This window comes from Pinus tabuliformis, chromosome J (genome assembly GCF_031772625.1).
Source record: "Pinus tabuliformis cultivar Carrire ecotype Pingquan chromosome J, CPIR1, whole genome shotgun sequence".
Lineage (NCBI taxonomy): Eukaryota > Viridiplantae > Streptophyta > Pinopsida > Pinales > Pinaceae > Pinus > Pinus tabuliformis.
In genome coordinates, this window is record NC_142295.1 from 1,072,625,976 (window position 1) to 1,072,770,154 (window position 144,179).

Sequence of the window (144,179 nt, forward strand, 5' to 3'; positions counted from 1 at the left end):
CCAAGGAAAATCAAGGAAAGATGACACAAATAATGTTTGAAACATTTAATGTGCCTTCCATGTATGTTGCAATTTAGGCAGTGCTTTCCCTACATGCAAGTGGTCGTACCCGTGGTGTGTATTTTTGTCACTCACTCTGTACAATGAAGATTTTAATGTTTGTTATGTAAATTAATATTTTATAATTGAACTATGCAATAATGTTTATTCAGTTTTTTTCTTCTTAATGTTTCATGGATTGTAATGGACCGTAAGGATGGTGTTACACACATTGTTCCAATTTATGAGGGTTATTTTTTACCTCATGCCATCTTGAGGTTAGATCTTGCAAGGTGTGATCTAACATATGCATTGATGGAAATTTTGACTGGGTATGACTACTCTTCTACCCCAATATCAAAGTACGCGATTGTTTGAGAGATGAAAGAGAAGCTAGCCCATGTTTCCTTGGACTTTGAACAAGAGCTTGAGACTGCAAAAACTAGCTCTTCATTGTAGAAGAGCTATGAGCTTCCCAATGGTCATGTAATCACAATTGGAGCTAAGAGGTTCAGATGTGAAAAATTTCTCTTCCAACCATCATTAACAAGAACAGAAGCAGTTGACATCCATGGGACCACCTAAAACTCTATTATGAACTGTGATGTAGACATTCGTAAATATTTGTATGGAAATATTGTCCTAAGTGGTGGTTCAACAATGTTCCTTGGAATTGTTGATTGAATGAGCAAGGAAATCACTGCACTTGCTCCAAGCAGGATGAAGATTAAGGTTGTAGCACATCCTGAAATGAAGTACAACATTTGGATAGGAGGGCCTATTTTGGCCTCCTTCAGTACATTTCAACAGGTATCTAAGATGACCCTATAATTGAGTGCATGTAATCTTCTTTACCCGTATTTTTAATCTAGGTAGATAAATTTTGAAATTTCTATCATTTTTTCATCTATCTTTGTATATTTCTTTGTATTGCATATGTGGATTGTAAAATCAGAGTATGATGAATTTGCTCCATCAATTTTGCACAGGAAGTGCTTCTAACGTGTGTTTTATATTTGGATTTTTTACTATGAATGAGTATTTTCTACATCTATGGTGATTGTTGTCAATACCTTAGAAATCTTAGTGTTGTAAGCAAGGCAAATATCTACTTAGTTAGGCTTGTAGTATATTCTAAATTACAAGGGTCATGTTTTGTACTGACATTTGATTATACTTCATGAGTTGATGGTGAAGGGATGTGTTATACAAAACTCTTATCTAATAGTATTAAAGAAGCTTGTGATCGACTAATTTTTTAAATTTTCACTATCATCTATGATTTATGCCTGGTAAGAGGATTTGGTTTCCTATTTTGGTGGAAACGTTCTTGTAGTTCAAAGATTGGTGATATGTGTTTTTTATCACATAGGTATAGGGAATTTGTTGACCAACGATTAAAGATGCATTTTCAAAATAATACTATGGGGCTGAGCTAGTGAATGAAACGACAATCTAACTTTTATTTCATATATTTAAACATCACATGGTAATAAGAACATTATATATATTTCATACCCAATTTCAAACACTTCATTTTATGTGTGCAGTGTGGTAAGAATGACATCCTACATGTTTTTTCATTTTTATTTAAGTCAAACATCCAACGCAAGTAAGGGGTTCCATATTTTGTTTGGTATAACTCTTGGTAGAACTCCTTAAGAGATGATATCATGGGCGTGAGATCAAATCATTGTTGGTAGTATGCTTTATAAGTTATGAATGCATCAAACTCATAATTTAAATGGTGCCTTTCCACCTTATTTTGATTTACATCAGTAATCAAGTAGATCCCAAGGCATAGCATGTTTTACCAAAGTTGAAATAATACCAAACAATGTTTATGAAGAATGCTTTTAAAATTTTAGCATGTAAGTTGCTTGGACCAATCCTCAGCAATTAGCTAACGTTTTTCAAAATTCACAACAAGGAATGCATTACTAGTGGATAGTCAAATGACTTATCACTTCTGCATCATGGCTTCTATCAATTGAAAAGGATAATGCTTAAGATGTGATAGAACACCATATTTCTTGCTATATATGTATTGTTAGACTTCACCAACATTATCCTTTTCAACACATATGACATGACTTCTATCATCAACTGTTTTATCAATCTAAATAGCATTTAGAACAACCGAACTAGGTTTTTCTTGGATAGAAAAAGTTTCTTCACATTTTCTATAAGTATTGTAAATAAGGGAAGAGAGCTAAGCACTTAAACATATGAGGTGAGAACGCAATTTTTTTGAGGTGAGAATGCAGTTTATTTTTCATGTCATTAACATTGTTTCGAAGCCCAATTTGTTTCATACAACCAAGATTCCAAAGGAAATGTTGCCTTAACCCACCTATGGTTGTGATTTCTCCTATCCGAAGGAATATTCTTATTATACTTATCAATTGTGTCACTTTTATCAAGCCAAAAGTAATCGCCTTGGTAGATGCTTACATCAATCTGTTCCCAAAAGAATAGGTTTTTTTGGTCTCCCTTCTATGCAAAGAAATTTTCTTTTACAACATATACACCTTGTATTTTCTGACATTTCATTCTCCCACTTGTGGTTTTCAAAACCGAAAATGGGTCTCTCAAACCACAATAGTTTTGTTGTCGGGCCTGCTTTTTTTTCCTACTCCAAGCACGATGGTTTTGATTTTCGGTCCCACATATCCTTTTTCATCTGTTTCAAGCATTTTTGTATATATATTCGAAGGGTAAAAAAACCCCAAAACACTATCAATGTGTCTTCACACCATTTGGTGCAAATGTTAGTTATAGTTATGTTACATGCTATATATAGAGAGAGAGAGAGACAGAGAGTATGTTAAATAACTTTATGTTATGCTATATGCTAAATAAATTTGTGTTGTGTTAAATAGTTATAAACTATGTTATGTAATACATTATATATAGAACTAAAAGATATAGCTATGTGATATCTATATCTATATATATATATACACACACTATCAGCGTGTCTTCACACCATTTGGTGCAAATGTTAGTTATAGTTATGTTACATGCTATATATATATATATATATATAGAGAGAGAGAGAGAGAGAGAGAGAGAGAGAGAGTATGTTAAATAACTTTATGTTATGCTATATTCTAAATAAATTTGTGTTGTGTTAAATAGTTATACACTACGTTATGTAACACATTATATATAGAACTAAAAGATATAGCTACGTGATATATATATATATATATATATATATATATATATATATATATATAGAGAGAGAGAGAGAGAGAGAGAGAGAGAGAGAGAGAGAGAGAGATAGTTTTGTTATATAGATTTATATGTTATATAGTTTCTAGTTAATAAAATTTAATTATATAACATTTTTTTTTGGATTTTTAATTCGAAGATTAATTTATTTTTTAAAACTAATCGTATTATATTTATTATTAAAAAAAAAGAATATTAATTAGTTTACATTTAAAAAAATAAAATAAAATATAATTTCTTATTTGATATTTAATAGAGGTTGAACACCATGAGCAACCATATTCATCATGTCAATATAAGCTCCTAATTAATTAATTTATTGGTTAAATAGTTTGGTTGTTTTCTTTTTTGAAGTTTTTTGGGATATATTTTCTATCAAATTTGTTTTAAATTTAAAATGTATTTTAAGTATCAAAAAATTGAAAATTTTCGAAAAATTATTTACTAAATTCATAACAAAAAATTAAAACCTAAAATAATTAGAAAATAATATTTTTACCGTTCATAATCAAAAAGTATTCATAATAAACATGCTACCAAATTGCAAGTAAGAAGAAAATTTAAAACCTAAATTATAATTCTTTTGGTGGTTTTGTGGTTTTCTAGGTTGTTTTTGTTTTTTCAGGGTTGTTTTGTGGATTTCTAAGTGGTTTTGAGGATTTTTTTTTTTCATGGCTTTTGTATGGTAAGCTTTTATATTTTCAAATTAATTTATTAATTTCGCAAGGAAAAATAAATAAACAACACCAAAAGGATAGGAAACCTACCTTGGATTGAGCCTCTTAGAGGTTGGAGGGGTTGTTCGTGAGGTTGGTTGAGTTGCTCCATGCTCCAATGGCTTAATCAAGATCCAATACCCCGGTCAAGCTCTTAATTATCCCACGGTCTGTGCATAAATGATGTGCGTAGGCCACAGACACGGGTTTTAATAGAAACTAATGGGTTGATCTAGCCTTAACATTGGATCAAGCATTAAGGCTCAATCAAGATCTAATGCTTGATTGAGCCTTATAGCTCGATCAAGCATTAAATCTTGATCGAGGATTTGTTTTAAACCCTCAATCGAGCTATTTTGTTAGCACTCGAGGAGCTCGATCAAGCCCTCTTTTTTCACCTAAACACGCCCTCTCTTGCGAAAAATTGTAACCTAAATCTATGTTATCAACTTATGTGGTTCAACAACACTTTCATTGCATAAATACATATCATGAGATTAGTCAAAAATACAATAGATTGTATAACATAAAGTTCAAAGAAACGATATGTTTGGTTTTCTTCAGGCTCAAGTGCTTGTTGTCCTACTTCTACACAAAGTTTGTGGTAATACTCATAGTGTTCTTCTACATTATATTCTTTTATCGGTCATTTCCCAAAAAATTATCAAAGCTTTAGAGGGATGAGATGCCTACTTATTAAGCTCTCTGTAGACATGACAACAAAAGAAATCAACAAAAGTATGCTTGATATGACAAACCTCCTCTACCAAAGGTAAGAGTTGATGGTTGTGCCACAATTGGACCTCTTTTACCCAATTGATGAGAACTTATGAATCACCATAAACATATAGGGAATCACATCCTTTTTCTTTTACAAAAATAATGTGCAATTTTAATATCAAGATTTCAACAAAATTATGTGTGCCCCTCCCAAAACCCATTTCTAAGTTGAAGTAATGAGAATCAATCAAGTGTAGAACAACACCCCCGACAAGATCTCTCCTGGGAAGCCCCATTTGAATTAGGCGATGGGCTGCAATCTCTCCACTTCTTTTAGGGAAATAAATTTGGGTAGCGTGTTGGGTTTAATATGATATATTTGAAAAAATAGCTATAATTTGTGCAGTCATTCTATCTGGAGATGGTTGGATGCCTTGAAAATAGATTTATTATGTGTTATCCACACCGCCAAGAAATTATCAAAGGCAAGGCGTGAAATTTCTTTAAGCCCAGTTATCAAAGTATGTTTTTCATGCCTCCAAAAAACCTCCACGAAACCATCCATGACCTATTCCAAGTTTGGGATAAGAGAGGTCTAAAATGTTTCTAGTGAAAGAACATTCAATAAAATAGGTGTTAAATGATTTCCTGTGAGCACTAACCTGGACCGTCTTTATGTCATTTTTGGATATTATCTCATATAGGTACTTTATTTTCTAGAAGTCATGACATGAACAAAATCGTTTTATGCATATATTATATAAAGAAATTAAAAAAATCAAATTTTTATTACAAAAACATTTTAATAGTCTCACTATTTTACATTTTGGCACTAGGATATATTTTTAATTATTTTTTTCTAAAATCTAGCAAAGATTTGTTGGAATTGCAAATTTAAGTTGTGTACACAATCCAAGTGCTCCATTAAAAAATGCAATTTAAAGAATAAAAAATTACACATGGTGTGTGCACACACACACACATATAGATATCTAGAAAGAGAGAGAGAGAGAGAGAGAGAGAGAGAGAGAGAGAGAGAGATTGATTAAATATATTGACGTGCAAAAACTTTTTTAAGTTTTTCACTCTAAAACAATTTTGCATATCAAGATACTTTATCCCTCTTGGTATTTGGTAGATCTGTGATTAAGAAGAATCTATATTGATAATCATATTTCAGAATACAATATATACTAAATAAAAATTAAAGCAAAATGTAAATTAAACTCTTAATTTATTTAGATATTAAATGGACAATATTAAACACCATGTAATAAATCAATAATTAACTTACTAAATGATACTTCATGTTCACCATTCAACAAAATAATATAACATAATTAAAATAAAACAAAAACATTCAATAACCAAACCTAAACTAAAATTAATAAGAAAAAATAAAAGAAATCATAAATCAAAGTACTATATAAATTATACACTAAATGGGAATTAAAAGAATGTAAATTAAATGCCATGTTCATGTAGATTTATGGCAAGTCTAACATCGCCAAACCTAAATATAATCATAGTCAGTGTGAATCACAAGATATTTGTATGGCGTAGACCTTTGGGAAAATCAAACAATACTTTTATGTTAGAATTTTTTGGATATAGATATGTTTTCAGAATGCCGGATAATTTCTCTCATAGGTTGTTCTAAAAGTTAATTTAAGTGTCAAATTACACCAATTGCACCTATATTGTAGTGCCCTACTCTAGTTGACTCACCCTAATATGACATTAGCATTAATATAGCCTTAAGGCTCACTCAGTATTCTTTGAGGACCTCAGGTTGAGGATCTAGCTACTTGACTCTACTATTAGTGGATGTGATGGTTATATTTGTTATCTAGTTGATGTTGTGATGAAAATAGCTGTGATGGATGTGTTTGTTTCCTAGTTGATGTTAGGATGATGATAGATGTGATGGATGTGTTTGTTCCCTAATCGATGTTATGATGATAATATTTTTGATGGATGTGTTTATTTTCTAGTTGATCTTACAATGATGATAATTGTGATGGATATGTATGTTTTCCACTAATGTTATGATGATAATAGTTGTGATGGATGCATTCATTATGCTGGCTACTTACATTAGTTTTGGTTCACGGTGAACAACGATGTAGATGAATATGTCATGTTGATGATTTAACATATAGTATTATGTCAATGATTAACATTGTGAAACATTACTACTAATGATTATTGAGTATGGCAGGATACCACTAGATGCACTCGCATGTGATGAGTCGATGACATCTAGTTTGATGGAATTGAATATCTTTCTTTGAAATTTTAAAGTTCAGTTTGAATTTTGTTGTAAATTCTAATGACATGTTAGTCGCTACAGGCACAAGTTAGTTTCTTGCCCAAATGACTCGCATATGGGTGATGGGGTTGTAGAGACAGATGGAACTTCATTTAATGGGTGGTACAATGTCCCTGATTTCACCTACTAGCAATCCTGTCATGATTTGGATGGCAGGGTTGGGATACCTTCACCTTGAAGATCACGATGTTGTGGGTGCAAGGCCGAAATTAGGTTTGTTACGAGGACTTTACTGGGGGGTACGCATCAAGGTATATTTCTTGATCCTAATCACCGTTAGTCTCACTATAGAGGGCGACATAGGAGAGTGTAGCATTCCCCATAGTCGCACCTAGCTTTCCCCTCGTAGTCATTGGATGCTTGAAGGGAAAGCAATGTGGCACCCTTGGAACTTCAAGGGAAATTATTGAAGGGCACGACCGAGTTGGTATCCTTGGCATCAAGAAGAAACTGATTGGTGTGGCACCCTTAGAACTTCGAAGGGAAGTTCTTGAAGGGCATGAATGACTTAGCAGACTAGGCATCATGATGAACTACTGAAATATGGTAATCATACTAATTCACATAATGCGGTAAATAACATTTTAAAGCGAATCTATCTAATCGAGAATAAAACTTGGGATAAAGGGAGAACAGGAACAAATAAAAAAAATTGGACCACTTGAGAACTCTACCTCCCCTCATTTGGAAAATTTTAAGCAGATAATGTGCATAAGTGTTTTAATAGGAAAAAGGGGGGGAAGATGGATATAGAATGAATTAAAAATATTAGTACTAATTTAGTTTAAACTCATTAAGAAAAGAGTGAGATTATGTTATTGTGAGTGACTACGAGCTATAATGAGTTTGGTCAGGTGAAGGTCTTTAGAGAGGGGATTCTTGAGCCAAGGGTGCTCACCTCCATCAACTAGCTTTCTTCCTCTATTGTGTAGTCCCATTCCAGCTCAGGGGTCTGTGGGGAAAAAGAGTACCGAAAGAGTAGGTTGGGAGATCAATCAATGGGCCAATAACATTCGATCGGAGCACATCAACATTCACACTTGGACGCGAACAACAACAAGGGAGTGCATGTAGCAGAAAGGCCAAGATCGAATCTCCACTCCGAGGTGACCGATACCTATTGTATTCATGATGTTTTATTACATGATTTTGTTGTATCTAAAAGTTACCATATTGTAAAAAAAAAGTAGATGATATATAGAATGCATTGTAAATTATGGACATTTGATATAAATGCCTTAATATCTATGTGTTCCCAATATTAATTGGTGTTTAAAGTATTATGTGATCTTGATTTAAATATGGCTAGCAAATAATTAGATAAATTGAAAATGCTTATTTGATTCCAAACTTAACTACATTATTTATAGTTTAAAAAAAATAGTGTCATAAGATGATGGTTCCTTCAAATATGTCACGTTTTCTCCGACTTCCAAAATAGTGTCTATCACATCTTTTTGCAAATTTAAATGTTTTTACTTTTTGACATATCTAGTATAGTGTGACATAAATTACTTATTTATTCTTATTTTTTTTATTTTTAGTAATTGATTCCGAATTCAGTTGGAATTATGGTGATTCCAAATTCAGTTGTAACTATGGTTATGGGAATTTCATTTATAGAATTTTGTTTTAATGTGATTCAATTATAATATCACGGAAATATTAATTTTTGAAAAAATAAAAATAAAACACTAGGTTGTTTTTCGTTTTAAATAAAATTTTAACTAGCATTTGCACCTAATGTTGCAAAGAAAACGCCGTAAGGCAAGCCAATAGAAAATGAACTAGTAGCTTGAAGTGTCTTGTAAAATCAATGCAATCTCTGCACAACATTATAATGTTTCAAAAATGATATATTTACAATGTTCAATATCATTTAGTCAACATTTATTACCATGAAAAATAACAATATAAAGGCCTAGAAAATAGGCTTTTGATCACCCTATGAGGACAGGTACATTTGAGATAATTTCACAAAATGGCTACTGAAGATGCAATATCCACTTGCAAAAATTAAATTAACCTGAATAAGCATAGAGGAAGAGTGGGTTATGTAGATGGAAAAATTGAGAAAAAGCCCAAGATCATAAAATGAAGGAGAAATAAACTTCAAATAACAATGTTAAATTGACCCTGATTTTCTGAATACAACCATGACCATGAACAACAATGGTGTGATACACTCCATTCCTAGATCTCAACTATAATATTCTATACAGCACGTTTGTGCCTATTTTCACTGAATAAAAAACCCTTACATATAATAAGGTGACAATAAGACAAAGATATGATAGATATGAAATGGGAAATAACCAATAATTGGAGATAAGACTAAAATAGCTATGATATTAAATTTGACAAATAAACTTCTAATTATAATAATAGTTCAATGAATGGAAAAGGAGCTCTACAAAATCTAGAAATAGATGTTGACTTATGAACTTCCATTTAATAAAAATATCCTATTTATGTTAAGAACTTGTAAAAGTACGGTATCAAGTTGCAGGTGGAAATTACCTGCATTGCTTCCCCCTCCTTATCACTAGATTTTGGGCCTTTCATTGGTCCTTCTTCACCAAAAATCTTTCCCTCATCCATAGCAATTTTCTGATTTGTTTCTTTCTTTGTTCTCACTTTAGCCTTTGCTAATAGATACAAAACAACCATTGGCATTTTTACTGTAGAAGTTTTTTTTGGAGGTGTTGTAGGATGAGGATACTCAAATAATGAGGGTGTGGCATGTGAAAGAACCTTAAATTTTGGCTAAAGAACCTTTGTGCCCATTTTCGTTGAAGAAAAAACCATTACATATAATAAGGCGGCAATAAGACAAAGATATCATAGATATGAAATGGGAAATAAGCAATAGGTTGTGACAAGACTTAAATAGCTATGATATGAAATTTGACAAATAACCTTCTAACTATAATAACAGGTCAATTAAAGTTAAAGAAGCTCTACAACAGGTAGAAAGAGATGTTGACTTGTGAACAACCATTTAATAAAAAATTACCATTTATGTTAAGAACTTGTAAAAATATGGAATCAAGTTGCAGTGGAAATTACTTGCATTGCTTCCCCTCCTTATCACTAGATTTTGGGCCACTTTTTTTGGATTTTTACCCCGAAAAACTTCATGTCCATTTGAATCTGTTCAAAAAATGAAAAAATACAGAAGATGATCTAAACATGATACTATCATTTAATATTCGGTGTGCACCCTGCATTTAATTTCAGTCTCCTTTTATAGTATGGGTATTAACCTATTTGTGATAACATAGTTTCTTGATCTCTCCCAACCACGTTTTAAATTTATTTCTTTTGTTTCCAAGCACGCATCTTGCTACCTGAGTTGTCTCATCTTCGTGGGATTTCCCAACTGTTTATTGAAAAACATACACATGGCACAAAATTTTGGAGCAACTTTAAGAAGATATTTCATAACAGTAACATTATTACTTCAAAATGAATGTCTGTCAGTAGTTAGTGGCTCCTGAGATTTATTATATTTGACATGAAATACATCTACTTCAATGTATGTGTTGGGTACGTATGAAAACTAAAATCTTGTGGAAAGTACACAAGGGCATCTGGTACACTCATAGACATTGCCTTTATATAACCTTCATTGAAAGGTAGTACATATCCATGGGGATTTAGTACACTGTCAAAATCTGGTATGCCACATGAAAACAAATCTTTCTCACTCTTTATTGCTATGCAAACTCCAACAGTGCCATAAAAGTTAAAACCTACAATTCTATTTGCTGACCACATCATAGGAACCTCGTGGTTCCTTATAATTTGTTCTGCATTATCGTGGAGAAAAAGTTAGAACACATCAGCAAGAAAAACAATTATTTAATACTGTATATTCCTAAGTCTAACCTAGTGACCTATCATATCTTTATGTTTAGGCTTGTAGATGGGAGTTTGGGTATCACATCCTTTTGATTTTTGTTTGTCTGCTTCTGTGGGTTGTTTTGCATTCTCAACATTGGATTTTGAAGGTGTTTTTTTGGCAATTCTGGCTTTCCTCAGAGTGGTACTCGGTCTGGCAATTAGAGAACTTTGGGCTTGTCTCTTACTCAAGCCTGGAAGATTTTGACTTATCCTTTTATATTTGTTTGCTCAAGGGATTCCTTTTGTATGTTTTCCATGTATACTCCATTAGGGAAATTCTTGGAGCTTTGGGATATGGATTACCAGGAAGTTCCGTAAATGCACAAAGTTTTGTGAAGGCATGAAGACTTCATTAACAGCAATAGGACATCTATATTCTTGGTAACATCTAAGGCCCATGAAAAATGAGCACCAATGAATTAGAATAAAATGGCTATTAGATAAAAATAAAAACAATACAACGCCAGAATCTCACAAAAGAAATAATAAAAAGAATTTGACTCTTGCAATACTTGCCAACTTCTGTTTTCCATTTTGACTGTAAATGAAGATTATAGAAGTGCTCAAAACCACTTATGTTGCATGCTTCAAGACATCCTAAATTAAAACCTAGGTTAACAAAGAAAATCCTCCATAGGCTGCATACATATGATAAGTCAGTGGTCCAAGTACTCTGGATGTAACAAATTTAAGGATGTTCAATTTGAACTGGTGATTTTTTGCAAATTTTTAAAGTCATGAGTGATCTAATTATAAATTACAATTTACTTGCATCAAAGCAAAGCAAACAAATTAAACAAAACTGAAAACCTCCAGCATTGTACATTGGATGCAAAGAGGCACACCTTAAAAATCAAATAACTACAAAGCTTTAAACAGTCTACAGTAAAACGGCATGCATCTTAAGCTCCACTAGCCAGAGCTAGCCACAGACTTGACAATCCATAGATTCAACCTACTATTGCAGAAGAGCTCAAATGCTATTATCTGTTGTTATCTACGAAGAGATATCTACAAATCTAGCATGTACTTTCATCTCTATAGCAATATTAAGATTTGAAATAATTGAAGATAATGTACATGTGATGTTGAACTCTGCAAGAGACGACCAGATAAGAGAAAAATGCTTAATAAAGTGAGATGTGAAGACTATACAGAGTTTGCTTTTCTTGCCTTCCAAGCAAGTTTCCATGTACATGAAAGATGTCTTGCAATATCAGAGAACATGTTTAGACAGTTTAGACACGGAATATATACAGTGTAACCGGATATACTTTTAGATCCTTTATAGATTGGAGTTAAAGGGGAGATAAATTCTTCGTAAAACTGTAATTGCTTTACTCCTCGTGTAGATGTTCAGGGATTTCCGTGGATGCTAATAAAATTTCATTTCAGATAAATGTCCACCTTACCACCCATCACCTTTCAAGTAAAGAAGGCATGGATCCAATCAGCTTAATTGACATGACAAAATTGTAATAGAGTTATAAACCTATTTCCAGTCACCAATTCCTTTAAGGGCAAATAACGTCTTCAGCAGAAACACTCCTCTTGACTCTTGATATGGATACTAGGATTCATCTTTGTCATATCCTCGTCGGTCCTGGGTCAGTGGTCATTCAATACACTTCTTCAAGTATAACGATAAGTATTCTCTTACATTGAGAATGTCTGAAGATCGTTTGAGACGAAACGGTAATGGATCTCGCAATTATCAAAACATTCCTTTTTCTCCATCTTGGAATGATCATGAAAAGAAGTGGATGGAAATGGAGGGCGCGACCCCTCTTTTCCATTGTTCATAATCTGCATAAATGGAAAGGAAATCGCCACAAATAAGAACCAGATATGAGATAAATAAAAAAAACACTATCTCTTGTGGACTAAGACGTGTACCCATGTCACAAGTTACCTCGAAATCAATCACAACGAAGTACTGAAAATCTTGGAGTTGAAGTTCCTGGGCATTCCCTTGAGGATGCAGTTTGAAAGGTAGTTGCAGTTCCAGGGCATTCCCTTGAGGTTGCAGTTTAAAAGGTACATTCTGAAGACTGCTTCCTGGTGGCACCATGTAGTCCCAATTCCTTTGACTAATAAGTCCCCGCTTCAATGTATGTGTTGGGTACATATGAAAATTGAAAGCTTGTGGAAAGTACACAGGGGCATCTGGTACGCTCATAGACATTGCCTTTATATAACCTTCATTGAAAGGTAGTCATATCCATGGGGATTTAGTACACTGTCAAAATCTGGTATGCCACATGATAACAAATCTCTCTCACTCTTTATTGCTATGCAAACTCCAACAGTGCCATAAAAGTTAAAACCTACAATTCTATTTGGTGACCACATTATAGGAACCTCGTGGTTCCTTATAATTTGTTCTGCATTATCATGTAGAAAAAGTTAGAACACATCAGCCAGAAAAACAATTATTTAATACTGTATATTCTTAAGTCTAACCTAGTGACCTATCATATCTTTATGTTTAGGCTTGTAGATGAGAGTCTGGGTATCACATCCTTTTGATTTTTGTTAGACTGCTTTTGTGGGCTGTTTTGCATTCTCAACTTTAGATTTTGAAAGTGTTTTTTTTTGGCAATTCTGGCTTTCCTCAGAGTGGTACTCGGTCTGGCAATTAGAGAACTTTGGGCTTGTCTCTTACTCAAGCCTGGAAGACTTTGACTTATCCTTTTATATTTGTTTGCTCAAGGGATTCCTTTTGGATGTTTGCCATGTATACTCCATTAGGGAAATTCTGGGAGCTTTGGGATATGGATTACCAGGAAGTTCCGTAAATGCACAAAGTTTTGTGAAGTCATGAAGACTTCATTAACAGCAATAGGACATCTATATTCTTGGTAACATCTAAGGCCCAGGAAAAATGAGCACCAATGAATTAGAATAAAATGGCTATTAGATAAAAATAAAAACAATACAACGCTAGAATCTCACAAAAGAAATAATAAAGAGAATTTGACTCTTGCAATACTTGCCAACTTCTGTTTTCCATTTTGACTGTAAATGAAGATTATAGAAGTGCTCAGAACCACTTATGTTGCATGGTTCAAGACATCCTAAAATAAAACTTAGGTTAACAAAGAAAATCCTCCATAAGCTGCATACATATGATAAGTCAGTGCTCCAAGTACTCTGGATGTAACAAATTTAAGGATGTTCAATTTGAACTGGTGATTTTTGGCAAATTTTTAAAGTCGTGAGTGATCTAATTATAAATTACAATTTACTTGCATCAAAGCAAAGCAAACAAATTAAAAAAAAATGAAAACATGCAACATTGTACATTGGATGCAAAGAGGTACACCTTAAAAATCAAATAACTACAAAGCTTTAAATAGTCTACAGTAAAACGGCATGCATCTTAAGCTCCACTAGCCAGAGCTAGCCATAGACTTGACAATCCATAGATTCAACCTACTATTGTAGAAGAGCTCAAATGCTATTATCTGTTGTTATCTACAAAGAGATATCTACAAATCTAGCGTGTACTTTCATCTCTATAGCAATATTAAGATTTGAAATACACCTATGCCTGTTCACTTTAATTCCACTCAATGCCAGTATTATGTCACCTTAGCGAATAGATCCAGTTAGATGTGTATGTATTTCTAATATTTTGCCAATGCTTGCACTAGTAGTACTTATTTGGATTAACAAACTGTTATTGGACTTTATAAAATATTATGTTTTTTCCATGAAGACAACATATGATGGTATGTATACAACAGTTACATTGTATCAAGAAAATCCAGCACAAAAGATTTGAAGAACAAGAGCTAACCTGGTTTTACTAGCACTTCAGCAAATGGGAGGTGGATTCTGCAGTTGATGACTGAGCTAGTCCCCTTTAATTTTTTGTTATGTTTATGCAAATCATCAATTGCATTTACATATCAGTGATTTGATCTCTTCCTTTCCGTTAAAGTTAAACTTTAAATAAAAAAATCCATGTTTTCAAGAGATGGACTATGTAGATGCTAATATGACATCTGGATCACAGTTAATAAACATAGGACACAGACATACATTGAGTTTAAGAGGTCAGGGCAGTTGTAGCAAATCAGATTTAGAAGCTACGACAACTCCTTGACAAACATAGGAAACTGAAATGATTTGAGAAGATATGACATGGGAGTGATGATGCTGGGAGAGCTTTGTTTGATTAAAAGAATGAAACACTTACATATGATAGAGCTTGGCATGATCTTGTGTTATGTGACTTGTCTTGAATGGGACAAGACAGGCTTCTTGTGTTATGTGACTTGTCTTGAATGGGACAAGACAGGCTTACTTTTCTAAAATTTTCAGTAAAATGCATAGGTTCTGCAAACCGTTAAAATTAAAAATTGAAATGTTTTTGTAGACAGTATACACGGTACTTGCCACAATATTTGGAGTGTATATATCTTTGGATCAATTTTCAGGCCCTTTGCGCAGTGCAGCTACCCCAGCTGCTAAATATAAAGCCTTGGGCATTAGAGGTTTTCATTAGAAAGATAATATAGTTGCTAGATAGATAGCGACAACGTCGGTGGCACCAGGATGGGTTGTAGCAAAGGCAAAGGCACATTGATTTGTTATCAGTGCAAATAAGGTTTTTCACAAACCTCTCCTTGTATGAAAATGTCTTTATCATAAATAAAGAGCTAACCAGCCTGCCATTAAATAGACGTGCTAAATAGGAATCTCCAAGTAGCAACATTTATTGACACAAGACCAGAATCAGTACCTTGAAATTTTTCTCGAAGCAAACTGGAATCCCTAGGACAAATATGATTGTCCAACAGCCCTGACTGGTAACAACTGCAATTATCTTTTTCGTATGATGGATATTAGAGTCAACTAGTGTTCATAATCTGCATAAATGGAAAGGAAATCGCCACAAATAAGAACCAGATATGAGATAAATAAAAAAAACACTATCTCTTGTGGACTAAGACGTGTACCCATGTCATAAGTTGCCTCGAAATCAATCACAACAAAGTACTGAAAATCTTGGAGTTGAAGTTCCTAGGCATTCCCTTGAGGATGCAGTTTGAAAGGTAGTTGCAGTTCCGGGGCATTCCCTTGAGGTTGCAGTTTAAAAGGTACATTCTGAAGACTGCTTCCTGGTGGCACCATGTAGTCCCAATTCCTTTGACTAATAAGTCCCTGCTTCAATGTATGTGTTGGGTACGTATGACAGCTGAAAGCTTGTGGAAAGTACACAGGGGCATCTGGTACACTTATAGACATTGGCTTTATATAACCTTCATTGAAAGGTAGTACATATCCATGGGGATTTAGTACACTTTCAAAATCTGGTATGCCACATGATAAAAAATCTCTCTCACTCTTTATTGCTATGAAAACTCCGACAGTGCCATAAAAGTTAAAACCTACAATTCTATTTGGTGACCACATTATAGGAACCTCGTGGTTCCTTATAATTTGTTCTGCATTATCATGTAGAACAAGTTCGAACACATTAGCCAGAAAAACAATTATTTAATACTGTATATTCCTAAGTCTAACCTAGTGACCTATCATATCTTTATGATTAGGCTTGTAGATGGGAGTTTGGGTATCACATCCTTTTGATTTTTGTTATTCTGCTTCTGTGGGTTGTTTTGCATTCTCAACTTTGGATTTTGAAAGTGTTTTTTTTTTGGCAATTCTGGCTTTCCTCACAGTGGTACTCGGTCTGGCAATTGGAGAACTTTGGGCTTGTCTCTTACTCAAGCCTGGAAGACTTTGACTTATCCTTTTATATTTGTTTGCTCAAGGGATTCCTTTTGGATGTTTGCCATGTATACTCCATTAGGGAAATTCTGGGAGCTTTGGGATATGGATTACCAGGAAGTTCCGTAAATGCACAAAGTTTAGTGAAGTCATGAAGACTTCATTAACAGCAATAGGACATCTATATTCTTGGTAACATCTAAGGCCCAGGAAAAGTGAGCACCAATGAATTAGAATAAAATGGATATTAGATAAAAATAAAAACAATACAACGCCAGAATCTCACAAAAGAAATAATAAAAAGAATTTGACTCTTGCAATACTTGCCAACTTCTGTTTTCCATTTTGACTGTAAATGAAGATTATAGAACTGCTCAGAACCACATATGTTGCATGCTTCAAGACATCCTAAAATAAAACCTAGGTTAACAAAGAAAATCCTCCATAAGCTGCATACATATGATAAGTCAGTGCTCCAAGTACTCTGGATGTAACAAATTCAAGGATGTTCAATTTGAACTGGTGATTTTTGGCAAATTTTTAAGGTCGGGAGTGATCTAATTATAAATGACAATTTACTTGCATCAAAGCAAAGCAAACAAATTAAAAAAAACTGAAAACCTGCAGCATTGTACATTGGATGCAAAGAGGTACACCTTAAAAATCAAATAACTACAAAGCTTTAAATAGTCTACAGTGAAACGGCATGCATCTTAAGCTCCACTAGCCAGAGCTAGCTACAGACTTGACAATCCATAGATTCAACCTACTATTGTAGAAGAGCTCAAATGCTATTATCTGTTGTTATCTACGAAGAGATATCTACAAATCTAGCGTGTACTTTCATCTCTATAGCAATATTAAGATTTGAAATACACCTATGCTTGTTCACTTTAATTCCACTCAATGCCAGTATTGTGTCACCTTAGCGAATAGATCCAGTTAGATGTGTATGTATTTCTAATATTTTGCCAATGCTTGCACTAGTAGTACTTATTTGGATTAACAAACTGTTATTCGACTTTATAAAATATTATGTTTTTTCCATGAAGACAACATATGATGGTATGTATACAATAGTTACATTGTATCAAGAAAATCCAGCACAAAAGATTTGAAGAACAAGAGCTAACCTGGTTTTACTAGCACTTCAGCAAATGGGAGGTGGGTTCTGCAGTTGATGACTGAGCTAGTCCCCTTTACTGTTTTGTTATGTTTATGCAAATCATCAATTGCATTTACATATCAGTGATTTGATCTCTTCCTTTCTGTTAAAGTTAAACTTTAAATAAAAAAATCCATGTTTTCAAGAGATGGACAATGTAGATGCTAATATGACATCTGGATCACAGTTAATAAACATAGGACACAGACATACATTGAGTTTAAGAGGTCAGGGCAGTTGTAGCAAATCAGATTTAGAAGCTACGACAACTCCTTGACAAACATAGGAAACTGAAATGATTTGAGAAGATATGACATGGGAGTGATGATGCTGGGAGAGATTTGTTTGATTAAAAGAATGAAACACTTACATATGATAGAGCTTGGCATGATCTTGTGTTATGTGACTTGTCTTGAATGGGACAAGACAAGCTTCTTGTGTTATGTGACTTGTCTTGAATGGGACAAGACAGGCTTACTTTTCTAAAATTTTCAGTAAAATGCATAGGTTCTACAAACCGTTAAAATAAAAAATTGAAATGTTTTTGTAGACAGTATACACATTACTTGCCACAATATTTGGAGTGTATATATCTTTGGATCAATTTTCAGGCCCTTTGCGCAGTGCAGCTACCCCAGCTGCTAAATATAAAACCTTGGGCATTGGAGGTTTCCATTAGAAAGATAATATAGTTGCTAGATAGACAGCGACAATGTCGGTGGCACCAGGATGGGTTGTAGCAAAGGCGAAGGCACATTGATTTCTTATCAGTGCAAAGAAGGTTTTTCACAAACCTCTCCTTGTATGAAAATGTCTTTGTCATAAATAAAGACCTAACCAGCGTGCCATTAAATAGACTTGCTAAATAGGAATCCCCAAGTAGCAACATTTATTGACATAAGACCAGAATCAATACCTTGAAAATTTTCTCGAAGCAAACTGGAATCCCTAGGAAAAATATGATTGTCCCACAGCCCCAACTGGTAACAACTGCAATTATCTTTTTCGTATGATGGATATTAGAGTCAACCAGTGTTCATAATCTGCATAAATGGAAAGGAAATCGCCACAAATAAGAACCAGATATGAGATAAATTAAAAAAAACACTATCTCTTGTGGACTAAGACGTGTACCCATGTCACAAGTTGCCTCGAAATCAATCACAATGAAGTACTGAAAATCTTGGAGTTGAAGTTCCTGGGCATTCCCTTGAGGATGCAGTTTGAAAGGTAGTTGTAGTTCTGGGGCATTCCCTTGAGGTTGCAGTTTAAAAGGTACATTCTGAAGACTGCTTCCTAGTGGCACCATGTAGTCCTGATTCCTTTGACTAATAAGTCCCTGCTTCAATGTATGTGTTGGGTACGTATGAAAATTGAAAGCTTGTGGAAAGTACACAGGGGCATCTGGTACACTCATAGACATTGCCTTTATATAACCTTCATTGAAAGGTAGTACATATCCATGGGGATTTAGTACACTGTCAAAATCCGGTATGCCACATGATAACAAATCTCTCTCACTCTTTATTGCTATGCAAACTCCAATAGTGCCATAAAAGTTAAAACCTACAATTCTATTTGGTGACCACATTATAGGAACCTCGTGGTTCCTTATAATTTGTTTTGCATTATCATGTAGAAAAAGTTAGAACACATCGGCCAGAAAAACAATTATTTAATACTGTATATTCCTAAGTCTAACCTAGTGACCTATCATATCTTTATGTTTAGGCTTGTAGATGGGAGTTTGGGTATCACATTCTTTTGATTTTTGTTAGTCTGCTTTTGTGGGCTGTTTTGCATTCTCAACTTTGGATTCTGAAAGTGTTTTTTTTTTGGCAATTCTGGCTTTCCTCAGAGTGGTACTCGGTCTGGCAATTAGAGAACTTTGGGCTTGTCTCTTACTCAAGCCTGGAAGACTTTGACTTATCATTTTATATTTGTTTGCTCAAGGGATTCCTTTTGGATGTTTTCCATGTATACTCCATTAGGGCAATTCTGGGAGCTTTGGGATATGGATTACCAGGAAGTTCCGTAAATGCACAAAGTTTTGTGAAGGCATGAAGACTTCATTAACAGCAATAGGACATCTATATTCTTGGTAACATCTAAGGCCCAGGAAAAATGAGCACCAATGAATTAGAATAAAATGGCTATTAGATAAAAATAAAAACAATACAACACCAGAATCTCACAAAAGAAATAATAAAAAGAATTTGACTCTTGCAATACTTGCCAACTTCTGTTTGCCATTTTGACTATAAATGAAGATTATAGAAGTGCTCAGAACCACTTATGTTGCATGCTTCAAGACATCCTAAAATAAAACCTAGGTTAACAAAGAAAATCCTCCATAAGCTGCATACATATGATAAGTCAGTGCTCCAAGTACTCTGGATGTAACAAATTTAAGGATGTTCAATTTGAACTGGTGATTTTTGGCAAATTTTTAAAGTCGTGAGTGATCTAATTATAAATTACAATTTACTTACATCAAAGCAAAGCAAACAAATTAAAAAAAAATGAAAACCTGCAGCATTGTACATTGGATGCAAAGAGGTACACCTTAAAAATCAAATAACTACAAAGCTTTAAATAGTCTACAGTAAAACGGCATGCATCTTAAGCTCCATTAGCCAGAGCTAGCCACAGACTTGACAATCCATAGATTCAACCTACTATTGTAGAAGAGCTCAAATGATATTATCTGTTGTTATCTACGAAGAGATATCTACAAATCTAGCGTGTACTTTCATCTCTATAGCAATATTAAGATTTGAAATACACCTATGCCTATTCACTTTAATTCCACTCAATGCCAATATTTTGTCACCTTAGCGAATAGATCCAGTTAGATGTGTATGTATTTCTAATATTTTGCCAATTCTTGCACTAGTAGTACTTATTTGGATTAACAAACTGTTATTCGACTTTATAAAATATTATGTTTTTTCCATGAAGACAACATATGATGGTATGTATACAACAGTTACATTGTATCAAGAAAATCCAGCACAAAAGATTTGAAGAACAAGAGCTAACCTGGTTTTACTAGCACTTCAGCAAATGGGAGGTGGGTTCTGCAGTTGATGACTGAGCTAGTCCCCTTTACTGTTTTGTTATGTTTATGCAAATCATCAATTGCATTTACATATCAGTGATTTGATCTCTTCCTTTCCGTTAAAGTTAAACTTTAAATAAAAAAATCCATGTTTTCAAGAGATGGACTATGTAGATGCTAATATGACATCTGGATCACAATTAATAAACATAGGACACAGACATACATTGAGTTTAAGAGGTCAGGGCAGTTGTAGCAAATCAGATTTAGAAGCTACGACAACTCCTTGACAAACATAGGAAACTGAAATGATTTGAGAAGATATGACATGGGAGTGATGATGTTGGGAGAGCTTTGTTTGATTAAAAGAATGAAACACTTACATATTATAGAGCTTGGCGTGATCTTGTGTTATGTGACTTGTCTTGAATGGGACAAGACAGGCTTCTTGTGTTATGTGACTTGTCTTGAATGGGACAAGACAGGCTTACTTTTCTAAAATTTTCAGTAAAATGCATAGGTTCTGCAAACCGTTAAAATTAAAAATTGAAATGTTTTTGTAGACAGTATACACGGTACTTGCCACAATATTTGGAGTGTATATATCTTTGGATCAATTTTCAGGCCCTTTGCATAGTGCAGCTACCCCAGCTGCTAAATATAAAACCTTGGGCATTGGAGGTTTTCATTAGAAAGATAATATAGTTGCTAGATAGACAGCGACAACGTCGGTGGCACCAGGATGGGTTGTAGCAAAGGCGAAGGCACATCGATTTCTTATCAGTGCAAATAAGGTTTTTCACAAACCTCTCCTTGTATGAAAATGTCTTTGTCATAAATAAAGAGCTAACCAGCCTGCCATTAAATAGACCTGCTAAATAGGAATCTCCAAGTAGCAGCATTTATTGACATAAGACCAGAATCAGTACCTTGAAAATTTTCTCGAAGCAAACTGGAATCCCTAGGACAAATATGATTGTCCCACAGCCCTGACTGGTAACAACTGCAATTATCTTTTTCGTATGATGGATATTAGAGTCAACCAAGATGCTGCTTGAGCAGGTATTCTCAATAGAGAGTCTGAAGAAAGCGTGAAATGCAGAATCACACTGGTGGAAAGCCAAACAATCTGCAACTACCTGGCAAACAACCCTATATTTAGATGAACATAAAATATTGGGAGAGAGGACAAAATTAAACAAATTAGAAGTAAGATACTAAGAAATATTTAGTAAATAGTTCTAAATAGGATTGGACTCCATTACTTTGGCCATGGGTCATTTTCTTGACACAGATAAGTGGAAATTCTACATTGGAATATTCACTAAGAATGAAAACCCTGATTGAAATTTATCTAGCACGGTCAGCTGAAAGGCATTTACAAACATTATATCAAGCGATTCTTTCAGTCTTTCATGAATACGAAGAATTAGGGAATAGCAGACACCGACACAGAGATATGATATCGCCCTAAACTGTGAGATATGGCGATTCTGTTGCCAACATTAATCTGGATAGAAAACCCTTTGTAATGTGAACTCAATCCGTGTGAAAAGCCTCCCATCAAAATTGGGAACAAAAACTGTAACTTAAGTTGATTTGCATGCTTGCCAGATGCCATATGCGATGCGCGGCCAAATGCCAGATGCTATGGGCGGCGAGGGATAATGAATCGAACACTTCGAATCAAATGGTGAATATTAATTCCATCGTCTAACAACGAAATCAAGGGCGCAGGAAGGTACAGAGTGGCACTGGAGGGGAGTTCTTCCCAGAGGAACGCCTTACGACGTAAAAATAGAGCAAACAAATTTGCAGAACAAATTTGAATACAAGATATTAAAGGGTTATCTAATAAAATTCTATAATCACTGCGATTTTATCAAAATTTTCAACATAAAATAGAGCAAACAAATTTGCAGAACAAATTTGAATACAAGATATTAAAGAGTTATCTAATAAAATTCTATAATCACTGCGATTTTATCATATCGAATTGTTAAGAGAATGACCGGGCAAGAAATATTACTCAATTTTCAATTCCATTAAATAGTAATCCGCCGCGGTAGCCCCTCCTTCAATGAAAACCAATCCTCTTCAATTAAAGACCATCCGCCTCAGCAGCTCCTCCTCCAGTTAAAGCCAATCCTCTGCAGCTGGCAGAGATGAGCTATATAGATAGTTAGATAGGCAATTTATTTAATGAAATTCTCTGATCATTGCGATTTTATCATATCAAATTGTGAAAACAATGAGCGGGAAAGAAATATAACTCAGATTTTCAATCGGTTGTCGCAGCCCCTCCTTCAATGAGAGTCAATACTCTGCAATTAAAGACAATCCGCCGCAGCAGCCCCTCCTCCAATTTAAGCCAATCCTCTGCAAAGAGAAGAGATGAGGAATATATAAGTAATATATATTTAATTAGATTTTAATCTCAACGATCAAGAACCTAAAAATGTGAAAAATATATGATATATTAGCAAATGAAAGCAGCAGCAGGATAATATTAAGCAATTTCTCTGCAAACCAGGATCTAGATTATCCTTCGTGCAAATATTTTTTCAAACCCTTTAAAAAATATCTTTATCACGAGGAACTGTTTATTTACCTGGTTGCCTCCAATATTGCTTAAACTCCATGTCCGATTGCGGATATTCAACTGCAGAACTGTACACGATGAGGGAATTCAAATATATTTAAAGTTTCACTCACATGCGTGAAAAATCCAGAGAAAATAAAAGAAAAGATCATTAAAAATTAAACCGAAAGCTGCAGAGAAAATATAGTGAAGATCAATAGAAATTAAACAGAAAGCAGTACAGAAAATACAATGAACATCAATAAAATCAAACTGAACAATATTGAGAAAAAAGAAATCCACAGCATCTCAGAAAACCATGTTGGAGACGAAAGGAAACCTAAAATAAACTCGTAAACAAACATAACAAAACCAAACAGAACAAAAGAAAACAGAGAACCGAAAAGAGGAGAGGACGCTGAATGTAAAGATGAGCCAGAAGCTGGTAAAACACGCAAATGGCCGCGAGGCAGTAGAAAAGACACGCATTCTCGTAATTCACAACCTCAGCGTGACAAAAGCACCAACACAATTGTATCCTTACATCTTTCCTATTGAATTTGAAGGAAAAGAATCCAAGTCCAACGGTTACATAGATGTAGGTTCCAGAGCTTACTGGAGACGAACAGGAGGATACAGGCAAAGACGTGCAAGGGATTAAGAAATGTAAAGGTTAAGAGGTACACAGATATGCTTTTACCGACACAGAGATATGATATCGCCCTAAACTGTGAGATATGGCGATTATGTTGCCAACATTAATCTGGATAGAAAACCCTTTGTAATGTGAACTCAATCCGTGTGAAAAGCCTCCCATCAAAATTGGGAACAAAAACTGTAACTTAAGTTGATTTGCATGCTTGCGAGATGCTATGCGCGGCGAGGGATAATGAATCGAACCCTTCGAATCAAACGGTGAATATTAATTCCATCGTCTAACAACGAAATCAAGGGCGCAGGAAGGTACAGAGTGGCACTGGAGGGGAGTTCTTCCCAGAGGAACGCCTTACGGCGTAAATATTTTAAAAATAAAAAAGAAATTACACAAATATTTTTATTACAAATTGTTTAAGATAGTGTTTTATTTTTAAATTATAATAAATTGGTAAGAATCAAAATTAATAGCTAGAAGTTAAATACAAAGTTAGGATGCATTAAGAAAGTTGAAAGGAATATATATATATATATAAATTATATAAAATATTTTTCTACTTTATTATTAGAATGATCTCAAATATAATTTAATAATTAAAAAAAATAACAATAAAATTTATTGAGGTAAGAGGTACATTTTATAACCTAGGAGGAAGGGATGTGTATGTTAATTTATCTATTTCTCTTTAAAATAAATAATAAATTAAAAAATTATGTTTTAAATAGAAAAATAATGCCTTCTATAATCAAAAGAATGAATAGAAATAAAAAATCTATGAGTAAGATTTTTAAATTTTATATTTTTCAAAAATATTTCAACTAAAGATTTAAATAAACTATTTGAAGATTTATGTTAACTAATTTATGTTGATATCAACTTTATATATAAAAAAAAAAAATGTTAAAATAAAACATTTTAATGTTGTGTATAAAAAAATATTCAATGTAGGTTATTAATAAAATACTTTAATAAGAATTAATATTGACATATGCTTGAAAAATATATTAATAATAAAAAGTCATTTTAATTTGTGTGATAAAATGTCTCAAAGTACATGTGATGTAAAATATTTTAATATAAATTAGGTATATATTATATCATTTAAAACAAATATGTATATATTATGAAAAAATTAAGTTTTTATAATTAAAATATTTATTTGGCCCTAAATGTACTCTATTTAACATTCAAAAATACAATTTAAACAATAAAAAATAACATATTGTATTTTATACTCTAAAAAAATTTACACATTAATAAATTTGATTCTTCTATACTAATTAAATATCATAAATTAAATATTAAATATCTACCAAACAATAAAGAATTAAGCCAAAGTTACCCAAGAATGTTAAGACTCTAAAAATGGAAAGAAGGCTTTCAAAACCGTGTTAGGACTTTGAAAATAGTTCTTAAAGCAATCTTAGGAACCATGGATGCTCGTCAAATACAGATAAAGCAATCTTAACAACCATGGATGCTGATCAAATACTATAAGAAAATTGCAAAATCTTCAAATTTTTGTTGAAATTGTGAATACTGATGGGGAAGTGGGAAAAGAAAGTGCCAAAACCATAAAATTTAATGAGTGCGTCTGTTTTGAAATTTCAATATAAAAAGAAATGATTTGGAAAGAAAGTTCTCAAAACCATGTTAGGACTTTGAAAATAGAAAGCAAGCTCTTAAAGCAATCTTAAGAACTATGGATGCCCCTCAAATTCAGGTAAAGCAATGTTAGGAACCATGGATGCTTGTCAAATACTATAAGAAATTGCAAAACAATCAAATTTTTGTTAAAATTGTGAACACTTATGGGAAAGTGGAAAAAGAAAATATCAAAACCATCAAATTTAATGAGTGCGGTTGTTTTGAAATCCTAATATAATCAAAAATGATTTGTATCAACTATTTTCCTGTGTCATGTTAAACTAAACTTAAATAATGTCAAACCACTATAACCATTACCTTTTTAAACATTTTAAACGAAACGCAAATAATGTCAAACCACTCCAACCCCTACCTTTTTAAACTAAATGCAATTTATCGCAAGATCGGTTGAGCGATCGCCGAAAACTGTTCGATAACCACATATTTTGCAGCATACACTATTCATAGCTGAAACTATTGCTCGTGAAACCTAAGCGATTACACTAACGCCACCATAATTATGAGATTGTACTCATCACTAGGGTCATTAAGCAACCATGTCTAGAGTTATTCAAAGCTGAAACTATTAAACGAACGATTACCATGAAAGTTACATGTTAAGCTATGATGATCATGAGATTATATAACTAATGCCTGGAATTATTAAGCAAACAAACAAAGCTGCTGTAACAAGAGTGGTAGCTTTCTACTGGGGCAGCTTGTTGATCTTACAATGCTTGAACTCTCTGTATGTTTTGGATTTGAACAATGGAGGGTTATTCTCATCGATCAACTCCTTCATGGGGCCGACGACGGTGTCAAGAGGTGGGGTGCAGAACACTGGCCACGACATCCTCACCCTCTCCTTGCTCACCACGCTCCTATGCAAAACGCTCTTGTATCTCCCATTGCTCAATATCTTCACATCCACAAATTCATCAATCAAAATTTATGGTATTACGAGTCCAGAGAGGAAGAGAGAAAAAACAAAGAAAAACCCATAGAAAGAAACTTAGTAACCTCCAGCTGGTCGCCGATATGGACGATGATAGCGTTTGGAATGTAAGTGGCAGAAACCCAGTGACCATCATTGAACACTTGAAGTCCTGGAACTTCGTTTGGTATAAGAAGAGTGAGGGCCGACATGTCTGTGTGGGGCTCAACTCCCAGAGCAAGTTCCGGCTGTGGGCAAGGTGGATAGTAATTGATTTTCATCTCCATTTCCAGATTTTCTCCACCCAGTGCTTCTTTCATGGCGGATTCTTCCATTCCTAGGCTGATCGAAAGCGCAGCCAATAGTTTATTCACCACCTCCAACAGCTTTCGACCATATTCATCATTCACTTCTCTGCAAATCCCACGCATTAGATCTTTACATAATATTTAATTTTACATGCAGACTGTCCTAAGCACATTACGATTCTTCATATACCATAGATGAATGATGAGATTAAATAAAAGTATTACATGTAAGATGGTGGGTGTTTGGGCCACGTGTTGAAATCCCTGCGAGAAGGAGGCCAGAGCATGTGGAAATAGTAATCTAACCACTCGAGCTTGCCATCAAGGTTAGCAGCTAGCTTGGTGCCGTAGCCTTCCAGATTACCAGCTGCAGGGTTGTTGGCGTATGCCTCCTTTTCCTCTTGTGGAAGACGGAAGAACTCTTCCCCAACGCTCTGCAGGCGTTGTATCAACTCTTCCGAAATTCCGTGATTGACAATCTGAAAAATACCCCATTCCCTCGACGCACTTGCGATTTCTTTCAGCGTTTTCTCGCGGAGATGGCCGGAATGGTGTAGATTGGATAAATCTATAACTGGGATTTCACAGGCGGGCTGCCCACAGTCGTTAGTATTAACGGAAAATGTAGTGAAGACAACTGGCCTCTCGTGGTCAGGCCTGACAAATTGAGGAGGGATACTCTGTAATCCTCCCTCTGCAATGGCTTGCACTCGGACCGCCATCTCGGCTTTTGCTCTATGCCTTCCGAGGCTCCTTCTCACTGTATGTGTAGAATTGTAATTGAAATGGCCTGCTATGCTATCATTCATATATAAGGATAAGAATGGTGAGGAATGGGAGCTCCCCGACCATTCATATATAAGGATAAGAATGGTGAGGAATGGGAGCTCCCCGACCGGAAGGTTTGATGAGCCGGTGGAGCCATGAACAAATAGCAACTGTTGACCAGATGATGATTGATAGTTTGGATCTTGGTAGGCCAGGAAAAAGGAGGAAAAAAGGAGTTGAATGTGAATGGAATCAATAGTTGTTTTCAACTTCTAGGAAAGTGATTTCTGCATTAAACGAATTTGATTGTATAAATATGAACCACAACATTTCTATCTCTACCATATCATCCCATTGTAGAAATCCCATCTCCAAAACGTGTGCATTAATACTGCTGGCCTTGCTGTACAAATCAAACTGAACGTTTTTATCACGCACCTGACATGCCCTTTCCATCAACAAGTGGATCATGAGTAATGTTGTAGAAATCCCATCTCCAAAACGTGTGCATTAATACTGTTGGCCTTGCTGTACAAATCAAACTGAACGTTTTTATCAGGCACCTGATATGCACTTTCCATCAACAAGTGGATCATGAGTAATGTTGGTACAATGAGTTTTTCAATACAAACACTGTGAGTAAGGTGCTAGTGAGAAAATCTTTAACAAATTACACAACTTATCAAATTAATATTTACAAATAATCAATCATTTAATTAATATTTATAAAGAAATAATCAATAATTTAATAACATAATTATGTTATGGGTAAATAAATAAATAAATATATATATATATATAATTATATTGAAATTAATGGTTTGGTCATTTGTGGTTCATGCTTTTTTTCTAGGATTTTTGTGTTATGTAGATAAGATTTTTCCATAAAAAGATGTCAGACCAGGAAGTAACTCCTCAAATATGATTGATTTATTAATTCAGGTTGTTCATTATTATATATAAAAGGGAGTTACTGTTCAATTCATCTCCCAATGACTCTATTTCTTATATTATTTATTTACACTAATTACAACTATTCAACCAATTCGTACGATTAGGTGTCAACATTCCTCCCTTAATCTGAAGGGATGTTAGTGAGTCCAAGCATCATTATGAATCTTTCAAGCTTTTCTCTTCTAAGTGCTTTGGTGAAGATGTCTGCAATCTGTTCATTAGTGGAACATCGGCGGAGATGGATTGTTTTGGTCTCAATATGATGTCGAATCAGATGGTATTTTGTATTGATGTGCTTCGTTCGATCATGGAACTTTGGGTTCTTGGCCAGCTTTATTGCCGAAGTATTGTCAATCATGAGTGGAGTCGATTGTACTTGTTTTACCTACAAATCTTCAAGAATTTTCCTAAGCCACACAATTTCTTTTGTTGCCTCAGTTGCTACCACATATTCTGCCTCTGTTGTGGAATCTGCTAGAACTAATTGTTTGCGTGATCTCCAGGAGATAGCTTCTGATCCAAGACTCATAGCATAACCTGAAGTAGATACCCGAGTTTCTTTGTCTCCATCGAAGTCTGAATCAGAGTATCCAATCAAGCTAAAGTCTCCCACCTGTGTATACTTGATTCCAAAGTCTTGAGTTCCCTTCAAGTACTTTAGAACTCTTTTTGCAGTAGACCAATGTCCCCCACAAAAATTTTTCATAAACCTGGAGAGGATTCCAACAGCAAATGAAATGTTTGGTCTAGTAGTAGTTAGGTAATTGAGACTTCCTACAAGTTTTCTATACTTTGTTGCATCCTCAAATTCTTTTCCCTCAGTGGATGTGAGCTTTAAGTTTTGTTCCATTGGAGTAGTTAGAGGATTGCATTTAGTCATGCCAAATCTGTTCAACAGTTCTTCAATGTACTTCTTTTGAGAAAGGAATATGGACTTTGGATGTTGAGTTACTTCAATACCAAGATAGTAATGAACATAGCCCAAATCAGTTATTTCAATATCTTTCCTCAATTCCTTCTTTATGGATGCAATGTAGCTCTCATTGTTCCCTGTCATCAAAAGATCATCTACATATACCACAAGATATACAACTGTTTTGCCAACATTCTTGACAAACAAAGTTGCATCATCAAGATCATAATGTTTGAAATTGAGTTTCAAAAGATGCTCAGTTAATTTTTCATATGAGGCTTTTGGTGCTTGTTTGAGGCCATACAAGGATTTCACAAGTTTGCATACTTTATGTTCATGTCCTTTTACAGCAAATCTTTCAGGTTGGGACATAAAAAACATTCTCTTTTAGATCTCCATTCAAGAAAGCAGTTTTTACATCCATTTGATGGACTTTCCAACCATTCTAAGTTGCTAGGGCAAAAAGTGTCCGGATAGTAGCTCATTTTTCTTTGGGGGCAAAGATCTCCTCATAACTGACCCCTTCATTCTATGCAAAACATTTTGCCACAAGCCTAGCTTTATGCTTGTCAAGTGAGCCATCAACTTTATACTTGTTCTTATAGACCCACTTGCAGCCAATTGGTTTGGTTCCCAAGGGAGGATCAACCAGCTTCCAAGTGCCATTCTTTATTAAGGCATCATACTCCTTTGGCATTGCTTCTTTCCATTCATCATGAGAAGCAGTTTCTTTGAAGGAAGTTGGTTCAAAATCTGTAGACAAATTCAATTCACAATCATAAGAAACATCCATATCAACAGGTAAATCAAAGTCATCTACATCACCTCCATTTTGCCAATTTGAATTTCTGGTCCCTATTTTCCCAACCTCATCAGGATGAACACTGTCAAGGGTCTTTGTCAGCCACTTCGGGGGACCTTTCTCAAATGATCCAGGTTGCTCCGTTGATTGAGTTGGGACTGAATCAAGATTGAGTCTCCCAATTTTGTCAATCACATCACTCAAAGTATCATCCGTTGTTGGAGTTTCATGCAGGGGAGAGAGTGCTTCAGAAGAAGATTCCACGGGTTGATCTAGTATAGGAATCCCCCCTTCAAGATGTGGAATCTGATTATCAAATTCTTGAAATGATTTTGCATTTGGAAATCTATCCAAGCAATCAAGTTGCCACTCAACAACATTGTCAGTTTTGGATGATTCAAGAAATATTACATCTCTAGATACAAAAAACTTTTATTGACTTCATCATAGAGACGGTGTGCTTTGGAGGTGTTTGAACACCCCAAGAAGGTACACTTACGACTTCTTGCACAAAATTTGTTTCCATGTACCTTTGGTATCAAGGCATAACATGTGGAACCAAAGACCCTGAGATGCTTTACTGAAGGAATGTATCCATACCACATTTCATAAGGAGTCTTGTTTCTAATAGCATTGGACGGACATCTATTCTTTACACATACAGCACATAGAACTACATCAGCCCAAAACATAAATTTTACATTTTTGAAAAACATCATGGAGCGCACCATATTTAAGATTGTCCTATTCATTCTTTCAGCTACTTCGTTATGTTGGGGATTATAAGGCACAATTGTTTGATGTTTGATCCCATGTTGGCGAAGATAGTTTTCAAATTCATTTGAAGTGTATTCTTTTCCATTATCAGTGTGAATAGAGCCAATATGAGATTGTGCATCATTTTCAATCCATGTATGAAAGTTATTTAATGTTTGAAAACCATCAGATTTGTTCTTCAATAAATAAACCCAACACATTCTGGTGTAGTCATCAATAAATGTCATCATATATTTATTTCCATTTACATAAGGAATAGGCATTGGACCACATAAATCTGAATGAATGAGTTCAAGTTTTCTATGTGCTCTGGAATGTGAATCATGAAAAGATTGTTTGCTATGCTTTCCTAGAATGCAAGCATCACATTGCTTAAGTTTCCTAGGAATTGTAGGCAAACTAGTAACACCATTTTTCTTCAACAAGCTGAGGTTGTCATAGTTCAAGTGTCCAAATCTAGCATGCCATAATAAACTTGATGGAAATGTACCTTCTTCATAATGAGAATTGTATGAGAAATTTTGTGCACGAGCAGAGGTACCCTGTAGCTTGAGAAGCCTTTCTTATTATATCCCTATCATGACAAGTGAGTGGTCTGATGCTTTTCTCACCTCAAGCTTTCCATCAAACATATGAATGGGGTGTCCTTGTGGCAAATGTGAACCAAGGACAACAAATTTCTCCTTAGCTGTGGGAGATATAGAACATGATGCAGAAGAAAGTCTGGACGACCAGGTAATTTAAGCTTGATTGTGCCAAGCCTTGATGGCTTGAATTTGGATTTGTCTACAAAGTATATTACTCCATCAATATTGTCAGTAAATTCTTCAAAATAATTTCTTCTAAAATTCATGTGGCAAGTTGCTCCTGAATCAAGCAACCAATCATTTTTCCAAGAAGCAAGTGAAGCATTAAATAAGTCTTCACTTACTCCAATATTACAGTGTGCCACAACATAGTGAGTGGATTCAGGTGCTTTACCTTTCTCTTTGTCATTAGTTTTACCTTTGGGTTGGTTTCTTTCCTGCTCAATTCTGTCCCAAGGAAACTTCCATGTGGATGCATCATGTGATCCATCTCTTTTTCAGCGTTTGTAGTGCAAATCTAAATTTTCTCCTTGAGAGTGTCTGCCTCCCCTGCCTCTGAAATTTCTTCCTCTTCCTCTTCGACCACCTCTTCCTCTGGAAGAATCTTGAGCAATATTCTTTTCCCTATGTGCAAGGCACACAACCTCTTTAGAAGACTGAGGAGTTGTCTTCTTCCCAAAAGCTTGCTCTCTTTCAGCAAATTTTTGCACAAGGGAGTCAAAGGTAATATCTTTGAGGTTTCCATTTGCTTGCAATGACTCAAGATAATTTGATTAAGTGGGATAAAGTGCCTTGAGAAAATCTATCAGAGTAATATCCAGTTCAACATTAGTGACTTTGATACCATGCATAATATATTTTACTTCTGATGCAAGAGAAAGAGGATCATCATTTTGTAATTCAAGGATGAATGGTTTAATCATGAGTTGAACAACTTCAAGTGTAGAGTGTGTGTAAGGGCATGATTCCTATTATTAGAGCCTCAATCTATTATACACTAACAGATCTATTTTCCTACTGTTTTAAAAGTAATAAAAGGAGCTTGTTGACCTTCTCACATAGCTTTAAACATTTAACATCTTATGACTTTATCATAAGCAACATAAATTAAGGTGAGCATTCCATTGATATCAACTTAACAAGAGTAGTCCATGGAAAAATACATGTTCTGGCGGTTGATTATGATACCTTTGTCTTATAGCTCCTGTTGAACGCTCATTCTCACCGACCCAACTGGATTTACCTCCTAGCCAACTAGGAAACAAATTCATAGCCCAGGAAACCTCCACAGGTTCCCTAGCCCTCCGTGCCCAAGTCCAACCAGATATAGTGTGTCCTCAAGAAGAATGTGCAAAACCAGATAACAATACTTTCCTCCTCTCAAACCCAAGAAACCTCCATAGGTTTCCAAGGTCTCCCAAAATCATGACAAGTCCAAACAATCACAACCAACCCCCACAATCCTAAGCAAGACCCCAACCTCCCCCTTTCTTCCTTCCCCCTTCCCTTTTTATACCCTCCTTCCCTTCTCCATCTCAACCACCTCTCATTAATGTCATTAACTTCTCATCCATCCTTACAGTTGATTTCTCTTCTCCCAAGTAAGCTAGGAGTACATTTGGAAATGTGACATGAATATAAAATTGAGAATTTAATGGGAAAGGATCATGTCTTCTCCCAAGTAAATCTGAAAAGTACATTTGGGAATGTGAGGTGTAATTACATGGAGAGGACCATGTCTTCTCCTTAGTAAATGTGAGGGTACATTGGGGAATGTGAAATGAATATATATATATTGATAATAAGATGGAGAGGACCATGTCTTCTCCTTAGTAAATGTGAGGGTACATTGGGGAATGTGAAATGAATATATATATATATATTGATAATAAGATGGAGAGGACTATGTCTTCTCCCAAGTAAATGTGAGGGTACATTGGGGAATGTGAAATGTAATTACATGGAGAGGACCATGTCTTCTCCTTAGTAAATGTGAGGGTACATTGGGGAATGTGAAATGAATACATATATTTTGAAATAATGGAAGGAGACCATATCCTACCTAATATTCAATTTGAGAAGGTAAGTGGGGAATTTGAATAATGGAAATCATGAATTTTATATTAGACCAATATTTCTCAATATTTTCAGATAATGTAAATATTAACAAAATTTGTAGGATAAGATTTAAGTGGGGCATTACATACACCCCTCCTTCAAAAAACTTCGTCCCGAAGTTAGAATGAAAAGATGCAAGGAGTTTGAAAGCATAGCAACCAGAGAGAGTTATAGCAATAAAATCGGATAAGTCCGACAATGACATTTCTTCCCCTCAAGAGTCTCCAACTGATCTATATCCTCCTATCCACCCAGGCCTACTTCCTTTCCCACCCTATCCATCCTCTGTTGCTTTATTAGTGGCAACGGCCATACTAACCATTGATAAAACCGACATGGTGGGAGCATCGAATACATCGACCTAACTTCCCACACTACAGAGCTGGTTGGACTTGTCATCGAATAATCCAGTCAGGTCATCTTGCCACCTGTCATTTGCATTTTTCTCGTGTCATAAGAGTGCATATCAAGTAGATACCAAATGAAGTAAAATAATGTACATTGTACCTTCCTCATGAGATGTCTCATCCTTCCCTCTTGGCTATCACATAGTTCTTTTCCCCTGCGGGTTAGCTCTCATTCATGCATTTATATGACAACAAGACATATAATCGTCACATTACTAAGTCTAGTATCCATGTGTCAATCTAGGAATTCTTGCTAAGTCATTCATTTAAATAAATCATATCCACTTGAGCTATCTATGAACCAAAATAATTCTGATAAGTTACGCACTAGGTAGTCCATCACTAAGTGAGTCATACATGTAGTCATACATCAACCATTTCTAACATTAATATCAAATCTATCACTTGATTCATATAAGTAGTTTTATGTGTCAACCAAATGCATCAATATTACATAGTGTTCATAAATATATAACATGGAAATAGGATCTTAACATAGGTAGCTATCTAAGTCAAAATAGGCATCACAGATGCTCAAAAAGTGAGGAATAGTCATGATGCATAGTCTCTGCATCCTCCCAAGTCGCAGATCTTGGGCTATAAGTGATCAATGACATGGTGTGGTGTCTATTTCATGGAGGATGTCACTATCTTGTATCGGCTATGAAGTTCACAATATCCTTGAGTATTATAATGTGAAAAAGGGGCAATCATGGAACCTAAGTTACTCCTTTCCTCAACATATTTTACCACTCTTCTTGTGAGCCTTTTCATTATTAATTTTACATATATGGCTTGGATTGCAAGTTTTCATTGGTTCTTGATAATCCTTATTGACCCCTTGAAGATGAAGCAGTTCTTTGTTGATCGGGGTTTGGGATATTCAAAGTTCCTTTCATTTTGATAGATTGTGATTTAGCCAGAAACTGGGTAAGAGCTCCTGAGGAGGGGTAGAGCTCAGTCTAGACTTTTGTCCATTCACTTTCTTTTATCATTGCCACCCTTTTTTTTTTCCTTTTAACATTTGGCTCATGCTAGCATTAAAGTGTTAAGAAATATATACATTGCCTTGGGGAATGTGATTGTGTTTAGTATGAAACAATTTTATCAGAATTGGAACTGGTCCAAAAAATGAAATTACAAAATCTCAAAAAAATCAATCATATGTAAACAGTAAAAGACAAAATATTCAAATTTTAATAAAAGAATCATATATTCATGTACACCAATGTGAAGGTGAATATGGAAAATCATTTGACGTGAAATATGCAAAATTTTCTGGAGTATATAGCATGTGAGGGTGAATATAGCAAAATGGCATCAAGTGCAATTACATACATGAACCAAAATATACATAAACATGGAGGCTCTAAATGTCCTCTAGAATCCAAAAATAAATAAAAATAAATAAATAAATAAATCATACTACCACACATCCTCAAAATCATCTCCTAGATTGGGATCCTCATCAACGCCCTCTGCATGCTATTGATGTCATCATCCTCTTGCTCTGAATCAACTATATTTGCCAAAACTCCAAAATCTCCAAATGTTCATAAATGATCAAATGAGAAAATTGTGAGGAAAATAGATGGAGGGTCACCATTATGATTATAGAGGTGATGATTAGGGTTTTTAGGTGAATATACCTTTTTTTTTTCTTTGTTTGGTGCAACAGTGAATTCAGATTTGTTCCAAATGGGACAATTCAGACGAGAACTCGTCCCTACCTGGTTTTTATACAGAACTGGACTATTTTGGGCCTACCAGCTGGTCTGAACCCGAACCAGCTGGTTCTAACTTTTGATAGCTATGATATAGATTTATATTGGAGAGTTTACTGTAACCATTTTCCAATGGCTGCTAAGAGATCTCTGCAATCATAGAATTCCATATGCTGATGGTTGGCCATGCTTTTTCTTTTTACTCCTGCATGGGTTGGTTGTGGTTCTTCAGTTTTCTTTCTCTTCTACAATATTTGATAAATGCGTTCCAAGTTCTGTAAGGTTAAAGTTTGGCAACGGAATTTTGATTGAAAAAGTGTATTATATGAACACTGTAAACTTTCATATTGGTGGAAAACATATTTTGATAGCTTTGATTAGTGGCTTTCTTATGACGCAACTAGTGTCACCATACTCCTTGACTACAAGTGAAATACTATGTCTAATTCCACTCTATGAGGAAATTAAGCAGAGTGGAATTGATTCTAAATATGATTTGATTCTAAGTCAAACTCATCAATTTGAGTCGCAATGAGAACTCAAACTCACAAATCAAACCTGAGTTAGATTGACTTGACAAATCTATCTCAAATTGACTTATTATGTCCAAAACTCCATAGTGTTTTGTAGTATGTACCATCATATGTACTTTGAATTGTTGAAATATGTTTTTTTTTTTTTCAAATGATAGACGAGCGAAGATCGCATCTAGTGAGCTACTTCATGCTATTTGCTTAGTCATGGTTGGAAATGCTGCAAAAGGACCAACAGGCCGTAAAGGACACACAACAAGTTGTTCACTATTAAAAAAATACACGTCTTTTCTCAGCAATTCTCCATCTTGCAACTGATGCGGAGTTGGTCACTCGGCAGCTATCATGGAATTTGTAAAACAATTGATCCATTGGTTTACCAGCAATATCTAGAAGGAAAATCCAGATTCCATGGCGTTATTAGACTCCATACTGGATGGAGTTGTTGATTCTGAGAATGGTTCCTTCAGGGAGTTCTGTGCAAAGTGCTTTGCAGAGTTTATGCAATGGTCAGTACGACATGCTCCTGCAGAGGTTGATAACTTTGTAAATATTGCATCTATGCTGCGCCGACTATATACTCGTCTTGATCACCCAAATCCTTACCATAGGCTAGGAGCCGCAATGACTGTTTATCTTATCTAACCAGTACTAAGGGAGAATGGATCAATTGTTAACCGTCATATTCTGGAAATTTTATTTATTTATTTATTTATTTTTATCTTCTTCTTTTTTTGCATAAAGAGCCTGCGTATTGGAGAGCGTGATGACAGTCAAATAGGTACAATGAAACAAATGAGCAGGGTCCTGGAAGGAATGCAAAGACTTGTGCGAAGGAACATCAGCTCTTTACAGGAAAATAGGAAGGCTAGGAAGATGTTCTCAAACATGCAGGAATTTTTAGATTGATTATTTTTGCAAATAGGTCGAGCAGAAGAAAACTGCAGAAAGAAATGCATGCAGTTGTTCAGTTCAATATGTGAAGCTTTGCTTGTTGGCAAAAGTGCTCATTGGTTCAAGTCGAAGTTCAAAACTGCAAAGCAGGTTAGAAATACCTTGGATATTTTGATATAGGGTTGAGATTTCCAGGACTTAATGGTGATAAGCATGACATTCAATCACTTGAGGTGTGGATGGGAAAATTTATATGCTCTCTTCATTGGTTTGAGTGGGCTCTGAAGGAGCAATTGATATCATTAAATGATATGTTTAGCGAGACACAGATGGAAAGATTCAACATTGCTTCTGCTATTGACACGTTTCTTCAAAATTCTTGTTTTGAACCTACATATCTTGATTTATTAACCCCTTTAACGCCATCACAGAAGGAATATCATGGATCACTATGAGTCAAGACTATATTCCATCTTCTGAATTTTCTGAAGGTGATACTTTATATTGAATTGGGAATCAAGGAGCAAGATATTCAAGTATCTCAAGAAATGACACACATTCAGCTGAAAAAGGCGAGTAGGGTGCACAAACTTGTACCCTTTAGTGAAACTCCTTTTGTAAATTTAATATCTCAAATTATTTTCTATCCACGGAAAACTACTTTTTCATTAGTGGATTGTTAAACTATAAAGGAGCTTATGAGACTAACAGTGAAAATTGCGAAGATATTTTCATTGGCATCATCAATATTCAAACAACGCTTTATACAAGATCTTAGAAGTTTTGTGTCTGGAAATATTATTGAGCTTGACCCAAATACATATAACCATTTAGGAAAAACAGATCTAGTAGACACTATGTATCTTTTGAAAGGTTATCAGCAGTTACATCTAGTTGATGCTTTGCTGCCTGCGTTAGGTAAGGAGAATGCACAAGTTACTGATCAGAAGTTTCTTCAGAGTCTGTGTTTATTAGGAAGGAAAATTTCTCCTGTAGTACAACCAAATGCTTTGGAAACTTTGACATTGGCCATAGCTTTGGTTGTGTGACCTTCTCAGTTATTAGAGCTGGTGTTGGACGACACAGCTTTGAATCAATCTGAAACTGATAGAGCGACAAACACTGCAGCGGGAAGTAACTTTTATTTTAACTTTCGAAAAGTCATTGTTCAACAATTAAAGTTTTCATATAAATATTGTGTCTCATGCTTATTACAAGAATCTGTAGAGAATTTCACTGCTAGGCTGCTGTTGAATGCAGTTCTGGATGATTACTTGAAAGTAGAAAGCATTACCAAGTCCAGTTTCCTGAAAGAAGTTGTCAAGCATATTAAGCTACTTAAGCCATGTTGTGATCTTGAGGCTACAGTGAGAGATAAAATATTGATGCAAGGGCTTTATCACCAATGCGAAAGAGATCACTAGTGATGACAACAGATCTGCCACTCATAATCAGAGGTCTACCACTGATAATAAGAGATCTGCCAATGATGATAAAAGATCTGCCACTGATAATAAGAGATATGCCAACGATGATAAGAGATTTGCCACTGATAATTAAATATCTGCAAATACACAATAGATATGCTAACAATAAGAGAGATAATTTACTGATGTGAGGGATTGATCACCAATGCGAGAGCTAGATCACCAAAGCAAGAGAGAGAACTCGATGTGTTGCAAATGAAGGCTTCTCTTCAATATATAGGAATCTTTGAGACAAAATCCCTAACTTGAATTAGAAATTTGGAAGCTCCTAGAGTGATCCATTTTTGCACATATCGAAATAGATCAATTAAGTGATTTTATTTTGCACATGTCAAAATACCTTTATAAAACAATTTTGAAATAACTTTGGCACTTATAAAAATAATTTGCACTTGAGAAATAATTCGCTTCAAGGGTGAAAGGGGTTGACTCATAGAGTGTTTTCTAGGGAAATTTCTCCCTTAGTTGCACACAATTCAACATTAACCACTCAAGAAAACTTGGTAAAAACTCCACAAAACCCCACCAAATTTAAAAATATATGAAATCCAATTTTTGCCCAAAAATTGTCAAGTTTTGAACAAGTATAGCCAAGTTTTGATTGAATACAACTGAGTTTTAATCGAGTCTAGCCAATTTTGTGAGTTTCAAGCAAGTTTAACAAAGTTTGTCATGTTTTTATGAAGTTGATACATTCTAGACAAGCCTTAACCAACTGCCTCCTTTTCCTTGCAAGAGGAGTTTGCTTGGTGAGATTTTACTATTCAAAAACATGCATTTTATATCATGTAACTAAGATATCTCAAGTGATAAGAGTACAAACCAGTGGTTTAAGCAAGGACTATACAAACAACCCCTCACCACATATACAAGTAGCACCAACATGTCTTTGCTAGCCCAACCTTAAAGAGAATCTACATCTTTTCTAGAGATTACAATTCTTGCTGGGGACTAAATTAATAAACCCCACCTTGAAGCCCGCAATCCCCACAAGGTGGAAATGATGAGAGTACCCAAAACAATGAATTTTATTACTTATTACATATTGTTACTATGCTTAGCACTAAAGGAGTCATCTTGTGCTGAGGTTGTATAGATGAGGTGCAACATTGTGTTAAGCCATACCACTGTGTTGGGAGAGGCAAAAGTGCATAGTGCTGACTCATGAATATGGGGAGGTATTGGCACTGGCCATATGAGTTCTCATAACGATGTCAGAATTATCCACTATGCAGGCAATCCATGATTCAAGTGTCACAATCCCGAATTCATTGCAAGCTACTACAAGGATGACAAATAGAATGTGCCATGGAAACTGGAATACCAACCCAAACATACACTAATTCTAACCATTGTTTTAAGTGTGCCATATTGCAAGTGTGGAGAACCACATCCTATAACATCAAATGTCTGTACATTAATGGATTTCTATTTCTAAGTAGCATGAAATGCATCTCTGTAAGTCATTGAAAAAGAACAAATGTTACGAATGCTAGTTGCCTTTTTTTTTTCTCTGTTTAATTTGGGGAGAAGTCCTTCTAAGAACCTAAGGTGTAAGAGATCTCTTAACTTTAAAGTATACAAGGGTTGCTGGATTCTCACAAAAGTACGAATACCAAAAGCCTTGTAATCTTGGCCCACAATTAGTCAAGGGGTTCAATTTATATGATAGCTAATAGTTGTTAACTGATGACAGCTTAATCATGTTGCAATCAAAGGAATGAATACAAACATGCATAAGCCCTATAATTGGGTGTGAAAGTCAAGAATGGATGTTATCCCTTTATATAGCATCTCCTAGAATAAAATCTCTATCGGTATCAGTGTATTAAGAAAATGCCAAACCAAAACCGCAACCAGCCAGTTCAGTCAAACTTAGTCAATTTGGCCTCCAAAAACAGTCCAAATCAGCCCAAAATTGTCAAGAAGAAATCAGTCAAACTTGGTCAATGCACAGTCAACACTGGTCAAATCAGCAGAATTACTTCTCCAAATCAGCTTGGTTAAACTCAGTCAATTTGGCCTCCAAAAACAGTCCAATTTAGCCCAAAACAGTCTTGAAGAAATCAGTCAAACTTGGTGCAACTTGGTCAACGCAGAAAACAGAAAAGTACAGTCAGCTCTTCGCACGTGTGGAGGAGAGAAGCTGCCTGGTTGGCTGGTCAATGGGGCAAAAGGAAAAATTCCTACGGGTTGTTCAACCCACTTTTGGTGGGTATCAAGGACCACAGAATCTGAGACATCTTCACAGTTCCCTTTAATAACGTAATACCAAAAGAATAAATATGATTGCTAAAGAACCAATTCTAGCAGCCATTCTCAAGAAATATATTAAGAGCATTCAAGCCCTGTGCAAAAGTCGAGTGGAGAGATTAGGACCTTGTAGAATAAAATATCAAGGACAATTTGCCATGATATGCTAATGGAGTCAAAGCTATTCATAAGCCCAAACACCATCCTAAATATATTTCTACAATGTGGAAGTCTACCTGTTGCTACACAAGAATTAGAGCTTGTTGAACATGCTCTTTTAATAGTGATATTTTCTGTTTGTTGTCATTAACCCCATTGCAACAAGACTCCAAAATGAAAGTTTGTAACCATAAACGGAAATCAAAGAAATCATTTTGGTGGACACACAGTAACTATTGTTGTACCCAGTTTAGTTCATAATGTTGCAGTCTCCACGTCTACCTGATATTACATCTTATTTTGGGCGTTCTTAATTTTCTCTTTCAAATTATGTGAACCAGGTGTTTCATTCCTTGATAATTGACGGTTGGAACAAGCTGATGAAGATTTATAGCCATAAAGGTCAATTAAAGGAAACAATCTGGTCAACACATGGTAAGTGGTACTGTAACCATTAACTCTTTGGATGTTCTTTTAAACATATATTAGCAATCTCTGTTGGCCCATCTGTTTAGAGATAACAGGCGGTACACATATTAGTTTTGTACTTCCCACCAACATAAAGAGCTCCTTCCAGATCTTACTCATGAATTCTAGATCTTAGTTGCTAATTATTGTTCATGGATAACTGCAAAGCCTGTGAATTTCATTTGAATCAACCTGCTCTACTTGACCAATTTAAATGTGACTTAAATTATATACTTGACAAAGCTACTGGAGACGTGAAAGAATAGTAGTTAAAAAAATACAAAAAAAAGTCTACATACTTTTGACTGGCTATCCAATTTCTATTTAGTATTTACATGACACGTTATTCTCCCTAAAAGAAGATCACAAGAAGCATCATAGTTTTTCAATGACAACACGACTTGTCTAAACATACAGCAATGTCAACCCAGCCTAAAATTTCTATATTTTCATTTTGTTTCTCTCTTTTTCTCCATTACAAGAGTGCTCTTGTAAAAAGCCAGAAGGAAAGTGTAATGCTCCTTACTGAACAAAGCTTTCAAATGAATCTGTATTTTTGCATTCAAATTACAAAAATAAGGGGTTTACTTGATATCAACAAGGGATTTGCTTGATATCATCAGCAAATGGAGTCGCAAATGGATCTGTTACTGTCAGTTTATTCAGGCCTTGGAAGTCAATGAAAATTCTCAGCTTTTTAAGGGTTTTAGTACAAAGTACGCAGAAAATTTCACTGCATCTATTCAAAGATCAAGTCTCATCTTTTGCTAATATATGCAGTCAACAAGAATGTGCATTTTCTTCAGATAGAGAAACAAGAGAATTTATTCAAAAACAACAATGGATCTAAAAATTTGACCTTTACTCAAAATACCATAAGTCTCTTCAACAACCATGTGCAAAGCACCCACAGTTCCAATATTGAGAAACCCGTCAACTGTTCGATTGAGCAAGAAATTGCCCATGTCTATCATCACACTCACAGTAGGCGAATGACATTAGCAGAAATTCTTCCATGGGGCATTTTGTCCGGTTCTCCTGAAGGGAAGTAATTCGAAAGCACGAAGATCTGCAAAACTGTAAGGAGATCCTTAATGAGCTTCTCACAGTAGCAAAGAACAAGAAAGTGCTTGGGCTAAGAAAATGTAAGACGAGTGCTTTGCTTGGCACAAGTTTCAACTTATAACTGGCAACAATTGACTCACTACTTGAACCCCTATATCTGGATCCCAGAAATAGTAGGGGGAATGTTAACGAGTACAGTCCTTTAAGAACATTGTATTCTCTACGGACTTGAAGAAAATGGAATGAATATATTGAAATCCATAAATGTCTGCAGCGTTGACAAGGAAGTAGCCTAAGCCAAGAGTTTCGAACCACATACTTAATTAACAGAGACTCGGATTTCCAGCTTTAAAAGTTTACATGCTGACTATAATATCTCTACGCAGATGCTAACAGTACAGTGGATTGCTAGGCATTAGAGGAAACCTCACAGTGGCTCCAATTAAAGCTATTTTGCGGACATTGTATTGGCCGATGTATTCCTCATTTTAAGAACTGCAGCATTTACGGCAAAGAGAATGAATACGCCATTCCGTGCGTACTAAATGCAACTGTTTTTTTTAAAGCTCGCATGCACAGCTTCAGCAAAATGACAGCTTCGTTAAAAAGATAACTATGCATTTTCTTGAGCACAACGATTTGAACAGAAGAACAAGAGAAGACAACTAGACAAGTATGCATGCGATTCGCAGGTTAAGATTTAAAGAGTGATTACAGGAACTAGATTCCATCTTAAATATCCAAGAATCAACCAAAGATTTATTTTCAACACCCAAGAAATAACCAAAATTCCTTTAATACAAACCTCGCCTTTCATTTTACAGGATTCCGACACGAAGGACCTTCAAATTTAAAGGATGACATAAAAAACTCGACTCCAACATTTATAACATGCAGTAGGCACGACAAGTCTATTGCGGGGAAGAGGTCTGATATCTTAAACTGTGGTGCATATAGCGAATTCCTCTGACCTTCGTAGTTCAAAGTCTAGAAATCGAGACGACAGAAAGGTCAGGGGATCAAATCCCCTGCCATTGAAGATAAATTCACTTTTCTGGGGTGGATCAGCAGGAGTTCGTGTAAAATGTCCGAGCTAAAACGAATGTTGCAAAATCTTTACTTCAGAAGTCTATGCCCACAATGATATCTCCTGCTGCTTACTTATTTCTTCCTGGGTAGCAGCACATGCCTTTTCCTATTTCTTTGAAACCATCCAATTCTAGGGCTTGAGATACAGCGAGGCTCCCACTCATCAGCCAAAGTTGTCAATGTTCTTTTTGGCTTAATTTAGCCGATTCCTTGCAGGTGGGACATTCATTATAAAATGATTGGCAGAAAGCATGCATATGCAAGGCAAGGCTTTGCAAGTGCAAAAATTGGGCAAATTTTCATTTTTATTATTTTTTTTCCTCTCGGCCCTCTACCCATGAGACTTCGCCACAATTGTAGAGGTTTTTCCATTGGCTATGACAATAAGCCTGTAAGGTCCAGATTTTGAACCTAGGCTCTGATACCATGTGTAAGGGCCTGATTCCTATTATTAGAGCCTCAATCTATTATACACTAATAGATCTATTTTCCTATTGTTTTAAAAGTAATAAAAGGTGCTTGCTGACCTTCTCACATAGCTTTAAACATTTAACATCTTATCACTTTATCATAAGCAACATAAATTAAGGTGAGCATTCCATTGATATCAACTTAACAAGAGTAGTCCATGGAAAAATACTTGTTCTGGCGGTTGATGATGATACCTTTGTCTTATAGCTCCTGCTGAACGCTCCTTCTCACTGACCCAACCAGTTTTACCTCCCAACCAACTAGGAAACAAATTCCTAGCCCAGGAAACCTCCACAGGTTCCCTAGCCCTCCGTGCCCAAGTCCAACCAGATATAGTGTGTCCTCAAGAAGAATGTGCAAAACCAGATAACAATACTTTCCTCCTCTCAAACACAAGTGTTACGGGGAAAAGTGTCTACACAGAACTGCTTATCCCACTAAGGTGTGGTAGCTACCTTAGAAACAAACAAAGTAAAGCTACTTTCATTTTTCCTTTATGAAATACAGATGAGAGAAGAACAAAGAAGACCAACCTCTGTCTTGCGCTAATCTCCTAGTTCAATTCCTCTCTCTCTTGATAGTCTTTCGCTACTTGCTCTCTTGTACACCCAGCTTCACAGAGTACCTATAAGATCACAGTAGCATAACACTATACAAGAACATGGATCTATAATCATAAACAATCTAGGATCAGATGTAAATTGACCATACAAATGTATAAAACATAAATGACACAAGAGTATGGAGGAAAACTTGAATAGATTTTATTGATAAACAAGAAAGAGCCAAGGGATTTACAACCAGTTGTTCTGACCCAGCATCATCCTCTCAACAAGTAAGCCCTTCTTCACCTCATACAAAGCTTAGATCACCCAACACTACGATGTTGTCTCAAGAAACTAGCAACAATTCCTTACAACATGCAAAATTCCATCCTCCAACCTTCTGGATCTCTGGGATGAGAGATCTATATATAGATATTTGCAGAGGTGTGAGTCAGCTATGGGTTTTTGATTAGTGTCTTCTCTCTGATAGTTCTTGATTCCACTTGGAGATCTCATTGATCTCTTACTCATCCTTGGGCGATTTTGAGAGGCAAGTGTCACAGGAGAAGTTTCTGGAAGATTCCATGATCATCCACCTCGAAAACTATCTCCGCCACCTGTCTTTTCTCGTCCATCACACCCCATAGAAGGGATTTTTGAAATGCAACGCACTTCCCTTGTGTATAAGGTGAGATTCATCACACCCTGGCCATGGAGCAAGTGAAATGATCCAGTTTTGACCAGTTCTGAGTAGTTTTTAATGGAGAACTTTTGGGAGATGATGTAATCAGTTGACCTTGTTCTTTTAGGGGTTGTAACAAAACCTTTAGGGACTTAGGAGCCCTTAGTTTATGGACGTTTATGCTTGGGGTTGTAGTGCCCAAAAATGTCTATAACAGTTGCCCCCTAAAGCATGAGGTCGTTAATCTTTTTGATGTCGGGTGAAATGCTTTATCATGAGGATCTGAAGTTCTTTCAAACTGGAAGGAGACCTGTAATAAGATACAATACAATACATTATCTTCATAATATTTTCATGATCTAGCTGAGGTGGGCATTCCCATGCTCAACTTTATAAATTCATTTTCCATGAACATGAGACAGACAATCGTCTTAGTGTAGACTGATGATTTTGGTAGAGTCATCATCCCTTTTATTCGATGATTATCTGTGCAGCAATGATGTACATTTGATGTCTTTATTTCCCTGAATATATATCACAGCCCGGATGGATGAAACTACATCCAGGGTCTTCAATCTCGTTCGATCTTTTACTCGAAGTACAAGTCTATCCATGTGAGAGATGTTCTAGAGTCGAACATGGAAAGACATCGCCTGATTACCAGCCAATGATGTAAGTTGTTAACAGGCGCGAGAGGAATCACCGATAATGATAATGACCCTCAAGGTACTGCAGTACAATTCACGTGGTGTGAATAAAGGACTTGGCGTCGAACACCACACAAAATCTTTCGGTCGAAGGTCATTGATGTAAACCTGTCGCTGGAAGTGAGAAACTTGCCATTGAGGCATGCAAGCTTCAAAGTACTGAACGGGGTGTTCCTAGATCGACTTCTTGGATAATGAGCTGATGTCGACAAGAAGCGATCCGTCATAGGAGGGCCTTAATGAATCCCACATCAATGACACGGAATAGAGCAAATGATTTTAATGGAGGTGAAAACGATCTGGTGATATAAGGTTCAGGGTGGCGGTCATGAAAGAATGGAGTGTAAATGTATTGTAGTGGGTGAGACACAGGTGAATTCTCTGAATGACTTCTCTTGAACATATCGGCGACACTGACGTGATGGATTGGTAGCATTAACCCCAAATGTGGATGGTGTGATGGGACCATGGTGATGTGACTGGTGAATGAAACAACCTAACCTGACTCGGATGCGGAGTGAAAGTGTCATGTTCAAGAGAGACTTGCTACCAACAAAATTTCTTCAAGTTTTCTTCCCAATTTTTCCCCAGTCATTGCTGACCAGTACCTCTTTATTTTTGTCAAGCTTGAGGAGGATAACATATGCTTGTTCTATAATTTTCCCTTTGGGCAAACCCATCGCTATGTTTTAACGGGCCTAGCGATAGTGAAACTCGTTCTCGTCTGCTATGGACAAGTTTGTTGCTATTAAGTTTTAACGAGTTTAACGACAAATATAACTCGGTTCTTTTCAATTTTAGAGAGTCTGAAAAGGGACGTAAAGGAAACTCCAAAATTCCTTTTTCATCATCTAATCCCTTAAGTCCGAAAAAGTATAAAACAATACAGAAGGGATGAATTTTCGATACTTTTAATGAGCCGAACAAAACAAGCGCTCGATCTTTTTGTGTAATAATCCCTTAGGTCCAAAAAGATTAAAATCTAAAGGAGGGATAGCACTTCCGGTCCTTTTAACGAGCTGGAGAGGCCAATGGCTCGGCAATCTTTTCATATTTTATGAGTCAGTTGAAAAGAGCTTAAAGGAGACTCATATTTTGAGGAACGAGTGATAAAATTGGGTAGCAGCTGATTCCAGGTAAGGTTTGGAATTTTCCAATCACGGCGGTGTTACAAGGATGGCTAGTGGGATCACTCTTCGGAGCTGTTCTTCAAAAGGGGTAAACAATCAAATGGAGGTGAATGATCAGCCAATACAGAGTGGAGGTGATGATGAGAACACGACCAAGGCTTTAAAGGCTGAAGTACTACATTCACGATGGTTATTTACCAGGAAATAGTTCATTTTTTAATGAGCTTAAATGCGGGGAGAAACATTTGCTCATGACTTATGTTTATTTTTTAACGAGCTTGAACTATGTGCTAAAACTGCTCGATGCGGGTTTATTTTTTAACGAGCTTGAACCCTGCAGTAACACTGCTCGTGATAAGTTTGTATGCCCCCAGCATAATAACGCAAATCGAGGTGCATTCCCCATTGCATTCAACTCGGTGGTTGGAATGAAGGTTTACCTTCGAGGTCTTCAAAAGACTCGACTTTGATTTTACGAGATCGTAATCAAAGACTCGATTTGGAAAGAGAGTTGTTTCATTTTTTAATGAGGTTGACACAGTAAAAGAACTATCCTCATAATCCATCATATTTACAGTATTGGATAGAAAATAAAAAACTGAAGGATGCTTAAGGTTGCTGGAATAATCTCCGCGGTAATCCGGGAGATGGGAGTGATGGTGATAATCTTCCCATTGTGCCTCTCCTATCATCATTGATTGAATGATTCGTTCGTCTGTAGTATGTACATGCAACCAAGGATCTGAAGAGGTGCCATATTCCTTAGACCTATCTATCCAAACACTCAATGAGCATTGATTTGGGTTTGCCCCCCAAGCCAAGAAAATTGATTGCTACAATATTTCTAAAATGGCGATGATCCATGCTGACAAAATGTTTAGGAATCTTCTGAATCCATTAGATATAGAAGATTTCATATTGCAGGTTTGCACTGTGGCCACTTCCGCCAAATTACTCGGAGGCGGTAGGGCAAAAGTACCCATTAAGGCTGGGTCTTTTAGGAGGCCTACTCGAATATTTTGAAGCGAATGATTGCTTCCATGGATCATTGGAATGCTTCCCGTAACTTGTGAATTGTTGGGGAGAAATGTTTGTTGGTCGACAATTGTAATTCCTCCTTGAAAGGGAAATGCAATCTTCCTGAAGTAGGTCGACACAATAGCGGCCATGGCATATATCTAGGGCCTTCCCAGTAGGATGTTGTAATCGAGGTTTCTGTCGATTACTTCAACATCAATTTCTACTGTTTTTCCCCCCAGTTCAACTTGCAAGTTACTTAAAATCCCGTATGGAGTGTATGATCATCCATCAAATGCTTTTAACATCGTTGACGATCACGACAAGGGTGGTGAGCCTAAATTTTTCCAGCAACTCATTGACATAATACATGTAGATGCCCCCTCATCAATAATTGTTCGATGAACAGTTTTGTTGAGGGCTTTCACTTGAATAAGGAAAGCTAGTTGAGCTGGTAACTGAGGGTCATATCCTTTGTGATTAAAGGATACAAGATTGGAATCCGTTGGGTCAATCCCACCTATTACTGATAATAGATCCTGCTTTTGGGAGAGGCAATTTTGCGATACCTCAAGTTTCGACATAGCAGACGACAATTGGGCCAGGTCCTCTACTATATTATAATTCTGTGCTACTTTTGCACGAGGATTAAATGTCGATTTGTGTACTACTCCCTTTGGCAACTTTATCATTGGTTCAGGAATGATGGGTGGCACAACTTTGGTCAAAGTTGTTGTTGAACTACTAGGTTGTTCATTAGCCTTGTTATTCGACAGCTGCGGATTCCCGTAATCTTTATTCCTTGTCAAAGCATCATTTTTTTGTTTTGAGATAGACAACATAAGAACTTGGGATCGGGAAGCATTTTGATTAGCAACCAGTTTGGTTCCCGGGTTTGGAAACGGATCAGTCAATACTGCTGAGGTTTTTGAACTCTTAAAGAGTTTCTTAACTTCAGCTTTATGTGGACAATCTCTCGTCCGATGATCCTCATCGCATATCTGACACCCTGCAAGGGGTTTCCTTTGCCCAGAAGGGTTTGCAGAAGGTTTTTCAGGAGATGACTCATCCTGCTTCTTTTTTCTCCCTTTCTTTTTCTTCTTGCCTCCTGGTTGCTTCAGTTGTATGCCCTTGTCGGTTGAAACGACATTTACCTCCGAGGCGAGAAGTTTTTCATTTGCATTTTGATCAGAAATCTTACGGGCTTTCTTAGATGTAGCCTTTTTCGATTTCGTGTCTATCATACCAATCACGCCATCGCCGGCATGAGAGTCATTGTTTGATTTAGGAGGAGGAGGGACCGAGAATTCTGGTCTGGGCGCGTCAGGTATTTTATCGTAGAGCATGCTAGAATGAGTGTAAATCAAGTCCAAATATTGTGCATGAGCAATAACTTGCTCTTCACTGACGACTCCCCCTTTTGCCACATCTTCTGTAATGGAAGGTAACAAAGACTTAATAAACCATTCAGCTAAAAGCTAATCAGGAACATACGTTTTTACCATTCTATGACGACGTCGCCACTCATGAATATGATCAGATATGTGAGTGGGCGTTGTTTGTTTGAAATTAGTAAGAAGTTTTGTTCCCATTTTGTACCTTATCGGTAACTGAAAATGGGTTAAAAAGGTTGTGGCTAGGGTACTGAAGTTGTCAAACGAAGCTCTGGGTAACTCAATATACCATTTTGCTGCCGGACCAGTTAACGTCCTCTGGAAAAGGCGAAGCCTAATCGAATCATCGTTTAGGGTGTTTGATGAACACCACAGATGAAATGTCATCACATGATTCGATGGGTCTTCACCCGGATTTCCATTAAATTTAGGAATATCTGACGAAAGTTTATGTGGAATCGCTGGCCACCAAGGGGCATAAGCAATTGGATCATTCGTCATCCGATTTAGATCTGGTAATTCTAGAGTTGCTACAAAGGGCAATTGTTGATTCAGGTTAGGCGAAGCATACCCAGGATAAGATGGAATCGCCTGAGCAGTGGGTCTTTGCATACCAGCATAATGTATTTTATGCTAGCAAGTTTGACAAGGTTTATGGGCATAATGATTATAATATGGTCGTTGATAACCACTTTGGAAATGCGGTTGCCCATTACTTACAAAGACTTGTTGCTCAGGTCCTTGATATGATTGCTGGAATTGCGGTTGTTGAGATTGAACTAGCCATGGTTGTTGGACCATTTGCTGTTGCCCAATACTGGATGATTGACCAAGATGAGGAGTCATAGTACTTGTTTGAGCCTGAGTCGCTCCAGATAAGGAGGCACTAACCTGAGGTTGTGATTGAGTCGTTGAGACAAGAGGCTGTTGTATTGCAACCTGAGAAACTTGAGGTTGACATACAACAGGTAGCGCTTGTACTTGCGATGCAGTCACCATAGCAGGTATAGTGGGAATATTCGACACAGGGTGGACTGGTTGCATTGAATATACAACCCTTGGTTGCTGAGGCAGTATTGGTACCCAACCGCTGGATGTAATTCTAGTTTGATCTGAACTTTGTTGTAAACTCCCATATGGTTGTTCTCCGAGAGGGAACAATGAAAAGGCATACTTCCCTCCATATGGTGGAAATCCAGTACTTAAAGGGTAGATTGGCCTATGAAGACACATTGGATCAATTTGTTGAGTTTCAACATAAGAAATACCAGATGATAATATGGATGAAGAAATAGGAACTGACCATGTCGTCAAAACAATCCCTGATTGGACTCTGGCTTGTTGTTGATAACTTGCCGGGACAGATGGTATACCGGCAAACATCATTGGAGTAGCAGCAGGAGGCTCTGCTGCTGCTGTGTCAGATGACACAGTCCTGGATGTCGACGGTTGTTCAGACATATCTAGTCTATCCAAAAGATTTTCTAGCGGTTCTACAAGAACTTGCGATGAAGAGAGACTAACTTCTAAGACCAACGAGGGAACAGTGATGTTATTCCGATTAAAATAAATTTTAGACGCTTTGACACAACTTGTTTTTTCAATTTTTAAGAGTCGAGAAAAAACAAAAGATGACTCTAGTCGCCTTCGATTTTTAATGAACCTGAAGTGACAAGTGCTCAGATGGACCTTTTCTGTTAAGGAGTCTCAAAAGGAACGAAAGGGACTACTCTGGAAATCTAGGCAGAGGGATTACCAAACCAATCGCAAAACTGCAGAATACTTTTTACGGTACGGCAGTCAATCTTCCCGAATGTTGTGTTCAGTGCATTGCGATCAATAGGGCAACAGACACGGCTTCTTATGGATAAAGGATTAAGCCTATTGTGGTCTCCCAAAATATACTCGACGGTACGTGCGAGCACAAGTCCGTACTGGCACTTATCGTCTCAAAGTGGAGGAATCACCCAACCATCAGTGAGAACAACAGTTACCAGGCGGGAATACGTTTCTAGCCTAGACTTCTAGATGTTGTGCGTTAGGTTCCAAAGCGTTGTTAGATTCATTAAATTTATTTTATAGTTGATCTTGCTTAAGAAATTTGCCTTTTAGGTTCACCACGAGATGTAGATGTACAATTCCTAAAATGCAATCTAAGATGATAAACAGTCTTTTATCTTCTTTATGCAATGAAAATCCTAGCTACTAAGGAAAGAGAGGTAGTATTATTTCACAAAGAGCAAAGAGCACACAATAAATGCACTGTCCTAAATCAAACCAATCAAACAGTCTAAATGCAAATGCACATGCATGTATTTGTTTTCGTCTTTCTTAGTATGTGAATGGTAAAAAGAAAGCTAATGCGCAAATCTGAATTACTTTTCAAGCGACAATTACTAACAAGTTTCTTTTCAAAATAAAAAATGGAGACAATCACAACACTTTACGATTCGGAAATGAATACCTGCTTTCGACACTAGAAAAACAACAAATTCAGACCAAATACAATAGCAACAGGGTAATCGACTATCAAGAGCAACCAAACTCTCTCTAATGATTGAAAATGACACTTGCGACACTTTCAAATCAAGGAACGACAGTACAATTACGTTACTTTTTGCAAAGGAGAACTGAAAATGACTCAACAAATACACAAAAACATTGCACAATGGAGGCGGAATATCAGCAAGGAAAGGGGTTTCAAACAGAGATATACTAATTACAAACAGTAAAACTCATGAATAGAACTGAAAAGAATGAATCACAGAAACCAAAACTGAACAATGCCTAGTCTGATCAGCACACCTGTAACACAGGGAATTTGAAATGCAGTGCACCTACTACACTCGGGAAGTGCGCTGAATTTTAGATTCACAGAACAGTACCTGCGCTGGGCCAGAGACGAGACTTTGCTTGGGTTCCGGGTCATAGTTTGCAGTTCAGTTCATGGGTTTTGGCCGAGCAAATGGTAATCAGTAATGCAATAATCAGGGGTAGATCTAAGGAGGTTCTAAGAGCTACCACGAGGGCAATTAGAGAGTTTGTGAATTAGTTGTTTAAGTCATAAACAAATCTCAGAGATTGACTGAAGCGGAATTTATGCAGTTCGAAAGCTACCTGGCTCGACTTCAGGCTCCGTCTGTAAGTTTATAAAATAAACAACAAGGAAGATAAACAAACAAACTAATTCGTCCCCAGTGGAGTCGCCATTTTGTTACGGGGAAAAGTGTCTACACAGAACTGCTTATCCCACTAAGGTGTGGTAGCTACCTTAGAAACAAACAAAGTAAAGCTACTTTCATTTTTCCTTTATGAAACACAGATGAGAGAAGAACAAAGAAGACCAACCTCTATCTTGCGCTAATCTCCTAGTTCGATTCCTCTCTCTCTTGATAGTCTTTCGCTACTTGCTCTCTTGTACGCCCAGCTTCACAAAGTACCTGTAAGATCACAGTAGCATAACACTATACAAGAACATGGATCTATAATCATAAACAATCTAGGATCAGATGTAAATTGACCATACAAATGTATAAAACATAAATGACACAAGAGTATGGAGGAAAACTTGAATAGCTTTTATTGATAAATAAGAAAGAGCCAAGGGAGTTACAACCAGTTGTTCTGACCCAGCATCATCGTCTCAGCAAGTAAGCCCTTCTTCACCTCATACAAAGCTTAGATCACCCAACACGATGATTGTCTCAAGAAACCAACAGCAATTCCTTACAATATGCAAAATTCCAGCCTCCAACCTTTTGGATCTCTGGGATGAGAGATCTATATATAGATATTTGCAGAGGTGTGAGTCAGCTCTGGGTTTTTGATTAGTGTCTTCTCTCTGATAGTTCGTGATTCCACTTGGAGATATCATTGATCTCTTACTCATCCTTGGGCGATTTTGAGAGGCAAGTGTCATAGGAGAAGTTTCTGGAAGATTCCATGATCATCCACCTCGCAAATTGTCTCCACCACTTGTCTTTTCTCGTCCATCACACCCCATAGAAGGGATTTTTGAAATGCAACGCACTTCCCGTGTGCACAAGGTGAGATGCATTGCACCTTGGCCATGGAGCAAGTGAAATGATACAGTTTTGACTAGTTCTGAGTAGTTTTTCATGGAGAACTTCTGGGAGATGATGTAATCAACTGACCTTGTTCCTTTAGGGGTTGTAACAACACCTTTAGGGACTTAGAAGCCCTTAGTTTATGGACATTTATGCTTGGGGTTGTAGTGCCCAAAAATGCCTATAACACCAAGAAATCTCCATAGGTTTCCAAGGTCTCCCAAAATCATGACAAGTCCAAACAATCACAACCAACCCCCACAATCCTAAGCAAGACCCCCCAACCTCCCCCTTTCTTCCTTCCCCCTTCCCTTTTTATACCCTCCTTCCCTTCTCCATCTCAACCACCTCTCATTAATTTCATTAACTTCTCATCCATCCTTACAGTTGATTTCTCTTCTCCCAAGTAAGCTAGGAGTACATTTGGAAATGTGACATGAATATAAAATTGAGAATTTAATGGGAAAGGATCATGTCTTCTCCCAAGTAAATCTGAAAAGTACATTTGGGAATGTGAGGTGTAATTACATGGAGAGGACCATGTCTTCTCCTTAGTAAATGTGAGGGTACATTGGGGAATGTGAAATGATATATATATATATATATATATATATATATATATATATATAATAAGATGGAGAGGACCATGTCTTCTCCTTAGTAAATGTGAGGGTACATTGGGGAATGTGAAATGAATATATATATATTGAAAATAAGATGGAGAGGACTATGTCTTCTCCCAGGTAATGTGAGGGTACATTGGGGAATGTGAAATGTAATTACATGGAGAGGACCATGTCTTCTCCTTAGTAAATGTGAGGGTACATTGGGGAATGTGAAATGAATACATATATTTTGAAATAATGGAAGGAGACCATATCCTACCTAATATTCAATTTGAGAAGGTAAATGGGGAATTTGAATAATGGAAATCATGAATTTTATATTAGACCAATATTTCTCAATATTTTCAGATAATGTAAATATTAACAAAATTTGTAGGATAAGATTTAAGTGGGGCATTACAGTGTGATTCATAGAGTTCCTTTAGTTTTTGTAAGGCTTCGAAAGCATTTGAAAATGGCAAAATATGGTGACTCGCCTCTTCATTTACTAATGCTGCAATCAATGCATAAGCCTTGCTGTTCTTATTTCCCAAATGGTGAATTCCTTGTCTGAGGTATGCTGTTCTGGCTCTTTGTCTCCGTTTCCAACACACACTCCTTTCCACAACTCATTAAAAATGAGAGTGTGTTTGATTTTCCTCGACCATTCTGGATAGCTTTCCTTCCCAGTGAGAAACACTCGCACAATAGATATCAATGAATGCATTTTAAAAAAAAATTATCCTGCTACCAATATATAAAAATGCACTTCTGGTGTTTAAAAGTTGCACTCTCATATATTAAAAAATGGGAGACATCATTATATATGAAAACAACGCTTATATATTATTGTCCATACAACACCGGACTCCGCAGTATACAACACTCTTACCATACTCCATTATCGCTAGTCCATTAAGTTGATAGTATTAATACCACAGTGTTGACCACCATATACCATGAGGTGCGATTTCAACAAGAGAGAAAGGAAACTGGGCTGATCTGAATAGAGTTCCCAGAATTTTGGAGCCTAGTAGCTTTAATTCCCAACAAATATTTTAGTTACGGATTTTCAGGACAACTATGGAGACATGTTACGATCCTCCGACTTGCATGAATGAATCCAATCTCTAATTGAAGACAATCACCGTGTATCGTGGTTAGTTTATACAACCCTTCAATGGTGTTTAAATCGTATAACACACAAGAAAATTGAAGTAGCAAAGGAAAACCTCTGGTGAAAAGGCCAAATGTGGCCCAGAGGTGTTTCAACGATTGTTACATCAGAGTAACAGGGATCAGAACTGATTGGCAGTGTGGCAGAGAAGGCAACACTACAGAAACATTCAAGTCAATGAATAACATGTCACAGGAAGGAATTTTTGTTGATGAAACTGTCAGACCAGTGGAAGCGTCAGCGTCAGAGCTGCCAAGCTGGCCAGAATGGTAGATCTGACAAGTAGAAGAGACAGAACAAAGAGGAGTTACAAAGGTGCATGCATAATGCCTAAACCTATAGACCTGAGCTCTGATACCATGTTAGACCAGGAGGTAACTCCTCAAATGTGATTGATTTATTCATTCAGGTTGTTCATTATTATATACAAGAGGGAGTCACTGTTTAGTTCATCTCCCAATGACTCTCCATTTCTTCTATTATTTATTTACACTGATTACAACTGTTCACCCAATCACTATGATTAGGTGTCAACAAAAGATATAGGGATATTTTATGGTATTTAGATTTTTAACATTTGGTGGGTTCATCATTCATATATTTTTTTAGATACAATTTTCTCACAAGAGGTATTAACTAGTTTTATAGTGAAATTATGTAAGGGAAAAAATACGATACATGAATTTCAATTGTGTTTTAGTTAAACTTGATATTTTGTGGGCTAGTGAAGATGTTTCACTCAAATGTAGTGTAAGTGTATTTTTGATGATTAGTTATTATTTTTATATTTCAAATGTTACGGAAAGAGGTTTAGATACAAAGGTCGAGTTCCATCTTCATTTTGCTAGTAGGTGGGGATATCCAAATTACAATTTATAGGTGATTCTAAATTGAGGATAAATTAGGAATGCAAAATGTTGTGGTGGATAATGCATGTCTTTCTCCTCCTTCATGAAATTCAAAATATTGTTGTGTTTTTAATGTTTCTCTTTCAAGAATATCTATATAAAGAGCTCAACCAGACAATAATTACAATTCTTTTAGCTTTTATTAAGCCGAGAGGCTCATTCTACAACCAAGTATGAGGGGATGTGTAAGTTTGTTCATTCATCTGTCCATGAGTTGAAAGGTGCCCTTTTATGTAGAAATCAACTTAAAAAATAGTTTAAATTAAATATTTTAATGTTGTATATAAAAAAATATTCAATGTGGATTATTAATAAAATATTTTAATATAAATTAATATTGACATATACTTAAAAATATATTAGTAATAAAAATCCATTTTAATTTGGGGTGATAAAATGTTTAGATGTACATGTTATGTAAAATATTTTAATGTTAATTATGTATATATTATATATCACTGTTAAAAAATTAGGTATACATGATGAAAAAATTAAGCTTTTATGGTTAAAACATTTATTTGGTCCTATATAAACTCTATATAGCATTCAAGAATACAATTTAAACAATGAAAAATAACACATTGTATTTTGCTCTCTATAAAAGTTTGCGAGTGAGGAAATTTGATCTCTTTCGGTTCATGTTAGATCCATACTTAAAACAAATCTATGTTGGTGGATATTGAGATGGATAGAAAACAGGAACTATGGAATTCTAATTCTAATTATGATTATTTGCAACTCATCATTTTCAGTGTCTGTTTAATGTGCAAATGCTTATAAAATGTTTCTAAAGAAAACTTCTTAAGAAAGAGATATTGCTTATGAATGGTGGGAATGTTTTTGCTTTAATAATGAAAATGAAATATGTAATCTGATAATTAAAATGGTTTTTTAGTTGTTTTTTTGAGTGACTCAATTTTCATCAAGCACAACATGTGTATCCATATAATAACATGTATATCCATATTTATATGAATATAGAGTTTTTTTTGGAAACAATATTTGAAAATCAATTAATAATAATTTTAAATATTTAAATAATAATTATTAATTCTATCTTAAAATAAAATTAATAAATTTTATTTAAATTAATATTTGTTTTCTTATCTTTCATGTAGTTAAAAATAATGTTAAAACATAAATATTAGAATTTGTTAATATTCACTTCACTAGTAAGTAGAATATAACATTGTTCCTAATTAATAAAGAAAAAGCTATAAAATATGGGGAGATGGTGTAGAGGTTGTAAATAAATGTAAATATTTAAATGTCGTCTTAACATGAGAGAGATACTGTAGTTTTAATAAAATAAAATAAAAGATTAGATCAAAAAACAATAATAATAAAATATTATGTTAACTCAATTAAAAAATAATACCTTAATTCAATTCAATTTATTGTATTGTAAATTTAGTTTTATTAATAAAGTTATAAACAAATTTTTTAATAAAAAATAATAATATAATTATCACATTAAAATAAATTGAAATAATAATAATTCATATTTTAAAACATAATATCTATATATATATATATATATATATATACACACTATATTTTTAGATTTTATTTGGACTAAAGTTGTAATGTTATGTCGTTGGTGTAGTTTCCTTTGATATGAAATAATATAAAGAATTTCATTAACTTGCAAAAAAAAATACTGGGTGTCCTTTCATGTGAGGAGTCATGGTTTTCCTATTGAGTAAAAATGAAAATAGATATCATTTCCAAAAGCTTAGAAACTATTGTATCATGAAAAAAGAACATTGTAAATGGGCAATTGTCTAAATAGAGTGAACATCGATGCTTCTGGAAAGATTAGAAGCATGTAAGGAAATAATTATGATAATGAAATTTAGTATGGTAATTTATTGTATTCTATCCTACCATAGTGCATCTAATATATAAAGGCGCCACTGAATTGACTTCAATGGAATAATCAAGTGTATTTTTAAATTTTCCCCATCCAATGCTCAAGGTGTTGAGAAGCCCTCGAGTGGAAGACACATATTTCCGTAGTGTATTTGTGTTTCCTAAACACATTAATGAGCCATCTTTTATATGAATATAAACTTATATGTTTTGCAAGTAAACATATATAATAGTCGGGTGCTAATAGTATGGACGCATTGGGGAGTTCATTGAATTAAGAAAATTATTAATGTTTAATGGTTTTTAAAATTAAACCCCCAATCAGGATACTATCAACAGTCCCACTATCATGTATCCCACAAGTTCTATAGTCCAAATACATGCAGTATAGAAGCATTTTGTGCATACCAGCATGGATCCTTAGGCTCTCACAGCAAGAACAGAGTATGCACTAGGGAGCATTGTGATGCTTTTTTTTACATTTAAAAAATGATATTTTAGTATTTTATAATAATAATGGGTTATCAATTCACTATTTTGGGCATGTATTGGAGTAATTTTTATCTCAAGAACATTGAGATATGGATGTGAATAAGGTACACCAATAAAAAAACATCCACAAGAATCTATAGCCTCCCACCTGTATTAGTAACTTTTGGTATAAATAAAGAGGATAAAAAAAATTGGGAAGTTCCAACAACACCTCCATTACAAGGATGTATTATTATAGTGACATGGTATTTTATTTGGGTTGATGCCCAAATTTATTGTGCATCTCTCTAATTTCTACAATTTTAGGACGACATTTTCATCTAAAAAGACTTCACAGTCACATCCCATGGTAACATCAATCCTTCTCCTCGCTTGTCCCCCATCGCCAACCCTCCATGTCAACTATTTATCAATCAAAGGGAAAAAGACCATTCATTATTTTCATCTATATGAATCCAAATAATATAATACTTAGATTAATTAGAATATCACCTAAACCAAAATTTATTAAATAATCAAATAAATATCCATCATTCACTTCTTTGCAAATCCCACGTATTAGATCTTTACTAAGCACATTTTGACCATGCTCATCATTCACTTCTCTGCAAATCCCACACATTAGATCTTTACATAATATTTAAATTTACATGTAGACTGTACTAAGGACATTACGATTCTTCATATACCATAGATGAATAATAATATTAGATAAAACTATTACATGTAAGATGGTGGGTGCTTGGGCCACGTGTTGAAATCCCTGCGAGAAGGAGGCCAAAGCCTGTGGAAATAGTAATCTAACCACTCGAGCTTGCCATCAAGGTTAGCAGCTAGCTTGGTGCCGTAGCCTTCCAAATTACCAGCTGCAGGGTTGTTGGCATATGCCTCCTTTTCCTCTTTTGGAAGACGAAAGAACTCTTCCCCAACGCTCTGCAGTCGTTGTATCAACTCTTTCGAAATTCTGTGATTGACAATCTGAAAAGGACCCCATTCCCTCGACGCACTTGCAATTTCTTTCACTGTTTTCTCATGGAAATGGCCAGAATGGTGTAGATTGGATAAATCTATAATTGGGATTTCACAAGCGGGCTGCCCATAGTTGTTAGTATTAACGGAAAATGTAGTGAATGTTGAAGATAATGGTGAATATCCTAGAATAGGTTGAGTTGGTTCACGTAACCTCAAGATATGAATTAGTTTCTATTTCTTAGGATGTTGTTCTAACTTCCCTAAAACCATGTTTTCTATTTAATGTGTAATGTGAATGAACAATGTAGAGTGTTCTGCAAAGTGAGACTCTCCTAGTTCAGACTGTCTTTCATAGATATGACTAGTGGGTTTAATTTCATTTAATACAAACATTGCAATTTTTATCACGGCATTAGAGCATCAGGGCTGAGGAACCTGTACGTTGTCTAGTGGGTGTGACTAAACCGAAATCATTGTAGGTTTTGAGTGGATAAGCGCGACAATAGCACTTCCCGCGGATTTTATTTTTTGACCATCGCAAATTTTCAGTGTACGTCTGTGACAGTTTCAGATATTAGGCATATATCTGCGACAGTCTCAGATATTAGGCATACATTTGTGACGATGTCTTAGATATTAGGTGTATATCTGTGATAGTCTCAAATATTAGGTGTACATCTGCGACGATTGTGTAAGCAACAAAAAGGCTCTGAGAGAAGGCTGCAAAGACTGACAACATAAGTTTCTCTAGAGGCTGTGAAGGAAGCCATGATGATCAGCAAGTGTGTTGTGAGATAAAACAACATTGAAGATCAGTGATCTATCTTTGTCGCAGATCTGAGGTAAATCTAACATCTTTTTTTACCTGTCGATTTTTTTCTTCTTCTAAATCGCCAAGATGAATAACAATATGTTTGAAGCATGCTTGAATGAGCATAACAAGCTCTATGGTTCCAATTATGAAAATTGGAAATTCAAGATGCAAACTCTGCTAGATGTGCAGAGTGCTTGGACAATTGCAAATGGGGATGAGCCGAAGCCTGTGGCTGGATCAACATCGATCCCAGATTAGCAAGAAGGTAAAGCAAGGACGCTATTGAAGATGTCAATGAAAGACTGCATCATACCACAAATTAGAGAATGTAAGACAACTAACAAGATCTGGGGAATTCTGAAGGATTTATATGAGATCAGGAATTCAAATCGTCTTATGTTCCTCAAGAGTAAGATCCTATCCCTGAAGATGGAGGAGAATGAAACAATTGCTTCATTCGTAGCAAGGATCAAGGATCTGAAGAACAAATTGGCAGACATTGGTCATACAGTGGACAATATAGATCTTGTAACCATTACAATGAATGGTTTCACTGATGATTACCAAATTTTCATCACTGGGATAAATGCCAGAGAGAAGATCTCAAAATTTGAAGAGCTGATAGGAATACTGATGCAGGAAGAAGAAAGAAGATCGACTCTAAAGCCCCAGAGTGTCGATCTTACATTGATGGTGAAGAAAAACTTCTTCAAAAGGAAAGGAAGTCCACAATAGAAAAACGGAGCATACTCACACAAAAATTGAATCAAACCCAAGGTATGCATTCGAATAGAAACTACTCTGAAACTAAATGTTTTTATTGTGGAAAACTGGGTCATATTGCTAGGGAGTGCAGGAAGAAGAAATATCATGAAGAATAGAAGAAGTAGAAAAGACATGAAGGTTATCTTGCAAATGATAATCATGTGCATAATTCCAGATTGTTCATAGCATATCGTGATGAGAATGTTGATGCAGACATTTGGTATGTAGATTCAGGAGTGTCAACACACATGACAGGGAACAAGCATTGGTTTGAAGATTTTAAAGAAATCAATGAAGGAGCACAGATTACCTAGGTGAGGATAGAAGTCATCAAATCAAAGGGTGTGGGAAAGTTTCTATCATTCTACCTAATGGTAATATCAAATAAATTCATAATGTAATGTATGTGCCTAGTGTAACAAAGAACTTGATTTCTGTATCCATGATTACAGATGAAGATCTGAAAGTTGAATTCTTTCAATCTAACTGTTATATTAAAGATATGCAAGATGGCATGAAGACAATTGCTACAGGAATCTGAACAGGAGGACTATACAAGTTGGATGTAATACCTGCACCAGTTCAAGCATTGACAACAACGAGCCTGACTATAGAAGAGCTATGGCATCAAAGATTTGGCCACATCAACTACAATGATTTGCTATTACTACAAAAGAAGGAAATGGTAAGAGATCTTCCTATGCTAAAGCAAGTACATAATGATTGTGATGCCTGTACATTAGGAAAAATGCATAGAGAAGAATTCCCTATTCGAGTAGAAAAGAAACAGAGGGATATACTTGAATTAGTGCACACAGACCTTTGTGGACCCATGCAGACAAAATCATTAGGAGGTGCACTATTTTTTCTACTATTTATTGATGATTGTACGAAGTTTTCTTGGGTCTATTTCTTAAGTAAGAAGAGCCATAAATTTGAATACTTAAGAAGTTTAAAAATATGATTGAAAGACAAACAGGGAAACAGATAAAAATTCTTCGTTCTGATCAAGGGGGAGAACACAAGAAGGATAAGCTTATCAGGTAGTAAATATCATGAAATTTTACAGCAGTTCACAGTACCCCATACTCCACAGCAGAATGGAGTAACAGAAAGAAAGAACAGAACACTGGTGGAATGTGCTAGAAGTATGCTGAAAGGTAAGAATATTTCAAATGGTTTTTGGGCTAAAGCAGTGAATATTGCAGTTTATTTGAAAAATAGGAGTCCTACAAAGAGTCTTGAGTCTAAAACTCCTTATGAAGCATTATATGGATTTAAGCCTGCAGTAAAACACTTAAGAATATTTGGATCTAAAGCATTTTCCCACATTCCAAAGGAAGATAGAAGAAAATTAGATTCAAAAGCCATCAGATGTACCTTTATAGGGTATTGTTCACAGTATAAAGCTTACAAATTATTTAATCCCTCTACTCACAAGATTTTTGTTAGTAGAGATGTCAAATTCCATGAGCAGGATCATGAAGAATCTGATGAGCACAATGAGGAATGGGACATTCCATACTTGGTGGAAGAAGAAGCAGAGAACAATCAGGGTCAACAACAGACAAAGGCAGAGGATGAACAACAACAACAGCAACAACAACAACAACAACAGTAGCAGCAGCAATAGTAGCAGGAAGAAAAAGAAAATGATGATCAAATAAGGGTTGAAGCCACCCCACCACTCAGGAGATCAGGTAGGAAAGCTCAAATGCCTGCAAGATATAGGGAAAATGCTTTTATAACTAGTATGATGAATGTGGTTGAACCGTCTAGTTATAAAGAAGCAAATGAATGTAGTGAATGGAAAATAGCCATGGAACATGAATATGATTCAATAATCAGAAATAACACTTGGGAATTGGTTGAACTTCCTAGAGGAAAACAAACCATAGGTTATAAATGGTTATATAAACCAAAGATTAATGCAGATGGAACTATAGAAAAACTAAAAGCTAGGTTGGTAGCAAAGGGGTACTCACAAAAAGAAGGGATAGACTATGAAGAAACCTTCGCCCCTGTAGCTAAATTGAACACTATCATAATGTTAATCGCTTTAGCTACTAAGAAACATTGGATGATGCACCAACTGGATGTAAAGTCTGCATTTTTGAATGGAAAACTAAAAGAAGAGGTTTATCTAGAGCAACCGGAAGGGTTTGTCCAAAAAGGAAAAGAACATTTAGTCTATAGATTGAACCACTTTATGGACTAAAACACGCTCCCAGGTCTTGGTATGAAAAGATTGATTCATTTTTTTCTGCAATATGGCTATAATAGAAGTAAAAATGACCCTAATCTTTACACCATGAAAGATGAACAAGGGCGCGTAGTGTTGATTTTGTTGTATGTAGATGATTTGATCATTACAAGTAATGCTACATATCTAATCGATGAAATCAAGCAACAGATGTCACAGGTGTTTGAAATGAAACACCTTGGAGAACTTAGATATTGTTTAGGTCTTGAGATCTGGAGAGATTCAGGTCAAACATTTATTTCCCAAGAAAAGTATGTCAAAGTCCTGTTAGAAAGTTTAGGATGGATCAGTGTAAGCCTGTAGTGGTACCATTGCAGCAGAACATCAAATTGCAGTGTGAGGATGGCTCAAAATCAGTGGATGCAACACTTTACAGACATCTAGTTAGAAGTCTAATATCCCTAACCACCACTAGACCTGATTTGGCTTATGCAGTGAGTGTGCTAAGTTAATTTATGTCTAGGCCATTGGAATGCAACGAAAAGTGTTTTGAGGTATCTACAAGGTACTATAGATTATAGTATTATTTACATTGATTCCTCTGATATTATATTGGTAGGATATGCAAATTCAAATTGGGCTGGAAATGTAGATGTTCGCATATCTATAACAGGTTATGCATTCAGCATTAGATCCGGGGTGATCACATGGAGCAGCAAGAAGCAGAACACAGTCTGAGTAGAAGTAGAGTATCAAGCCATGTGTGCAGCAACATGTGAGGTAGTTTGGTTGCAGATACTTCTCCAGGATGTTGGGGAAGAATAGATAAACGCAACAATAATCAGATGTGAGAATCAGAGTTCAATCAAACTTGATAATAATCCAGTGTTTCAGAAAAACACTAAACATATTGATACACAATTCCACTTTATTAGGGAGAAAGTGAAATCAAAAGAAATCCATTTGGAATATTGTAATACATGTGATAATATTGCAGACATTTTCACTAAGCCTCTTGGAAAAGTTAAGTTTCAAATGTTTAGGGAGATGTTAGGCATATTTGTGAACCCATTCTCCATTAAGGGGGAGTGTTGAAGATAATGGAGAATATCCTAGAATAGGTTGAGTTGGTTCATGTAACCTTAGGATAGGAATTAGTTTCCATTTCTTAGGATGTTGTTCTAACTTCCCTAAAACCATGTTTTGTATTTAATGTGTAATGTGCATGAACAATGTAGAGCGTTCTGTAGAACCAAGCTCTCCTGGTTTAGACTCTCTTTCGTAGTGCTGACTAGTGGGTTTTATTTCATTTAATATAAAAATTTCCATTTTTATCAGTGAAGGCAACTGGCCTTTCATGCTCAGGCCTGACAAATTTAGGAGGGTAACTTTTAATCCTCCCTCTGCAATGGCTTGCACTCGGACCACCATCTCGCCTTTTGCTCTATCCCTTCTGATGCTCCTTCTCACTGTATGTGTAGAATTGTAATTGAAATGTCCTTCTATGCTATCATTCATATATAAGGATAAGAATGGTGAAGAATGGGAGCTCCCCAATCGAAAGGTTTGATGAGCCAGTGGAGGCATGAACCAATAGCAACTGTTGACTAGATGATGACTGATAGTTTGGATTTTGGTAGGCTAGTGATCCAACTGAGGAAAAAAGAACACCATGGAGTGAAAGCAACAAATAATCCGACTGCCTATGGGTCATAAATGTCTGACTTGTATATACCTGATTATTCTGTACATATACATCCTTTATAATTATTCAAAAGCACCTTGATGCTCATTTCTACATCTATCTTTTTCTATTATGTCAAGTGGTCTTGGTGATGTCTCTTTCATAGGCATGAAAGCAAGAGGTCCCACCCAAATAATGTGAGAGTGTCCAACACATATGTGGTTACAAATTCTTCGGAGGTAGGGTTAGCCAACATGCCATATGTGTCACTAAACCCAAAGTAACGTAATCATAACCACTGTAAGCAAAGATGCAATGTTATAAATAGACATGGTCAAAAATTAAATGTCAAGTCAGAACCTAGGGTTAGTCTAACTCTAGAGACCTTACCAAGGTCATTTAGTTGCCATTTTTTTCATTCCAATCATTTAACTTTATATTTAAATTTTATATTTATTAAATTTTAATTTTTCACAAAGTGGTTGGTACTTTGCAACTTTCGTTTTAATGCTATTTGTCTTATTACACAGAAAAGTTGGTTTTAGAGAGAACAATTCATTTTTTAATTTTTTTCAACAACCTATAAGCAGATATACTAATTCCTTGTGATTTTGGGAGACTCCAACTAGTGGGGAGGGAGTAGTATAATTTCTTATGATTTCTGCGAGAGCCGAGACTCCACCTAGTGGGGAGTCTAAGGGAGAGAGCCGAGACTCCAGCTAGTGGGGAGTAGTACAATTTCTTATGATTTTGGCCAGAACCAAGACTCCAGCTAGTGAGGAACTGCACACCATAGCACAAAAATATACTCAATATGATTTGAACCTTGACCTCGTGAGTTTCACCCAACAAACCCACTACCTCACCACACATTACTGTATAGGAACAATTCATTTTTTAATATATACCTATTTAAAATAGTTAAAACAAATTCTGCCTAAAAAGTGTAATGACTTAGACCCTTAGTGCCATTATTCAATTCCGAAAATATTGGTGCACTTCTACGCTTTTTGTGATGGGATTGGTGCAAAGAATGATGGGGCAACTTGCATGGCCCAATGTTAATAAATAGAATAAAAATGATGTCATCAATCTGAATGGCACGTTGTTAAACTAACTGCAACAGGCCTGGAATTTCAAATTCTTTTTGCCTGTCAAATTAAAATTTGACGACGTTTTTGTATTTTTTTTACCCTTCGTTTTACGTTTTAACTAAATATGTGAGTGTCACGGAAAACTCTATTTTAACAATTTTTGTAAATTTATTCCACAACACACAATAAGTCATCAAATTGGAGGCTGATAATGACTGTTATTTATAATGATTCTTGTTAGATTGAAATTGCATATTTGTAGTCTATCAGATTTATAGCTCAGATTTATGGTGGGACCATTTAAACAGTAAAATCTTTTCAAAAAACTTACAATCCATGGGCTATAAATAAATTATCTAGTTAGATTATAGCTAAATCGTGGACTATAAATAAATCATCTAGAGAAAATACAGAAAAGTTATGCAGTGATTATACTTCATTAAAAGTCAAACTTTCTAGAGAAACTACAACTTTTTTTATCAATAGGAATATCTCAATACATAGATCCTTTATTAAACATAAACTAGAAGAACTTTCAAAGCTCAAGAATCCTTCTTGACTTTGTATCTATCCATATCTCATATACTGCATGCCAATCAACATTAGATGATTCAGGTCCATTCAAAGATACTCTCATTAGGGCATCTAGTGTATCCAACCCAAGCCTCGATTTTCTAATATCCTTGATGATATTTTGCTTAGAAAATCCCCTTTCACAATCCACTGTACTTGCAGAAATAGTGAGGACAGCTTGCCATAATTTCATCATATTAGGATAGGTTTTGTGCCATTGTTTTGTGTTACGAAAGACTTTCCATGCTTCTTTCATAGAAAACACCTCACAAGCTAGATTTAATGAATCAACAAAAGGGTGCAACTCTCTTTTACAAGCTTTAACATCAAATAAAGCTACAAATCTAACATAACTTGATACGGTATGTTGCAAATGTTGAAAATGCTATAAAAACGAACACTTTGAATTTTTCTCATGACTACGACGCTCTTCTGAATAATAACAAAGGCTGAACAATTTCACTGCATTGAAAAGATGAAGGTCTGGAAATCTTTCATTCAAAGAGTCTATGAGAGTCTCTATATAACCTTCAGTGAGTTGCTGACAACTCTCTTGTGTACCTTCAATACAAGGTTTCATAGATTGTTTCCTTGCTTCGTTGGATTCAATATCCATGGTTGAGATAGAGATGTATTATAACTCATGTATATATACAACTTTCCCTTCATCTTTAATATCAATGTATCCATTTTGAGAATCATTTAAAAACTTTGAAAGATAAGTTGTGCCTTCTGCAAATGTCTCTTTTCTCAAAAACCATCTAGATAATGTGCTTATAGTTACTTCAAGAGCCAGCCCAATAGTTGTAATGTCTACATTTTCTTCTTGAAAAGTCACATTCAACTTGTTCAATTCCCCTAGCACATCAACAAGCATATGTAAACAAAACTGGATAGAATATATTCTCGTCTTATCATACCAAGATGAAGTTTTTTTTTCATTTTTCCACAAAGTTAAAATTGCTGGCATAAGCTTCACAAGCCTTATAATAACTTCCCCCCTGATAACTATCTCACTGAATGTATTTGTAGAACATCAAGAACATCAATTTGCATGACTCTAAGCAAATCATTAAGTTCGCTATTTCTCTTTGGAGAGTTTTAAACCCATGAATACACTTTGTTTGCAATTTTTTCAACAAATAATAACTCAGGGAATTTCTTAGAAGCATCTGCTGCCGCTAAAGACTCACGATGAGCCACATAATGAACTGTAATAAGGTTTGGATTTTTTTTTTCAAAAATGAAACAAAGCCATTTCCATGTCCAATCATTGCTGAAGCTCCCTCTATAGAAACATCTATCAAATCTTTATATTGAAAGCCTCTAACATCTATTAATTGATTGACACTATCATATATTGTTTTGATCTCATTGCAACCAAGAACTCAAAAACATAAAATAGTTAAAGATCAACTGAGCGACGATGTGAGAATCCCTGCAGGCTGTGATCGAGGATTCCGGGAAAATAGAAGACCTGCCGTCAGGGTTTGTTGTGACGTGTTGAGCCATGTGAACTTGGGAGTATTCAACGGTAAACCTTATGAACAAGGAAACGCCATTATGAGATTGGACGGATTGCTCGGAATTAAGATTTGGATGGATTGCTCTGAATTATGAGCGGAGGATGGAGTGAATTTATAGTTCTCAGGAGTCGGCGCAGGCCTGCAATTCGACGTTCTAAATAAAAATCTGAAACGTGAACAGTGATTGGTAAAAAGAATTTTGAAACCATTGTTTGACTTAATTCATAAATTTTAGTAGTTGGTTTAGAGGTGCAGGAGGTTGAAGCCAAAACTATAGATCTATATTTATCCCTATTACTGACTTAATTTCACGGTTATTAAATTCAGTGTTCTTGTCTGACTCCATTAAATACTCATCCCTAATTAATTTCACGACGATTAAATTCAATTTTCTTCTCTTACTTCATTGTTCAAGGAGGATAAGAACCCGCCGTAAAATTTATTAAAAAACCAAAAAATTTATATTCATCTTCGGGAAGGTAATTCTTAATTTCAATGTTGAGATGGAATCTGCACTTCAAATTCACCTTAATGTAACTTAGTTTTAGCCGTTGGGAACTTTAAAGGTCATAATACATGGGTACCCATAACGGAATTTTTTTCTCTGGTATATATCAAAACAAAATGAATGTTAAAGGGCCAGTTAGGCTTCACCAGTGACCTGATTTTCATATCGGAGTTGGGTTTAAAATTCATAATACGTGGGTACCCATAACATTTATCTATAGTTGTGGGCGTTGGAAGCCAACTCCATGTCTCCTCGCTTAGACTGTTAACGGCTATAGCCTATATCCATACATCTTCCAGATGTGAAGCACATGCAATCCCCCACACCTACGCACTCAAACGAATCAAAATACGAATTCCTCTGAAAAACTTGGCACAACGATGAAGGCATCCTCGCAAATTGAAACCCTTTTCTTTGAAAAATTTCTATTTTGCACTTGTTTTCATGGCGTTAATATTTAAGGAGTTTTTCAAGGTAATATGACAAAAAAAATCACCATATTTGGTAAATTGGTAGTCAACGCGTATCTGTAATGGTTTGGTGCTTTATCCAAAAAGGTTTTTACCATTAAAATGTCGCTGACACATGATTTCTCTGATTCATTCAGATTCGAGCAGAGTTTGAAGAATTGTAGTCACTGGTCAGTTAAATGCGCAATGGCAGCCTACTTGGAGATTGGAAATGGTTGGCACTGGGTAGAGCCCACACATGTCATTTACATCAACAACAACAACATGTGACGCACAATAACCAAGACTAAGAAACAACACAGTGACACACTACTAATATTTGGGATAAGATTGATGAAGTTCAAGAAACAGAGCACTAGTATTTGGGTATTCAAATACAATTTATATTTTACTAATATTTGGGATAAGATTGATGAAGTTCAGGAAATAGAGCACTCGTATTTGAGTACTCAAATACAATTTATATTTTACAACGTAAGGGAATTTAAAAAGAAGATTACCAGAAAATGGTTTTATAATATTTGTTTCTGGACAAATGATATGCCTGCCTTATGTTTAGATGGAACTATTCTACATGTTAAATTTATCACATTAACTGTCAAGGCGTGCATTCTTTTTACAAAATAGAATGTACTTATCCTGTTTGCTAGTTTTTTGTTTATAGCTTGACATCCCCGTCTGAACTCCTCACTGTAATTGGTATCCAAGATCGCTAGCAATCCTTAACAGGGAACCCTCCGATACCTAAAATTCCTTCCTTCACATCTACTTCTTCATAATGAGGAGGAAATATCTCACGCAATTGTTGTATTGTGTCGCGCATATATATATATAAACTAGCAAAAGAATTTCTGAATCTCTGGAACCTGAGCTTCACCAGACTTGCCTAGGCACATACCAAGCATGAAATAAATGAATAGAAAATGAATTTAAATGTTTCTTTAAGCTATATCCCTAATGACGTAAACCAATTTATGATCCATTGGAGGAATAAGCACTAGCAGATTGCAGTGGATTGCAATTTACAAATTGCAAGTCTCGTCCGATTAAATTTGAGCGGTGGATTGTAGTTGGATAATCAATGGTAAGTACTAGGTAGTACGCAGTGGGATGGTGATGCATTTAAAGGCTTTTATTTTAAACTGCGTAACGTGTTGTGTACCAGTACTACTGCTGCCAGCTGGTCCGGTGGTCCCAGACTCCCATACTCCCAGTGTCCAGACTCCTAAGAAATAAGGTACTCTAAATTTTTACGTTTAAACAATTAAAACAGACGTCGTTTTGACAGTTTGCAGGGGTGTATCACATGTCGGATTTGACGTGGAATTTTTTTCTGCTCCCATCAAATACGTTCTTCAAACAAAAATACGTCCTGTGGGACGTCAAATTCCAGGGCTGGACTGCAGTTGTCTAGCGAGGTTTTTTTATGCTACTATGCTCACGGCTAAATAATGTATTTGTACTTATTTCGAGGTTTTTTATGCAGTATATGCTCACTGCTAAATAATGTATTTGTACTTATTTCGAGGTTTTTTATGCAATATATGCTCATGGCTGAATAATGTATTTGTACTTATTTCTATTATATTTATGACTCAATAGCCTTAAATATATTAGTTACGTTGGTAATGGAAGCGGTACGGAGGCCATCTTGCATGGCTAAATATTAATAAATGAAATAAAAATGATGTCATCAATCTAAATGGCACGTTGTTAAACTGACTGCGGTTGGTAAGACTAACCAGTGTTTTGTTCATGGCTTAAGTCGAGGTCATGAAATCCCTTTGTACATGGCTTCATGTTCCTCTTTAGGTTTTCATTAAACAAATGGCTAATTTACTTTTAAAATAAAAAGTAAAGGGGTTGTACAGTATTCTTTATGAGTTACATTAAATGAAAATTATTTTTTTTTGTCATTATTACATCGTAACGTTACATATTATTTAAAAATAATTATTTTTAATTCATAATAGAACTTTATTGCTGATGTTTAATTTTATTTTAAAAATATTTAATCAATGTAAAATTGAAAACAATATATCTTACAATATCTACTTGCTATGAAGTATAATAATAATAATAATTTTTTTTTTACTACTTAATACTAATCTTTTTATTAGAGAAATCTACTCCATCGCTTCAACTTGCATAAACACTCATAACCAGATTGCACAAATTTACACTGATAACACAAATTTGCATTGTTTTCAACTTTTGGGAAAGCGATTTCTGCATTAAATAAATTTGATTGTATAAATATGAACCACATTTTCAAGGTAAACCACAATGTTTCTATCTCTACCATTTAATGTGCATCATCCCATTGTAGAAATCCCATCTCCACTAGTTAAACGTGTGCATGACATACTACTAGCCTTGCTGTACAAATAAAACTGAACCTTTTTATCATGCACATGAAATAACGTGCCCTTTCCATCAACAAGTGGATCATGAGTAATGTTGGAACAATGAGTTTTTCAGTACAAATAAGCTAGATAGTTTCCCTTCCACATTAAAAAGTTTTAGGGGAGGGATGCCATTACTTGTGCGCCCTCCCGTCCACCTCAACTGCCGATGTGGAGACACCTGCCAACCTTGTACGACACCTGCCAAGTAGCTCCTGCCATGTGTTGTGGTTGGTGGGGGCATTTAAGTTTTCAACTACCTCGACGTTTAGGGTTTCATTCTGTCTATTTTGTGTGATGTCTTCTCTACCCTATGCTGTTTTGTTCGGGTCCGATGTGTGGGCAACGCGCTCTGCTGACGATGGCTTGGGACCGCTCCAATACTGGTTTGCCTTGTCTGCTGTTGCTCACCGGGCGAGGTTTCTTGCAGTGGTTCGTTAGCAGTTTAAGGTTTATGGTGTGGTTGTTTAATTGCGCCTGGCATTACTGTATTCACACGTTCATTTCACGTTCAAGGTTTAGGGTTTTGTTGCTTTACCTGTTTCGAGGGGGCTTTAACATTGCTACTGTTGTTAAACACTCTGCATCATTGGTGGTTTACAAATGTCGTTGTTGTTGTTCGTTCTGCACCATCGAGGATTTACAAATACCTTGGTCATTATTTCATTCTTGCGGCCTATTGTTTGGGAAGGAGCTAGTGTTGTTCGAGAAGGAGCCAGTGCAAAATTCTAACCAGTTCGAGGTCCATGAAGGTAAATTTCTAAGTACATGGGTTTTTTTCGAATTTCGTGTAATTTGTTTGTATGTTTTTGCCAACTTCTAATTTTTTCATGTTTTACAAGTTTTAGTTGCAGGTAATTTGTGTGGTTGTTGCAGAAAATGTATGGCGAGGTATGGGGGATGTTTGGACACGGTGGTGGCTTCTGTGTCTATCTGGTAGGATTCTAAATCCTACAAGCCACTATGTTTTTCAACACCTAAACCTGTTGTTAGGATTTTTGTTCTTTTTGCTCTTGTTGCACTATTGTGTTTTTGAACACTTGAATTTTCTAGGAAATTAGCTCTTATTGCATGTTTTCTGCATTTTCTTTTGATTCTTGTTATGATTTCTGTCAATTCTTCTTTCTCTATTACCCTCCCCTTACCCTCCCCTGAAGGTGAGTTGTTTTCTTAATTTTTTGGGCGTTGTGTTTGATTTAATTTGACCCTAGGTTTAGCCCATGTACCAACTAAATCTCAGGTTATTTTTTGAGTCTAAGGTGTTTGATACACTTAGGAAGCTCCTCCGGTAGGCTACAATTTAGTAAGTTGGGGCAATAAACCCCCGTCTAGGGAAGGAACCTATAGCTGGAAGCTCCACTCAAAGGTAATGCGATTTAAGTAGGGTGTGAAGGGGTAGCCTCGACCCTATGGTCTGTTTTGGGATTAAAATGCTCTGTGGTTCATTTGATTTTTGTTGTTTAGACCTTCTTTGCCTTCAAATCTTATGTGGGAAATTGCTTTTTATGTGGTTTGATTAGCTATGTAATGAATTTTGACATGAAAATCATCTTTGTGTTGTTTTCTGGATATTTGTATTGAACTGTTATAAGGGTTATCCAATTTGTATATGGTGGAGTTTACTTTCTATGATATCCAAGGGGTAGCCTCGACCCTATGGTCTATTTTGGGATTGAAATGATTTGTGGTTCATCTGATTTATGTTGTTTAAACCTTCTTTTCCTTCAAATATATGCGAGCAATTGTTTTTTCTGTGGTTTGATTAGCTCTGTAATGAATTTTGATGCACAAATTATCTTTGTCTTGTTTTTTGGATATTTGGATTGAACTGTTACAAGGGTTATTGGATTTGTATATGGTGGCGTTTACTCTCTATGGTATCCAAGGGGTAGCCTTGACCCTATGGTATGTTATGGGATTGAAATCATCTCAAGTGCTACAGTTTATAAAAAGAGAAAAATCCATAAGTTGGTATAACTATTTCTCTCATATTATTAAACTTATTCCTAAAATGTTCAATGCTTCTTTTAATTACATTACAAGTTTTTTTAGCTTGTTGGAGCGGATTCCTCTTTGTCAATTTTTTTCTCCATGATCATTGTAGTCATTAACTCTTTAAGAGCTTTTAATTTGTTCCAAAATTTGGTAACATACACAGTGGCCAGTGGAAGGAATGCAATTTATGTATTATTGCATTATGTTAAAGCAATGAATATGGGAAAATCATTGTCAACTTGGACAACTCTTTCTGCTCTACATTTGCGTAAAAGTAAAGTTATGAATATGGGAATTCTTTTGCCATCAAGTTAAGTGCTTGCATTGCATTTGATGTGTAGTATATTCATTTATAGGAGTAGTTCAATGTCCATAGTTGACAACCCAATTGATTGTGTTTCAATTGGAGGTAAATTGATTTATAAGAGCAACTTTGCATTGTGTTTGGATTCAAGTAAATAGGTTTATAAGGGAAATTCAATGCCCAAAGTGCATTGCCCATTCGTATTGTGTTTTAATTGGAAGTTCCTTGATTTATAAAGGTAATCTAATGCTCATAGTGGGCAGGTCTACCAGCCCTTTTCTATTGTATATTCATTTATAAGAGTCATTCAATGTCCATAGTTGGTAGAATTGGAGGTAAATTGATTTGTAAGAGAAAATTTGCATTGTGTTTGGATTTGAGGTAAATAGGGTTATAAGGGAAATTCAATGCCACGAGTGCATTACCCATTTGTATTATGTTTAAATTGGAAGTACATTGATTTATAAAGGTATTTTGATGCTCATAGTGGGTAGACTAGCCCATTTGCATTGTGTTTTAATTCATTTATGTATTGTTTGGAATAGAGTTTGTGATAATATGTAGAGATTTCACATTTGAACTTCTTAGACATATACTTTAAATGCAGTGACTGCATTAATCTGTGAAATTCATTTTTCGATTCATTCTTCTATAACACTTACAGTTAAAAGATGTAATTGCACTTAATGTTTGGGTTGGAATGAATGTATAGTTAAAATATGTTTGGGTTGGAACGAACGTACTTGTGTATTGTTGTTTCATTCCTTTATGGCATCTCGTTTGTGGAGAAATATGGATTTTATGTCATTTTGAAAATGATTTTGGTTCTCGTCATATTTAGTCTGTTGGCTTATTGAGTTTATATCAGATGGATCTAAGTTGTCCATTTGTAACTTGCCATCTTGAGGAGCTTATTTATTGCTCTGTCTCTATATTTTTTGATGTATGGAATGTTAGGTTCTTTGACATATTTGTTGATGTATGGAATGCTAGGTTCTTTGTGAATATGAAACTTTTATATATTAATGAATTTCAAGTGCTGCAGTTTATAAAAGGAGAAAAATCCACAAGTTAGTATAACCATTTCTCTCATATTATAGAACTTCTGCCATTTCAATGCTTCTTTTAAAGACATTACAAGTTTTTTGAGCTTGTTAGAGCGGATTCATCTTTGTAAAAAAAAAAATTCTCCATGATTATTGTAGTCATTAACTCTAAGGGATTTTAATTTGTCCCAAAATTTGGTAACATACGCAGTGGCCACTAGAAGGACTGCAATTTATGTGTTATTGCATTATGTTGAAGCAATGAATATGGAAAAATTATTGTCAACTTCGACAAATATTTCTGTTCTACATTTGCGTAAAAGTAAAGTTATGAATATGGGAATTCGTTTGCCATCAAGTCAAGTGATTTGCATTTCATTTGATGTATATTATATTCATTTATGGGAGTAATTCAATGTCCATAGTTGACAACCCAATTGGTTGTGTTTCAGTTGGAGGTAAATTGATTTATAAGAGCAACTTTACATTGTGTTTGGATTTAAGTAAATTGGTTTATAAGGGAAATTCAATGCCCATAGTGCATTTCCCATTTGTATTGTGTTTTAATTGGAAGTGCATTGATTTATAAAGGTAAACTAATGCTCATAGTGGGATGGTCTACCAGCCCATTTGCATTGTATATTCATTTATAAGAGTCATTCAATGTCCATAATTGGCAGAATTGGAGGTAAATTGATTTGTAAGAGAAACTTTGCAGTGTGTTTGGATTCGAAGTAAATTGGGTTATAAGGGAAATTCAATGCCGAGAGTGCGTTACCCATTTGTATTATGTTTTAATTGGAAGTAAGTTGTCCTTTTGTAACTTGCCATCTTGAGGAGCTTCTTTATTTCTCTGTCTCCATATTTGTTGATGTATGGAATTTTAGGTTCTTTGACATATTTGTTGATGTATGGAATGTTAGGTTCTTTCTGAATATGAAACTAATAGCTATGTACTTTTGTTGTTCACTGTTTTATGGAATTTTCATATTAAAATAAGCAATTTGTTCAAGATTTCATTATTCACTCGTTTGTCATCATATTTACAACTCAGTTATAAATGTATTGTAAATCATTTGGTGTGTAGAGGCATAACAAAAAATCCCATTTGCATTCTAAGGTAAGATTTCTACATTATAATAGACTATAGATGTTCCTTCTAAAATGGATTTTGGTTACAATAGCTCAAACAGTATGAAATAAAACAACCTAGGTTGTAAGCCAAAATATTTCTATGAAATGAAAAAGATACAATCCATCCAAAATCCACATCATAATGTGGTTACAACCAAAAACATATGACACCCCTATTCTTTATGGCCTTGAGAATCTTGAGTGCCAAAACTCCCTGAGTTACCTGCTTGAGCCAGGTAGGTTGTCCTACCTAAAAAGGGTTGATTAGGAAATGGTTGATTGCTTCCATATGATTGAGTCCAATTTGCACCTTCCAACCATGGAGGAATTGAGTACCCATACCTCACATTTGCACTGCTAACCCCTACATTAAGTGGAGGTGTGTGATGAGCATACATAGAATTGACACCTCCTCTAGTAGGAATAAGCCAAGTGGGTAAACCCTCATTTTGATAGTGAGGCACTTGAATGTTTATGAGGTCTTGGAATAATGGTGTATTATCTGAAATATTGTCCAATGTGTTTGAAATAATCCTGGTTTCATCAGCTATGCTTGCATCATTGTAAACCATATTGATCATCCCTGGTTCATTTTCAAGCATTTGTTATGCTGTTCTTGATTCCTTTTCCTATCTTTCCATTTGTTTTTGTTGGTCCTTATCTTTCCTTACTTTATCTCTCTCAAGCCTTTCATCTGCTCGATGTTGTGCTGCAACAATCCTTGCTGCCTTCTTCTCCTTGGCTAGATCCTTCTTTTTTTGTTTGAATTCCTGCATTTCAAATTTCTTTTTTTTCAAACTCAACTAACAATTTTATATAGTCTTCTGAGGTGAGTAACTATGAACTTCGACCCAAACGACGACTACCCAATGTACCTTGCTTTTTTTCATTGATACTCTCTCTACTGGTAGCTTTAGGAACCGACCAAGTATCTTCTCCACCCCTCCCACCTGCATGTCATTTCTTGGTACTTCCCTTTCTATTTTTGAGACAAATGATTGAACTTTATTGTTATCTTCATTTGATGCCTCATTAGGTGCTTCATCTTCTTCCATTGATCTATTGTCCACAAAAAAATGAACAATTTCATTGTTCAATTCTGCTGGTTGTGAGGGCATGTTCATTCTTTGTTCATTGGTTGTTGAGACACTATGTTCATTCATATTAATAATGGCTTCTGCCAGCCTTGACGGTGGGGTTACTTGGCTTGGCAATGTCAATTGGTCATTGTCAGTTGCATGTTAAATAATGTCATTAATAATATCAACAGCAAAAGTTTCATGTTCTTGAGTTGGTAGAACGATCTCCATGTTACTGCGAATTTGTTCATGATTATACTATGTTTCACATACAGTTTCATCATCTTCATCATATAAGTGTCCTTGAGAGAGGGAAATCATATTACCATCTACAACCACATCATCTTGTTCATCTACTTCTTTCACTTCAACACATGTTTGGACATGCCCTTCTTCCTGACCATCCACATGAAATGCTTGGCTACAACCAGTATCATGCATAACAGCATCATAATTCAATGGCTAGATTCCTGTACTCCTAAATCCACACCTTCATATTTGATGCTGTCAAAGCCCTTTTAAAAGCTTTACTTGCAATCTCTTCTAGCTCGAACCTTTTCACCTCAACCCTTGGGTTCTTTGTCATCTGTGCAGCATACTCTAAGCTAAAACAGTTCTTGAAAGGGCCAAACACACTAACATCAAGGGGTTGTAATCTGTGAGTGGTATGAGCAGGCAATGTCAACAGGTCGATGCCTAAATTGTTTGCTTCCTCAATTGTTTGTAAAACCATGTGGCTCCCATGGCCATATAATATCAATAGGTTATTAGGTGAGATGCCACCTGGTACTGATGCAGCAAAGTGAAAAAACCAACTTAAAAAGAATTCTTTAATCATCCATGCATGGGGATGTATAGCCATGCATGCACCTGGTTCATAGTTATGTATATAGTTTTTCAGTTGATTTTTACCTTTGAATAGATAAAATCCTGGGATTGAAGTACCAATTGCATTGAGACAACATAAAATAGTTATCCACTCCCTGCTCTTAGGAAAAATCTTTGGCACATTTCGGCTCCCTCTCTTGGCAATTACGCGCATGCGAAAATTCCTCCCTACCTATAAACCTACTTCATCACAGTTCCATATATGGTCTGCTCCATAAGAATGTTTATTGTAAGCACTACAAAGAGTGTCATAGAAATTCTGCAAAATTGCAGGGCGCAAATTTAATGCTCTATCTTTGTCAAGGCCATCAGTTGTACGCAATATAAGGACTGGATGCCTTTTTTGAAACCCAAACCACCATGATTTACCAAGAAGCCCATCTTTGAATGGTTTTGGTTTGGCTTAATAGATTTTAGCAACTGTGGATTTGAGTTGTATCAACTCTAGCCCATGTCCCAATTGGGCCATCTCTTTACACCACTCAACCACCTCAGCCTCCTCCTCGTCAGTCATAACTGTAAGAGGCCCTCTACGTTTTGTATGAGTCATTCCATTTATCCAATAATGTATTAATGATGGAGGAATACCATGTTTTTTTGCAGATGCTCGAACTGAGTATCCATTAAACTCTATGTCATCAATTACAACTAACATTTCTTCTTTTTTCCATCCTCTTATAGTGATGATCTTTTTAGTTGAACTTGCCCCTTGGACTGTTGTTGATGGTGGCTTTTTGGGTGATGGTGTGACAACATTAGCTTCAGTCTCATGGTCATCCTCAACAACGTTCCTTGGGGCATTGTTGACATTCACATCACCTCTCATGTCCTCATTTGACGATGGGCATCACAACTGGGCACCCCTTGTCACTCTCCTGCCACTTCTCCTTGTATGAGCAACATAAATAACTCTTTCCATAGATGCAACAACCTACAAAATTATTGCATGCATTTAGTTAAGAATATTTGATAATTATGCTTTCATACAAGGAAAAAATACTTCTGCTTTATTACAGGCAATTATCAACATGTATGTTAGTATCCTTGAAAAATCAAATCTACAGAATCATTTTATTGTATGTCTTCAAAATTATCAGTGATTGTTGTTTTGATAACTTCTTTTTAAACTTAAAATACCATGACTGTATTTGTACTTAAAAAACTACTGTCGGTTTCCACCTGCTTCTGGTACTATGAGAATATCTGGTAGTTACTATTGTTTGAATTAGTTTGTTTAGACTCATGTTTGTTATCGCAATTGAATTCATTCATGGTCCACACTATCTCAGAAAGTGGACCTACATTGTCAATCATGTAGTTCAAGTAGTGTTTTCCTTATGTTGCTTTCAAGTTGAGAAGAACTTACATCATATCCAATAGTTGGCCCATAATATTATCTCACTATTTTACTACTTTCGTCGTACTTTCCTTTGTACTTGTCAACAATCTCAAAAAGTTGCAAAATTCTCCCAGCCATTCGAATATCAAGATATTAGATTAGATTAGAGCAATACCGAGTATAGTTATTGGATATGGGAATAATGCCATCAATATTAAATTCTTGGATAAGAGAAAATTACCTATTTTGCATGGCTCAAAAGTTCATTAGAGTAATAAGAAACTTGCATTGTAGTAGAAGTGTCTCCTGCAAGATTTGATCCAGGATTTCTACTATCAATATTGTAGGCTTGTCTTGGTGTTTTCATATATTCTAGCCTCTACCAACAGTAATGGTCTAAGTTACCATAACCAACCTGAGAACATATTGAAGCGAACAATGTTTTCCTACAAAGTAATGAACTCTAAGATGGGGTCAATGTTTGGTATTCTCAAGGATGCATTGATGAGAGTAGGCTCATGGTTTGGTAGGATGTATTTGAGAGTTATACTATTGGAGGATTATGCGATGATTTTGGGCTTGGATTTTATGAGGAGAACACAAACATTTCCTTTGTTGGAGAAGGATAAAATTTTTATCATTAGAGACCATGGAGCTTAGATAGTTTCAATGGTGAAGAAGAGTAGTGTGGGATATCATTCAATGGTACTCACAGTTGTGTTGTATGAGATAGATCCTCAGTTACATAAGTTTGAGAAGGGGACAACCCTATATCATGATCAACAAGAAAGGGAGCTAGTGGACATGCTTACATGAGCATCTTAAATTGACAGTATGAGTCAATTTGTAGGTTGGGTAGGAGAAGTTGGGTCTTCTCCCAATATTGAGCAACATCGAGAGACTTCAACCAAGTGCCTACACCAATAGTGTGATGTCAGAGTGAGAGGTCGGAGTGCTTCTTCTAATGAGTATGATTTTAGTGCATAAGTGGATGATAGAGATCCTATGGGTATTGTGGATTATTGCAAATATGTGATGGGGATATATCATTTTCGATTGACTAAGAAATGGCTTGCAAAGCTTGGTTGTTCAAAGACAAATATTGAAGGAGTGCGGAGATACATGAGGAAAATACATTCGTTAGATACCTTAGTTGCTTAGAGTCAAGGGAGTAACTTTCGTGTCTTCCTATCTATATAAAATATTTTGTGTGAGGGATGGCTAACTGACTTAGCATAGAATTTTCTCCTGCAAGATTTGATTCAAGATTGCTAGTGTCAATATTGTAGGCTTGTCTTGGTGTTTTCATATATTCTAGCCTCTGCCAATAGTAATGGTCTGAGTTACCATAACCAACCTGAGAACATGATGAAGGGAATGATGTTTTCATTATGTTGTTTTCAAGTTGAAAAGAACTTACATCATATCCAATAATTGACCCATAATATTCTCTCACTATTGTAATACTTTTGTCATACTTTCCTTAGTACTTGTCAAGAAACTCAAAAAGATGCAAAATTCTCCCAGCCATTTGAATATCAAGATATCAAATTAGATTAAAGCAATACATAGTATAGTTATTGAATATGGGAATAATGGCATCAATACTAAATTCTATGGATAAGAGAAAATTACCTATTTTGCATGGCTCAAAAGTTCATTAGAGTAATCAAGATTAGATTGTCTAAAGACTATTGAAGAAACTTCCATTGTAGTAGAAGTTTCTCCTGCAAGATTTGATCTAGGATTGCTAGTGTCAATATTGTAGGCTTGTCTTGGTGTTTTCATATATTCTAGCCTCTGCCAATAGTAATGGTCTGAGTTACCATAACCAACCTGAGAACATATTGAAGGGAATGATGAGCACATTAATTGACCAAGTTCAATCTAATTGTAATACTTCAGAATTTTATGAGGAAGACATAACATTTCATTCAAATATTCAACACAAGATTAATGTCTCAATTTATTATAAAAACATCCAGTGTGAAATACAATCTAACCCATTTTATTAATTATGTTACTTAAAGATAGTCTTTTCTTTGATCTTTTGATTCAACAACTTGTGGCATGGGCCAGTGTTCGCTGCTAAACTGAATTAGAAAGCTTTGGAACATTTGAATTACTGGTAGTTATTGTTTTTTGAATTAATTTAGTTAAGGTGGTCAACTGTCTCAATTTTGTTATGACTTGAGGTATGCTATTAGTAAAGTTATTTTAAGCAAGATTTAGGTTGTGTCATATTTTCCACTAAGATTATTGTTGCTCAGGCAGAGTTGTTCTGTTCTTTTTCATCTGTTGCTAGCCATACTATCCAATACTCTTCATTATGGTTGTTTCATATTTTCCAATCAACTTTAAAATGATTCAGAATATAGAAATATATATATATATATATATATATATATATATATATATGTTCATGAAAATGTAACTGTAAGAACTGAAATAAAAACTATGAGAAATGAAAATAGAACTATAAGAAATATGTGTTGTAATTGAAATAACTAACTTGAATATAATGTCAAATGTTTTGTGATGGTTTGTCTCCAAGGTTGGTGAATAGTTTGAATGCATAACATGCAACTTTAGTAGTCGTTGACCTTCTTTTACAATTTTTTGCACTTGAATTTAATTGGTGGTAAGGATGGACATGGATTGCAATGGCTTCATTTTGAATGTGTGATCTGGATTTAATTGGATGTCATCCAATGGCTGAGAATTTTTTATTTGTTGATCCATGTGCTTTGATCTGTTTTAATGACAAATAGAATGGGTTTGGTGTATATATATATATATATATATATATATATATATATATATATATATATATATATATATATGTTCATGAAAATGTAACTGTAAGAACTGAAATAAAAACTATGAGAAATGAAAATAGAACTATAAGAAAGATGTGATGTAATTGAAATAACTAACTTGAATATAATGTCAAATGTTTTGTGATGGTTTGTCTCCAAGGTTGGTGAATAGTTTGAATGCATAACATGCAACTTTAGTAGTCGTTGACCTTCTTTTACAATTTTTTGCACTTGAATTTAATTGGTGGTAAGGATGGACATGGATAGCAATGGCTTCATTTTGAATGTGTGATCTGGATTTAATTGGATGTCATCCAATGGATGAGAATTTGTTATTTGTTGATCCATGTGCTTTGATATGTTTTAATGAAAAATAGAATGGGTTTGGTGTCATTTATCGGAGTTATTGGGTTGGGTATCATTTATTGAACACAGTGGGTTTAAATGTTATTAGGTTGGGTGTCATTTATTGAACACAATAGGTTTAAATGTTGAACAACATAGCAGTTATGGCTAACATACATTCACTTTTATTATGTGCAGGTATGGATATTTATTTTGGGCTACATAGCTCCAGTTCTGATGAGTGGGGGTTCAAGTGATTGCTACTTTGTATTTCTAGAATACACCATTTTGGAAGGATTTATGGTTTTATCTATTTTCTAGTTGGGTCAATATGATTTGTACTGTTAAGTATTAAGATACTATTTAAGGATAGTTGTGGGCCCAGTCAATGTTTTGGGAAATTTTGGACATAATTTAAAACATATTTCCACTTAATGTTACGTATTTTTGTTTAAATATTGGTTGCATATCTCTCAATTTTTGGTGGTTTGGTGGGACCAGTACTATATCAATTATTGGTCCCTGCACAACATTAGACATCTCTCCCCTAATACAAATAAGCTAAAGTTTAGATGATGCAATTTTTTTTTATCTTTTCAGTAACTAACCCGGTGAGTAAGGTGCTAGTAAGAAAATATTAAACAAATTACACAACTTATCAATATTCACAATAAGTTTAAAATATTAATTAATATTTACAAAGAAATAATCAACAATTTAATGACATGGGTAAACAAAAATTATATATATAATTTATAACTAATATAGATTTCGAAATTAATGGTTTGGTGGCTCATGTTTTTTTTTTCTTGAAGGATATAGGGATATTTTATGGTATTTAGATTTTTAACATTTGGTACGTTCATTATTCATGGTATTTAGATTTTTAACATTTGGTAGGTTCATTATTCATATATTATTTTGATAAAATTATTTTACTAGAGGTATTACCTAGTTTCATAGTGAAATCCATAGTGAAATTATGTAAGGGAAAAAAAATAAGATACTTGAATTTGGATTGTGTTTTAGTTAAGCTTGATATTTTGTGGGGCTAGTTAAGGTGTTCCATTCAAATGCAGTGTAAGTGTATTTTTGATGATTCGTCATTATTCTTATATTTCAAATGTTATAGAAAGAGGTTTAGATACAAAATTTGAGTTCCATTTTCATTTTTCTAGTTAGTGGGTATCCAAATTACAATTCATAGGTGACTCTAAATTGAGGATAAATCAGGTATGCAAAATTTTGTGGTGGATAATATTTGTGTTACTCCTCTTTCATGAAATTCAAAATATTTTTTTTAATGCTACTCTTTCAAGCATATCTATAAAGAGCTCAACCAAACAATACATCAATTATTAAATGAAATGTTGGAATTGCAATTCTTTTAGCTTTTATTGAGCGGAGAGGCTCATTCTACAACCAAGTATGAGGGGATGTGTAAGTTTGTCCATTCATCCGTCCATGAGTTGAAAGGTGCCCCTTTATGTAGATATAAACTTAAAAAATAGTTAAAATAAAATATTTTAATGTTGTATATAAAAAAATATTCAACGTGGGTTATCAATAAAATATTTTAATATGAATTAATATTGACATATACTTAAAAATATATTAATAATAAAAAAAACCATTTTAATTTGGGATAATAAAATGTTTAGATGTACATGTTATGTAAAATATTTTAATGTTACTTATGTATATATTATATATCATTGTTAAAAAAATAGGTATATATGATGAAAAAAATATGTTTTTATGGTTAAAACATTTATTTGGTCCTATATAAACTCTATATAGCATTCAAGAATACAATTTAAACAATGAAAAATTACACATTGTATTTTGCTCTCTAAAAAAGTTTGCAAGTGAGGAAATTTGATCCATTTCGACTCATGTTAGATCCGTACTTAAAATGAATCTATGTTGGTGGATATTGGAATGGATATAAGATGGAAACGATGAAATTCTATTTCTAATTATGATTATTTGCAACTCATCATCTTTAGTGTCTCTTTAATGTGAAAATTCTTATAAAATGTTTTTGAAGAAAACTTCTTAAGAAGGAGATATTGCTTATGAATGGTGGGAATGTTTTTGTTTTGTTAATGAAAATGGAAAACATAATGTCATAATTAGAATGGTTTTTTAATTGTGTTTTGGAGTGACTTAATTTTGATAATCACAACATGTATATCCATATTTATATGAATATAAAGTTTTTCTTTTTTAGAACAATATTTGAAAATCAATTAATAATAATTTTAAATATTTAAACAATAATTATTAATTCTATCTCAAAATAAAATTAATATTTTTTTCCTTATAGTTCATGTCATTAAAAATAATGCTAAAACAAAATAAGGTTAAAACATAAATATTAAAATTTGTTAATATTCACTTCACTACTAAGTAAAATATAACATTGTTTGTAATTAAGAAAGAAAAAAATTATAAAATATAAGGGAGATGTTGTAGAAGTTGTAAATAAGTGTAAATATTTAAATGTCGTCTTAACATGGGAGAGATGTATTTTTAGTAAAATAAAATATTAGATCAGAAAATAATAATAATAATTTTTACTTTTTTTGTAATGTTTGGCAGGACCATCCATTTTCTATTATATATATAGGGAAAATTTACACCACATAGTTTTACCCGATAGCCTAAAATTTCCCCGAGGGGAAACCGAGTCTGTTGGCCATCAGTCAGCATTATACGCCATCCAAAAACAAAACTTCTTCAGTCTTTCTAGCAAGGCTAGGTAAGTTTCAGTCTCATGACCACATACTGTATAACTATGACAACTGACATAAACAACTGGAAATTTAAATGCTATCCGCATAAACAAAAACTAAGCATAGGAAGACTAATCTTTCTTGACATTCTACTCCTCAGAGACTGAGGCTACTAGGGCAGGATCATCAGCAGTTGCTTCTAGCATTCCGAAGAGCTCCACAATGCAAGGGATGTGTTGGTCAATATGGTCCATCCTAATGTCCTGTTTGTGCAGCTGAAATAAGATCTTCTCCATGTCTTTTTTGTAATTGGGAAGGCCCTGCATTGTAACTGCCATCCCAAAAAAAAAATGCTCCAATTATTTGCCAAGCAGACTTTTCATCAAAAAATACAGGTATAGGGTGTGCTTGAATTGTGTAATTCGCCCTCTTGTGGTCCCCAAGTCAGGCACCATTGTTCTCCAGACTTCTATTTCATGATTCAGTTCCATTTCATGTTTTACCTGGTCTTCCCAATTTTCGATCAACTTTCGGATACCCTCATATGTTTCCTCCTTGTATGTCGTAGTTGCCTCAGCTATGAATTGGTTGGCGGGCTTGTGATCCCTGCGGCCTTCCATCCTGCTTGGTCGTTTGGTTGTCCAGGGGTTCGGGCTCTTGCTGCCACTGCCACATCCATGTTTTGTTGGAGCCATGCCCTATTGATTTGGGCCTTGTATACATTCCAACAATGTTAGCTTCACTATTTCATTCACGTCAAGGTGACACAACTGCACTAACCTTACTCCACTACCCTGCGTGGCCTGCGACATGCTAAGGTATCCCTGTGCCCACAGGTGGCTAGTGGAAGTGGGTTTCGAGCAGGATTCCCCTGGTTTATTACCATGCCTCTCTCCCTTGTCAAGGTGTGGAGGTTGGTCATTCCCTTGTGTTAAATTATGGTATGTTCTATGCTTATAACAGTTTACTTCTTTTTCTTATTATATTCCACCGATTAGCAATCACATGTACATAAAGTAAAGTGCAGATAGAACATTAAACGATCGATAGAAAACAAGCCAAGACAAGAGACACAAGATGTGGCGGCTAGCCAGGGACAAACCCCACAATGTGTGGGGAAACCCTTTGATCAAATCTTCTTTTATCTTCAATAATTAAGCAGAGAGAAATAGTACAATAAATCTGATTCATATCAGCAGTAGCAAACCCTAGATCAGTAGCATCAGCATTAGCGGCTTCATTATCAAACTAGGGCAGACCATATCTCACAAACCGACAGTCGGATTGACTTCATTCCACCACCAAAAGTTTCGGCTTCCAGAGGAGGTTCAGATGAACCTACAGCACAGATCAAATGAGGAGATATTCTAGGCTGCGCAGGTCAATCTTTACTTCTGCAGTTGCAGCTTCAGTTTTAGCAGTTTCCTGCTTCAAACTAGGGTAGTTGATATCTTGCAAAGCATTCGTCGGATTGACTTCATTCCACCACTAAAAGTTTCGACTTCCAGAGGAGGTTCAAATGAACCTACAACACAGATAAAATGAGGAGATATTCTAGGCCACACAGGTCAATCTTTACTTCTGCAGTTGAAGCTTCAGTTTCAGTAGTTTCCGGCTTCAAACTAGGGCAGTCGATATCTTGCAAACCATTCATCGGATTGACTTCATTCCACCACCAAAAGTTGTAGCTTTCAAAGGAGGTTCCGATGAACGTACAACGCAGTTTAGATGAGGAGATATTCTAGGCCACGCAAGTCAATCTTTACTTCTGCAGTTGCAGCTTCAAATTCAACAGCTTTCGGCTTCACATGTGTGAGAGAGAGAGACCCATTTCAGCGCAGTAGAGAAGAGACTCATATCTGCGCAGTAGAGAGAGAGAGAGATGTGATGAGATGAGTGAGTCTAAATGAGGAAAAGTCCTCTTATATTTATACACAACGTTGGTGGGTGAATAGATGCGACTGTTGGGCTTTTGAGCCTACATGAGTGTAGGTCGGCTTGATAATAATTCCATAATCAAAATAAATTCATATCTCCATGAATACTTATCGGAATTGGATGATCTTTATATCAATCCTACACCTCTCGACGAGAGGAATCTAATAAAAATATTATTAGCCATGAATAAGATGACCCACATGAAGTTTTTCCCTGGTTGCCAATTTTAACACTCCCTCTCAACCATGGAGAACTTCATCTGCAATCTGTCTATCGGTCGTTACTATTCATCCATCAAATGCACTGCCTTGTACAGCCTGACCCTTGCCTTGCTCTGGTCTATTTTTCCTGTTCTGCTTTGTCTTGTTCTGCCCTGTACTGATCTGTATTGTTTTGTTTTGTTCTGCTCTGCTCCTGCATTGTTTTGTTCTGCTCTGCTTTTGTCCGAATTGTGAAGAAGAAGAAATGATCGAGGATGTATCATACTGACTCAAAGTCAGTCTCAGAGTATGTACCACTGGTCCCAGGCCAGTCTCAACCAACCCAAAGTCAGTGTCATAGTGAGTACAACTCCAATGGTCCCAGACCAATATCATCCTCCACTGACTCAAAGTCAGTCTCAGAGTATGTACCACTGATCCCAAACCAGTCTCAACCGACCCGAAGTCAGCGTCATAGTATGGTACAACTCCTACCACTGGTCCCAGACCAGTATCATTGATCCCAGATCAATGGAGGTCATCCTAGCGTAGGGAGTACGGTATTTACAACGATGCATCCATCGGTACTACTATGGTCCCTAACTTCATTTCCCTGCTCATTGATCAGATGATAGGTACTTCCCATGAGTCCCAGACTGCATGGGTAGGATGCCTCGACAAGAGAACTAATCAATCCTGTCCTCACAGGAGAACACATCAATCCTGCCACAATTGCCATGGAGAACACATCAATCCAGGCCTCACAGGAGAACACATCAATCCTGCTACAATTTCCATGGAGAACACATCAATCCAGGCTGCCATGGAGAACACATCAATCTAGGCCTCATAGGAGAACTAATCATCCTGCTACACATGAGAGCGAATCATCCTATTCCACAAGAGAGCGAATCATCTTGTCCCACAAGAGAGCGAATCATCTTGTTCCAGTGTGCACCACCAAGGGAGGGTGAGTCACCCTATGGTCATATGTTGCTCCAGTAGGAACCACAAGCCCTGAGAGCTCCCAGAGCTCAATGTATGCAACATGCAGGACCCTTGTACAAAGGTTTCTTGCCGACTCCAAGTCGTTTGGGAAAATCACAGATTAGATCTTTCCTTGGGGCTTTGACAAGGTGTATCAACCTGTACATCATCTTAATGTGATGGAGCTTCCTTGCTCATAAGCTTACCATATCCCAGATGATGTCTATCTGCTGGAGCAATTGACGAATACGGGATTCCTCAATAATCGAATCCCACCTCTGGTTGTTACAGAGAATCACAGTGGTATCCAATGTAAATCCAAATAGCTCACTGAAGATCTTTCGCAACCAGACTGCCTCACATGAGGTTATGCTAGCAACAATATATCCTGCTTCGGCGGTGCTCAAAGCTACAGACTTCTGCTTCCTGCTCATCCAGGATATAGAAGAAGATCCCAAGGTGAAACAGTATCCGGAAGTGCTCTTACGGTCCACCACACTGCCTGCCCAATCAACATCAGTATATCCAAGTAGTCTCACATCTCCGGCAGTGTATCTTAATCCATGAGAGATTGTGTCCTAAAGACATCTCAGAAGATTCTTGGCATCAATCCAGTGAGGCTCAACCAAATATGAGCTCACAATGCTAACTGCAAAACATATGTTCAGACGGAGGTTCACCAAGAACATCAATGCGAATGAGTTTTTGAAACTCAGAGGCATTTTCCAAGTCTGGTCCGACATCACTACCATATAACTTCTAAAAGTTAAGATCCTCGAGGTAGTCACAGGCTTGCAGTCCATCATACCGAATCTTTCCAATATATTTACCACATATTTTCCTTGAGATAGGAAAATTTCCCTTGGCTTCTGCCACACTTCAAGTCCTTGGTCCTTCATTTCAAATTCAAAAGCCATCTCCCTCTAACATTTGTGAAAGAGAGGGTTTGCACCTGTTAGAAATAGGTCATCCACATACAACACCAGTATGAGAGGCTTGTCATCTTCAACCTTAAAGTAAAGGTTAGGATCAGCTTCACTCCTAGTGAATACCAGCTTCATCAAGTAGCTATCGATCCTCTCATACCATGCTCGGGGTGCTTGCTTCAGCCCATAGAGAGCTTTCTTCAACCTGCATACATGAGATTTTCGATCATAAATCTCAAATCCTTCGGGTTGCTCCACATAGACCTCTTCTTTGATCGAGCCATGCAAGAATGCAGTCTTGACATCCATCTGATGTAGGTTCCATCCTTGTGAAGCGGCAAGGGCTATGATCGAGCGGATGGTCGTATATCTGGCAACAGGTGCAAATATCTCATCATAGTCTATACCTTCCTTTTGGGAGAAACCTCGAGCAACAAAACGAGCCTTATACTTTTCTGTGCTTCCATCTGCCGCATGCTTTATCTTGTAAAGCCATTTGGAAGTAACAACAGTCTTGTCCTGGGGTCTGGGAACTACTTCCCAAACATCATTCTTTATGATAGACTCATATTCTTCGGTCATAGCATCCTTCCATACTTGATGCTTGACGGCATCTGAGAATGAAGAAGGCTCATTTTGTATGATCGTGCTCATGATGGTCAGGTATCCCTGATACCTGTTAAGTTTCTTACTTTGATGGAAGGTTCCTCAGGGTGCAGCATGTCCTTCAGCATCATCAAGTATCCCCCTAAGCCATGAAGGCCTCTTCTTAGAAGAGGAAGGCTCATGTGAATGAGGATCAATCGGGTCCATGGGTTCTTCTACATCAGGCATTGATTCATCATCCTTTTCTTTCGGTTCCCTGGTGTCAGCTTCTTAAGAGCTACTCAAAGTCAGCAGATTGTCCAGCTTGCTGAGAGCCATATCTTTGTCAAAGGTGACATCATGACTAATCACGACTTCCCTTTGACCGGCTACATAGATTCTATAGCCTTTAGTATTTTCACCATAGCCCACGAAAATTCCCTTCTTTCCAGATGCTCCCAATTTATTTCTTTTCTCTTTCGGCACATGAAAGTATACAGGGCTTCCAAAAATTTTAAAATGAGAAACATTAGGTTTCTTACCAGTGAATTTTTCTTTAGGAGTCTTGGAACCCAATGCTTGATGAGGGCATCGATTTTGTACATATACGGCAGTGTTTGCAGTTTCAGCCCATAGAAACTTTGGAAGTCTTTGATCATGTAGCATGGCCCGGGCAGCTTCCATCATCATGTGGTTCTTCCTTCCCACCACACCATTCTGCTTAGGAGTATGTGGTGTAGTAGTCTCCCTCTTAATTCCAACCTCAGGTGTGCCTGAGTAAACCAATTGTAATATATCAGAGGTCTTGCTTTGGCTTGAGGGGAATGGTCCCCTTTTGAGCTTTCCTTAGGCACATCCCGGACATACACCTTCTTTCTCTACTTGGAATTCGGGCATCTCTGTTACCATCTGTCTTACATCGGGTAGAGCTTTGTAATGAAGGTGGGCAAACCTCCGATGCCAAATTTCAGACTAAAGAGATGTGTCACAAGACATGACACCTAGCAGACTTCCATCGACCTAATATAATGAATCAACACTAAACCCAAGAGTAAAGGCATCTTTAACATTATTTTTCCATATATATACCTTGCCATTGCTGAAGGTTACCTTGAAGCCTTTGTCTTCCATTGCCAAGATGGACACCGGGTTCCTTTTGAGGTCAGGTGCATTTAATACATCCTAGAATTTCTAGCCTTCTTGAATGCTTGTCCTCTTCCTTGATTCCCAGCTCTCCTCTTGCCTTTGCTGTTGAATTTTTCATTCCTTTGATTGCCATCAGAGGGATTTCGAGTTGCACCACTGCATATTGTACCATGCTTCTCTAATCATGATTATCATCATGCTGCCCATGTCCATGATTTTATCCATCATAATGCTGCTCAAACTAGTGTGCATCATCATCATGCTATCCTATATGTGCATGATCTCATGTTGCCCTTTATGTCCATGATCTCATTCATCATGATGCTCATGATCTCATACATAGTGACTTGCTTTATTGCAAATGTAACATCGTCATTTTCTTCTAGCCTTAGGTCCAGCCTTTCCTTTTGATTTAGTCTCAGAATTATTTCTTTTCTTTGCATGAGAATAAAAGGCAGCAGGAGGACCTTTAGGCATGGGCATTTCCTGCTCTTCTACCCTTGTTTGTTCTTGAATGCATCTAGCCATTAATTCCTCGAAACCAGGAATTACATTATAGTTCAAAAGAGTAGTCCTGAACACATACCATTCAAATGGCAATCCTCCAAGAGTTGTATGTGCCATTTCTCTATCAGTAATAGTTTCCCCAATAGATAGGAGATCGTTCTTGATCTCAGTGATTCTTAAGAAGTATGCTTGCATACTTTCATCTTTACCCTTCTTGATTTCCCTCATCTTATTTCTAAGAAACAAAACTTGATATGCATCATTAACTTTAAATAAACTCACCAGTCTATCGTAGATTTCCTTGGAGGTGTCCAGTTCAGAGATGTAGGCCACCAAGTGCTTGTCGATAGAGTCCCGGATGATCTTCTATTGTTTTGACTTCTCCATTTTTTCATTTGTTCCAGGCAGCAGCGGATGCATTTGATGGAGGCTCAACAATATTGCCTCTCACATGATCCAACACTTCTTGATCTTCAAGGGTTAGATCGATAGACATCTTCCATCCGTGATAGTCATCTTTCTCACGGATCTTGTCTTCGGCAGGAAAGAGTGTTGAGGACCCCATAGTTCTTTTAGGATAGCCTTGCCAATCTTCTCTTCAATGATTGCTCTTGCTCTTGCTCGGGCTTTGTCTTCACCTCAGCTCTGATACCATGTTAAATTATGGTATGTTCTATGCTTATAACAGTTTACTTCTTTTTCTTATTATATTCCACTGATTAGCAATCACATGTACATAAAGTAAAGTGCAGATAGAACATTAAACGATCGATAGAAAACAAGCCAAGACAAGAGACACAAGATTTTCTGGCTAGCCAGGGACAAACCCCACAATGTGTGGGGAAACCCTTTGATCAAATCTTCTTTTATCTTCAATAATTCAGCAGAGAGAAATAGTACAATAAATCTAATTCATATTAGCAGTAGAAAACCCTAGATCAGTAGCATCAGCAGTAGCGGCTTCATTATCAAACTAGGGCAGACCATATCTCACAAACCGACAGTTGGATTGACTTCATTCCACCACCAAAAGTTTCGGCTTCCAGAGGAGGTTCAGATGAACCTACAACACAGATCAAATGAGGAGATATTCTAGGCCACGTAGGTCAATCTTTACTTCTGTAGTTGCAACTTCAGTTTTAGCAGTTTCCGGCTTCAAACTAGGGTAGTCGATATCTTGCAAACCCTTCATCGGATTGACTTCATTCCACCACCAAAAGTTTCAGCTTCCAGAGGAGGTTCAGATGAACCTACAGCACAGATCAAATGAGGAGATATTCTAGGCCACGCAGGTCAATCTTTACTTCTGCAATTGCAGCTTCAGTTTCAGTAGTTTCCCGCTTCAAACTAGGGCAGTCGATATCTTGCAAACCGTTCGTCGGATTGACTTCATTCCACACCAAAAGTTGCAGCTTTCAAAGGAGGTTCCAATGAACCTACAACGCAGTTCAGATGAGGAGATCTTCAAGGCCATGCAAGTCAATATTTACTTCTGCAGTTGCAGCTTCAAATTCAACAGCTTCCGGCTTCACATGTGTGAGAGAGAGAGACCCATTTCAGCACAGTAGAGAAGAGACTCATATCTGCACAGTAGAGAGAGAGAGAGATGTGATGAGATGAGTGAGTCTAAATGAGGAAAAGTCCTCTTATATTTATACACAACGTTGGTGGGTGAATAGATGCGACTGTTGGGCTTCTGAGCCTACATGAGTTGTAGGTCGGCTTGATAATAATTCCATAATCAAAATAAATTCATATCTCCATGAATACTTATCGGAATTGGATGATCTTTATATCAATCCTACGCCTCTCGACGAGAGGAATCTAATAAAAACATTATTAGCCATGAATAAGATGACCCACATGAAGTTTTGCCCTGGTTGCCCTGGTTATAGGTATAGGGTGTGCTTGAATTGTGTAATTCGCCCTCTTGTGGTCCCCAGGTCAGGCACCATTGTTCTCCAGACTTCTATTTCATCATTCGGTTCCATTTCATGTTCTACCTGGTCTTCCCAACTATCGATCAACTTTCGGATACCCTCATATGTTTCCTCCTTGTATGTCGTAGTTGCCTCAGCTATGAATTGGTCAGCGGGCTTGTGACCCCTGCGGCCTTCCATCCTGCTTGGTCATTTGGTTGTCCAGGGGTCCGGGCTCTTGCTGCCACTGCTACATCCATGTTTTGTTAGAGACATGCCCTATTGATTTGGGCCTTGTATACATTCCAACAATGTTAGCTTCACTATTTCATTCACGTCAAGGCGATACAACTGCACTAACCTTACTCCACTACCCTGCGTGGCCTGCGACATGCTAAGGTATCCCTGTGCCCACAGGTGGCCAGTGGAAGTGGGTTTCGAGCAGGATTCCCTTGGTTTATTACCATACCTCTCTCCCTTGCCAAGGTGTGGAGGTTGGTCATTCCCTTGCAGCCATGTCCTGGCTCAGAGACCCATCTAGAGCTAGGCATTGCAAGTGATATCATACTCGCAAGCCCTTCCCTCTACCAGCAATTTCCTGTCCAATTTTTGTTCACCTTTTTGCCTCTTAAGCCACCCAGGGTCGCTAACTGCTCCCGTATGACTCTGCATTGCCATTTACCCGTGTTCGCTCAACCAATTGCCCACCCTGCTAGCGTTCTAGCCCCTTGCCTGCAACTCTCCCTTGCCTCGCTCAGCTACACACAGTCGCCCAAGTGTGGCTTGCCCTTTAGTCCCTATACCCTCGGGCTAGTTGTTCAGGTGGGGTCTTGTTTCTAAGCTCCATTCAGTATCAATCATGCCATAGCCACAACTTTTGCTTGAAAGAAAAATAAAAATAACGCAGAGCCAATCCATAGCCCCCCCCTTGCCTTCCCTGGTTCCTCCCTAGCTTGGCTAAGCCCCTTTGGGCTGGACTCACACCTCTCCCTCCTCCCCGCAAATCCCCCACCAACTCATGGAATTTCCCCTTGAACCCGACCAGAACTTATGAATTGAACAAGGGTGAGACCAGACTACATACTAGAGAGTCGTCGCTTGCCCGCAGACTTGGTTTCTTCACCTCCCTTCTGCTCTGCAATTCCTTCCTTCTCCGCTATACAATTCACCTTCCCTGCACATCGAATACCTCTTCCCACTCCGCCACCTTCCCTTATGTCCCCCTCTGCCACCTTGCCAACCCACCTCCCATGCATTCAAGGCAAAGGACACCGCACTCCCTGCCTTGAGCATGTGGGGTGCGACTGTAATGAATTCAATTGTACTGACCATGTCAACTCAGGCATGGCGCCTCTGACACCTACCCTCATCTTGATCGAGAGAATAATAATAAAATATTATGTCAACTCAATTAAAAAAGAATACATTAACTCAATTAAATTTATTATATTGTGAATTTAGTTTTATTAATAAAGTTATAAACAATTTTTTTAATAAAAAATAATAATGTAATTATTCCATTAAAATAAATTTAAATAATATTACTTCATATTTTAAAAAACATCTATATATATATAATAGACCATATTTTTAGATTTTTATTTGTACTAGAGTTCTAATGTTGTGGCGTTGGTGAAGTTTCCTTTGATATGAAATAATATAAAGAATCTCATTAGCTTGCAAAAAAACTAGAAAAACCTGGTGTCCTTTCGTGTGAGGAATCATGGTTTTCCTATAGAATAAAAATGAAAATAGACACCATTTCCAAAAGCTTAGAAACTATTGTATCATGAAAAAAACATTTGTAAATGGGCAATTGTCAAAATAGAGTGAACATGGATGCTTCTGGGAAAGATTGGAAGCATGGAAGGAAATAATTATGATAATGAAATTTAGTGTGGTAATTTATTTTATTCTACCCTACTATAGTGTATAGTGCATCTATAGTATAGAGGCACCAAGGAATTGACTTTAAAGGAATAATCAATTGTATTTTTAAAATTTCCCCATCCAATGCTCAAGGTGTTGAGAAGCCGTGAAGTGCAAGGCACATATTTCCGTAGTGTATTTATGTTTCCTAAACACATTAATGAGCCATCTTTTATATAATATAAACTTATATGTTTTGCAAGTAAACGTATATGATAGTCGGGTGCTAATAGTATGGATGCATTGGGGAGTTCATTGAGTTGAGAAAATTATTAATGTTTAATGGTTTTTAAAATTAAACTTATTTCTGAATGGTTATTTTTTTTTTCCCCTGTATTTTATGTATTCATCTAGTATGTACCACTATGCTCTTTTATTAAAGGGAGCATTGTGATGTTTTTTTTTTACATTTAAAAAAAATGATATCCCAGTATTTTATAACAATAATAACAATAATGGGTCATTAGTCCATTATGTTGACTATGTAATTGGAACATTCTTATCTCAAGAACATTAAGATTAAGATAGGGATGTGAATAAGGTGTACCAATAAAAAAACATCCACAAGAATTTATAGACACCCACTTTTATTAGTAAATTTTGGTATAAATAAAGAGGATAAAAAAATTTGGGAAGTTCCAAAAACACCTCCATTACAAAGATGTATCTTTGTAGTGATAGGATATTTTAGTTGGGTTGATGCCCAAATTTATTGTGCACCTCTCTAATTTCTACAATTTTAAGACAATATTTTCATCTAAAAAGACCTCATAGTCGTGTCCCATGGTAGCATCAATCCCTCTCCTCACTTGTCCCCCATCGCCAACCCTCCATGTCAACTATTTATCAATCAAAGGGAAAAAAGACAATTCATTATTTTCATTTATATGAATCCAAATAATATAATACCTTAGATTACTTAGAATATCACCGGAACCAAACTTTATTACTAATCAAACAAATATTTAGGGATTCCAAGGTTGAGACATCATATTAGTGACTTAGTAATTTCTATAATAAGTAGATTAATGTATAATACTAATGGACAAACTATATAAATCCAAATCCAAATAGCACTATTTAAAATATATGAAGGATTTCTAAGGTTAAAGCCATATCTTCATCACTTATTTGTTAGGTTTTCCATTATACTAAAACCCGCAGGAATTAGTAAACTTCCAAACCATTATCATTATTTCTTTTATTGGTCCTAGGGTGGATCCCAAAGTGGTTGTTAGTCCACATGATCGATTCCCAATGAGGTGAGTGTGAAAATCCAACAGCCCCACTCAAACGCAAATCGAAGAATCGAACCTAGGCCAAGGCTCTGATACCATGTTAGGTTTTCCATTACACCAAAACCCACAGGCATTAGTAAACTTCCAAACCATTATCATTACCTTTTTGAGTGGTCTAAGGGTGGATCCCAGAGTGGTGGTTCATCCACCTAATCGATTCCCAATGAGGTGAAGTGAGAATCCAACATTAATGTGCATCCATCGCCAATAACAAAGGACAAGATCTTACACAATTACATAATTATAATGGGACTTGTCTAAGCAAGCGACAATTTTGCCCGAATAACAAATCTCTTGTCAGAATTTGACGATTTTTCTTTTCAAAATATATGAAATCGGGAGTGTTTAAATGATTTTTTTTAATAGTGGAAATAGATTCAGCACCCTCAAGAACACTTAAAATTCTGAAACTTAACAACTATAACTTAGATTTCCAAAAATTTCCACTAAAATTCGTCAAAATCATGCTAAGAAAACCATTTTTTTCCAAATAAATTCAACAACACGCCTTAACGTACAAGAATTCAATTGTCCACCACGATGATAAAGGTCACTCGTTCCCTATATAATGGAGTTATATTTCCATGCCCTCTCCTATATACGAGGGCTTAATGCAAAGTATTCTAAACTTATTATCACTTCCAAGTTTAAAGTGAATGTTCGAACAAAATTAGAGTGAATAAGAAAGTGAAGTTGGAATATTTAATACTAATGAATTAGTATAATATTTGAGGTGGAATTTAAATAAATTGATGATTAATCTTTATTTTTCCGTTAGTGTTTAATCGTTGTGGGAAATTTTTATCATTATGTTTCGTCAATATTCAAATTATTTATTATTTTGTTTGTTATTAAAATATTAAAATTATAATAAATAATGTTTTTTTATAGTTATGATTAAAGTATTTTTTTTTGTTTTTATAGTTATGGTTTATGTGATTAATTTTAAAATTTTTGTTGTTTAAATTGGGTTTTTGATTTTGTATATGAATTTAACGCTCTGAATTTTTTTGGGCACTCTCGATTGTGGAGAGTTTACAATTCAAACTTGTGATTCCAAGAAATCCCTATTAGGCAACTTAAATCAGAAAAAATCCAAAAAACTCTTCAAAACGTAAAACAAATAAGGGTTTATGCACGAAGCTTGGTTACACTTTTCGGCAAGTGAGGGCGCATTTTGGGTGAAAAACAACAGCTTGTTCGAGCCATTTTAAGCGCTCGATTAAGCCATTTCAAGCACTCGATCAAGCTCCTTTGTAACTTGAGGTTATCTACAAGCTCGATCAAGCCATTTTTTCGAAATTTCCCGCCAATACAACCTAGGTGCGTAATTAAAAATGGTGCCTTGAACGAGACTTAAAGCTAGATTGAGCCTTTATTTAACCACATTAAGGGTTCAATTGAGGGTTTCTTAAACTCTCGATTGAGCTATTTGAAATTTTATCTCAAGCATTTGATCGAGATTTTTGAGCACTTGATCGAGCTACTGAGGGCCTAAAAAACAGAGTTTTAGCTCCCCTTCTGCAGACTTTTTTGCGACACCATTTTGTACCATGACAAGCTTAAAGCAGAATTTGTCCTTAGGTGGCAGAGTTGATCATATTGGATTCGTGAAGGAATCTTCTATCCAATAGCATATAATTTTAATATTTTCAAATTCATATAATATTTTTCATCTTATTTATTTTAAACATAATGCTTGATTTTTTTTTGGACAGTTTCAAAGGGCCAAATAAAAATGATAACATAAAATATACACATAAAAAAATAAAATAAAAAAAGATCACTATCTTCTTTTACAAACTCTCTTCAAAAACATACTCTTGGTTTTCGAATTTACTTAAATAGTTGAAAAAATCTTACGTAAACACGTGTCTGCAAAATGCAATTGGAATATTACATTGCCAAATTTAAAATTAGATGTCATATCATAATAAAAAAGAAATAATTAATTGTTTCCATTTAATTTAATTAAATATAAAATTAACATAAATTTATAAAAATTATATTCAAATATTTTCGAAATAAATGTAAACAAATTTATTATTGTTTTATTTTTTTAATTATTATACTAAAGCATTTTTGAAAAAAATATAATTGTTATTATTATATGGGTTGATGGCATAGCTAATTGCAATGAGATCATTCTAGATCTGACCATCTATTAGTTCCGAGTTGACCAATCTCATTTATTTGTTATAATCAAAGTTAAAAAAAAATATTATATATAAAGTATATGTAATTTATTTTTCTAGACGTTGATTAGATAACATAGCCAAACACTTATCTCTAGGACGAGTAACCTCCTCATGCATTAAATTGGTCAATAATATGGTTGTCTGTAGTGTCAGTACAATTTTTTTGGAAATTAGAGTCCTAGCATGCTATGTAAAGCCTTGCAAGTGCAAGGACACTCCAAGGATGCTCCAACACACCCTCTCTACTATTCAAATTTGTTAAATTTAGTTTACTAACAAGTAAAATATAACATTGTTCACTTTGGTATATATATATATACAAAACATTTATTATAATTAATAAATGACAAATTTATAAAAATGATTATTGGAAAGGCACTATACAATTGAATATGGGAGAAATGTTGTATTATTTGTAAATGATTGTAAACATTTAAATGTCATCTCAATACGGAAAAGATGTAGTTTTAATAAAATGAAACATTAGATCAAAAAGTAATAATAATAAAATATTATGTTAACTCAATTAAAAAAATATAAAAATATAAAAATAATACATTAATTTAATTCAATTTATTATATTGTAATTTTGATTTTATTAATAAAATTGTAACTTAAATATACTTATCACATCAGAATAAAGCTAAATAATAATGATTCATGTTTCAAAATATGTACTTAATAAATATACGAAAACTTAATATATTTAATTAATTAACGTTATATATATATATATACACACCATACTTTTTACATTCTTTACTTGGACTAAAGTTCTAATGTTGTGTCATTGGAATAATTTTCTTAGTTATAGACTAGTGAGCATAACCAGACCTATCTACGTATCATTTTGATATGAAGTAATATAAAGAATCTCACTAGCTTACAAAAGAAAATAGTTTCCCCAACCATCTCTTTAGAAGTTATTTTGTGTTTTCAATTAGAAGTTTAGTAAAATTGTTATTAATTTTATCCGGTTGAACACATAATATTTTGGAAGTCCTATGTAAATACTATAAATACAAAAATAAGAGAAGTTGGAAGATGAAGATACACTGGGAGATGGAACCCATTAGTCTCCCTCTCCTTGTATATAGTCATATTATATCCTAATGCAAATAAATCAACACATTCGTGGAGTTACTCCTGGACTGACATGGTATCAAAGCCAACTCCAAAATTATCCTTTTGTGTTGTAACTCCTGTAAGACTATGCCATTATTCTCTGTCAAATATTTGTCCAATCTCTGTCATTACCCTTTATCCCCCTGATTGTTTTCTCAATTACAAACTTTGCCTCTGTTTTGAACGTTGGTGTCTCCTTGAAATAACTTCATGTGCGAGGAATCTCTACAAACTCTATCCTTTAATCGCTCCATACTCGGCCCCCTTGCTCTTTATGCGTTGAATGGAATATTGTTGGAGGAATGCATAGTGGAAGATGCATTGGAATACCTTGAATGTGTTAGACGTTTCTCTACATAAGATATGTTGAAGTTGATCGTGAGAGAGTGAAGACCGTGTGTGTGTTGATGGATGGTCTATTTCATGCTTTGCGAAGACAATGTGCCTCGTTTTGAAATCTGTGTGCGATTACTAAGTTCTCTGTGGTAATTTCCATACTGTGAATACCATTGAGTATCTGTCTTGTGCCGTGTATAGATTTTTGAAGATTATTTATGGTGAATGTCGTGTTAATGGTATGGAGGATGGTATATTGGCTCTGCGTTGAAATTATGTGAAGACTCTGGGTTCTTTATTATATGCATTGTGCTGGCATGGTCGTTGTTTATTATATGTTGGTGAAATACGTTGAAATCCAGTTTTGAAGGTTGTATGGTCATATTAAAAGTGGTGTCATATTTTATATTTCATGAGTGAACTTATATAATTTCTTTGTGTCCCTTCTTAAATAAAAATGATAAAGGTGTATGAATTATTTTTAAAAGGTGTGAGTGGTATATTAAAGGAGGTGAGTTTTTTTTTAAAGGAGGTGTGAGTGGTATGGTATTATATGCCATATGATATATGATAGTATATGTTATGGATGATATATGGGGGAAAATATATATTATTTGAATATTGAGAGCTTTCATTTGAAGACATAATTATATGAAAATTAATTAGTTGCAGAGACATCAATTTTATTGCAAGTATTTTGGGCTCAGTTAAAATTTTGTGATGCATTCACTTATCTCTATAGTGGGAGTAGTTCTCACTGGAAAGAGAACTAATATGAGTGGTCAAGGAAGATAAAACACATCCTCATTTTTAATGAGTTGTGGAAATGAGTTTGTGAAGAAGAAGGAGACAGTGCACCTTAAAAGCCTACTTCATATAAGGAGCTTTCCATCTGGGAAAACATGAAAGCCTCTGCCTTGATTTCAACATCAGTAAACGGAGAGGGGAATCATCATATTTATCCATTTTCAAATGCCTTTTCATCCTTAAAGAAGTAGAAGGAATTGTATGACTCACACTCTGAACTTGAAGTTGTTCAATAAATGATCAAGTTGTTCAATCTTGAGTTGAAAAATGATATCCCTCTTTCCTTAGCATCAGAAATAAGATCTGTTATGCATCACATAAAAACCATTGGTGTTGAAATAGATGCTCCTCTCACTACTTATGTCCAGGCACTATATCACACTTACTCACATTATATTGACTCATTGAAAGCAAGTGGAAAACTTAAGTAGATTTCATTTGACTCCCTTGAGAAGAAGTTTGCTGAAAGAGAGAAGGATTTTAGGAAGAAGATAGCTCTTCATTCTTCTGAAGAAGTTGTTTGCCTTGCACAAAAAGAGAAGAATCATGCACAAGATCCTTCTAAAGGAAGAGGTGGTTGAAGAAGAAGAGGAAGGAAGAATTTTAGAGGCGAGGGGTAGACATTTCGAAGGAGAAAGGTCTGGTCTTCATTGTATATGATGAAATAGAGATGGAAATGATGCTTCCACATGTAAGTTGCCTTGGGATAGAATCAAGCAGGAAAGAAATGAAGGAAAATGTAAAACACCTGACAAAGGGAAAGGAAATGCACCTGAATCTGCTCATTATGTTGTGGAACATTGCAACATTGGAGTAACTGAAGACTTATTCAATGCTTCACTTTATTCATGGAAAGATGCTTGGTTGCTTAACTCAGGAGCAACTTATCACATGAATTTTAGGAGAGATTTATTTTAAGAATTCATTGACAATGTTGATGGAGGGGTATACTTTGTAGACAAGTCAAAACTCAAGCCATTATGGCTTGGCACCATCAAGCTCAAACTTCCTGGTCTTCCAGACTTTCTTTTGCATGATGTTTTATAATTCCCAGAGTTGAGGAGAAACTTGTTTTCTTTGGTCCACATCTGCTAGCAAGGGCACTCCATTCACATATTTGATGGCAAGGTTGAGGTCATAAAAGCATCATATCACTCAATTGTCATGACTAGGATAGAAGAAGAAAGACTTCTGAAGTTGCAAGGAACCTATGCTCGTGCACAAAACTTTTCATATAGTTCTCACTATGATGAAGGTACATTTCCATCAAGTCTTTTATGACATGCTAGATTTAGGAATTTGAACTATGAAAACCTTCGTTTGTTGAAGAAAAATGGTGTTAGTAGTTTGCCTACAATTCCTAGGAAACTTAATAAATGTGATGCTTGTATCTTAGGAAAGCACAACAAATAGTATTTTCATGATTCTCATTCTAGAGCACATAGAAAACTTGAACTCAATATTGTTGATTTATGTGGCCCAATGCATTTTCCTTCTACAAATGGTAATAAATATATGATGTCATTTATTGATGACTACACCAGAATGTGTTGGGTTTTTTTATTGAAGAACAAATCTAAAGCTTTTGAAACATTCAAGAACTTTCATACATGGATTGAAAATTAAAATTATACACAATATCATATTATCTCTATTCGTACTGATAATGGAAAAGAATATACTTCAAATGAATTTGAAAGCTATCTTCTCCAACGTGGGATTAAACATCAAACAACTGTACCTTATAATCCCCAACATAATGAAGTAGATCAAAGAATGAAGAGGAAAAAATTAAATATGGTACATTCCATTATGTTTTTCAAGAATTTTAAGATGATGTTTTGGGTTGTTGTAATTCTATGTGTTATGTATATAAGAAAATGTGTCCATCTCATGTTATAAAAAACAAGACTCCCTATGAAATGTTGTATGGCCACATTCCTTCGATGAGGCATATCAGGGTTTTTGGTTCCACCTGTTATTCCTTGATACCTAAGGAAAAGAGAAACAAACTTGGTGCAAGGAGTCGCAAATGTAACTTCTTGGGGTACTCAAATACCTCCAAAGCATACTGTCTTTATGATGAAGTGAATAAGAAGTTTATAATATCTAGATATTTCATCTTTCTTGAATCTTCCAAGACTGACAATGTTGTTGAGCGGTAGCTTGATCGTCTGGATAGATTCAGACATGCAAAGTATTTTCAAGAGTTTAATAATGATATTCCATATCTTGAAGGGGGGATTCCTATATTGGATAAATCTGTGGAATATTCTTCTGAAGCACTCTCTCCCCCATATAAAGCTCCAACCACTGATGACACTTTGAGTGACGTAATTGAAAGAATTGGGGAGACTAAATCTTGATTTAGCCCCATCTCAGTCAATTGAGTAGCCTAGGCCATCTCAGAAAGTTCCTCCAAAATGGCTAACAATTACACTTGAAAGTGTTCGTCCTGATGAGGTTGGAAAGATAGGAACAAGAGGTCACCTAGACATAATGGAGACAATTCATACAATCCTATTCATTAGTTGATATGGATGTTTCTTATGATTGTGAACTAAATATGTCTACAGATTTCGAACCAACTTCCTTCAAAGAAGTCACTTCTCATGATGAATGGAAAGAAGCATTGTAGAAAGAATATGATAGTTTGATAAAGAATGGAACCTGGAAGCTCGTTGATAGTCCATTGGAAACCAAACCAATAGGTTGCAAGTGGGTCTCCAAGAACAAGTATAAAGCAGATGGCTCACTTGATAAGCACAAAGCTAGGCTTGTGGAAAAATATTTTTCATAGAAGGAAGGGGTCGACTATGAGGAGAATTTTGCCCCCATAGAAAAATGTTCTACCATCTGGACACTCTTTTCCTTGGCAGCTCGTAACAGTTAGAAAGTCCATCAAATGGCTGTAAGAAATGCTTTCTTGAATGGAGATTTGAAAGCGAATGATTTTATTTCCCAACCATAAGGATTTTTTGTGAAGGGTTAGGGACACAAAGTATGCAAGCTTGCAAAATTCTTGTATGGACTCAAGCAAGCACTGCAAGCATGGTAAGAGAAGTTAACTAAGCATCTTTTGAAACAAAATTTCAAACATTATGATCTTGATGATGCAAGTTTGTTTGTCGAGAAATTTAGCAAAATAGTTGTATATCTTGTGGTGTATGTAGATGATCTCTTGATGACAGGGAACAAGGAGAGCTACATTGCATCCATAAAGAAAGAACTGAGGAAAGGTTTTGAAATGACATATTTGGGCTATGTTCACTACTATTTGGTATTGAAGTAACTCAACATCTGAAGTTTATATTCCTCTCTCAGAAGAGGTACATTAGAGATCTATTGAACAGGTTTCGCACGGTTGAGTGCAATCCTTTAACTACATTAATGGAACATAACTTAAAGCTCACATCCACTGAAGGAAAATAATTTGAGGATGCAACAAAGTATAGACATCTCATAGGAATTCTCAAGTACTTGACTACTACCAGACCAAACATTTCATTCGTTGTTGGAATCCTCTCCACGTTTATGCAAAAGCCTTGTTAGGATCACTGAACTTCATTATGACACTTTCCGGGAATTTTACAAGAAGAACTGTCATGGTGATCCAGGTGGATGTTGGTGGCCACCCTCCTATTCCACTTGGACCCCCACCATTGTCTCTTTCAATTTTTTTGTTTCCTTAATTGTAGCACAATTTACTATTTTTGGTAGTTTTTCGGGTCCTAAACTTTGAGATTCGTTTTGAGGCCCTAAACGATGTGTTTTGGGAAAACCAAAGCCCTTGAAAAGTTGTATTCCTTAGATAGATATTTCTAATGAGGTAGTGTATGCATCAAACGAAGATCGTATTCCAAAGTTACAACCACGGGAAGTTGATGTGCCAATTTATCCAAACAGGGCCCATAGTTTTGGTGCTTCATCTCCTAGGTTTAGGATTTAGGGTTTTTAGGGTTTTCTATTGTTTCTCAATAATAAATGGGCCTCTGAGCCTCATTGTAACATAGTTAACAGGCATGTATTTGCCACATCTCTTCTCAGAGATAAGCTACCATCGCCCAAGCTAGTCTTATTTCCATTTTGTTTGTATGCATATTTTAGCTTTTGATATTAATGAAATGAAAGAAATTTTATTTCTATTACATCTCTATATTTATGGTTATATATGTAATTTGTTGCATTCCTGTTTAATTTTGGATCAGTGGTATTAGAGTGGTCTTCTCTTTCTTTATTTTTATTTGTGTGTCCCCAACGAGGTAGGGATATAAGGAGTTAGGACTCGAACTAGTCGAACCTTTGCAAGACCAACCTCACAAATCCTCATAGCCTCCCATGTCAGAAGAGAAGAAATATGAGGGGACAAGAGATCCTTTCAAAATATTTCTCGAAGAAGCCCTCGAGTGACAGAGGAATGCGATGATGGAAAACTTTGCCCAAATCCTTCAGCGGCTACCCAATGGCAATGCATCTCCTTCTAGCAGCTACTCTGGAAGCACCACACCCTTTAAGGTACAATTTAACTTTGATATCCCCATATTTGAGGGTTATATATATGCAAACGTCATAGATAAATGGTTAAATTTTCTAGAAGGATATTTTTCTATTCATGATATTTCTAACCGGGAAAATATTACTTTTTCACTTCTCAAAGCCACCCCCCATGTCAAGGAATGGTGGGAAACATACTGTGAGAAGAAGGATGAAATTACACCCTCACTATTTACAACCACACCCACTTGGAATTCATTCTGAGATGCCATCAAGGAGAAATACTACCCTGTTGGGAGCTATGAGAATAAATACATAAAGTGGACCATGCTGTGGCAGGGAAGGGACCAAGACATGTTAGAGTTTACCAATGTTTTTCATACCCTTCACACAAAGTTGGGTATCAAGGATTCTAAGAAATATTTGGTACTCAAGTACCATGAGTTCTTACACAGGTACATCCAAGATGAGATGGAGTTCCTGGACATCTCCTCACTCGACATGGTGTACTGATACACTGTTAATATTGAGCAGAAGTTAAAAAAAGTGAGATTTTGGATTTGTGAATCCAAAGCAAGGGAAAGGCACCCCCAAACCATTGAGTAAAGGGCAAAGCCAAGGTGGGGTGACCCAAGATAAACCATCGATGTCGTAGGCAAATACAAACACTACGAAGACAAAGAAGGACACAGGAAAGTGGTGTGGGTTCCATAAGAGCTCCACTCACAACACAGGTGAGTGTCAGGTCAAGCAGTCACTGGTGGCCAAGATGAAGGCTTATGCGTCAGACACATGTTCTGACTCTAAGTCAGAACCCAACAAGGGGAATGACAAAGGGAAGCAAATCATTAATGAAGAGCCCAGTGCCACTATGGAAACCACCAATATCCATAAGATTGAGCCTGAAGATCCAAAGGAGGGGGAATGCCTATTCCGCTCATAGATGTGGGTGAAGGGCTCTTCGCTACAATTCATTATCGACAGTAGGAGCCAAAAGAACTTCATTTTAGTAGAGGTCATGAAGTAGATAGGCCTACTAACTACAACACATATGTAGTCATACACCATTGGGTGGCTTCACCAAGGATGAGATCTTCATGTCAGCCAGTAGTGTCGCCTTCCCTACAGTATCAAGCCCTTCACGAATGAGGTAATTTGTGATGTTTATCCTCTTGAAGTTTGTGATGTATTATTAGGACAACCATACTTGTGTAAGCGACATGCTTTATATGAGTCTAGACCCTGGTCTGTTATTATTTCTTTGGGTAGTAAGTTATACAAAATACCAGAGGTAGCCCTGCCTACCACCATCTCTTTGATCTATGCTAAGAAATGCAGCAATATCATCTCCTAGACTGGGAAATTTGTTTTCTTTCTTATTCGCTCTCAAAGTAAGGAGAAGATCATAGCCACATCCATGGCCCCTAGGAAGGGTTCCTTCCCACAGCAGAAGCAGGTGGATATGATCATGGAAGAATACAAGGACATCTTCTCCTCACCCATAGGGGTACCCTTGCATTGTCAGGTCAAGCATTTGATTGATCTAACACTTGGATCACCTCTACCCAACGGGATGATATAATGTCGCTCCATTCTGGAAAATGAAGAGATCAAGTGGAAAATCTAGAAGTTTTTGTGAAAATGGCACATCCGACCAAGTTCCTCACCTTGTGGAAGCCTAATTCTACTTGTACAGAATAAGGATGGGACTTGGAGGCTCTACATTGATTATCAGTCACTAAAAAAAATAACTATTAGGAACAGGTATCCAATTCCACGATTGATGACCTTCTAGACCAACTCAAGGGGGCCAAGTATTTCAACAAGATTAATCTGAAGTTTGGCTATCACCAGGTTCTAATAGAGCCCATAGATGTATGGAAGACCACCTTCAAATCCAAGGAAGGTCTTTTTGAGTGGTTGGTTATGCCCTTCGGGTTGACAAAAGCCCCTGCTACTTTTATGAGGCTAATGGATGACATCTTGCGGCCCTTCACCAACTCATTCGTGGTTTTTATCTGGATGACATCCTCATATTTAGCAAGAGTTGGGAAGACCACTTACAACACATTCGGCAGGTCTTGCAAACTGTTCGGCAACACAAATTGTGTGCCAACTTGGAAAAATGCACCTTTGGCATGAACCAGGTCCAAAATTTGAGGTGCATCATAGATGAGCGTGGTGTGCATGTCGATCCAACTAATGTCTAAGTCATTCAGGATTGGCCAACCCTGACCACTCTAATGGAGCTTCGCATCCTTTTGGGCCTTGAAATTTTTATCGAAGGTTCATGTTGGGATTCTCCCATATCACTTGGCCTTTGAGTTAAATTACTAAGGGAGGGGCGAAAGAAAAATTTTCCTGGTTTAATTCCCAAAACAAGGTGTTCATTGAGTTCAAGCACTGACTCTACTCTACACTAGTACTCACAATGCCAGACCTGCAACAACCATTTGAAATCGAGATAGACACCTTAGACTATGTTATTGGTGCAGTCCTCACCCAACACGGGCATCCAGTGGCCTATCATAGTGAGACACTTTTTGATACAATTGAGAAGTACCCCACCTATGATAAATAGATGTATTCCATCGTGAAAGCTTTCCGATAATGGAAGAATTACATAATGGGGAAGGAGACGGTCATCCACATTGATCACCAACCTCTTAAATCTATACAGACACAAGGGAATTTGTAAAACGATTGCCATTAGAAGTGGTATACATATCTTCAACAATTCCACTTGAACATTAAATAAAAAAAGGGTAGCACCAAAAATGTTGTAGACTGCCTCAACCGACCCACAGTTGCAGCACTGACTATTATTCTCAACTCTTGTGGCCAAGAGACCTCTGGATGGCCGCAACTATACAAAAATGATCCAAATTTTACCTCCACATCGTAGATGCTAGTAGATGGAAAGAAAGTTTTTTATTTCCACCTCCACAACTCATTATTATGCTACTTAGACCACCTTTGTGTTCCTTCAAGCAAGCGTGCTAAGCTGATTTGGGAAGTGCACTACAGTTGGCTCGCAAGACACTTTGGTGTGGAGAAAATTGTGGTTGTACTACAAAAGTACTTTTATTGGCCCAAACTCTAACTAGATGTTGGGAAATATATAGAATCATGCAATGCCTGTGCCATCACCAAGCCAACCATCAAGAAGAGAGGCCTATACACTCCTCAACCTACTCCTAGCCAATCGTGGGAATCTACCAAGCAGGGTAATGGTCGTCTATTTGTGGTCGTGGACAGATTTTCTAAGATGGCTATATTGGCGGCCTACAAGAAGAATATCACAATACAGAAAACTGCCAAACTCTTCTTGGAATGAGTATGGGTACATTTTGGGATCTCATAGACCATTATATCATATCAGGATAGCAGGTTCCTGAGCACATTCTGGTCAAGCCTTTGGAAACTATTGGACACCAAGTCAATTTCCTTCCATCCCTAGAGTGATGGCCAGATGGAGGTCATCAATAGGATGATAGTGCACATACTCTGCATATACAACTCCAAGCATCCACGAACCTGGGATGAGAGTCTTTCCTATGTGAAACATAGTTATAATAGAGTTCTCCATAGCTCGACTAGTCATAATCCCTTTCAAGTGGGTCTCATATTTCAACCATTGTGTCTGGTTGATGTTGCCATGCCTCATCCAACTACATAGAAATAATCCATACATGTATTTTCCGAGGCTTATAAAGAGACCAAATTTATTGAACACATCCAACACATCCACCAATAGGTTCACGACATCTTGGAGAAGTCAAATTCCAAGTACAAGTAGTGACATGAGAAACATAGGAATAATCCATACATGTATTTTCTAAGGCTTATAAAGAGACCACATTTATTGAACACATCCAACACATTCACCAATAGGTTCCAACATCTTGGAGAAGTCAAATGCCAAGTACAAGTAGTGACATGAGAAACATCGGGTTCCACACAAGTTCAAGGTGGGAGAAAGCTTTTGGTGGTATTTTCTGAAAGAACGCCTTACAAGAGCGCATCAGAAGCTCATACCGCTCTAATTATATGGTCCTTACACCATTACCAAGGTTGTGGAAGACAATACTTTTGATCTCAGCATTCCCCCATTTGTTGGCATGCACCTAGTGTTCAATGTGGACTGCCTTAGACCATACTTCCCACCATTACTGGACACATCAAACATTGCAGAACAACTCACAACAACAAATTTAAACCCAAAATGCATGGAACAGGCCACAACTGATTGGATTATGGACACACAAGTTAAGAACACTTGCTAACAGAAGATCCAACTATATCGGGTTGTCAAAGTTGGCCAACTCGTACACCAAGGAAAGTGGCTCACTAGGGACCAAGTTCAACAGAAGTTTCCCCATCTCATGGAGGCACTCAACGCGATGGGGACACTAGTACAAAATGGCTAATTAGTTACTAAAAAAATGACTAAAATTTGCATATAAACGACCATTTTTTAGTCAGTGACCAATAGTATCTAATTTATAGTATCTTATAATGCGACCAACTTTTAGTCGTTTTTAGCTTAGTCATTAATTGGTTGTCTCAATTTTATCGTCTAGTATTAGATTTAGTCATAAGTTTGGTCATTAATTTAATCATTGATTTAGTGATTAATTGCCATAATTAATAACCAAATATACAACTAATATATTACTCTATGATCACCCGAAAAAACCAACTAATAACCAAAGAAATATGACCAAAATGTTGGTCGTGTTATAAGGCACTATAAATTAGCTACTAATAGTCATATATATGCAAATTTAATCATTGTTTGAAACCAATTAATGTCCAAAGAAATATGACTAAATTTCAGTCGTGTTATAAGGCACTGTAAATTACCTAGTAATAGTCGTATATAAATTTAGTCGTTATTTGTAATCACAAATTTATCATTTGTAATAGTCATTTATTTATTTTTGCTAGTTTCATTTTCATTATATAAATGACTGATTTAGTAGTTTATATTCATTTCATTTACTTCATTAATAATCATTATAAATGGATAATTTAGTCGTATATTCATTTTATTTGTGTTCATCATTAATCAATATGAACTACTAATTTGGTAGCTTTACGTTTGTTAGCTACCTATACCAATAGGTTTCATTTTTCATGATTGGCAGAGGAAGTGCCAATATGATCTACTTTGGTGATGCAAAGATCTCATATTTGTGTGGAAGGCACATGTTTACAGTTGGTGGGTACTGCCCCACTTCTGAATGGGTGGTCCAATAGTCTAAGCTGGGTCATGCCATGTTTCAATTTTCTGTTGTAGATTAGAGAAAGAAATCTGTCCAAATAGTTCAATCTTGGCAGATAAAGTAGTTAGGTAGAGAATGAAGGTTCCCAACCGTTTAATCTGGGGCCTTGGAAGCAATAAGGCTAGCCTTAGATAGAAAAATCAAAAGAAAAAAGCCAAAGGAAAAGAAAAGGCACATAAGGGTTTGCAAGTCTAAATGCACCCTCCTTGGAGTAACAAAAAATGCTAGGTAGTAGATGGGTAGGTAGATGGGGTTGTAGAAGCATGATTCCTTTGTCACTGGCTCAAGCAAAGGAAAAACATGGTGCCAGTGCAGGTCTCTTATTCAGCAGTTTTGCAACAGTACAATGAAGCATGTCTAACTCTCTGATTACCCCCCCATTATACTCATTACTAACATCCCAATACTACCTATGTTCATGGAAGAAGTCAAAGTCTTTGTTGGTTCTTGTTTCTTTAAAAGCCACATTTCTTGTGTAAAATTCTTTTCATTTTGATCTACTTCCTAAACTAAGTCAATTTCACATAAAACTTAGTGTATATCCCCCTTCATTCACCTTCTCCACTCATATTAACTCCTAACTTCTTATTATCTAAATCCCCTAAGTTCCCCTTTTCCCCTACTATTATAAACACTATGGTGTATAAACCCCAAGCAATGTATAAATATTCCCTCCCCCTGGAAATTATAGCCATATGCCCAAAAACAGGGATTAAATTGACCTCTGGTCGGTCTAATAACCTAAGCCCTACCCCTTTTTCCCTTCACAACCCTCTGAAAAGATTTACCTATTTTACTTGCAAAAGGCCTTGTAAAAACCCACTATTACCCCTAACCCGCGCTATTTTGAAAAATACACTAAAAAACCCATTTTTCCGCTTTATCCAAAGTTTTGTTGCCATGCGCATTTCCACACAAAAACAGTGAAAAAACCCGCAAATCCGCCAAAACCCAAAGTTACGCTCGGGCGCGTATTTCGAAAAATATATTAAAATATTCCCCGCCCGCTGCCGTATTGCCCTGACAACTTGCCCTCCTGCCAACAGTCAGATCTGGGCTTTCCCATCCGACGGCCCTTATCAATTTCGGAGCGGCCCCGATGTACTATCGTTAGCCTCTGAAAAATGACGTCCGCTGACGTACACACGGGGGCACGCGTCTCCATATTACTGAATCGGGCCAGCCTCTGACAATCCTGCTTCCGTATGAATAGCGGTGCGATATCATACCGCTTACCACTCCCAATTTTCCGCTGACCGGTCATGCCAACGTCACGCCACTTCACCGCCACATCAGCACCCTCGCCCGCCATCACTCTGAGCTATCACGCCACCTATGCAGTCCCCGTGAACCACTCACAGGCCGCCACGTCACCCAATGATGTCATGCTGACGTCACCCAACCCTGACCCCACCTGATGACGTCATGCTGACGTCATCCAAATTTTCGCGCCAACGCCAAAAAGTCCATATTTGGCCGAGTTTTGCCATTTTTGCGCACTTTTTCCGTGTTTTTTTGCTCTGCCTCCTTCATGTATCTTCACGTCCTTTGCTGCTGCCAACCTACCAAGACCATTCCAGAGCTACTGCTGCTCAGCATTCGACTGCAACCAAGCTCCTCCATCGCTATAAGACCAGGTATTTACCAATTCTCCGACTGCGCACTCTGCTACGTCCTGCATTGATTAAAAACCAGGAAAATGACCATTTTCACCTGAGAAATAGGCCTGCTACACCTTGGAACTAAGTTAATTCAGTTTTTAACCGGCCAATTGTGCCCGATTACATCCCTGTTGCTCTGAAACGGGCTGTAATTCAGCAAATTACTTCAGCTACCGTGCAGGACGGTATTTCTCCCAGAATAATCGAAATTCAACCCAAATTCACTTGTAAAACATGGATACACCAGTAGCACCTGTTGCCCTGAATGTTGCTCCATTGAATGCCCCTCAGAGAGAGTTGGAGTGGAAAGCATTAGCAGATCAAGATTACCAAATATCAGATGAAATGCTAATGCATAGCAAGTATCACATTCACTTGCTAAATGAATTGAAACTCAAGCATGATAGTGGAATGGATATATTGGGCATTTGGGACTCTTTCCTCCCCATCTTCAAGCTCCTTCAGGTCAACCAGTTCCCTGACCTAATCCACCGATGTGCTGATTGCTATGACCCCACTCAGAGGGCTGTGCTTGACCCTTCAGGCTCAGTTGTTTTTTATGTCACCCCTACAGCCATCAGAGAGATGCTAAACTTCAATACTGCTAAGAAATTAGTTCCTTTATCATTGATGGATCTGATAAAACAAAGAGCTAAACTGACAGATGCTCAAATCACCAAGATAAATCATTTGTTCATTGATTCAACCCCTGAGACCATGAAGTACCCTCCCATTCATCATGTATACCTGAATCAATTGGGCAGAGACCTTGCAGACATGATTAGTCCCATATTGGGCTATAATTCAATAGAAATTATTGATGAAACTGTGTTGGCGATAATGGCCATGTTTACCCTTGGTAAGCCCCCAATCTGTTATGACTATGCCACTTACATCTCCAATAATATACATGAGCAATTGATAGACTTGGAAAGAGAAAGGGTGTTCAGATACACCTCCTATATCTATCATTTAATCTTATACTATCAGCATGAGAAATTTCCTTTTCCTGTGAAAAGAATGGATGCACAAGTCAATCCAAGGTCAGTGGTCTATTGGTCCTCTGTTTTCCACTGGAGGTCTCATTCCCCTTACACTTATTGTGAGTTTATAGACCTCTTCATCCACCCAGCCATATCTCTGCTTCTGAGCTCACCTCCTCCAAGACTAACTGATGAGATGCAGAGGATTCTTCAGTTGTCCAAGATATACAGTATTGGGGATTGGTATTTTTACCAAAACCACACAGTTATCAGAATATATGGGTGTGAGTTGCCCCCATACAGATTGCCCAGATATGTGCCTATGAGATTGTTTGCCCTGGAGTATTTCAGGAAATTTGGCAATGCTGATGTACTCCATTTTTCAAGCAGGGGCAAGAAAGCACAGCTTAAAGTTAGAAACCAATTAGGCCACTTCATCTACAATAAAAGGGAGGAAGGTTGGCAAGAGGCAGATAGAATGCTAGAAGGCCTTGGCTTACAGACCAGTTTCCTTTGGAAACCATACGACCCCAATCATTTCATAAGCTTAAGAAGGGTCAGATATAGGCTGGCCAGTTATGATCACATAAGGTTGCCTCACATAGAAAAATATGCAAATCAACTAGAATGGAAGGAAGGCACCTTAGAAGAGGCCACTACACAAGAAGAATTAGCTCAAAGAGGAATAAGAAATCTCCAAAAGTTGGCTGACTTAGAGCTCTGTTCACAAGTATTTTCTCTTTCAGGCACTCGAGTGGGAGCAGCTGCCTCATCATCCACAGCTCCACAAAAGGCATTCCAAGCCCCAATTACAGCAGAGACTGCAGCTAAGGATACAGGCATGGAAACAGAACAGCAAAAGGCCCCTGAAGAGCAGTGATCAGCCCAAGAAAAAGAGCCAGAAGACCAAGAAGAACAGCCTGAAAATCATCCTGAACAGCAGGAAGGAATGGCAGAGGCTCCTGGTCCTAATGATGAGCAAATGCAAGAAAAGGAGGCCCCGGTACAGAATGTTACAGTGGAGACTTCGGTGCTCCAAACCCCTATCAATGAAGAGAGGGGTAAGAAGAGAAATAGAGAGGAACAGACTCCCCTTAGTACCACAACATCACAGCAAGGGGAAAAGAGACAAATGCTCGATCCTTTTTCAGAGGAGGAGATGCCTTTTGGTCAAGCACAGATGGGTCCCCCCAGCATAGAGGTATCAGCTAGCTCACTACAGCAAGAGCAGCAAAGAATACTTGGAGGAGAGGTCAGCTCCTCAGAGCAACAAAGAAAGGGTGAATCCAGCATAAAGAAACAATTCATAGACATTAAGACCAAAAATGAACCGGTGCGGTTACAGCTGTACAATCTCTTGTTGAAAATGGCTCCCACAAACCAGCAGAGGTTGATGTCTGCATATGATGTGCAAGAGGGCAAAATGATAATGAGCCATTTCATGCCCACAGCGCTGCAGCCATAGTCTGCAGCTGATTATATAAGAACAAACTTGGAAATCTTGTCCAAGGACATCCACCCAATGGACCAAATTGAATTGCATAAACAGACGGGTGAGATGGTGTATGCTACCCTAGCAGACAAAACATTGATAAATTATAGATTGCAGAATTCTTTGAATAATACCACTGCACAATTGGAGTTAGAAAAGGCATCCTCCCAGGCTAAAGACAACAGGATAAGGTCTTTAGAGGATATAATCATAGAGCTTGGGCATGATCCAAAGGACCCTAAAGCTATAAAGGAGCTGCTAAAGATAAAGGATTCAGACATTGCAGCCTTAAAAAAGACGATAAAGATCCCAGCAACCCTTCACCCTCAAACAGAAGAGGTTGCCCAGCAAAGGCAGGACCAAGATGTAGCAGCCATGCTGGTATCACTCCATAAACAACTTGCCCAGACAGAGGGAAAATTGGTAGAAACAGAGGCTGCACTGCAGGCAGCCCTACAACATAAAGAAGGAGGCCAAACATCTCAGCCCCCTCAGCAAGTAATCGACCTTGAGGAACCCCCTCAAATTGTCACTCCTCCTACAGTGCAGACAGTTGAGACAGCTCCATCAACATCAGCACCAACACCAACATCAGAGCAGGCTCCAAGCCTTGACATGCAGAAGTTTATGAATGAGATTCAAGTCCTAGAATCCCAGATGGTAGAGCTGAATGAAGCTAAGGAGAAATTGGTCACACTTAATGAGAAACATGATAAATCCAAGCAACAGGTGGCAGAAAAGACAAGGGAAGTAAGGACCTTGGAAAGGAAAATCAAAGAGCTGGAGAAAGAGATGAACATGAGCAAAGCAATAACAGAGCTCAAGAAAATCATATGGTTAAAGATTGGTAAATCAATCACAGACCAATGGCAATATATAGAGACCATCCATGAGCAAATGGATTTGCTGGGCAAGGCTTATGCAGAAAGTCAAAAAGCCAGAGCTTCTCTAGGAAGTATGCCAGATATAGCTACTAGAATGATCAATGTGTTGAACAAAAAAACTGGCATACAGTTAGCAAACATGGGTATCAGAGATAGAACTGATACAATTTTGACGATCAAAAGGGTACTCACCCTCAGAAATTATGTACAGGCACTAGAAAGAAAATGTCAGGATATTCAAGCAGAGGTAAATGCTTTTGGTGCCAAGATCACAGCATTACACGACAGGGGACTCCCCAGTTTACTAAACAGCGTAGGAAGGCTATCTTCTCATGAACAAATTGCAAAAAGAGTCAACAATTACATCACTGATCAGTTGACTACTTCATCTAGTACTTCGGAAGGAACTGGGCCGCCCACAGGACAAGAGCTGTATGATAAACTAGAAAATCTGTTTTATATAGAACATGAAATCAATCATCTGTTTGAAGTCCCCCCTAATTACTACAAATATACAGATGCAGATGAGACACTCCTCAAGATGCGAAGGCATCAGATGCCCCCTGATAAATGGTGGACATATATGATAAGGACTTTGCTGTGATTTGATAAAATAATTTAATCAAATGCATTTTACAGCAAGCAGAGAATCAATAAAGAAGTCACAGATTAGCAGCCACAGGTCAAAGATTACAGGTCAGCATCCCAAAAGCATCAGAGCCACAACGTGTCATCTACAGCAGCCGTTGTCAGCAGAAGCCGTCCAAGAATTAACGCAGCCGGCCCTTGGGCCCAAAAGTCATCATCAACTAACAAACAGCAAACAGTTGTTATGTGCCTTTACTACAGGCTTTAAATTTTGTAATAACTTCACTGTACAAAGTTGGTAGAGACAGTTATTGCTCAATAACTTTCATTCTAGATATTTTACTTGATATTTTTGTATAAAATCTCCCCCACGCAGTTGATTCAGGGGTTGTTGTTTCTTGTTAAAAAAGGAGAACTCGGCTGTAATTTCTGGAGGAATAATACAAAGAAAGCTTGGAGTTTACAGAAATTTGGTCTTGCTGATGCATGCTGTCTTGGAACCATTGAATGCTACAGGATTCTAGTGCTATGGCTTAATATAATAAGTTTTCCCTATCTCTGTTAATGTTTTATTACCTGTTTAACTCATATCTCTCATATGTTGTTCTAAATTTACGAAGAAAGAAAAAGAATAGCTCAGGATTTGTCCATGGAGACACCCTGATTTCAATCTTTCTTTACTATAAATGTTTTCTACAGGCTCAGCTGTTTAATTGGAATTCTTAACTGCTTCAATAAACCCTGAACCTTTCGCAGTTCCTATTTAGTAATTCATGTATGCTACTAAGTAGAAATTGCTGCTCAAATTGTTACCACACTGTCTGTAATTCCATCTCCCACTGTTTCACTCACTAATCAGAAATTATATTAAGAATAGTCATCTAGCCTTGCAGTAAAACTTTCTCCATCACAGGTACCAGGACTGTCTCAGATTTCTGACTCCAAATGCCCAATGGACTAACATCTTCCAAACCTTTCATGCCCTTCTCACAACAACAGTTCACAACCAAAACTTCAAACAAAAAACTGAAACTTATAACTAGCCTAAAATCTTCACAAAACAGAGCTAAAACTTAAAGAGAGAGCCCTCTCTGATTACAGGTAGGCTAGGACCTATAATCCAAAGCTTGGTTAGTGGTTACCCCGATCGTATTCCCTTGGGAGTCATAGGGAACAACCTGGGTGTTAACAACGTTTATTTTGCGTGTTCATTATTTATGAACATAAATTAATTAGTAAGATTTTGCAACTAAATTTAAAAAAAATGTCATACAATGTGTATGTTCATCTAATATGAAAATACAAAGTTACATATGTTAATTACAACACTAAATAATATAAAGTGCAACTATAAATAATTTCAACCATATAAATTATATTATATAAAATGTCAAGTATTACAATATGAGTGTCCAACTTAATATTGGTTGGACTACAATTTACACATGAAATATTATTTTTTCATCACTTCAAAACGTTTCAAGGCATTGTAGGTGAATTCACAAACTCTAAAGATTTGACCATCAGTTTGTATGTGTGTGTCTCATACAAGTTATTGGCTTTAATGGTATCGTTAGACCGGTTCTCTTCTCTCTCTCTTTCTACATTTTTTGCCCCAGTATTATTGTTCTCATCTTTCTTCAATTTTTGCTTCTTACCAACAATACTGATATCCTCTTCTGAAAATGAAGGAAAACACAATGCAGAGTTTAAGGCATGAAAGACAATAAACACTAGAATATAAACTAAATTAAACTATAAAATATTTATACAACATATACCTCAACATCATCAATGTCTACCATTTTTCTCCAAGGAATCGAGAAACTCGAACAATTTTTCTTGAGTGGGGTGATAGTGGCCACCATGTGCCTAGATGACCTATTTAAACAAAGCAAAAAAAATGTCACCATAGAAAATAACACCTTTAAAACTTAACATTCAACCTTCAAGAAAAACTTAAGAACTATCATGCTAACTAGGTTACATGCTAAAAATCTTAGGTTGTAGATAACTTGTGAAAACAAATGGAAAGAAAAATATGACGTATAATAAATAATGTATGACAGTTGGTTGTCGAATTGCATCATAAAAGAAACAAGAGCCACATGGTGGTAATGTCACTGCTCTTATTTTTTTTTTCACATTTTCATAAGGTGGTTTTTTTTATTGTGCAAGAATAACATAAGCTCATGTGTGAACTTTTAGGTTTTTTTCATGTAGCACAATGTTAGGAACAAATTGAATAAATGAATTTATCAAAAGAAAAAATAAAAAAACATTTAAATTAAGTGCAAGAGTGATACACGTTGCATCTCAAATCCCGATCTTGTTCCCTATAAATTAGTTGTCTCTAGTGCCATAGGATTCATTGTTGGATCTAAAGAAAATATGAGTTAAATTCAAAACATGCTTATGATTTGGTTGAAAGTAAGTTCCAAGTGCTACCTTGTCCAGGTTCGAATGGTAGTCTTCAAAATCTTAAAAATATAATTTGAATAATCGAGGAATCCAAGAAGAAAATATAATTTGATAGGTTTTACCACCTTCGGAAAAAAAAAAAAAAAAAAAAACATATTTACCTGTTTTAGCTATTTATAGAAATGTTAATAATTGAATTATTGGTTTGACCAAGAGCATTAGGTCAAATTAGCCGTTGGAATTTAGCCGTTGGAATCTCTGCACACTCTATTTAATCAGCTAAACCAGATTGGTTCTTCAACTTGTCCTGACGATGAACCACACTGGTTGGTTCGAAACGCGTCGACAAAAGATTGGTTATGTGATTTTGCCGAAGATTATCTAAACAAGAAAAAGATATTTCGAATTTATTGTTGATATGTACACATATCCTTTATTACTTCTAGATCCACTACAATCTAGGTTCTCTCCAAAAAAAACAGAGAGAAGAATTCTCGAAAATGGAAAAAAATCTTATTGATTTCCCCACATCATAAACATCAAAAACATTCTTGAACATGCCAAAACATTTTTATTTAGTATGGCTCTACAAGCTTGCCGAAAATTGCATCTATATACACTGTTGCTAACCCTAGTTCCTCCTCAATTCGCAAGAGTTGTAAAGGTGACAATAAATACTGCAAATAAAAGGTAGAACAAATAACTGATTCCACAAAAATCAAAAGACCAAATTATGAAAGGAACTAATTCGCTCAGACCTACAAGGGGCACCTATCTTGATTTGGATCATGCATATACACAACCCTTATAGATCAGAAGTGAATTTATACCTTAATTGCTTCATGATAATTGGATACATGCAATCCTCAAGCATATAAAAGAACAAGGATTAAACACTTATCTCCACACACACTAAGGTTTCAAATTCGACACATCTCGAACTCACTAATATCTCTACACACTTTAAAGAAACCAAATACTGAAAAATGAACATTACCGTGGCCAAGCCCACTATCAGATCTCTCTCCCTTTCTGCATTTGTCACTCCAGTGTTATTATTCTCCTCTTTTTTTAATTCATGCTTCTTTCCATCAATATCGAGTTACTCTTCTGAAAATGAAACAAGATACAATGAAAAGTATAAAACATTAAAGAAAACGAACACTGGAATATAAAATAAACTATATTATAAAGGATTTATATAGCATATACCTCAACATCAACAACGTCAATGCCATTACCCCCCAGAGAAACAAGAAACTCGAACAATTTTTCTTCAGTTGGGTGCTAGTGTCCACTATGTGGCCAAATGACTTGTATAAACAAAGTAAATAAAATGTCACCATAAAAAAAGAAAAACTTGGGAACTTATTATTCAACCTTTAAGAAAAACATATCCATAATCATGTCAACTAAGTTACATGCTAAAAATATCAGGTTGTAGATAACTTGTGAAAACAAATGGAAAACAAAAGATACAACATATAATAAATAATGTATGACAATTGGTTGCCAATTTGCATCATTGAAGAAGAAATTCCTCCTATGGTTACCCATACATGTGTGTGGGTAACATGCCCAAATATTCCATGATCCTTAGTGTCTAGAGGAAGTAAGCCTCCAACTAACATAATGATTGATTGGTTACATCTGCGCCTTTCCTCTTCTTTGTGAGTCCAAAAAAAGAAAGAAAACCTCCTCAAAGAAATGTCTAAAAGCATGGGGTGTAATCTTCTCTTTTCCAAAAATTCAATCCAAAATATGTTGACTAGGTCACCTCTTAAAGAAGGTGCTCATGCCTTTAAATGTAGGCTAGAAATGTCAACCAATTAGCTAAAAACAAAACATAGGAAATAGAAAGCCTCTATCAAATTAATTTTGGATCTGAAAGTACGAAAAGGTGGAGTGTTGATCTGCTTGACAAGGTCTAGGAATAATATTGTTGTTGAGTGCCTTTCTTATGTTAATCTCGCCCTACTATCATAGAGCACATTTCATTATTTTGATAGAGTTTGATCTCATTATTGTTTCTTCTTTTTCATTCATCAATTTTCATCATTGATGGAATAAGTGACAATGCAATGTTTTTTGGTTGTTGCTATAGCTGTACTTTCAAACTTGTGCTAGAATAAATAGGCATAAAACCAATAATAATTTTATAGTTTCTCCATTCTAGTCATGTTCTTCAAAGAACTCTGCAAACTGTGAGTTCCAACTACACTTCAGGAATTGATTAATGCCATGAATCATCAATGTGGTGCATTGTTGAACTGAGGAGGTATCAAATGTGCCCAAACAAGCATATAAATGATTTCTATTTGGAAGATGAAGAGGGGTCAACCTAACATGGGTCTAGGAATAAATCCACCCTAGAAATTCTTGGAATAAATTGGCCCTTGATCAAATTCCTCCTTTGAAATAACACATTTAAGAGTGTAAAAACCTCCATTCTAGGTTGAATATAAGTGATGCACATGGTTTTTAGAAACTCCCATACAACCCTCAATGGATTGAGCCATTCTACTCGTACGCACTCTAACATTGAAGTAGGATGGCTCTCCTTCACCTAAAGAAGCCTTAATGATTTCAGAAACAAATGCATGCTCAGAATATAAGGATATGGAAATAACTCTTTCCATCTGTGTCATACTGCTTCAAATTCTGAATTTGCATGCAAGTCCATCTTGTAATCATTTGGTATTGTTTTCATTTGTTTGTTTGCCACTTGAAAGGCTCCATTTGGGATATAATATACCTTTCCCAACTCAAAATCATTCTAAGACTTCTCTGCAGCTTCCTTAAACACATTTCCCTGAATATGCTCAATTATTAGTCTGGAATTCTTGGAAAACAACAGCCACAGGGACTGCATAAATCACCCTTTCCATACACCCCTTAACAAGTCTGATAATGTTGCAAATAATCTGCAGTATGTTGATTAATAATTAAGCAAAAAAATGCAAAGAAAAACGTTGTCTTGATGTTGTCAATACAGATCTAAAAATATTCAATCAATAAATGCACAAGGTATGCACCAATAATGAGGATGTTCTGATCCAAATCTATTTATAATAGAGACGAAGAAATATGTCAATGATTTAATGCTATAGTTGAACTTTCCCTATTTTCCTGAACAAAGCAACAACCTCCTGGTATATATAGCGTGTCCCAGTGGTGGTCAGGCCATAGAATATGGATGGAGGGACCATAGTAAATCTTACAACCTTTATATCATTTGTCTTTACTACCAGCACACTCCAATATCTTCTTGAATACAAATTCCTTTTTCATCTCGAGAATGTCATCAATTTGCATCTAGAACTTTCATATCATCTTACTCACAAAAACACTGAAATGTTACTTTCACTTGTTGTCTTAACTTCTTGAAGCTTCTCAGTCTTAATTGTCAATCTTAGTGTTGTAGATGATGGTATTCCTATGGGTTTATGGGCTGCAATGTTCATTCATGATGTCTAAAGGTGTCTTCTTTAACTACTAGTATAAATTATACCACCAAAATGATCCTAAGAAATACATCTTTTACAAAGTTGCTACTACATATTTTGTACCTTATCATTTGCTTTATCATAACTATGAGTACCGCACATTAAATCTGGGAGTGCCACAGGAATTTCATTGCTTGCACAAGTGTAAAAATATAAATGTAGATGTGGTATTATGGATATATGGGAGAGACAACCATATAAGGTCACACCTTACCACTAAAGGCCTAGAAAAAATTACGAGCCTGAATTACAGAATGAAGACTGACATCAATTAACATTAACACCAGTCATCATTATGAAAACCTAATATATCAAGGAACTAAGAATCAAACAACTAAAGACAAACTTAGGTGCTTGTCTTTAGGTGGAAGCGGAAGAAGGAAAAAGACCAAAACACTTCGAGCTAGATTATGTTTAGATTCTAGAATATTAAACTAGCAGCTGAGCATTCCAATTTATTTTGTATTTAAAATTTGTGAAAGCAAAATAAGAAGGCATGAATGAAAATGAACAACTTGCAAAAATAAAAATATTATATAATAGAATATGTTTGCAAGACTAGAGGTTGGACTACTACATTATTTAAAAATAAAAATGTTGAATTTTGATTAAGAAATATTAAATAGAGAGACAATAATTTCAAAAAACAACTCCCAAAAAAAAACCACTTTGAAAAGAGAAATCAATTGTTCATTTTGAATACAATATTTAAAACAAATTAAATAAATTCACAATATGCAGAAAGAATGTTCCAAAGACCGATCACGTTGTGGTGCCTTAAGAAGTCAAGAACGGAATAAAATAGGATCAAGAGACAATACAAAAATACACAATCCACTAAAAATATTATATCAGCGAAAATGGACGAGAAGGGATGGTTATTGCCAATAAGTAATTTATTGAAAGTTATACCATGCAAAACATGTTGGAGCATTGGTCATCTTGCATCGGATCCACCTTAAATCAATTCCTTCTTATGGAGGTTCCTTAGACCACCTATAACAAATAATTGGTTACATAATGTAGGTGTTAAATAGGGCATTATCTATTGAGTGTCAATTTTGCCTGGAGAGCAAAAAACCTTTGAAATATAATTAATTTTTGTTCAAAAAATATGACAATGTTGCTTGAATCTTTTTTTTAATGGTGGAAATGGATTCAACACCATCAAAAACCCCTAGGGAACCCAAAATATTGAAAATTGTAACTTGGATTTCCAAAATTCCATCGAATTTTATCAAAATTGTGTGGGAGTTTCCATTATTTTTTGAGAAACAATGATGCCTCGTTAGACTATGATGTTAAATATTAATGGATCATGTAATTTTATCTTAAATGTATCCCTAACCTTGGTAATCATTAATGTTGTTCAAGTGAGTTTCATAATAATTATTTTTCAATAATATTAATAATTACATTTATACACTCTTTTTAGAGGTGTATATTTTGGAATGGGTATTTCATAATTTTAATTTAATTATCAATAATTAACAGGTGGATGGTAAGTATTTAATCTTTACAAAATATTTTCAGTATTAGTTATAAATAAAGGATTGAGATCCATGGTATTGGCCCAAGGTATTATAACAAATGCTTTTATAAGTTAAGAATCTCCAGGTTAAAGGGGTATTCCTTTGATAATTCCTTGAGAACTCTTGCTCTAAAGAAGGTTATCTAGCACTTTTGTTAGCATCACAAAAAGGGAAAACAAAAGGTGAAAACCTTGCCAAATTTCCCTGAACAAGCTAATTTCCTCTAACCTAACCAAGGTAGTGGACAAGGAAATAACATCAATAAAAAAGGTTATTGTCACTTTAAATTGAGAAGGGGAAAAACCACAGGGCCTTCAACATAGAAAGAACGAATGGCCATCACATGATATCATGTGCCTTTTCAAAGTTAGTATTGATGAACATAGATTCTAACTCATTGTACTGGCCTTTTAATTCCATGTTAAATTACAATGACATTGAGTATAACATAATACCCATTAGTGAAACTTGTTTGACCATGTCTAATGGTCTTAGGAGAATATGTCTCAAACTTTGTGCCAATGCTTCATCTATGATTTTAAATGTGACATCGAATAACATTATCAAGTGCCCATTCGTGATTAACTCAAAATATTCAAGTGTTGGAATGAACATGATAAAACCTTTGTTGAAGGAACTCCAAAATGACTGTCACTAAAGTGCTTCGTTATACCCCTGTCACGATTCAGGTTTGAAAAAATCTCATGTATCCTTATAAAAGTCACACGAGTAATCATTAATCCCTCGAGACTTATCATTGGCCATTTTTCCAATGCAATGATTAACTCATTTAAAATTAAACCATGATCACATAGCCTTTGTTGTTCATTAGAAAACCATCAAGGAACTACACCAATAGACATTTGCATGGCCACTTTTTTTTTATATCAACTTGCGTTTGAAAAGTAATATTATAATGATTTCAAACACTTTTTGGATATATACTTCATTAACCCTCCCTTCAATGTTGTTAACAGATTTGATCTATTTCATTGCTTCCTTTGATACAAGGTATCTAAAGAAAGCTTCGGTAGGCCCATATTTAGCTAGTGCAAGAAAGCTTGACTTTAAGCCTCTTAACCTATAGACTTTTTTCAATTTTAAGAGAGTATTTCATCTTTGTTTCCCTAACTTGAGTCTATTAAAAGAGTTTCCTTGCAATTGTGTAAACCCTTGTTACAACTGCTTCATTGTAGCCTTGTGCCTTTTTATTTTAAAAGTTAATATCAAACCTCACATAGCCTTGCACTCAAACAATGACTCATGTCTTAACATCTATCCTAAGTGTATACAACTTTTGTTTTCTCTAGGTCAAGGCATCAAATTCCAAATACACTTAGTAATGTCAAGAAGGTTGCGTTTTTTTAGATATATTCAACATAAGTCCTAAATTTTGAATCATTTCCTTGATTAGAATCTATGAAATGGGAAAAAAAATGTTGGTGATTCGAAAGGGTGAGCTCATGTAAATGTTGCATCAACTTTATATGCCCATGGTTGAAGAAGGAAAAAAAATTGATTTGATAGTGTGGCTCTATCTATCCTTTTCAAAGTCTATTAGACTAAGTGAACCATGTTGTAGGTGAGTCGTTATAACATTACAATCATACACATTGAGTATAACCTTAAGGACATTATATGTCATATGTTTCCTTGGTGGTATGAAATTAGATAATATATCATTTTTATGGTGTCTATTTTTCCATTAATGTCTAAACATTATGGGGATCCTAAAGACAGTGCCATTTGACCTCTTGAAACTATTGCATTTAAGGTGTTGTCTTGAGACTATCAGTACAATTTCACACTTCTCTCAAACAACCACAAAATTCATATCTATGATGTTGCTTTCATCTCTTGAAATTTGGCATCAGATACGTTGTATGTGTTTCTTGTGAGTTGTCCAATTAATCGACCTATAAATCATGATTCCAGAACTTCATTTAAAAAAAATACATTCATTGAGACAACATCGCTCTTGTTTTGCAACAATTCAGATTAGGTGACGTCAATTTCTAAGTCCTATATAAGTCACCAATTAATGATGAGGCACGATACTCTTTTGACAGAATCAGGGATCAGAATTATCATTATCATTGGACAGTAACAACTGTAACTTCCCACAGAAATTAGGGTAGATTATGGATAAAGGTGTAACAGGGTTCTTCATAAGATGAATACCCTTGTTCTACATAATATGAATCACATTTTTTACCTTTATCGATCAATAATAATCTCAAAATTTGGATCCACCCCAAGAAGGATATTACTATTTACAAAAAACATAAGAAAACTAGTGAACAAAGAAACAAATAAACACAGAGCACCATTCTCCAATTAATAAATTCCACCAATATGTTCATCTGTACTTTTATAATTCATTTTTAATAGAAGCTTATCTTGACAAAAGGTGCCTCAATAATAACTCTAGTTACCTGCATTGGTTCACCGTCCTTATCATTAGAGTTTGGGCCCTTTCCAAAGAACACAACACCATTATCAGATACAAATGTATTACCACCATCACCAGATATTATTTCAACTATACTTGTCTTATCTATTTCTTTTCTTCCTCTCGTTTTAGCCCTTGCTGATGTTGAAAAAATAATGGTTGGTAACTTTGTAGTTGAGGTGGTTGTTGGAGGTGCCATTGGATGAGGATACGCAAACAATGAAGGTTTTGCATCAAATATAAATTCAAACTTTGGGGTATTCAAGTCATAGTTAACCCCAATAAAAGAAGTTGGTATGAAAGACAAGCTCGAAAAGTAGATGAGTCGATACCAATACCAAAACTGTGTGAAGAATTCCATTCCAATAACAATAGTCATTATATCATACATATAACTAAAAGTAATTTAACAGTTACATTCCTACGACCTACATCTAAAATACTAGAAGCCAAAATTGCACCCATATTGCTCATGGTATCCTCATGCTTATCAAGAATTATTTTCTCCAGTTGACACCTGAAACAATATCAAGAAATCATTTCAGCTTTGTGAAAAGTGAAATAAACGTATATACCAACATTTTGAAAACAACTTGGTAAGCAATGGAAATATTTTCTTTTAAAATTTGAACTTCCATGAAGTACTGCTAGGCCATTTTAAAGTCTAGGGGATAACATACCTAAATTTACCTACACGTCATTCACATGATTCATTGGTCTGAACAAGAATCATAACCATTGCTATTAAAGCTCCTTCAACAAAATCAACTACATCTAATGTCAAAGGCTCTAGCAGTGAAATGGCTTCACTCAATCCTGTACCATCGCAAGAAAAACCCACTGTTATAGGTGCTCCATATCTAACATGTGGATTGTAAGACTCGGAAAGTAACGATCTAACCTGTGGTGTCTTTGAAAATGCAAGGAAAATTGTCAAATCAACACAAGAAAATAGAAACAGTAGTAATGTTGCCGACATATTTATGAAAAACATTCCACTTATGATTTTGTCTAGAAAAAGATAATTCTATCGAAATGCATAGAAAAAATTAACCTGCTCGTGTTTTGAGCATAAAACAAACCCAAGGGCCAACACTGCAGTTTTTATCACATCATCACTGACATCTGAGACAACAAAGTGGAGAAGGTGTTAGATAGCCTTGTTATTGGTTGTTCCACAATATGCCAAGATGATTGAATGCATTCCAACATATTGCAAAATAGGATCTTGATCCCATGCTATTTGTTCAATAAGTGTATTTGCCTCCTCTTCTCTTCCATAGAGATTAAGGGTTATTCCATGTGCAGAACCCCTACATGTCATTTCTAAATTAGAATCATATCTTCCAGGTAGACTGAGGCAAAATAGGAAAATTTAATAGCTTCAAGTAAAAGACTTATTTGAAAGTAGAGTTCTTTGTTACACAAAAAAACAATTAATACCTGATAATCTTCTCATGTTGTGTCATGTGCATATGCAATAATTTCACTAGATTTTTCACTTGTAGTCCCAACCATAAGGAGACCTGTGCTAATACCTACATATTCCCCAACAATTGTACTATCTAAATAGAGGATATTCTTTATATCCTCATAAATTTCTTCATCGACAGTTGATAAAGCTGCCAATCCCAAACCCAAGCATGCACCATGTTGAATTACCATAGAAATTATAGCACACATCTGTAATGGCTCCCTTCAGAGAAAAACATGCTAGAAAAATAGGATGAATCAACTTTTTTATTATAAAATACTGCATATTTGCAAAGGAATGAGATACTTCAAGATTTGCATTGTGTAAGATTTCATGAAGAAACTGTTTGATCCCTTCTCCATGATTTGCCTATCTAAGTCCCAAGGCATTTAGGGCTTCACCCTAAAAAAAGGGACTTCCACCTCCACTAGCACAATTCTAAGGAATATAAGCAGCCATCAAAGAACATCCTTGTTGAATATGACCCCTATGAATGACTCCCAAGCCAGCTGTAGCACTAAATTTTTCCTAGTTTGTGGCTCTGCTCAGCCATCCTAGTAACACAGCAGATCAAAACCATAAAATATCGTAATATAAAAACAAAATTCTGTAAGAAAAAGTTAAATGTGAACACAAACTTATTGTAAATATAAAATCATAGTTGAATGACCAAGTTTTCCCTGGGGAAAGTGTTTGCAATTGTTCCAGCATGCATCAACGCATTGTCATAAATGGTCGCATTGTGGCATACACTATTGTGCATTTCAATATATTATTTTATGGTTTACAGTATGAGGAGATCTGACCTGCACATAACAAATATTGATTTAGTTTAGAAAAATCTCTTGCATTTAGAAGTAGTAACATTGACATATCTAAACTTTCAATTTTAAATTTAAATTAAAAAAAAAAATCCATGCAGTAGTAAAAATAGAAACCTATCCATCATTATCCCATCCCTTGGAAAAAGAAAATTACAAAACTAATTAGAGAATTTCCAATATGAAATGTATTTAAACAACATTAAATCATATTAAATTATATTGTATCCCCAAGGGTTAGCTCAATTGGTCGAGTTCCCGTTGCTAAGTACCTCGCCAGTTGGGAGGTCATGGGGTCAAATCTCCTCAACGCCCTTGGGGTTAGACCATTCTTGTTTGGTTGGAAGGTAGATCCCTTCGGGTTGATCTACATGGATTTTTCTCGTGGGTGTAGCGGCCACCTAGTGTTTGTGAACCACCCTTAAAAAAAACATTAAATTATATTATATGATTTACAAAAGAAAATTGATTCACCAAGGCCAACAGGGTAAAATATTTTGAGGGGGACTTTAAGTAAATGTGCTTGTTATTAAATAGTTGTTCACTTTAATCTAGAAGATGAAGTTCCAAACATGACACGATTACTTAAAGAGCATATCATCTCTCTTGTGTTGGCCTACAAGTGCTTGTAAGGGTTGAGTCCCACATTGAATTGTTGGCCTCTCTTATCTCTCATATAAATAGAGGAAGGAGAGTTTTTCCATTAAAATATGCTCATTCACGTTGGTGCACGTTGGACACAAGGAGCATCCTGCGGGTCTAGGGTTAAGTTTTATCCCTTGAAGATCAGAGATAAGGGTTTTCCAATCAAACTCTAGGGTGGAATTGTGAAGAAGAGAATGAAGAGAGGACCTCTTGATTTGGAGGATGTGTTAGAGTGATGCTTTCATATTGGATCTTCTTGGTTGCTATGGTTTTATCGATTCACCCTAGCTAGGGTTTGGAGCACGGGGAGGGGATTTGTACCAAACTTGAGATAAATCCATGATGTGTACATGTGATTCATTTTGAGCACGTTAATTAAGTTTGCAGTTGTCCAAAAACTTATGCAATTTCCAAATTTTATTTAGTTACATATGTTCTTTATGCATTATTATTTACAACCATATATTTGTTGTTGATTTGACACAAGTAAAAGCATAAATGTGAAGTTATTTGACATCTAAGTGAAGAGTATAAGCTGCTTATTTTTCTTTTTGCATGATTCCGTTATTACTGTTGTGAAAGGGTATTTTCAGATTTGGCTATTGGCAGATGAGTTGCCTTAAAATGGATTGAAACTTAACCCTTTGATTTGGTATCTTTTCTCCTTGAATTGCCAAGAAGTTTGGGGTGTTCTGAACTGAAACATTGTACTCTTTCCATTGTTGTTTCATATAGGGTTGTGATCCGAGAAACCTTATAGGATGAAGATAAATGTTTTTATTTACATTGAATTTCTAATTCCAAGAGATATCCAATTTCCAAAGGTGAGGTCCAAATAATTTGGATGTAAAATTTGTAGACTTCCTCTCTAATGGCCCAATTTAGTTCTTCTCTAGTCGGCAAGGGATGCCTTGGCACATCTAGAGAGTACCTAAAGTGGGAAAGGTGCTCTAGGGAGAAGGTCATCCACTGGAGAAGTCAAGAGGCCTCTTAAAACCAATCTTGGGGATTTATGATTGATTGTGGATGTCGTTAAAATACACCACTTTTCCCAAAATCATAGAATCAATAGGATAATAAAAAGGTGTCAATTTACCTTGTAAAATTTTTCAAGTATTGATATCAGACATGTAATGAGAAACACAAATATGAGATAATTTAAATTTTGTAGTAGGTAAAATAATGCCCTCAGATCCACACAGAAGTGGTATCTTTGGGTGGTTTAAATATCAAGACAAGAATATATCAATATTTGATGGAGCATCTGGAAGGAATTCCATCCCTTCTAAATCTTGAGTAATTTATGACACAAAAGAGTCCAAGTGTAAATTTTCATGAAATGCAAGTATTCAATCAAGTAATATGGAAGAACCGTTGGGAGCCATGACAGGGCTTTAATTTTCAATTGATTACACAAGCAATCAACAATTTTCATACAATTCTCAAATTGATTTTGGAAGCCACTTAAGTATCTCATTCTGTCCAAAATCACAAGATCAACATGATAATATAGATGTGGAAATTCACCATGGAGAAATTTTCAAACACTAAGTTAAACATCCAATAAGAAGAATGACAAAAAGGTTCATGTGAAGGAAAATGAGGCCATTGTCCCAGTGGGAGAACTAGATATCCATTTTCCTAACAAATATTTCAACATCTCAGTCCCAAGTATTCCCTAACACCATGGCCAAGACAAATGATTTTCAAACGCTGAGATTGGAAAAGTGATGAGAAACAGTGGAAGCATATCAAAGAGGCTAGTGGGATGGAAAATGAGGTCATTGCTAACACCAATGGGGGAACTGGAGATCCATTTGCACCATAGTGACATCAATGTATCAACTCCAAAAATTCCTTAGTACCACAACCAAGCCAAATGATTTACAGTACATATCTTGTTACCATCTGTATATGTATGCAATCCAAGTATTTCCAATAGTTGCAACTTCTAAATTCTCAGTTGTTAGGTTGATTAGCTTTCATTCTTTTTAGAAGCTTAAAGGACAAGGGAAGCATGGATATCTGGCTATAGAGTTCTACTCCTGTTTCTCGTTTTTACAGTTTAATAGTTGTATTTTTCATGTCCAAGTAAAGGGTGCTTCGTGTTTCCCTCAACTTATATATGTAATCTCCAGTTCCAATATTAATATAAATCTTTGTCACTCTCAAGAGAAAAACAATAGAAGAATTGTGACCATTTGAATTCGATGCTTAAGCTCCCCACTATGTGCCCAACTATCTCTGTAATGATGCCTTTGGACAAAGTCCCAATATAATATACTCACAACATTCATTGATAGAACTTAGAACAATATTATCTTCTCATTATTTTAACATGGTTGCATACTAGTTTCATTAGAAAATCCAACTACAAGTTAAAGCACACAAAAGTTATAAATGCAGATTAGGGAATACTAAATCAAATTGCAAAAAAAATGACATTCAAAAACATTTTACAAGATGAGACTTCAGACCTGTTGTGACTATACAAAAATTGCAATATCAGAAGTATAGCTATTTCGCTAGACAAAATTCCTTTAATCTTTGCTAGTCTTTCTTCATAAATGACTTCTATTATATCCAATTCATTATTAGCTCCATTGGGAATAGTAGAACCATCTTTCATTTGTACACCATCAGAGGTATCCATTGCAATAGATGTTTTAGCCAAAGCATTGTTTCCATTATTAGAAACATCACCCAGAACAACTGAAGATTTTCTAACATCTGCACTTCTTGTGATTTTCTACTTGAGCTCAGGAAGTTGGTTTCTAACATTTATTAGGAAATTCTAATCCTCATTTTCAAGTAAATCAAGTTCTATCTAAAAGGCCAACAATGCTTAAATAATAAGGTGAGGGTAGTTTTTGATATATTTTAACAAGGAGTGCAAGAATCTACAAAACCAACGTAGGTTTTATAAGTCAAATAACATGTTGCATGTCCTATAATGTGGTTATCAGACTTTAGATAGTTAGGTGCAATTAGAACATTAAATTGGCTTAACATATATGAGTCCCAAAACAAAATAAGTTTAGATGATGAATACCAAAAGAAAAGCATGACATTTACTACAAAGAAAGTGAATTTGTGGTGCTAAGAGTGAAATTATAAAAGAAATTCCAAGCATGTTGATTCTTTCTAAACATGGGTTGTAATTTACCAATATAAAACCATAGATTTAAAATTGTGCCATAGATTTTTGAACGTACCACCTTTCCATGTTTTTATAAATAAAGTTCATCTGCTAATTACCATAGGAAAACCGTGCAAATGTCATGGAAACTTCCCAATGCATAAAATGCCAATAATTGACTAAGCATATTCATTTCTAGGTACCACCTTTACCTATTTTTATAAATAGAGTTTATTTGCTAAATACCGTAGGAAATCCATGAAAATAAGATAACTTCCAACAACAAAAAATGCCAAAAATTCATTTCTTAAAAAATAGATACATGAAATGTTTAAAGACACTTGTAATTCTCCCTTAGTAATTTTCTTAATATTTGAGAAACAATAATATAGGAAGAAAGCAATACAATGCAATAAGACTGCCTCTTACAATCTTAACCAATATATGGAGTATTCATCAATGGTTGTAAAAGTATGTGTCCTAAATTCCTAATTGCTAGTAAAGTCCCATGCAAATGATTATAGATTAGTGAAAAACACTAGAAGGTTTAACAGTCAACTAAGAAAACATATAATTTCTTCGTAGATGCACAAAACTATTAGATATATTTACCTCATGTCGACACTCTCTTCTACCAACAAATCCATGAGAAACATTAATGCAGTATGAAAGCATTCGAGCAACAATATTACAGTAGTAGGACCCAAATATAAGGGAATAATATGTTTCCATTATCACAAGAGAAACCCAATAGCTACTTTCTCGCACCATACATATTGTGCTCCAGTTTGAATTATATTCAAAAGAAATTTGTTAGTACTAGTAGTTGTATTTGAACTAGAAAATATTGGGGGCTACAACCATTCCTATATAACCTGAGACAAGAGAGCTAAGTTGAGCTGACAAAATCCTATCTCTCCCCTTCCCCAAGCCAAATCAGGGAGAAGGACAGTTTTTTTTACATCAACTTTTTTCACTGTCATGACCGGTACCACATGAGTATTATCTAAGAAATTGATTACATAGAAATATACATTGACAAAAAATACCTAATACATAGAGCCTAGTAAAGAATAGTCGAACTTCGCAAGCAAACACTAGGAAACCAATGTTTTATTCCACTCAACTTCTCTTTTGTGTGATTATTTTCTTCTTTTTTTTCGTCCTATCATGATAGGCAGGGAACTAGTGGTCTATTTAATTACTCTTGCATATGAAGAAGCCCTCTCAACACCCTAAATTGGAGGATCCTCCCTTGGTGGCTTGGCATAATAATTCAAAGCCTGTTCAACTTAAAGCTTCTTTGTCCCCTCCAGATCCTTTAATTTTCCTCATGGACCACCAAAGACTCAACTTTTTCTTCTTCTCCTTGTTACTGCTCACCTAATACATTTAAATTATTGTAGACTGAGCGCAAAACTAATAATTTGGTTTGAGTGGATTACAATAAATGTTGTCGACATTTCCTCCTAGTCATTGTTCACATCAGTTTCTCTTTTGATTGAGTCTAGGTCACTAGCCTTTCTTATAGTCTCTTTCAAAATGATCATTTTCATGAAAAATGTTGCATTTGAAAAGGATTTGTTTCTAACCTAGGCTATGAAGGTGAAACCGATGGTTTGAGTTCAATTGAATGGCTTTTGGCATACCTTTCGCCAGTTATTAACAAGTCTTTGGGACTACTCTATACAAGAATTTCCCAATGTTGTTTCATATAAGCTAGTATATCAAGTCATCCAAAAAGTGAATGACAAGTGCAAAACGTGAACCCACACTGGAACTATCTTAGGGATGTCCTCTTCTAAATTGAAGTCCAAAAACCAATGATTCAGATACAGACCTTTCGATCCCAAGAAATAAGGACCACTCCAAAATATCAAATATTTGTCTTCCCTTAGCTGGAACAAGAAAATGATAAATCCAACAACCATGAACAAAGAAACTTACTGATCCCCTTCATTAGTGGAAGCCAATATAGAGCTCAAGAAATTGGAAACATTTCATGGACCAGACAAGGGTGGAAGGGATTCAAAATAACTTAGGTTTCAACTATCAGTGTCATTTCTAGGATTTAATGTATGCAGCAGAGGGCATATCATCTTCCTTTAGATTTCTTATATATGTTATCAAACCCCTCATTCAAAATTCTATTACTATTTACTTGTCATTACCAAGTTGATATCAAGAAATAAAGTTTGCCTTTGATTTCTTGGACATTCTGTAATGTTCAAAAGAAGATAAACAGGGTTGGCTTGATTCCCAAGGAACTATCTTAGTAGTTAAAATAGCTAAATGCCTTGGCAATTATTAGTATGAAATTGTCTTCAAAATCCTATGCACGTCCATGTCATCTCTGATCCTTCCATACTTTGTGATATAGTTAGCCCAATTGAAACCTTTAAATTATTTGGATCCAGTTTTCATAGTATAATGTGGCAGGAGACAAGCTTGGAAGTTGGTATCTAAGTAGTTGCATTGGGATTCTCTGGACTATTTTCAGCAATATAGAGTTTCTACATTGATTGAAGACAACTCGGGTAACTTCCCTCTTTTACCAACAAACACCTAATGAAAAAAGGATTTCATATGTGGCATGAATTTTGGGATATGAACAAAGTGTAATGGCTATTCGAGTAAGAAAAAATCAGTATCATAATCTCCAACCTATTGAACACCTATCCTTTACTACAATATGTTAGATAATTCTAGAAACTGTTAGCTTAAGCTAACAATGGATGTTCATGGGCTCATTTGGAAGGGGTTGGTTATGGTCTTATGGGAGGCCTTGTTGAACTGTGAAATGGAAGATCAGTGGTTTTGAAGCCAGGTGGGTGCAGGGAATATTGAGGTGGTTGACTTTTCATAAAAAAATTGCAATCAAGGATATGACATCACTTCAGTTTTACTGATTAAGATGGTTCGGTTTGTGGAAACATGAAATAGTCAAGTATGTGTTGACGAATGGTTCAAATTTCTGAACATTCAGGTCTTGAGTAGCTATCGATTATAGCATTCTCTTAGTTGCTCCCCTCCACTGGAATGGAGTTCTGTTTGGAGGCTAGCTAATGGTCTTGGAGGCTGGCAGGTACATGTGATATGTGATCAAAATGTCAGAGTTGTTTTTGTGAAGATGTCACTGTCATGTAACATTTCATGAGGTGCAATATTTGATCGTCTTGTGCGAAAATTTTACATTCCAATCAAAATTGGCTCTCCGGGTTTGGGCTAGGATTGGCATGCTTAGAAGGGATATAGATTCTCTGATGTATGGAGCCAAAGCAGATATGTTAGAGCTCCTGACCTATGTAAGTTGGTGATTCCACTATATTAGATTTGTTAATTTTGATGTAAAGTTTATTGATTTTTTTATGAAAAGTGTGGGGTATTTTCAACCAATAATTTTTTTTGCATTTCCAGCTTAACACTTACTATATAATCGTAGTAATTAATGCAATATGAAAATCCATGTTCAACAAATCCTCACAATATTTCAATGAAATTTTTAATTATTTTTTCTTATTAGATCGACTATATAAAAAGTTAATCTCAGGACTAAGTCAAATATAAGGTTGACGACTAGAAACCGCATGCACCAATAGATGTATGCCAACAACTACAACTATATTGTATAACTAAATCTCTACACATTTATTTTATCACACTAAATGTGCTCACATCAAAAAATGGAAAAACAATTGACAGAGACTTCTCACAAAAAATAGAAATAAAGTTAAAAATATTGTTAAAAATCCACATGTTGGGCCATGGGACATTAAGTAATGTAACATACAAAATCATATGATTCAAGTGATACTACAATTTAATTATACACAATTTAAAAAAATCCAAAATTCACAATAATAGTACGTACATTAGATGGTATAAGGAATAATGTTGTGTAGTCATTAGCATTTTTTTTATCTCTTCCATATACAAGTTAGCAAAATAATAACTATACAGAGTCCCTTTCTTGAGAAAAGTGATTGCAGTTGGTCTGCATTTTATTTTTGGATGTCTGCAAAATAGAGGATTGTAGAAAAGAAACATTCTTGTCTTCTGACAAGATAAATAAGTGCATGTTCCTAGAAATGTAAGTCTATTTTTTTGAAGTTTTGGAGGTTTTTCTAGTTGATTTTCTGGTCTAATTTTTCCAAAATCGAGAAGGATTTATTGGAATCACAAGTTTGAGTAGTGACTCTCCACAATCCAAGTGTCCCAGTGGTTTTTCAGGGTGATATATATATATATATATATATATATATATATATATATATATATATATATATATATATATATATATATATATATCCATGGAGAAAATTCGTAATTTTCATTAATCAGAAAATTACATGTTGTAGATGCTTATATCATATGCAGAAGTGTGGGTAGAGCCACTTACAAAACAATACTCCATATGAAGTATTCCAAAAAAGCCCTCAGATAGGGCAGCGAACAAATGGGTATGAAAACCCCAGCAAATCTGTACAAACAATGCCCAAAAAAACCCCAAAAGGCCAATATTGAGCCCCAGAAACAGACTTGTAGAGGATACCCATAGCCATTACAAAAAACAGAAAATAAGAGCAGATGTACAGCACCAAGACCCACCACCGAACCACCATAAGCAGATAAAAGCTCCTGAGAAGGGAAAACGAGAACATTCAACTCTAGATTTGGTGTCCCAGACAAGTAGGAGAGGCACGAAATGAGGAAGAGAGCATCCAAGGTAGCCACTCCTCCCCCACCCCCTCAAAACTCTCCTCCTAAAGCAGATGAAACCAGAGGTAGAAACAAAACTGCCCCATACTACCTCAGCAGCCTGCAGAAACCCCAGCGAACCTAGTCATGTTGTAGCGGCACAAAACAATGCAGAGACAGTCACCTCCACACCCCTATTCCCTCAACGCTCCAAATAACAGCAGTGGATAAGCTAGTGAGCGTCCAAAATAGCACCATTTGCTGTAGCAAAGGAACCCATCCGGTCCCACCAGAGCAGAGGCGAGACTGGGGATAGAGGCGGTTAGGGTAGCCTCCTTGTCCCTAAGCAGTGAAAAACCTAAAGACCAAAAAATTTCCCCGCTTCCGCACCGCAGCTTAGATGAAAAACACCAAAGGCCTCCTCCTTGGCTTGTCCTCCAAATTAGAATGACACAGAAGGGATTTGAGCTGCAGACCTCTAAAACCTTCAAATCACGGACTCTCGCCTCCCTCCCGGATTTTCCACATAGGTTCTTCATGCCCAAATTTGGTAGCAGCTTCTTCAGCCGCGCAGACTTCCTCTTCACACTCTGCTTAGATGGACAGTATTGATAGAAAGTTGTACAGAGCAGTGGCCTCCCTTCTCACACAGGTTCTGGACCAAAATGGCAGCACTTCACGCAGAGCAAAGGCAGGGATTTCTCTGGTCACGCAGCAGCAACACCAGACTCATGCCACGTAGCACCACTAGCAGCTTCCTTACTCCTTACGCAGAGGCAAAGTCAACTATATATATATATATATATATATATATGCAGTAAAAAACCTCAATTTAAACAACACAAATAAAACATTGACCAAATTTTCTTTTAACAGATTCCAGCCAAAAATTCCAAAACATCTAATAATTAGACAACACCAATAGCCTTAGCCCTATAAAACATGTATCATGAGTATCATTTTGTCCTTGGGATGAGAGAAGAGTCAGAGTTTTCCCTTGTGATGTCCTATGTCACATGGTGTGCTTCATATGATGTATTTAATGTGCTATTTTTATGTGTTTAATGATTGTTTAACTATGTTGTTCTCCTTATACACGATAATATGTGTTATGCATGGTGAATATGATGTTAGGCCATTATGTCTTCTCATATGCAGGGGATGGTCAATGCATAGTATTTGAAATATTAATGATTATATGAGTATTAGATATTAATGCATGGTATTTTGTAATTGACAGGTGTTTGACAAAATAACCAAAAGGAGATGAGGTTTCATGGATTGTCATAATTGCAAGATACACCCAAAATGGGTATTGGTAAAAGAAATTAAAAAACTTTGGCCAAACGTTACAAGCGAGAATGAAGCCAAATCATTTTACTATTGCTATTGTCATTGATGTTTGTTCCAATCTAACAGTCATGGAAATTGGAAATCAACTCCATTCTTTTGTTATCCAAAGTGGACTTTGCTCATATCTCTATTATAAATGTCATTGCTGACATGGATGCAAATTTTGGAAGTTTGGGAGATGCCTTAAATGTATTTGATGAATGTGAATGTGAGATTGCATCATGGAATGCATTACATTAAAAATGGAGCATTATGGGTGACCTTCTTGGCCATGCTGGGCAACTGGATGGTGCTAAGGATTTTATAAATAAATGTGGTTTGAGATTAATGCTTTGGTATGGTAGACCTTGTTGTCACCATGAAAAGTACATGGAAATTTGGATGTAGAGAAATAAGAAACATAACATATTCTCATGCATGTGCTTCCATCTTATATGTGTGTGTTTGCGTGTGTGTGTGTTTTAGATGACAGGTGTATTATCTTGCAAATGTGAGAAAAAAAAGGATGAAATGCAAAGGAGTCAAACATAAGACAGGATGCAACTAAATTTGAGCCTAAAATAAGGATCATCAACTCTTTTGTGAGACAGATCACACCCACAGTCAGAGGATATATATGCCAAGTTGGAGATATGAAATGAACAATTAAGGGATTTAGGGTACTTCCTTGCTACAATATTTGTCTTGCGTGAAGTAGATGAGTATAAGAAGGAAACCATCCTTCCGCTCATAGTGATAAGCTATCAATTACATTTGGTGTTATGAAGAAATGCCAAGGACACCTATATGTATCATCAATAATATTTTTATGTGCAAGGATTGTCATAGTGCCACCAATCACATTTCCAAGATAGTCTCCCAAGATATATTTGTGAGAGACAAACGATTTTCATTGATTTAAGGATGGTGTGTGTTTATGTGGAGATTACTAGTGACATTCTTGCATAGAGTGCAGACTAAATCAAAGCATTGAATGGATTAGTAAACCAAAACCACTTTAGAGAGACTTGGATAAAGGTCTCAATCCAAATTCTAGTACCTAAGGGGTGTCTTCTCGTAGAAAATATACAAAAAGTGTCTATACTTCTCAATAATATAATAGGGTGTAGATCCTTGAATTATGTGGATGAGTCTCTCTCGGTGCCAATTGTTGGGTTGTATTATATTCTTTCCACGACTAGCCCACCTAGTTAACGGGGGGGGGGTCATAGGGGGTTTGAGGGGTGCAGGTAACCCCTCTCTATGGGGTCTGGGGTAGCACCTCAGAAAATTTTGTTTTTTGGACCCTATATTAGGTTGGGCGGACCTACCTATGGTTTTGTGCATATTTTTGGTACATGGTTTTGGACGCGAAGGTTTTTGGTCCATGGAATTGGATGCTTCGGCATGTATAAATGTGTATTGTAACATTAAAATGAACATAGGAAAAAATCAAGCTAGTAGTCCCGGTTTAGGGATCCAGGGGAAATATATGTGTATATGTGTTTTATGTGTTTGGTATCAGAGTTGTTTTTGGCTTCAAGGGAATGCCTTTGTTGCTGGGGGGTTTCGCTCGGGCCTGTGGTAAACCCTGTTCAGTGGGAGATCTGCGAGATCGATTCTGGTGGTGAAAAGAAGATGGCAAGAAGTGGAAAGATAGAGATCGATAAATTTAATGGTCATAGTTTTGGGTTGTGGAAACTCAATATGGGGGATCTGTTGGTGGATAAATATCAGTGGATCGCGGTAGATCCAAGTACTAAACCAACGGGTGTGTTCGATGAAGAATGGAAGATGTTGGATCGGAAGGAAAAGAGCGCAATACGATTGTGTGTCTCAGATTCAGTATTGCTGAATGTATCAGGGGAAGATACAGTGAAGGTTTTGTTTGAAAAGTTAGGGACTTTGTACCAATCTAAGTCTCTGGTGAATAAACTGTTCCTACGGAAAAAGTTGAATAACTTGAGGATGAAAGATGGAGACTCGATGACAGAGCATCTGAATGCATTTAATACTGTGGTAAGTCAGTTATTATCTTTTGATATTAAAATTTCAGATGAAGATAAGTGCATCTTTTTGTCGTGTTCTCTACCAGATTCATGGCATAGTCTGGTTATTGTAATAGGTAGCAATACAACTGCTTTGCAGTTTGATGAAACAGTCTCATCCTTGTTGACGGAGGAGATGAGATGGAAAAATATGGAGAGCCAGAATGGTGATGCCTTGTCTGTTCGAGGACGGTCCTAGAACATAAACAAAAATAAGTCATCGGGTGGGAGACCTAAATCTAGAGGGAGATCTAAATCTCCAGGAAAACCTGTAAAGGTGGTGTGCTGGAAATGTAGAAAGGAAGGGCACTACAAAAGGGACTATAAATCTAAAGCTCCTGATAAAGGAACGTGATTTTATGATGCTCCTTCTACAGAGGCGAAAACGAACTTAGATGAAGGTGGGGATGTGTACTTGGCTTCTTCAAGTACACATGTAGATCATGAGGCATGGTTGATTGACTCAAGTGCTGTTGAAAATAGAAACAAGAAATGCTAAAACTAGAAGTGCTAAAAATACCACTTCTATAAATAACAGTTTGGGTACTAGTGCTGGATTGAGCAACAGGGAAGGAAAAATGGAAGTGCTAAAAATAACATTGCTATTTTTAGCAGTTCAGGATGGATTACAATTTTAGTCAGTCCCTGGACTAAAATAGGAAGTAAAATTCGAATTTGAACTTAGCAACTATTTGAAAATAAATTAATTAATTCTCCATGAGTTAATTAGTTGTGAAAAATCAAACATGAAGTCTATGTGAGGACATGCAACAGTTTCTCTATTAATTGAGGAATTTATCCATCAGTTAAACAGATAAGAATGAGTTCTAATTTGAGTAGTAATCAGTTTACTCAGTTAACTAAGTCAAGTTCAGTTAGATTGATTTAAACAGTTTGTTTAAATTAATGTAAGTTCAGTTAGTTAATGCATGATTACATATAACTACTGCACTTCAGATAATTGAATATTCTCTCATGAATAACTCATGCATGTCAGTTCATACAGAGACCGAGTTGAGATCAAAGGAGGGATAGTGTACCATCAGTTGGATGGATTTTTCCTATAAAGGAAGCTCATCCATGGAGAAGGATTTATCTCCTTCAGGATTGCGCAGTTGGATCAGAGGTTAGTGAGTTTGTGAAGAGGCCAATTCACACAAGTGACAACACTGGACCCCAAAGAAAATTGCGCAAAGGAATAGGAAGCTTGGAGGGTAGAGGAGAAGGTTTGAGAGAGGCCTTTGACTGTCTATGAGTAGCAGAGGGATTGCAGAGAGAGAAGGATAGCTTGTGAGCTTATTCTTTTTGTAATCCAGACTATATTTCCACTTGTATGATAATAGAGAGTTGGGGTTTTAGGCTGAGGCTTTCCCTGGGTAAGTTCTTCTGTGTTATATGTGATTGATTTATTCTTATCAGTTATATGTGTTCAATTGATCTTGCTCAATTCGATTAAGCTTCAGCATAATTGTTTGTAGAAGTGGATCAAGTATTTTACTTTAGTATATTGCATTCTCAAGTGATCTACAGTGGGAATTTCTACAGGTGAATCCTTTCACTTCACTCCCCATAGAGAGTGGTTTTGCGAGTATGAGAAATACGTTGGTGGTGATGTCTTCTTAGGGGATGATAGGAAGGCTAGAATCATTGGTCGCAGAAAAGTAAAGTTGAAGTTGCAAGTTGGAAGGGTTAGAACACTTCCGAGTGTTCAACATATTCCTGCATTGGCCTGAAATCTGATTTCTGTAAGCAAGCTGGATGATGTAGGTGTAAAAACAGTGTTCGATAAGGATACCTGCAAGATGGTTCGGGGAGCACCGGTATTGATGCAGGGAGGTCAGATTGGAACTCTGTACAAGCTTCAAGGTAGCACTATTTTTTATGGGTGCAACAACTTTTTGGTTCCTCAAAGTGGAGCAGAAAATCTAGTGGTCTCTAGAGAGAAGACCATGCTGTGGCATCAAAGGCTTGGACATATTGGAGAGAAGGGCCTTCGAATACTTCATGGTAAGGGTATGGTAGAAGGTATGATTAATAGCTCTCTGGATTTTGATTTCTGTGAAAATTGTATATATGGGAAGCAGAATCAGGTGAGTTTCCCCTTTGGTGGTAAGAGGGCGAAACAAATATTAGAACTTGTGCACAATGATGTGTTTGGACCTGTGAAGGTTCCATCACTGGGTAAGTCTGTGTACTATGTATCATTTATAGATGACTTCTCAAGGAATACATGGATATATTTCCTTAAGAAGAAATATAAATTCTTTGACAGGTTTAAAGAATTTAAGGCTCTCGTGGAAAACCAGACAAAGAAGAAGATACAAGTGTTGAGGACAGATAATGGTGGAGAGTTTTGCAGTAAGGAATTTGAAGAATTTTGTACGAAGTGTAGTATAGCACGGCAGAAGACTACTCCATACACACCTGAGCAAAATGGAGCTGTGGAAAGAATGAAAAAGACGTTGATGGAAAGGGCAGGAAGCATGCTCAATTGTGCTGGGTTAGGACAGGAATTTTGGGCAAAGACAATGGAGACAGCATGTTACCTGGTCAACAGATCACCTTCATCAGTGTTGGAAGATAAGACTCCACAAGAGGTATGGACTAGTAAGAAACCCTCTCTTTCACATCTGAGGTATTTGGATGTGATGCGTATGTATATGTTCCAAAGGAGAAACGAACCAAGTTGGATAGTAAATCTGAGAGTGCATCTTTATTGGGTATAAGGATGGTTTAAAGGGTTATAAGCTTTGGAACCGAGTAACAAGAAAGGTTGTGTACAACTGAGATGTGGTGTTCAGAGAGGTAAAATATGTTATTAAACATGAAGTTCAACCAAAGGAACCTGAGAAGATAGAGTTTTAGCTTAAGGAGGAAGAATCAGACTCTACAATAGAGGAGGAATCAGAAGATGAAGAGCTACAAACTCTGGGTGTGAGAAGATCAGTTCGAGAAAGAAGGCAGCTAGAAAGGTATAGTCCATCTACTTTCTGTTCAAATTTTGCTTTATC

The 144,179-nt window shown here is 36.0% G+C and overlaps 1 protein-coding gene and 2 pseudogenes across 1 annotated transcript; all 3 read right to left on the reverse strand.

Moving 5' to 3' along the window:
* Positions 1-26,368: 26,368 nt before the first annotated feature.
* On the reverse strand, positions 26,369-27,846 carry LOC149230659 (flavonol synthase/flavanone 3-hydroxylase-like). The gene is made up of 3 exons (XM_089376116.1): positions 27,269-27,846; positions 26,822-27,149; positions 26,369-26,720 (listed from the first exon to the last, which is right to left on the reverse strand). The coding sequence occupies exons 1-3, from the start codon at positions 27,763-27,765 to the stop codon at positions 26,508-26,510; spliced, it is 1,038 nt and encodes a 345-aa protein (XP_089232242.1). The 5' UTR covers positions 27,766-27,846; the 3' UTR covers positions 26,369-26,507.
* Positions 27,847-59,828: 31,982 nt separating this feature from the next.
* Positions 59,829-86,504, reverse strand: LOC149230660 (flavonol synthase/flavanone 3-hydroxylase pseudogene; annotated as a pseudogene).
* A 26,570-nt stretch (positions 86,505-113,074) lies between these two features.
* On the reverse strand, positions 113,075-132,604 carry LOC149230661 (26S proteasome non-ATPase regulatory subunit 1 homolog A-like; annotated as a pseudogene).
* Between the last annotated feature and the right edge of the window lie 11,575 nt (positions 132,605-144,179).

Excerpts from the sequence above, each read along its gene's own strand:
- LOC149230659 (XM_089376116.1), bottom strand. The coding sequence starts at position 27,765 with ATGGCGGTCCGAGTGCAAGCCATTGCAGAGGGAGGATTACAGAGTATC. Across the intron at positions 27,150-27,268 it reads AAACACCCACCATCTTACAT|AGAAGTGAATGATGAATATG; the intron begins GTAATACTTTTA and ends TGGGATTTGCAG. Across the intron at positions 26,721-26,821 it reads ATATCGGCGACCAGCTGGAG|ATATTGAGCAATGGGAGATA; the intron begins GTTACTAAGTTT and ends GTGGATGTGAAG.